Source organism: Somniosus microcephalus, chromosome 1 (genome assembly GCF_052327205.1).
Source record: "Somniosus microcephalus isolate GS21.2 chromosome 1, FLI_Smic_1.0, whole genome shotgun sequence".
Classification (NCBI taxonomy): domain Eukaryota; kingdom Metazoa; phylum Chordata; class Chondrichthyes; order Squaliformes; family Somniosidae; genus Somniosus; species Somniosus microcephalus.
The window spans coordinates 451,182,861-451,327,039 of record NC_140987.1 but is presented as its reverse complement, the minus strand read 5'-3'; positions in this window follow the sequence as shown (position 1 = coordinate 451,327,039).

Genomic DNA, 144,179 nt, shown 5'->3' with positions numbered 1-144,179 from the left:
AAGAGCCGGAGGCTGCAGGAGAAAGCAACAGCTGCCTGAAAAGTTGGGAAAGAACATGAGAGGAGGGAAAGGCTGGAGATTAAACGACGGGGGAATTATCAGGCACACTTCCCTTATTTGGAGCCATGATTACTGATCAATTTTGAAAGTACAATAGATTAGTATATATTATGGGAGACAAATTAAATTCAGGATTTGATGTTAATAGGTGGAGGAATGGCTGTGCAGAGCGGCGGAATGGATTTGTATGATACAATGGAATGATCACCATGTTGCAAATGTTTTTAATGTTCAATAAATAATATATATATAAAAAAAGAGGGTAGTATGCTTGGCTTCTGAGTCAGAAGGTTGTGGATTCAAGTCCCACTCCAGAGACTTGAGCACAACAATCTAGGCTGACACTCCAGTGCAGTACTGAGGGAGTGCCGCACTGTTGGAGGTGCCGTCTTTCAGGTTAGATGTTAAACCGAGGCCCCGTCTGCTCTCTCAGGTGGATGTGAAAGGTCCCATGGCCACTATTTCAAAGAAGAGCGGGGAAGTTCATCCTGGCCAGTATTTATTTCTTAATCAGCATCACTAAAACAGATTATCTGGTCATTATCACATTGCTGTTTGTGGGAGCTTGCTGTGTGAAAGAGCCGGCGCAGACTCGGTGGGCCGACTGGCCTCCTTCTGTGCTGTACTATTTTAAGATTCTATGGGAAATGCAATGGGTTTTTATATAGTTAGATTTTCAAAAGGCTTCTCAAAAGATTTCCAATTGCGAATGGATGACTAATGTAGAGTTTAGAAGAATGAGAGGGGATCTCATTGAAACTTATAAAATTCTAACAGGACTAGACAGACTAGATGCAGGAAGGATGTTCCCGATGGCCGGGGTGTCCAGAACCAGGGGTCACAGTCTAAGGATAACGGGTAAGCCATTTAGGACAGAGATGAGGAGGAATTTCTTCACCCAGAGAGTGGTGAACCTGTGGAATTCTCTACCACAGAAGGCAGTAGAGGCCAATTCATTAAATATATTCAAGAAGGAGTTAGATATATTTCTTAAGGCTAAAGGGATCAAGGGATATTGGGAGAAGGCAGGGACAGGGTACTGAATTTAGATGATCAGCCATGATCGCATTAAATGGCAGAACAGGCTCGAGGGGCCGAATGGCCTACTCCTGCTCCTATCTTCTATGTTTCTATGTAAAAAGAGTAAAAGTGAGCGCCGCCGTAGCTAGAAACTCTGCAATCTAGAAAGGGGTTATGAGCGAGTTAAACCAATGTATGCGTTCAACTGAACAGTCATGAAACATACTGATGAGAACATCTGAGGTCACTGTGGAAAGATTGTAGCAACCATCAGCCAAGTGCAAGCTACTGGGTTGTACTCACAGAAGACTCAAACATTAATCAAAAGAGGTTGTCGTGCAGGTACTGCATAAATCACTGGTTGAAATTGTGCAGCTTTCCATGCATAATATTAGTCAGCGCACCGCAGAAAGCGGGATTGTAGCCTCCAAGAGGTTTTAAGAAGTAGGAGCCATATATTAAAAATTAAACTAAGTAGGGAATTTAGGCAGGATGTTCAAGTGAATAGTAATAGACACGCAGAATAGGTGATCAGCGAAGACCATTGAAGCAAACAGCTTGAATTCATTTAAGATTCAGCCACTTGTTGAGGGCACAAATTATAGATGATCAAAAATAAAGAATTGAAATGGGAGGTTAGAAAATACATTCTGCCCTCCAATTCGGGCCTCTTGTTCATCCTCGAGTTCAATCACTCCACCATTGGCGGCCGTGCCTTCAGCTGCCGGGGCCCTAAACTCTGGAATTCCCTGCCTAAGCCTCTCCACCTCTCTACCTCTCTTTCCTCCTTCAAGACGCTCCTTAAAACCTCCCTCTTTGACCCAGCTTTTGGTCACCTCTCCCTAATATCTCCGTATGCAGCTCAATTTCAAATGATGTTTGATAATCGCTCCTGTGAAGTGCCTTGGGACGTTTTACTACATTAAAGGTGCTACATAAATGCAAGTTGTTGTTGTTATCTATGAATTATTTGAAATGGGAATTTGATAATTGCTTGAAAAGGAGGATTGATCAAAGGGCCAATGGTCTGTTTCTGTGCTGTGACATTTTATCAAATGTTTCTGAGGCAAGAGGGTTGTACAAAGAAATCGTGACAATGTGGGTTTGAAGTCAATGGAAAAGAATGTTGGGCAGGTTGCACGACAGGCGGAGGGTTCGCTATCGCACGTTTTGTGCTACTGTCCAGGACTAATATCATCTCCTCTATCTCCCTCTGTCTTCCTTTCCCCATACTAACTATAGACTTTCAAAATGCAAAATTTTCAAAAAACAGCCCATCTATTCTCCTAATCTATTCAGCATTGACAACGTCCTGAACTAGTTCTCTCAATCAACATCACTAAAAAGCAGATTATCTGATCATTATCATGTTGCTGTTTGTGGGAGCTTGCTGTGTGCAGATTGGCCGCTGAGTTTCCACGCTACAACAGTGGCTACACTTCAAAAGTACTTCATTGGTTGTAAAGCACTTTGGGACGTCCTGAGGTTATAAAAGTCACTATATAAATGCAAGTTAGTTCTTCCTTCCTTCCTTCCTTCCCTTTTCCCCTTTCATTTCCTTTCCCTTCCTTCCCCTTCCTTCCTTCACTTTTTCCTTTTCCCCTTTCCTTTCCTTTCCTTCCTTTGACTAATTCGATAGTTCTTTCAAAGAGCCGGCACAGACACGATGGGCCAAATGGCCTCCTTTTGCACTGTAAGACTCTTTGAACAGGAGCGCTTTGGAATGCAGTATAGTCAGACAGCAACCTTAACTAAAAGAAAGCCAAACAAAAAAAAATGGTGATTCATTCATTAGTGGAGGCATCAATGATTGTAAAGGTCACTTCAGTAAGTTGCCACTTTTCACGAACGGGGACGAGTCATAAAAGTTCTCCTCATAGACTGAGCAAAATAGATTGTTGTCTTTAACGGCTGGGCGATAAGCAACAGACGGGAATTGCACACCAGTAACGGAGCCTCATGAGTTTTCTTTCCACTAATCTCAACGAAAGGATATTCCAGCGGGTTCCGTAAGGGGCATGTGGGCCTCCGCTAACTTTCCGTTAATACCACTTTTAAAATAACGGATGTAAGAAGGTCAGAAAAATGCATTAAATGTTTATCTGGTAATATTACCGACATTCAACGGCATTACCATCACCGAACCCCCCAACATCAATATCCTGCGGATCACCATTGACCAGAAATTTCACTGGTCCAGCCACATAAATACTGTGGCAACAAGAGCTAATCAGAGGCTGGGTATTCTGTGGCGAGTGTTGCACCTCCTGACTCCCCAAAGCATTTCCACCATCTACAAGTCACAAATCAGGAGTGTGATGGAATGCTGTCCACTTGCCTGGATGAGTGCAGCTCCAAAAACACTCAAGAAGCTCAACACCATCCAGGGCAAAGCCGCCCGCTTGATTGGCACCCCATCCACCACCTTAAATATTCACTCCCTCCACCACCGGCGTACCGTGGCTGCAGTGTGTACCATCTACAAGATGCACTGCAGCAACTCTCCAAGACTTCTTCGGCAGCACCTCCCAAACTCGCAACCTCTTCCACCTAGAAGGACAAGGGCAGCAGACGCATGGGAACATCATCACCTGCAAGTTCCCCTCCAAGTCAATCACCATCCTGACTTGACAATATATCAGTCATTCCTTCATCGTCACTGGGTCAAAATCCTGGAACTTGTAAGATTCGTAAAATTCTCACATTCCTCCAAAGTTATTAATAAAAGGGACCCTGCATGAATATTTTAAAAAGGGTACCCAAAAGATGGCATCCGCACCCCGTGACCAAAAGCCTGCAAGATTTTAAAAGCTTGGACTCTGTAGCAGCTCAAGCAGCTTTGGGGAAATCGAAACCTAAAATGCAGTTTCTGTGAAAAAGGACTTTGTATTTTGGTAAACAGACAGCAAACATTGAATATGTATTAAGCCAGATCGTAGACAGATCAGAAACAGTTAGGCCTATACTTGAGGCCATCAAGTTGTCTGCATAAATAATCGGAAACAGCTTATAGAAGCCGTCAAGGCTGTACAGGCCGATTAGAATGCATTAATAACAACACAGCCCGGACATCAGGCCATTAGGTGTGATAAACAGCCATCTAAAAACAGTTAGTTTAGATTGCTATAATTATTTAAACCAGCCCGCCAAAATTGAAACTATGAACTAACCTGATTTGGCGCGCAGATAAGGGGGCTTCGTAAGGAGTATAACTGTGGGCCCCGGGTAGCAATCACGCTCTTGGCTCTCTGCTCTCTTGCTCCTGCCCTTGCTCCTGCTCTCGTGGCTCCGGCCTCTTGGGCTGCCACCGCCCGTACTCGTACCCTGGCCTCGTGGTGGGTTCTCTCCTCACTCCTCGTAGCAGAGTTTCATCAGCTAAGGACACCTTACCAATTGCAGGGGAGGGGAACGAGACCCGAGTCCATAGCCATCCAGGACGCCCAGGCCGCAAAAAGGGGCGAGACGAAACTGAGTAGGCAGCCCAGGACTTGTATAGTAACCAAACGAGACGAGACTAAAAGAGACGAAGAAGAAGGTAACAACTCGATAAGAGCAGAGCAGGGCAGCGAAAAACGTATTGATGAGGCCAAGCGTCTAGTTATAAGCTGGCGCTTGGTGAGATGAACATTCTTGTTGAGCACTGCGAAAATGCAGGTGTCCACGCCATGACGAATATACTGGCATTCTCACGCTTGGGTAGGATAATCTAGGCAGTCAAGACTGCCAACTGCCCTTTAGGCACAACGTTACCGCCGACGACCGCCCGAGGGAGAAGAAGAGGAGAACCCATCGCGACGAGACAACGACGATAGCGGAGGAGAAGAAGGTGTGTCGCAGTAGCAGCTCCAGCACCGCACCCCTGAAGACCACGTGGTGACGGTGTGCCTAAAAGGACAGAAGACTAAACCTCAAAACCTGCATTAGTTAAACAGTTGGCTTTGCTTTGGATTGGTGGGCATGAATTCTGGCCACTCATAGCTTAATCTAGTTAGGTATAGGGGGTGGGATAAGGATAAGGGGATTTTTAATGTAGTTTGTTTTCCCTCGATGTGCCGTGTGTTCCCCATTCCCTGTATAAGTATAGTTGTTTTGTATTTGCCTGTATTTTTATACTAGTAACTACTCATAAGACTGCTTTATTTTCTGTTTTAATAAAATCTTGGTTTTCTCACATCCAAACCACTTGTCTACTCGAGTTTTTCTGTACTGCCGCCTGTGCATAAGTCCGGTGTCTAGAACCCAGGGGCGTGGGAGCGATTCGAACCGCTCACCAACAGTCAGAGGCATAACTGACTGGGCGCACGCGCCACACCCGTCACCCCCTACAAACTCCTTCCCTAACAGCACTGTGGGAGCACCTTCACCACACGGACTGCAGCAGTTCAAGAAGGCGGCTCACCACCACCTTCTCAAGTGCAATTAGGGATGGGCAATAAATGCCGGCATTGCCAGCGATGCCCACATCCTGTGAATGAATAAAAAAAATTACTGTTGTGTGAAAGTATGAAATGGGCGTTGGGGAATCAGCCGTGCATTTCATCACGCCCCTGATATTCTTCTCATTGATGGATTAGGGACTGCTAGCCCAATTTGTGGGGTATAAGTAGGGAAGAAGAATGCATTTAAATAGCACTTGTCATACCCTTGGGACATTCCCAAAGTGCTTCACAGCCAACCCATGACTTTTGAAGTGTAGTCGCCTTTTCACACAACTGCATATGGCGTCAGATTAATGTCTTACACCTGGCAATGCAGGACTCCCTCGAGGACTACAATGCATTGACAGCCTATAGCATAAACTCAAGTTCAGCAGTGGTGCTTGTTCACACAACATCCGACTCAGAGTTCTACCAAGTGAACCAAACTAGCACTTAACACTGCAGTCTGATAGCATTGGAACTTACCAGTCATAGGTTGAGACAGTCAATGCGTCAGTCAGTGATTTTCCAGTGCAAATCTGGCCGGTTTCGAATGCACATTCTATGTTGTGTTTCAGAATCCTTTGCTTTCCTTTTCTCTCCTCTTTCCACGTCCTCTTTTTCTACTTTAATTAGGCACAGGAGTTAGTCAAGTGTGCTATTTGCCACTGACATTATTTCATTGACTTGATTGCAATAAAAAAAATGTATGAACAGACTCATAACAACAGATGCTCTCCCAGCAAATCAGCAGTCACCGATATTAACTAGTTTACCTTCAAATTCTTTCCATCCTTCCTACATGTTTAGAGATACAAAATATACTGCTCTCAACAACATTAATGCAAATTACATAATACCTCCTAGAGAGAGCAAACACAAACCTCAAATAAACAGACTGACCCATTGGGCTTTTATACTGAAAATCAATAACCCAATACTCAAAAAAATTAAAATAAATGATAACTTTCCTGTTCACTAACATTACACATACTGCATAAAAGATGTTAGGCCACAGCTTGAGTACTGCGTACAGTTCTAGTCACCACCTTACAGGAAGGATGTGATTGCTCTACAGAGGGTACAGAGGAGATTTACGAGGATGTTGCCTGGGCTGGGGAATTTTAGCTATGAAGAAAGATTGGATAGGCCGGGGTTGTTTTCTTTGGAACAGAAGAGGCTGAGGGGAGATTTAATTGAGGTGTATAAAAAGATGAGGGGCCGAGATAGAGTGGATAGGAAGGACCTATTTTCCTTAGCAGAGAGGTCAATAACCAGGGGGCAGAGATTTAAAGTAATTGGTAGAAGGATTACAGGGGATTTGAGGAGAACCTTTTTCACCCAGAGGGTGGTGGGAGTCTGGAACTCACTGCCTGAAAGGGTGGTAGAGGCAGAAACCCTCATCACATTTAAAAGTTATTTGGATATGCACTTGAAGTGCTGTAATTTCTATGATCAAATCAAATCAAATCAACTTTTATTGTCATTGTTAGTGCACAAGTGCAGTACAACAAAATGTAGTCTTGCGGCTCCCGAGAGTGTACAATTTGGATTATGACACTTAAACATTTCAACATACATTTGTACATATATATTAGCATAAATATGACCATAATAAAGTGCATCGGCAGATGTGCAGGCTTTAGTGTTTATTTGTGGAGTTCAGTAGGATGACAGCCCTGGGAAAGAAGCTGTTCCTAAATCTGGTCGTATGGGTGCGAATGCATCTGTAGCGTCTTCCAGATGGTAGGAGGGCGAACAGACTGTGGCTGGGGGGGGTAAGGTCTTTGATGATGGACCGTGCCCTCCGTAGGCAGCGTTTCTGATATATATGTTCTATGGTCGGTAGCCGGGTGCCGGTAATGCGTTGGGCAGTTTTGACTACCCGCTGCAGGGCTTTCCGGTCATGGGAGCTACAGCTGCCGTACCATACCGTGATACAGTTTGTCAGGATGCTCTCTAGAGTGCAGCGGTAGAAGTTAGAGAGGATCGGGGGTGACAGATTACATCCCTTCAGCCTCCTCAAGAAATATAGGCACTGCTGGGCCTTCTTCACCAGAGAGGAGGTGTTGAGGGACCAGGAGAGGTCTTCCGTGATGTGGACTCCGAGGAACTTAAAGCTGGCCACCCTTTCCACCTCCGCCCCATTGATGTGGATGGGGGTGTGACTTCCGCCTTAGGACTTTCTGAAGTCCACGATTATTTCCTTTGTTTTCTTGGTGTTAAGGGCCAGGTTGTTGTCGGCGCACCACTTCACGAGATGCTGGACCTCCTCCCTGTAGGCTGACTCATCGTTGTTGGTGATCTGGCCTACTACCGTGGTGTCATCTGCAAACTTGATGATGGTGTTGGAATCATTAACAGCCACACAGTCGTGGGTGAAGAGGGAGTAGAGGAGGGGGCTCAGCACACATCCTTGTGGGGCCCCCGTGTTCAGGGTCGGTGGGGGGAGGTGTGGTTGCCTAATTTGACAGACTGGAGTCTGTTTGTTAGGAAGTCCAGGGTCCAGTTGCAAAGGGAAGTGTTCAGGCCAAGAGTTTGGAGTTTGGTGGCCAGCTTGTTGGGGACGATAGTGTTGAATGCTGAGCTGTAGTCTATAAACAACATTCTGATGTAGGTCTCCTTACCATCTAGGTGATTCAGTGCCGAGTGTAGAGCAGTAGTGATTGCATCCTCCGTTGATCTGTTTGCCCGATAGGCAAACTGGTGTTGGTCAAGGGAGGCAGGAACACTGGCTTTGATGTGGGCTAAGACCAGTCTCTCGAAACACTTCATTATGATGATCCTATGATAACTCCAGCAGAATACAACTTATGGGTACTAAAGAGTTCCTGCTTATGCATCCAGGTCTAAATACAAGACTCTTTATACAGAACTCCTCTCTTTTTGCTTGAAAGAATGGTACAATTCTTTCATAATGGCCTGGAATTTGCAGTCAGTGGTGAAGTGACAGCGCTCGCTGCTGATCTCTAAGAAAGCTGCCCACAAAGATTTAGCGTGAATTTCAGCTCTCCCAACCTTAGTTTGACTCTGGTGCCAAATCAAGCGAATCTTCAGCATTCAGCAACCGTGATGTCATCAAGCAGGCTGAGCAGCCAATCATGTTGAAGAATTCTCACAGACAGAAAACCAGGAAGTAAAATGCACAGATTCCAATTTACTTTTTATAAATTTTACAGAGAATGAAATAAAGATTGGACATAGAAACATAGAAGATAGTAGCAGGAGTAGGCCATTCAGCCCCTCGAGCCTGTTCTGCCATTTAATGAGATCATGGCATGAATTATTATTTACTGTAGCCCTGTTTGATTTACACCCTTGATTTCTCTGCCTTCCACTTTTGCTTTTCTCCTTCCTGTCTTTTGCTTCTATCCTTGCTTCCCTTTCCTCTGTCTCCCTGCACAGGTTCCCAACACCCTGCCATTTTAGTTTAAACCCTCCCCAACAGCACTAGCAAACACTCCCCCTAGGACATCGATCCTGGTCCCGCCCAGGTGCAAACCGTCCAGTTTGTACTGGTCCCACCTCCCCCAGAACCGGTTCCAATGTCCCAGGAATTTGAATCCCTCCCCCTCTACACATATGATTAAGGTAGGAGCTGAAATTTCACAAACAAACTTAAAAAATAGATATTATTTTAAAAACTTGTAAATATTAATCATATTAATGGACAAATACCACAAATATAAAATTAATTTTTCAGTGTCAGATCAGTTGTTCAGCAGTCAATACGCTGTTAAAAACCCAGTTATACCTCTTTCTGGCGTTGCTTTGCCAGAATTGTGACGGGAACGCCCTTTACGCGTGCATGCAAAGTCACTTTGAACAAAGTCCCTCCGGCAGAACGGGAAAAGCTGGGGGGAATTTTGCAGCCATTAGTTTGCTTTCTTCATGCGAACAGCGGTCGGGTGCTGCGATTGGTGGAAGGGTTTACTCGAGAGTGAGCAAGATGGGCCGAATAGTCTTCCTCATCTGCGTTGGCTTTCTGGTGCAAATCTACCGCTCAAAGAGGCACATGGCTTTTGGTAATGCATGTTAATGGATACAATGATTGCGACATCATGCACAGCCGGAGAAGAGGTATCGAATGGAATACAGATGGGGAAAGAGCCAGCGATGCTTTGCCAAAAAAAACATTTTATTCCTATTAAATAGGTTGCAAATTTAAGACAAATTTTTGGAACATGAACCAAACTATCCACAACACACCTATGCCCAAAGGAAGGAGGTCGCTTAAAGCCCCACTCCAGGGAGTGAGCACTTGACGCTTCAGTGCTATACTGAGGGAGGGCTGTGTTCGCGGAGGTGCTGTGTCTCAGGTAAGGCCTGCAGTTAGGATCCCTGCTCAGGTGGAAGTAAAAGATCACATGGCACTATTCAAAGGAGAGCAGGAAGTTCTCCTGGTGTCCTGGTCAGCATTTTTCCCTCGCCTGGTTAGATCAAAAAACAGATTAACTGGTCATTTATCTCATTTACTGTTGATGGGATCTTGCTTTACATAAATTGGCTGCCGCATTTGCCTACTTAAATACAGTGACCCAATCAAAAGCAATTTGTCAATAATGAAATGCTTTGGGATGTCCCAAGGGAGCGAAAGTTATGGTATAAATGCAAGTGCTTTCTTTCTTACTGATTGACTATGATGTCTAACCAAGTAAGTAAAGTTGGTAAAAATTCATCAAATGCCACAGCTCTGTTGAAAAAGAGTTGATGAGCTGAACAGAGTGGTGAATTATAATCGCTCCACCATTGGCGGCCTGTGCCTTCTGTTGCCTGGGCCCTAAGCTCTGGAATTCCCTCCCTAAACCTCTCCATCTCTCTGCCTCTCTTTCCTTCTTTAAGACACTCCTTAAAATCTGCCTCTTTGACAAAGCTTTCGGACACCTGCCCTAATGTCTCCTTATGTGACTCGGTGTCAAATTTTTTGTCTTATGACACTCCTGTGAAGCACCTTGGGACGTTGTACTATGTTAAAGGCGCTATATAAATACAAGTTGTTGTTGTTGTTGCTGAATGAGAGGCAGTATTCAATGCCCAATGGTTGAAAGGACTTTGATGAGACACACTGCTACTAACAGACAGTAGCAGAGGTCAGGAGTACAAAAATCTTCAAAATAATGACTATTTGGTGAAACCATAACCAGATGCCTTGCAAAATAAATGTTTTCTTTCTCTCTAATGTAATATCCCAGTACAGAATAAATCGTTCAAAACGTCATAATGCATTGATGTAATTTAAGCAGCATAGCAAACAAGATGCAAGTCTCAACTTTGCTCCCAGAAGGTCCTTTATTTGACGGTCCAGTTCTGCCGTTAATCTGGAAAAATCTACTCACTTACCGGCTGGCTCCGTAGTTCCCGAGACTTCCGATCCTGGGCCTCTCTGGGTCCGCGCGTGCAGAGGCCCAGGTATCCCAGGGCGCAGGCAGATCGCAAGCTTCCCTGGGGATCACGTGGGCCATGGGGAACCGATGGAAGAAGAGAATCCCCCTTCACATTTCGGACAGGTCTCTCCGCACAGATCTCTCAATAGTATGAATGGGGATCACTTAAAAAACACAGTTAAACATTAAATACATTTTTAAAAACATCACGTATTTAAAATTAGTTAAAATTACATTAAATTAAATATTTTAAACAAAAATTAAATATTTTGAAAAAAGTAATTAAAGTTTTTTATGGGGCTAAAAATAAACTTACCTTTTTTAAAAGTATTTTTAAATTATAAATGAGCGAAAAAAATGTATATTTAAATTTTTTTAACTCTTATGCTGGTAAAAGCAGGCCTTATAAAGGCTTTTACCAGGCATAAGATTTTTAAGGGTTTTCAGCGGGTGGAGGTTGTGCAGAAAGCAGAACTCTCCCCCCGCGGAGACGCTCCTCCCGGGACAGGCGGAGGATCTGTCGAGAGGATTCTCGACCGATCGCAATTGCTGGGCTTTTGGCGCATGCGCTTCGCATACCTGAAACCGGCACTTGCGAGGCCCCTACGGGCATGGACGCACCCATGTTACGCGCCCGTGGGGGCAGAAAATCCGGCTCAATGTCCGTCTCATTTGTTCATGCACGTGTGCTCATAAAGCGTAGTTTTCATGTTGTCCACCATCGAGTTGCCACCCTGTAACTCTGCTCTATCTATTGAGGAGACGGTAACACTGACTTCAGGATAAGTCATGAAGCAGGCAGACAATGAACCAGTGAAGAATATCCACCGAGGGGGGGGTTGGTCTAGGATCAGCTGCTGATTGAGAACGGCGGAGTGACATGAATCAGTCATTCATGAAAGAAAGACTTATGAAAAAATACTGAGCAGCCTGCGGGTGGTGCTGTCCAGGGAGAGTATAAATACTCAGGCACGGGCCCAGCTTGCGCAGGACATTCTTAACAGGAACTAGTGAAGGACACAACTAGACCTCCTTGTTGTAAAACAGTTGATTAAAGCTTTGTTTAACGCTTTGACCAAGTGCCTAGTAGTTTTCTTACGTCACGGAGTAAGAATGATGGATCATAAGAACATAAGAAGTAGGAGCAGGAGTAGGCTATATGACCCCTTGGGCCTGCTCCGCCATTCAATAGGATCATGGCTGATCCGAATCTAGACTCACGTCCACTTCCCTGCCCGCTCCCCGTAACCCCTAATTCCCTTATCAGCTAGGAAACTGTCTATCTCCGTTTTAAATTTATTTAATGTCGCAGCTTCCACAGCTCCCTGAGGTAGCAAATTCCATAGATTCACTACCCTCTGAGTGAAGAAGTTTCTCCTCATTTCAGTTTTGAAAGGGCAGCCCCTTATTCTAAGATTATGCACCCTAGTTCTAGTCTCACCCATCAGTGGAAACATCCTCCCCGCATCCACCCGATCAAGCCCCCTCACAATCTATATATATAAAGCAGTTGGTTTGTCTGTCTGTCTGTCTGTCTATCTGTCTGTCTGTCTGTGTGCATGTCCTATGTCCACTATACACTCAAAAGTTATAGAGCGTACCTACACATATGTTATATCAAAAGAAAGCTGATGATTAGGGGAGTGTCATAGGCATATTTACTTTTTGGTCAGACAAAAATAGTTTGGACAGTATACAAAAAACGTTCAAAAATCCACTCATCAGCGGTTGACCAATCCTACCGCACATTAGCATTGAGTGACATGATGGTTGACCAATTGGGGGGCATTTCATGGCATTTGTGGGTGGGGCCTAATCCTTCAAACTGCCGAGCGGGAGCTGAGCTGAGGTGAGTGGCGGCCATTAAAGACCAGCCGGGCCTGAAGCGCTGGCAGCCGCCCTTCTTCACCCGCAAAATCTCCCTCCGGCTCTCACCTTTTAGCGGGGGAGAGGCTGCTTTAAATTAGATCGTTCACTCAGTCGCGCCTCTCTTCATCTCTTTTGTTTTTCTTCTCTCTGGCCGGCTGCGCGGGAAAACAGAGAACCACGCGGCCCGAGAGACAGCGAGCAGGGGAGCAGTGGCGAGGGCTCCGGCTCAGCGGATCGGGCGCTCATCAGGGGTCGGTCCACAACACATCGACCGGAGGAGCGGCGGCTCTCTCTCTCCTGCCCCCCCTCTCTCTCTCTCTCCTTGCCCCCCTCTCTCTCCCACCGACTTCACAAAATGGCGGCCGCCCTTCTTCACCCGCCTGGCTATCAGACACGGGAGTCCGGAGCGAAAGGCCTTTGACTGCCGCCCGGTCAACTGGGTCGAAAGGCCCGCCTGGTTAAACATGAGGAACCCCGGGCTCGCTTCTAAGCGATCGGCACCCCGCCTCCCGGTGTCGGACTGACTCCGTTCTGGTACCGAGGTGAGTCGGAGGGAGAGAGAGGGAGGGAGAGAGAGAGAGAGAGCGGGGAGGGAGGGAGAGAGAGAGGGGCAGGGAGAGAGAGGGGCAGGGAGAGAGAGGGGGGGAGAGAGAGAGGGGAGAGAGAGAGCGGCAGGGAGAGAGAGGGGGAGGGAGAGAGAGAGGGTGAGGGGGGAGAGAGAGAGGGGCAGGGAGAGAGAGAGGGGCAGGGAGAGAGAGAGGGGCAGGGAGAAGGGGGGAGAGGGAGAGGGGGGAGAGAGAGAGGGAAGAGAGAAAGTGGTAGGAAGATAGAGGGGGAGGGAGAGCGACAGGGTGAGGGAGGGAAAGTGTGAAGGGGTGGGAGAGGGATGGAGAGTTCGCCTTCTTCCTTCCTTCAGCCGCCGCAATTCAAACTTCCCGCCGACCTCACAAAATGGCTGCCGCCCTTCTTCACCTGCCGGGCTCTGAGTGCAGCCCCTTCCCCGGGGTGTCTTCCTCTCTTCTCTATCTCCTTCCATCACTCTCTCCTTCCCTCTCTCTCTCTCTCTCTCTCCTTCCCTCTCTCTCTCTGCCTCCTTCGCTCTCCCTCTCTCTCTCCTTCCCTCTCTCTCTCTCCTTCCCTCTCTCTCTCTCTCTCTCCTTCCCTCTCCCTCTCTCTCCTTCCCTCTCTCTCTCCTTCCCTCTCTCTCTGTCTCTCTCTCTCCTTCCCTCTCTCTCTCTGTCTCTCTCTCTCCTTCCCTCTCTCTCTCTCCTTCCCTCTCTCTCTCCTTCCCCCTCTCTCTCTCCTTCCCTCTCTCTCTCTCTCCTTCCCTCTCTCTCTCTCTCCTTCCCTCTCTCTCTCCTTCCCTCTCTCTCTCTGTCTCTCTCTCCTTCCCTCTCTCTCTCTCTCCTTCCCTCTCTCTCTCTCCCTCCTTCCCTCTCTCTCTCTCCTTCCCTCTCTCTCTCTCTCCTTCTCTCTCTGTCTCTCTCTCCTTCCCTTCCCTCTCTCTCTCTCTCCTTCCCTCTCTGTCTCTCTCTCCTTCCCTCTCTCTCTCCTTCCCTCTCTCTCTCTCTCCTTCCCTCTCTCTCTCTCTCTCCCTCTCCTTCCCCCTCTCTCTCTCCTTCCCCCTCTCTCTCTCCTTCCCTCTCTCTCTCTCCTTCCCTCTCTCTCTCTCCTTCCCTCTCTCTCTCCCTCCTTCCCTCTCTCTCTCCTTCCCTCTCTCTCTCTCTCCTTCTCTCTCTGTCTCTCTCTCCTTCCCTTCCCTCTCTCTCTCTCTCCTTCCCTCTCTGTCTCTCTCTCCTTCCCTCTCTGTCTCTGTCTCCTTCCCTCTCTCTCTCCTTCCCTCTCTCTCTCCTTCCCTCTCTCTCTCTCTCCTTCCCTCTCTCTCTCTCTCTCCCTCTCCTTCCCCCTCTCTCTCTCCTTCCCTCTCTTTCTCTCCTTCCCTCTCTCTCTCTCCTTCCCTCTCTCTCTCTCCTTCCCTCTCTCTCTCTTTTTCCAATTCCAATTCCAATTTCCAATTAAAATGCTTTATTGGCATGAAAGTTTACAGAGAACCATATTGCCAAAGCTTACATAGCAAAAAGGTACAGTTTTCCAACATTCTGTAGGTGTCAATCGATTTGACATTTGTTGGGTACATACAATATTACTTTTAAACAATATTAATTTTAAACAGTCTTTGTACTTCATTTGGTACATTTCCCTCTCTCTCTCCTCTTCCCTCTCTCTCTCTCTCTCTTTCCCTCTCTCTCTCTCTCTCCTTCTCACACAGACAGACAGACAGACAGACAAACTCATTTATAAGCCCTCAAAAAACCCTCGGCACCGGCGGGCATTCCAGCTAGTCTTATATGTTTCGATAAGGTTGCCTCTCATTCTTCTGAATTCCAATGAGTAGAGGCCCAACCTACTTAACCTTTCCTCATAAGTCTACCCCCTCATCTCAGGAATCAACCGAGTGAACCTTCTCTGAACTGCCTCGAGAGCAAGTATATCTTTTCTTAAATATGGAAACCAAAACTGTACGCAGTATTCCAGGTGTGGCCTCACCAGTACCCTGTATAACTGAAGCAAGACTTCCATGCTTTTATACTCCATCCCCCTTGCAATAAAAGCCAAGATTCCATTGGCCTTCCTGATCACCTGCTGTACCTGCATACCAACCTTCTGTGTTTCATTCACCAGGACCCCCAGATCCCTTTGTATTGTAGCACTTTGCAGTTTCTCTCCATTTAGATAATAACTTGCTCTTTGATTTTTTCTGCCAAAGTGCATACCCTCACACTTTCCAACATTATATTCCATCTGCCAAATTTTTACCCACTCACTTAGCCTGTCTATGTCCTTTTGCAGGTTTTTTATGTCCTCCTCACTCACTGCTTTCCCTCCCATCTTTGTATCGTCGGCAAACTTGGATATGTTGCACTTGGTCCCCTCCTCCAAATCGTTAATATAGATTGTAAAGAGTTGGGGTCCCAGCACCGACCCCTGCGGAACACCACTAGTTACTGATTGCCAACCCGAGAATGAACCATTTATCCCAACTCTCTGTTTTCTGTTAGATAGCCAATCTTCCACCCATGCCAGTATATTACCCCCAATCCCGTGATTTTTTATCTTGTGCAGTAATCTTTTGTGTGGCACCTTGTCAAATGCCTTTTGGAAGTCCAAATACACCACACCCACTGGTTCCCCTTTATCCACCCTGTTTGTTACGTCAGCAAAGATTTCGAGCAAATTTGTCAAACATGACTTCCCCTTCATAAAACCCTGCTGACTCTGTCCGATTAAATTATGCTTATCCAAATGTCCTTGTTACTGCTTCTTTAATAATGGACTCCAACATTTTACCAACCACAGATGTTAGGTTAACTGGTCTATAGTTTCCAGCCTTTTGTCTGCCTCCCTTTTTAAATAAGGGCGTTATTGATCCACACGGGGTCATCAGCCAATGTATCATTACCAGAAACGCACAGCCTGGCTGCCTTGACAGTTCTGCGGACCTGTTGAGTTTCAGTTGTGTATAGCCAGCTTTTCGGATGAAACATTTGTGCCGATTTTAACTCGGCACGCCCGGAGTGGAAACGGGGTAATAGCGGAGTTAAGATCGCTGTGCGCCACCAACTGCCCTGTTACCGCTCTGCTGGGACCTTCAGGTGGGTAGCCCAGGTGCCTGCCGGAATCAGGCGGGAATCTTGTTACCGCGTGCAAATCGGGGTCATATGACGTATGTAGAACCCCAGTGCAATTCAGAGTGACAGAAAGAAAGAACTTGCATTTCTATAGCGCCTTTCCCGACCTCAGGACGTCCCAAAGCGCTTTGAAACCAATGAAGTACTTTTTTGAAGTGTAGTCACTGTTGTAATGTAGGAAACGCGGCAGCCAAGTTGCGCACAGCAAGCTCCCACAAACAACATTGTGACAATCACCAGGTAATCGGGTTTTTTAAGTGATGTTGGTTGAGGGATAAATATTGACCAGGAACCAGGGAGGGTGGGGAATTCCCTCTGCTCTTCTTCGGAATAGTGCCATGGGATGTTTAACAGCCACCAGAGAGAGCAGGCGGGGCCTCAGTTCAATGTCCCATCTGAAAGACGGCACCTCCGACAGTGCAGCACTCCCTCAGCACCGCACTGGAGTGTCAGCTGAGAGTTTTGTTCTCAAGTGTCTGGAACGGGATATAAACTGACAACCATTCTGACTCAGAGGCAAGGTTGCTACCCACTGAGCCAGGCTCCAAAAGTGCAAGTAAATTATTATTAATGTGAGAGCTCTCCTCCAGGCTCCTCAAGAATAAGCGGCCCATTGCTGCCCCGGCTTCCACCCCCCGCCAACCTATTACAAATCTCCCACCCCCCTCCCTGCCTCCTTCCCTCTCTGATCTACCTGCCCGCGGCCCAGGTGAGCATCTGAACCACCGGATGTTGGACCGGTCCGGAGTGCGCGAGCTGCATCGGGACAACATTCTCGGAGTTGCAGCTCACAGGCAACGTGGTGATGAGGCCCAAACCTCGAAACAGACCAGGACTCCCGTGGCAAGACCTGCCCAGCCATTCCATGTTTGGAGTTAAAATCTATCCTAAATCAGGGCTCGAGCCCCCTGTTCAGGTAAGATTCTACGGCACTTTTTCGAAGAAGTGTAGGGGAGCATTCCTGGTCTCCTGGCCATCATTCATCCCTCAACCTGCACCATCAAAACAGATTGGCCCAAAAATTCGGGTCCCAACTCGTGAGTACGCACAGGGTACTCACCCGTAGGCCCAACAAAAGTGCCGGTTTCCTGCATGCACTGCGCATGCGCGGGAAACAGGCACTTCCGTTCCCCTGAAAGAAGGGGTTCAGAGGTCGAATGCGTGCGTGGGAGAGGCAGCGCGTGCACATTGAACTTACGTTTTTTTTGCAGGTTTCTCCGGAAGGGTAAGTCTCCAGCAGTTACACTTTTAAAAAGCAGGCACAAGGCCTGCTTTTAACAAGGTAAGTGATGAATTAATTAAAATTAAAATATTTTATCCACAGGTTTATTATTTTTAAATACTTTAAAGAAAGGTAAGCTTATTTTTAGCCCTGTTAGAAAATGTAATTAATTTTTTCAAAAATTTAAATTATTGTTTAAAATAGTTATTTCATGTAATTTATAGTTATTTTAAAAATGTGATTTAAAAAAAACTTATTTGAAGATTTAGTGATATTTTGGGGCTTATAGTATTTATAGGTTCCTGTCAAACTTATGAATGAAGCATTCCCTGCTACCATTGGCTATCCATGGCCCACATGATCCCAGGGGATGCTTCGAACTAACTGCGCTCCTGGGATACGCAGTTGGAGGAGGCCCAGGATCGAAATCCCACGTGGGCCCACAGCAAAATGGCCGGCGCGCTAGGTAAGTGCAGGTCGGGGGCTTGCACCCGCGGGAAGCCCCTGACCCGAATTTCTGGGCCATTAATTCATTCATCTCATTGCCGTTGGTTGAACCTTGCTGTGCTCACATTAGCTGCTACACTTGCTTCCATGACAGAAGAGTATACATGTCAGCAAGAATTTCATTGACATAGAAGTGCTTTGTGATGCACTTTCATTCTGAGGATGTGGGCGTCGTTGGCAAAGCCTGCATCTCTAGTTGCCCTGTACAACTGAGTGGCTTGATTGGCCACTTCAGAAAGCAGTTTCGAGTCAAACACGGTGGTGTGGGACTGGAGTCAAGTATAGGCCCAGGCCAGGTAAGGACGGCAGGTTTCCTTCCTTCCCTAAAGGACATCAGTGAACCAGTTGGGTTTTTACGACAATCCGAGAACTTCATGGTCACTTTTACTGAGACCATCTGGTGCGTCCTGAGGATGCTGGGTGGGAGGGTATGCTATGAGGAGGATGTCGTGAAACTCCAGTACGATTTGGACAGGTTGGGTGATTGGGCAGAAACATGGCAAATGTACTGTAATGTGGATAAATGTGAGGTTATCCACTTTGGTGGCAAAAACAGGAAGGCAGATTATTATCCGAATGGCAATAGATTGGGAGAAGGAGAAGTGCAAAGAGACCTGGGTGTTCTTGTGCACCAGTCGCTGAAGGTAAGCATGCAGGTGCAGCAGGTGGTTAAGAAGGCAAATGGTATGTTGGCCTTCGTAGCAAGAGGGTTCGAGTACATGAACAAGGATGTCTTGCTACAGTTGTACAGGGCCTTGGTGAGACCGCACCTTGAGTATTGTGTGCAGTTTTGGTCGCCTTACCTGAGGAAGGACGTTCTTGCCATGGTAGGAGTGCAGCGAAGATTCACCAGGCTGATACCTGGGATGGCAGGAATGACGTAGGAGGAGAGATTGTGTTGATTGGGCTTATACTCACTGGAGTTTAGAAGATTGAGAGGGGATCTCATCGAAACCTATAAAATTCTGTCAGGCCTGGACAGACTAGATGCAGGAAGGATGTTTCTGATGGCAGGGGAGTCTAGAACCAGGGGTCATAGCCTAAGGATAAGGGGTAAGCCATTTAGGACTGAAATGAGGAGGAATTTCTTCACCCAGAGAGTGGTGAACCTGTGGAATTCTCTGCCACAGAGGGCAGTGGAGGCCAGTTCAATAAATATATTCAAGAAAGAGTTGGATATATTTCTTAAGGCTAAAGGGATCAAGGGATTTGGGGAGAAGGCAGGGGCAGGGTACTGAATTTGAATGACCAGCCATGGTCTCATTGAATGGCGGAGCAGGCTCGAAGGGCTGAATGGCCTACTCCTGCTCCTATCTTCTATGTTTCTATGTGATAAGGTGCTATATCAATTCAAGTTCTGTCTTTCTGGTTCCTTGGAATTCCCGCCTTAACCCCTGATGCGCCATCAATTACTCCAAAGACTGAGGTTAAGCGAGTAACAACCAGGCTTTTATTAACTAAAGAATGAAGGTCTTGTCTCGAGTGGTCGACCCGTCCAGAATACTAAAGGACTGGGAGGTAGTCACTTATATACCTGGAATAGTGGGAGGAGTCAGCCGAGGCATGTCCAGACCTGTACCTAGTGGAATACACATACACATACAGACAGGTATAACAGTGGTTTACCACAACCCCATCCTCCTTCCTTCTTCCCTCCTGCCTCAACAAATATCCTCAAAATCTTTCTTTGCTCCAAGGTTATGGGCCACCTCTCCCCATTGTCTTACTGCCACTTGGTCCATCCTCTGATCTGGTAAGTGCCTTGGGATCTTTTATTATGTCAATGGCATAAAATCATCAGTAATTACTCACTGTTGCTGCAGTTCCCCAAATCGTGTATCCCGTATGATTTTCAGTGGTCATTCGAGAGCAAGAAAGCAGCTCTACAGACGCCTGAAGGCCGAGGTCCAACAAAAAACTCGCGACCTAAAGAACAGATGGTGGGTGGAGAAAGCGCAGGAGATCCGGCAGCTAGCCGACAAGCATGACGTGCGTGGATGCTTTAGCGCAGTCAAGACCATCTACGGCCCAAGCACCCAAGGTCCTACCCCATTGTGGGCCAGGAATGGAGAGGTACTCATCAAAGACAGAGAGGTCGTCAGTGCCTGCTAGAAGGAGCACTTCGAAGATCTCCTTAACCGAGACTCTGTCTTCGACGCGTGTGTCCTCAACTCCATCCCGCAGCATGCTACCCGCCACCATCTCAGCACAACCCTAGCCCGTCATGAGGTTGAAAAGGCCATCCAAAAACTGACGAACAACAAGGCCTCAAGTGCAGATGGAATCCCTGCAGAGGCATTAAAGCATGGCGAAGAAGCACTACTGGCACGAATTCCTGAACTCATTTCTCTTATCTGGAAAGAGGAGAGCATGCCAGGGGATCTCAGAGACGCCGTAATTGTGACCATCTTCAAGAAAGGTAACAAGTCCGATTGCGGTAATTACAGAGGAGTTTCCCTATTGTCTGCCACAGGGAAAGTCATCGCAAGAATCCTCCTCAATTGCCTTCTACCAGTGGCCGAAGAGCTCCTCCCAGAGTCGCAATGCGGATTCTGCCCACTAAGTGGCACAATGGACATGATCTTCACCGCGTGTCAACTACAAGAGACCTCACAAAGGCCTGCGACACTGTCAACTGTGAGGGATTATGGAGTGTCCTCCTCAAATTCGGCTGCCCTCAAAAGTTTGTCACCATCCTCCACCTGCTTCACGGCATGCAAGCCATGATCCTGACCAACGGTTCCACCACAGAACCAATTCACGTACGGACCAGGGTCAAGCAAGGCTGTGTCATCGCACCAACGCTTTTTTCGATCTTCCTTGCTGCAATGCTCCATCTCACCCTCAGTAAGCTCCCTGCTGGAGTGGAGCTAATTTACAGAACAAATGGGAATCTGTTCAACCTCCGTCACCTCCAGTCCAGATCCAAGGTCGTCCCATCCTCTGTCATCAAATTACAGTATGCAGACGATGCTTGCGTCTGCGCTCACTTGGAGGTCGAACTCCAAACCATCATCAACACATTCACTGAAGCGTACGAGAGCATGGGCCTTACACTAAACATCTGTAAGTCAAAGGTCCTCTACCAACCTGCCCGCGCCACACAGTACTGTCGCCCGACAAGGCCTTGGACAACTTGGACCACTTTCCATACCTCGGGAGCCTACTGTCAACAAGGGCAGACATCGAAGACGAAGTTCAACACCGCCGCCAGTGTGCCAATGCAGCCTTCGGTCACCTGAAGAAGAGGGTGTTTGAAGACCAGGACCTCAAACCTGGCACTAAACTCATGGTCTACAGAGCAGTAGTGATACCCGCCCTCCTGTATGCCTCAGAGACCTGGACCATGTACAGCAGGCACCTCAAAGCACTGGAGAGGGACCCCCAATGCTGCCGCCGCAAGATCCTGCAAATCCACTGGCAGGATAGGCACACCAACGTCAGTGTTCTCGCTCAGGCCAACATCCCCAGCATCAAAGCTTTGACCACGCTCGATCAACTCTGATGGATGGGTCACATCGTCCACATGCCCGATACGAGACTCCCAAAACAAGCGCTCTACTCGGAGCTCCGGCACGGCAAGAGAGCCCCAGGTGGGCAGAGGAAATGCTTCAAGGACACCCTCAAAGCCTCCTTGAAAAAGTGCAACATCCCCATTGACACCTGGGAATCCCTGGCCCAAGCCTGCACAATCTGGAGGAGAAGCATCCGGGAAGGCGCCAAACACCTCGAGTCTCTTCGCCGGGAGCAAGCGGAAGCCAAGCGCAAGCAGCACAAGGAGCACACATCAACCCAAGCACCCCACCCACCCGCCCCTTCAACCACCGTCTGCCCCACCTGTGACCGAGACTGTCGGTCCCGCATCGGACTCATCAGTCACCCGAGAACTCATTTTTAACGTGGAAGCAAGTCATCCTCGGTTCCGAGGAACTGCCTAAGAGAGAAAGAGCGGTCATACCATTTATAAATCAGAATAATTCATAATGCATTATTCCTAATGTTTTCCTATGAGTTCAACATCTTTAATTATCATCCTATCTTGATTGGCTATCCAGTATTAAAACGCTGTGTATGCAACTTTTCAGTGCACCATAGTATGCACCACTTACCTTTGTTTTGATGCAATGTTATTGGACGATAGAGGAGTAAGCTCTGCAGGTACTCCTGGAGCAGGGGCCCTCACTCTGAGTCAGAAGGTTGAGGGTTCAAGTCCCACTCCAGGGACTTGCGCACATAAATCTAGGCTGACACTCCAGAGCAGTGCTGAGGGATTGCTGCACTGTCGGAAGTGCCGTCTTTTGGATGAGACGTTAAACCGAGGCCCCGTCTGCTCTCTCAGGTGGCTGTAAAAGATCCTATTCAAGGAAGAGCAGGGGAGTTCTCCCTGATGTCCTGGGGCCAATATTTATCCCTCAACCAACATTAATAAAATAGATTATCTGATCATTATCACATTGCTGTTTGTGGGAGCTTGCTGTGCGCAAAATGGCTGCTGCGTTTCCCACATTACAACAGTGACTACACTTCAAAAATACTTCATTGGCTGTAAAACACTTTGAGACGTCCGGTGGTTGTGAAAGGCGCTGTAGAAATGCAAGTATTTCTTTCTTTCTGGATGATTGTGCAAAACGCATGACATCGACTCGACCACACCGCCCCGATTTTCATTTCCATTTTTATTTTCATTATAAAAAGAAAGATATGCCTTTCTACAGCCCCTTTCACAACCTCAGGACATCCCAAAGCTTCACAACCAATGACGCGTAGTCACTGTTGTCCCAAAGCTTCACAACCAATGAAGCGTAGTCGCTGTTGTCCCAAAGCGCTTCACAGGCAATGAAGCACTTTTTGAAGTGTAGTCACTTGTAATGTGGGAAACGCGGCAGCCAATTTGCGCACAGCAAGCTCCCACAAACAGCAATGAGCTAAATGACCAGATCATCTGTTTTAGCGAAGTTGTTAAGGATTGGCCAAGACACCAGGAGGAACTCCCCTACTCTTACATATATAGAATTACATAGAATTTACATCACAGAAACAGGCCATTCGGCCCAACTCACCTATGTCAGGGTTTATGCTCCACGATAGCCTCCTCCCACCCTACTTCCTCTAACTCTATCAACATATCCTTCATGTCCTTATCTAGCTTCCCCTTGAAGGCACCGATGCTATTTGCCCCAAATGTCATGGGATTTTTTACGTCCTCCCGAGAGGGCAGATGGGAACTCAGTTTTAACGTCTCATCCGAAAGACAGTGCGGCACTCCCTAAGGAATGCCACCTTAAGTTATGTGTTCAAACCTGCTGACTCAGAGGAGAGAGTGCGACCCAACTGAGCCACCGCTGGCTTCCATGGGAACAGAAAAGGCTAAGAGCAGTAAAACAGGCTGCCGATTCACTATCACTCGTTTTGCGCTATCGCACAAAGTCAAGATCTACTCCCATTGACAGGGGCGCAGATCAGTGAATTGGGAGCAGAGTGACTGATCTTTGGTGCTCGCGGCTTCCGGCAATGAAGGCCAGAAAATCAGGAGTGCCGCAATTCAGGAACACTGGCTTCCGAGCCAGATTCTCCGATTATGTGCCACTCTCAAGAGGTGCTCCAGGACCGGAGCTGGAATGAGGAATTTTGGAACTGCAATGTTTGGCGTGTCAGACAATGCCATGGGTTAAAGTTCAGGGTCTATGTTTTACACTTTGGTGGAACTTGTTGTGTCCGTGTATAATAAGACACAGACTGCAGGAGAACAGTACAACAGGTGTTTACTCAACGTGGTTCACACTGGAACTGATCTGTACAGATTAACACTCAGTGCTATATACAGGTGTCTTATGTTCATTAATAAATTGACATTTTTATTATGAACACAGCTAGCTTTTGCTAGACACTCTCTCTGTCTCTCTCTCTCTCTCTCTCTGTCTCCGACACTCTCTCTCTCTGTCTCTCTCTCGCTCTGTCTCTGACACTCTCTCTCTCTCTCTCTCTCTGTCTCTCTCTCTGTCTCTGACACACACTCTCTCTCTCTCTCTCTCTCTCTCTGTCTCTGACACGCTCTCTCTCTCTCTCTCTCTCTCCCTCTGTCTGTCTGTCTCTCTCTCTCTCTCTGTTTCGGCAGAAATGTTAACTCTATTTTCTCTCCTGGCCTGCTGAGATTTTCCAGCATTTTCTGTTGTTATTTCGGATTTCCAGCATCTGAAGTATTTTGCTATCATAAATTATTTTGAAGTGTAGCCATTGCTGTTAGGTAGGCAACCATGGCAGCCAATTTAATCAAGCCAAAGTCAAAGGCAAGGAGGTGTTGTGGTTCTTGGGCCAGTCTGGTGACTGGCAGCCAAGGCGTCCAGGGGACTACCTGCCAGTCACAGAGTTTGGGATGCCAAGACCTTTTTTTCTCACATTTATTGTCTTTGCTTTAGTTTTTGAGGCTGTATCTTGTGTGTCAGCTGTGGCTCAGTGGGCAGCACCCTCGCCTCTGAGTCAGAAGGTTGTGAGTTCACAGTCCCACTCCAGAGACTTGAGCACAAAAATCTAGGCTGACGCTCCAGTGCTGCACTGTCGGAGATGCCGGCTTTCAGATGAGATGTTAAACCAAGGGCCTGTCTGCTCTCTCAGGTGGACGTAAAAGATTCCACGGCACTATTTTGATGTAAAACAGGGGAGTTATCCAATTCCAATTCCAATTCCAATTCAAATGCTTTATTGGCATGAAAGTTTACAGAGAACCATATTGCCAAAGCTTACATAGCAAAAAGGTACAGTTTCTCTCTCTCTCTGTCTCTCTCTGTCTCTCTCTCTCTCTCTGTCTGTCTCTCTCTCTGTCTCTCCCTCTCTCTCTGTCTCTCCCTCTCTGTCTCTCTCTCTCTATTTCTCTCTCCCTCTCTCTCTCTCTGTCTGTCTCTCTCTCTCTCTCTGTTTCTCTCTCTCTCCCTCTCTCTGTCTCTGACACTCTCTCTCTCTGTCTCTCTCTGTCTCTCTCTCTCTCTCTCTGTCTCTGACACTCTCTCTCTCTGTCTCTCTCTCTCTCTCTCTCTCTGTCTCTCTCTCTCTCTCTCTCTGTCTCCGACACTCTCTCTCTCTGTCTCTCTCTCGCTCTGTCTCTGACACTCTCTCTCTCTCTCTCTCTCTCTCTGTCTCTGACACGCTCTCTCTCTCTCTCTCTCTCTCCCTCTGTCTGTCTGTCTCTCTCTCTCTCTCTCTGTTTCTCTCTCTCTCGCCCTCTGTCTCTGTCTCTCTCTCTGTCTCTCTCTCTCTCTGTCTCTCTCTCTCTGTCTCTGACACTCTCTCTCTCTCTGTCTCTCTCTCTCTCTCTCTGTCTCCGACACTCTCTCTCTCTCTCTGTTTCTCTCTCTCTCTCTCTGTCTCTCTCTCTCTCTCTCTCTGTCTCCGACACTCTCTCTCTCTCTCTCTCTCTCTGACACTCTCTCTCTCTGTTTCTCTCTCTCTCTCTCTCTGTCTCTGACACGCTCTCTCTCTCTCTCTCTCTCTCTGTTTCTCTCTCTCTCTCTCTCTCTGTCTCCGACACTCTCTCTCCCTCTCTGTCTCTCTCTCTCTCTCTCTCTCTGTCTCTGACACGCTCTCTCTCTCTCTCTCTCTCTTTGTCTCTCTCTCTCTCGCTCTCTCTCTGTCTCCGACACTCTCTCTCTCTCTCTGTTTCTCTCTCTCTCTCTCTCTGTCTAATGAAACGTTTCTTCCTGTTCTCCCCACAGGTGTGCCCTGATTGGACAGCTCACGCTCAGTCCCGGGACACGACTCACCGACACTACCTGCACAACACTGCCATCAACAAGGACATCGGCAACATCCTCGGTCGTCACGACAACCCCTCACAATTACCGTGGTGAGAACCAATCCCATTCCTTCCACTCAGCTCTTCCTCTCTCCCTCTCTCTCTGTCTCGCTCTGTCTCTCTCTCGCTCACTCCCTTTGCCTCAGTCTCCCTCTCTTGCCCTCTCTCTGTCGCTCCCTCTCCGACCCCTCTCTCCGTTTCTCTCTCTGTCTCTCTCTATCTCCCTCTCTCTCCCTCTCTCTCTGTCTCTCCCTCTCTCTGTCTCTCTCTCTCCCCCTCTCCGTCCCCCCTCTCTCTCAAAGATTCACCACACTCTGAGTGAAGAAATTCCTCCTCATCTCAGTCCTAAATGGCCGACCCCTTATTCTGTGACTGTGACCCCTGGTTCTAGACTCCCCAGCCCGGGGAAAGATCCCCCGCTCTCTCCCCATAGCCCGTACAGTTCTGGTCTCCATATTATAAAACGGATACGGAAGCCCTGGAGGAAGTGGAAAAAAGGTTTACAAGAATGGTACCAGAACTGAGAGATTACAGCTATTGGGAAAGATTGAATAGCTTGGGGCTTTTTTCTTTTAAAAAGAGAAGACTTAGAGGAGACCTTTAAAATAATGAATGGGTTGGACGGGGTAGATGTAGAGAGAATGTTTCCACTTGTGGGAGACCAGAACTAGAGGCCATAAATATAAGGTAGTTACTAATAAATCCAATAGGGAAATCAGGAGACATATCTTTACTCAGAGCGTGGTTAGAATGTGGAGTTTAGAAGAATGAGAGGTGATCTCATGAGATATATAAAATTCTTCCAGGGCTTGACAGGGTAGATGCAGGGAGGATGTTTCCCCGGGCTGGGGAGTCTAGAACCAGAGGTCACAGTCTCAGAATAAGGGGTCGGCCATTCAGGACTGAGGTCCTGGGGCCAATATTCATCCCTTAATCAACATCACTAAAACAGATGATCTGGTCATTATCACATTGCTGTTTGTGGGAACTTGCTGTGTGCTAATTGGCTGCTGCGTTTCCTACATTACAATAGTGACTACACTTCAAAAAGTACTTAATTGGCTGTGAAGTGCTTTGGGACAACCGGTGGTTGTGAAAGGCGCTATATATATGCAATTTTTTCTTTCTTTCATTTTCCATTCTCTGTGGCTTTACAGCATCTACAGTCTTTCTAGCTTTGCCTCCTGTGCTTTCTCATCCCGCTCTTTTAAAAAAAAATTGTTTTGCTTTTTTTACAACATAGAATTTACAACACAGCAGGCCATTCGGCCCAACTGCTGGTGTTTATGATCCACACGAGCCTCCTCCCACTGCTAATCATCTCAGCCTAACAGCATATCCTTCTATTCCTTTGTCTCTCATGCACTATATCTCGCTTCCCCTTAAATATATTGATGCTGTTCACCTCAACCACTAATGTGCTATTGAGTTCCACATTCAAACTATTCTCTGGCTAAGAGGCTTCTCCTGAATACTTTATTGGATTTATTAGTGACTATCTTATATTTACAGCCAGTAGTTTTAGACTCCCCCACAAGTGGCAACATCCTCTCTCCATCTAACCTATCAAAACCTTTCATATTTTTAAAAACCTCTATCAAGCCAACCCTCAGCGTGTTCTTTTCTAGAGGAAAGAGCCCCAGCCTGTTCAACCTTTCTTAATAGTTAGAACCTCTCAGTTCTGTTAGAAGAATGAGAGGTGATCTTATTGAAACATGCAAGATTCTGAGGGGGCTCGATAGGGTAGATGCTGAGAGGATGATTCCCCTCGTGGGGGAACCTAGAACGAGGGGGCACAGTTTCAGGATAAGGGGTCGCCCATTTAAAACGGAGATGAGGAGGAATTTCTTCTCTCAGAGGGTCGTGAATCTTTGGAATTCTCTACCCCAGAGGGCTGTGGAGGCGGAGTCATTGAATATATTCAAGGCGGAGATAGACAGATATTTGAAAAACAGGAGAGTCAAGGGTTATGGGGAGTGGGCAGGGAAGTGGAGTTGAGGCCAAGATCAGATCAGCCATGATCTTATTGAATGGTGGAGCAGGCTCGAGGGGCCAAATGACCTACTCCAGCTCCTATTTCTTATGTTCTTATGTTATCATCCTAGTTAATCTTGTTTTTGCACTTTCTCCCTTCCTTCCCTTTCTACTCAACTCCTGTTTACCCACCATTCCCCTGCTCCCCTTCCTACACTGATCAGCACTGTGTGCAAAGCTACACCAGGAATGGGGAGAAGAGCCTGTGGTACATGGAGTGCATGCTACTGAAACCTAATGCCAGGTGCCCTCAACTGTAAGCGACTGACCCTGAGCCCCTGACCGGCGTTTAGTTCAGCAGAACCTATTCAGTAGGGTGGGGGTCTATTTTTTTTTTTGCTTGTAACCTTCTCCAAAAGAAAAGCAAGGAATGTGTCATTTCCAACATCGATTGTTTGCAACTTACAAAATGAGAGATGAATTATAAGTAAAAACAGAAAATGCTGGAAACACCCAGAAGGTCAGGTAGCATCATCGAGAAACACAGGGTTAACAATATAGGTCAACGTACGTTCATCAGAACTGGGGAAAGTTCTGACCAAAGGTTATTGACCTGAAGCTTTCACCCAAATGGTCTCTTTTCCACTACGTCCTCAATATAACAACCATCAGAGGTACCATATAATATTCCAACTCCTGCTGGCATATCACTAACAGAACTCCGTAGGATTAGCTTTGTTTCATAATCTTTATTAGTATGTACCGCACCTTTCATGTACGCTACTATCAACTCTAAATTCCGAAGCTAAAGGGCAAGACACACCTGCCACTTTTTACTGTCAGCCTCGGCTCAGTGGGTAACGCTCTCTCGTCTCTGAGTCAGAAGGTCGTGGATTCAATTATCACTCCAGAGATCTGAGCACCAAATTCTAGGCTGACACTCCCAACGCAGCGCTGAGGGAGCGCTGCAGACTTGGGAGCGCAGACTTTCAGATGAGATGTTAAACCGAGGCCCCCGCCTGCCCTCTCAGATGGAAGTAAAAAAATCCCATGGCACTGTTCAAAGAAGAGTACGGGAGCTCTCCCCGGTGTGCTGGCCGAGATTTTATTTGACTTGTCATTGCTGAGGCTTGCTTCATCAGAATTATTCCAGTTTAGAAGGAAGCTTATTTTTAAAATTTTACTTTTTGCTCATTGAGGAAAATTGCAACACTGCAGGGGAGTTATTCCCGGTGTCCTGGCTAATATATATCCCTCAATCAACATAACAAAAAACAGCTTATCTGGCCATTGTCACGTTGCTTTTTGTGGGAGCTTGCTGTGCACAAATTAGCTGCCACATTTCCCACGTTACAACAGTGACTACACTCCAAAATACCTCATTGGCTGTAAAGCGCCTTGAGACGTCTGGTGGTCATGAAAGGCGCTATATAAATGCAAGTCTTTCTTTCTTTCTTTGCGGAATCTTGCTGTGCACAAAATGAAAGGCGCTGTTTAAACCTAAGTTTATTCTCTCACTCCTCATTGAGTAGAGCAGTATTACATTTATAAAAATACTTCACACTCACACCAACGTCCTCGATTGTGTTACTTTAACACGGACTTTAATGGGTTTAGAATAGAGATGATATCATTAATACGAGAACAATTTCAATCGTAATTTCTGCCGCTGTGTTGCTCCTCTGATCAATTATTTGCCTCAGATGAGCATGCGTCATTCAGGACACTGACTAAAGCTATGATTAATATTAGATTGCCAGTGAGTTATAGACTCATTTCAGATAAAATATAGTTTTTCTATTATGGTAGGCCCTGCTTGCTTCTTTAAAACAACAGTCATTCTTTAAATATATAAAAGGAAAGTGAGTTACAAAAAAGCAAAATTGAACTTGGAAATTGTTTTTGAAATCCAAATTGAACTCAACTTCAAAATGCCAGCACGGTGTGATCAAATATAGGCATTGAGCAGCAAAGTATGCTTTTTGGCTGCTGAATTTATAGATTAATTGACCAAGGATAGAAAATAATGAGCAATACGTTCTTCATACATTCCACCTACATAATTATAGCTCAAAACTGTTTGTCACATCTTGGGGTGCCACACATTGGGATGCCTCTCCTTGGGATGTCACTCCTTGGGGTGTCAAATCTTGGGGTGTCACACCTTGTGATGTCACCACTTGGGATGTCACAGCTTGGGTTGTCACACCTTAGGGTGTCACACCTTGGAGTGTCACATCTTGGGTTGTCACACCTTAGGGTGTCACATCTTGGGATGTCACACCTTGGGATGTCACAGCTTGGGGTGTCACATCTGGGGTGTCACTCCTTGAGGTGTCACTCCTTGAGGTGTCACCCTTTGGGGTGTCATATCTTGGGGTGTCACTCTTTGGGGTGTCATATCTTGGGCTGTCACTCTTTGGGGTGTCATATCTTGGGCTGTCACTCTTTGGGGTGTCATATCTTGGGGTGTCACTCTTTGGGGTGTCATATCTTGGGCTGTCACTCTTTGGGGTGTCATATCTTGGGTTGTCACTCTTTGGGGTGTCATATCTTGGGGTGTCACTCTTTGGGGTGTCACATCTTGGGCTGTCACACCTTGGGATGTCACACCTTTGGCTGTTATATCGCCAAGCTGCCAATAGGGCGAAGAGATTAGGATTGGCTGCTGTTCCCACTGTATGTTTGGTGAATGACACTGATTGGCTGATATGTTCTATTGATTAACTGCAAAGCAATCAAAGGCCACTTCCATTCGCTAGCGGTCAGCAAAGAGAAAGCACCACAACTTCATCCCATCAAATCATTTCCATTGTTTTCAAACCCAGAAATCTGGCGCCTACATCTTGCACAAAATGAGCCAGCTGTAGAAATAGTTTGTTTTTCAGACTGGAGGGAAGTATACAGTGGTGTTCCCCAGGGGTCGGTATTAGGACCACTGCTCTTTTTGATACATATTAATGACCTGGACTTGGGTATACAGGGCATAGTCTCAAAGTTTGCAGATGATACGAAATTCGGTACTGAGGAGGATAGTAACAGACCTCAGGAGGACATAGACAGACTGGTGAAATGGGTAGACACATGGCAGATGAAATTTAACACAGAGAAATGTGAAGCGATACATTTTTGAAATATGAGGAGAGGCAATATGAACTAAATGTTACAATTTTAAAAGGGGTGCAGGAACAGAGACCTGGGGGTGTATGTACAGAAATCTTTGAAATTGGCAGGACAAGTCGAGAAGGCTGTTAAAAAATCATATGGGATCGTGGGCTTTATTAATAGAGGAATAGAATACAAAGCAAAGAAGTCACGCTAAACCTTTATAAAACACTGGTTAAGTCTCAGCTGGAGTATTCTGTCCAATTCTGGACACTGCATTTTAGGAAGGATGTGAAGGCTTAAAGAGGGTGCAGAAGAGATTTACTAGAATGTCACCAGAGATGTGGGACTTCAGTTATGTGGAGTGACTGGAGAAGCTGGGGTTGTTCTCCTTCGAGCAGAGAAGGTTAAGAGGAGATTTAACAGAGGTGTTCAAAATCATGAAGGGTTCTGAGAGAGTAAATAAGGAGAAACTGTATCCAGTGGCAGGAGGGTTAGTAAGCCGAGGACACAGATTTAAGGTGATTGGCAAAAGAACCAGAGAGGAGATGAGGAAACATTATTTTTACGCAGCGAGTTGTTGTGATCTGGAATGCGCTGCCTGAAAGGGCGGTGGGAGCAGATTCAATCGTAACTTTCAAAAGGGAATTGGATAAATACTTGAAAGGAAAACATTTACAAGGCTATGGGGACGGAGCAGGTGGGTGGGATTAATTGGACAGCTCCACCAAAAAGTCAGAACAGGCATGATGGGCGGAATGGCCTCCTTCTGTGCTGTATCATTCTATGATTCTATGAATTCCTACATCTTGTTATTGGCAGCCATTTTCCTTTATTAGCAGACACAGTTATAAGTACGATTTACAATGCAAATAATTTTAAAAACTCACTAAACTTACCCATGAAATCAATAAGTTTTCCCCACACCGGCCTGTACCTCCCACGTGGGCTTGGGGCTAGAATTCTGCTCCCAACTTAGTATTGGAAATTTCCCCTGGACATAAAGATCTGCTTATAAATTCTGTGAGTGTGTGAGTGAGTGTTTTGTATGTTTTTTTCTATTCGTTTATGGGATCAGGGCGTCGCTGGCAAGGCCAGCATTTATTGCCCATCCCTAATTGCCCTTGAGAAGGTGGTGGTGAGCCGCCTTCTTGAACCGCTGCAGTCCGTGTGTTGAAGGTACTCCCACAGTGCTGCTAGGGAGGGAGTTCCAGGATTTTGAACCAGCGACGATGAAGGATCGGCAATATACTTCTAAGTCAGGATGGTGCGTGACTTGGAGGTGGTGGTGTTCCCATACGCCTGCTGCCCTTGTCCTTCTAGGTGGAAGGTGTTGCGGGTTTGGGAGGTGCTGCCGAAGTGGTATTGGCGAGTTGCTGCAGTGCATCTTGTAGATGGTACACCCTGCAGCCACGGTACGCCGGTGATGGAGGGAATGAATGTTTAAGGTGGTGGACTGGGTGGCAATCAAGTGGGTTGCTTTGTCCTGGATGGTGTCGAGCTTCTTGAGTGTTGTTGGAGCTGTACTCATCCAGGCAAGTGGAGAGTATTCCATCACACTCCTGACTTGTGTCTTGTAGATGGTGGAAAGGCTTTGGGGAGTCAGGAGGTGAGACACTCACCACAGAATACCTAGCCTCTGACCTGCTCTTGTAGCCACGGTATTTATGTTGATGGTCCAGTTAAGTTTCTGGTCTATGGTGACCCCCAGGATGTTGATGGTGGGGGATTCAGCGATTGTATTGCCATTGACTGTCAAGGAGAGGTGGTTATACTCTCACTTGTTGGAGATAGTCATTGCCTGGCACTTGTGTGGCGCGAATGTTACCTGCCACTTATCAGCCCAAGCCTGAATGTTGTCCAGATCTTGTTGCATGCGGGCATGGACTGCTTCATTATCTGTGGAGTTGCGAATGGCACTGAACACTGTGCAGTCATCAGCGAACATCCCCATTTCTGACCTTATGTTGGAGGGAAGGTCATTGATGAAGCAGCTGAAGATGGTTGGGCCAAGGACACTGCTCTGAGGAACTCGTGCAGCGATGTCCTGGGGCTGTGATGATTGACCTTCAACCACCACCACCATCTTCCTTTGTGCTAGGTATGACTCCAGCCAGTGGAGCGTTTTCCCCCTAATTCCCGTTGACTTCAGTTTTACTAGGACTCCTTGATGCCACACTCGGTCAAATGCTGCCTTGATGTCTAGGGCAGTCACTCTCACCTCACCTCTGGAATTCAGCTCCTTTGTCCATGTTTGGACCAAGGCTGTAATGAGGTCGGGAGCCGAGTGGTCTTGGCGGAACCCAAACTGGGCATCAGTGAGCAGATTATTGGTGAATAAGTGCCGCTTGATAACACTGTCGATGACACCTTCCATCATTTTGCTGATGATTGAGAGTAGACTGATGGGGCGGTAATCGTCCAGGTTGGATTTGTCATGGTTTTTGTGGACAGGACATACCTGGGCAGTTTTCCTCATTGTCGGATAGATGCCAGTGTTACAGCTGTACTGGAACAGCTTGGCTAGAGGCGCGGCTAGTTGCGGAGCACAAGTCTTCATTACGATAGCCGGGATGTTGTCGGGGCACATAGCCTTTGGTGTATCCAGTGAGCTCAGCCGTTTCTTGATATCACGTGGAGTGAATCGAATTGGCTGAAGAATGGCTTCTGTGATGGTGGGGACCTTGGGAGTAGGCCGATATGGATCATCCACTCGGCACTTCTGGCTGAAGTTGGTTGCAAACGCTTCACCCTTGTCTTTTGCAATCACGTGCTGGGCTCCACCATCATTGAGGATGGGGATATTCTTGGAGCCTCCTCCTTGCATTAGTTGTTTAATGGTCCACCACCATTCACGGCTGCAGAGCTTTGATCTGAACCGTTTATTGTGGGCTCGCTTAGCCCTGTCTATAGCATGCTGCTTCTGCTTTTTAGCATGCATGTAGTTCTGTGTTACAGCTTCCCCAGGTTGGCACCTCATTTTTAGGTATGCCTGGCACTGCTCCTGGCATGCTCTTCTACACTCGTTGTTGAACCACAGTTGGTCCCCTGGCTTGGTGGTAATGGTAGAGTGAGGGATATGCCGGGCCATGAGGTTACAGACTGTGGTGGAATACAATTCTGCTGCTGCTGATGGCCCACAGCACCTCATGGATGCCCAGTTTTGAGGCTGCTAGATCTGTTCTAAATCTATCCCATTTATCACGGTGGTAGTGCCACACAACACGATGGAGGCTGTCCTCAGTGTGAAGACGGGACTTCGTCTCCACAATGACTGCTGCCCTGGACAGTCAAGCAGGTTTTTCCCCTCATGTTGGTTCACTCACCACCTGTCGCAGGCCCAGAATGGCAGTTATGTCTTTCAGGACTCAGCCAGCTCGGTCAGTAGTGGTGCTACCAAGCCACTCTTGGTGATGGACATTGAAGTTCCCCCACCCAGAGTACATTCTGTGCCCTTGCTACTTTCAGTGCTTCTTCCAAGTGGTGTTCAACATGGAGTACTGATTCATCAGCTGAGGGAGGGCGGTAGGTGGTAATCAGCAGGAGGTTTCCTTGCCCATGCTTGTCCTGAAGCCATGAGGCTTCATGGGATCGGAAGTCAATGTGTGAGTGTGTGTGAGTGTGTGAGTCTGTGAGTGTGTGAGAGTGTGTGAGTGTGTGAGTGTGTGAGTGTGTGAGTGTGTGTGTGAGTGTGTGAGTGTGTGTGTGAGTGTGTGTGTGTGTGTATGGGTGTGAGTGTGTGTCAGGGCGAGGCTGGTTCTGGACCCAAGTGCGGACAGATGAGGCGAGAAGCAGGTATGCAGTCTTAAATAACAGTACTTTACTAGAATCACACAGGTAAACAGTTACAAACATAAGAGCTCAAGACAAGCTACCACATAGGCAAATGGCTAGTCAAGATAGGAACTCAAGACAAGCTACCATGAGGCAACTGGCTTGTCAAGGCTGAGCTCAAGACAAGCTACCACAAGGCAACTGGCTTGTCAAGACTAAGCCACTTGTCAAGACTGAGCAACCTGTCAAGACTGAGCAGAAAGGGAAGAACCACAAAACTTAAATACAAGCAAAAACATAACACAGATAAACAGTTATAGACATAGGAGCTCAAGACAAGCAACCACTTAGGCAAACGGCTTGTCAAGACTTAGCCCAAGACAAGCTACCACAGGCAAATGGCTTGTCAAGATAGGAACTCAAGACAAGCTACCACTGGCAACCGGCTTGTCAAGACTGAGCTCATGACAAGCTACCACAGGGCAACAGGCTTGTCAAGACTAAGCACCTTGTCAAGACTGAGCAAAGAGGGAAGAAACCACAGAACTTAAATACAAGCAATAACAGGTGAAACCAATAAACCTGATAAAAGGCAGTTAAGTAAACTAGTAACAATTTAGTAAAAGGAAACAAACAAGTGAAGGTGCCATCTAGGGGTTACTGAAGGAACTGACCGGCACCCTCACAAGTGTGTGTATGGGATTATGGGTGTGAGTGTGTGTGTGTGTGTGTGTGTATGGGTGTGAGTGTGTTTATGGGTGTGAGTGTGTGTATGGGTGTGTGTGCGTGAGTGTGTGTGTGTGTATGGGTGTGAGTGTGCGTGTGTGTGTGTGTGTGTGTATGGGTGTGTGTGTGTGTGTATGGGTGTGTGTGTGTGTGTGTGTGTGTGAGTGTGTGTGTGTGAGTGTGTGTATGTGTGTGTGAGTGTGTGTATGGATATGTGTATGGTGTGTGTGTATGGGTGTGTGTGTGTGAGTGTGTGTATGGGTGTGTGTGTGAGTATGGGTGTGAGTGTGTGTATGGGTTTATGTGTGTGAGTGTGTGTGTGAGTGTGTGTGTGTATGTGTGTGAGTGTGTGTATGGGTGTGAGTGTGTGTGTGTGTGAGTGTGTGTGTGTGTGTGTATGGGTGTGATTGTGTGTGTGTGAGTGTGTGTATGGGTGTGAGTGTGAGTGTGTGAGTGAGTGTGTGTATGGGTGTGAGTGAGTGTGTGTGTGAGTGTGTGTGTCTATGGGTGTATGGGTGTGAGTGTGTGAGTGTGTTTGTGAGTGTGTGTATGGGTGTATGGGTGTGAGTGTGTGTGTGTGTGTGAGTTTGTGTATGGGTGTGAGTGTGTGTGTGTGTGTGAGTGTGTGTATGGGTGTGTGTGTGTGTGTGTGTGAGTGTGTGTGTGTGAGTGTGTGTATGTGTGTGTGAGTGTGTGTATGGATATGTGTATGGTGTGTGTGTATGGGTGTGTGTGTGTGAGTGTGCGTATGGGTGTGTGTGTGAGTATGGGTGTGAGTGTGTGTATGGGTTTATGTGTGTGAGTGTGTGTGTGTGAGTGTGTGTGTGTATGTGTGTGAGTGTGTGTATGGGTGTGTGTGTGTGAGTGTGTGAGTGTGTGTGTGTGTGAGTGTGTGTGTGTGTGTGTATATGGGTGTGATTGTGTGTGTGTGAGTGTGTGTATGGGTGTGAGTGTGTGTGTGTGAGTGTGTGAGTGAGTGTGTGTATGGGTGTGAGTGAGTGTGTGTGTGAGTGTGTGTGTCTATGGGTGTATGGGTGTGAGTGTGTGTGTGTGTGTGAGTGTGTGTATGGGTGTGAGTGTGTGTGTGTGTGTGTGTGTGTGTGTGTGAGTGTGTGAGTGTGTGTGTGAGTGTGAGTGTGATAGATCATTCCTGGTAGACAACCTGCTTCTGTGGAATCATTAATGCCCCGAATGCACCATGACAACTTTGTGACGTGACAACAAACAAAAACATTTACAAATCCCAGCTTTGAGGTGCGAGCAATAAAAAATCCAAAATCAGCATATTTTTATTTGATGCAGTTTAACTCATTTAATAAACATTCAAAGCTAACAGTGTTGCTTTGGGATGAGCTTCTTTTGTACAAAGAGAGAAAGTAATGTTACTGCCAGCATTGACAGGGAATGTCCATTAGTGCATGTAGTTCACTAATTATTGGAAAAAAGCAAATTGGATATAATAGAACTCAATGCACATTTATATTGAACTGGACATAAAGAAAGAAGAATTTGCATTTATATAGGGCCTTTCATAACCTCAGGATGTCGAAAGTGTTTTACAGCTAATGTAATGTAGGAAACACGGCAGCCAATTTGCACACAGCAAGCTCCCACAAACAGCAATGTGATAATGACCAGATAATCTGTTTTGGTGATGTTAGTTGAGGAATATATATTGGCCAGAATGCCAGGGAGAACTCCCCTGCTCTTCTTCGAAATAGTGGCCATGGGAGCTTTTACATCCACCTGGGAGGGCAGCCACCTAATCTGAAAGACGGCACCTCCAACAGTGCAGCACCTCCCTCAGTACTGCGCTGGGAGTGTCAGCTTGGATTTTGTGCTCAAGTCTCGTGGAGTGGTATATTGAACCCACAATCCTTCTGACTCTGAGGCAAGAGGGCTACCCACTGAGCCACGGCTAACACACCCAAAATAAACTAATAGACTTATATATTAAAAGAGGGCTGTGAATTCTGACAGTTTTATTGTATCCTATCTTTTTGAATCTCTTCACTAAATTATATCATGTATTTATTTTCCTCGATTTCAAAATTCTCATCCTTGTTTTCAAAACCCTCCGTGGCTTCCCTGTCTCTGTAATCTCCTTCAGCCCCACAACTCCCCGAGATATCTGCGCTCCTCTAATTCTTCCCTCTTGAGCATCCCTGATTATAATCGCTCAACCATTGGTGGCCGTGCCTTCTGTTGCCTGGGCCCTAAGCTCTGGAATTCCCTCCCTAAACCTCTCCGCCTCGCTACCTCTCTTTCCTCCTTTAAGACGCTCCTTAAAACCTACCTCTTTGACCAAGCTTTTGGTCACCTGCCCTACTTTATCCTTACGTGGCTCGGTGTCAAATTTTTTGTCTTATAATACTCCTGTGCAACGCCTTGGGACGTTTTACTACGTTAAAGGCGCTATATAAATACAAGTTGCTGTTGTTTAATAATGAAAGCAATTTGTGTTTATGTAGCGCCTTTAACAAAGAGAAACATCCCAAAGTGCATCATAGAGGCGTGAGGAACAACAAAGTGCACGTATATCAAATTTCTCCTTTTTATCTTGTGACTCAGTTACAGTAGAATAGCACGACTAGTGTCAGAGAGAGTATTTATGATAAACTCCCCTTGCGCGCACAGGGCTGCAAAGGGTTAATCAGAAACGCGCCAATAGAGGGCAAAGAAAAAGTAACACCAGCATGGGAGCCACCAGATCGATGATATCAGCATCCAGCCGCTGTCAATAAATTAAATAACTTGTAGAAATAAGATAACATTTTATTCGATAAATGGTGTGGTGGTCTATAATCCCTGTTATGTCACCAAGGATGTGTCTGCCAATTCCTCACCTCTTCTGGCAAGACTCTTAATCATTTTTAGACAGGACACGGTGTTTAAATCAATCTAATTAATGAGTATAAATCTCAAGGTCAGAAAGAGCCAGAAGAATAGGTGCGTTCTTACAGCAACCAACCAGCATGGTGCTTGATTCAGAAATACAAAAATAAGACTTGCATTTCTATAGCGCCATTCACGACCACTGGACATCCCAAAGCGCTTCACAGCCAATGCAGTGCTATTTTTGAAGTGTAGTCACTGTTGTAATGTAGGAAACACGGCAGCCAATTTGCACACAGCAAGCTCCCACAAACAGCAATGTGATAATGACCAGATAATCTGCTTTTTTGATGTTGGTTGAGGGAAACTCGAGCGGCAGAGCGGGGCTATAAAAGGCTCCAGAGACCGGGTAAGGCCTCAGAGCGTCGGCGGGAATTCAGCGGCGGCAGCAGGGCTATAAAAGGCTCCAGAGACCAGGTAAGGCCTCAGAGCGTCGGCGGGAATTCAGCGGCGGCAGCGGGGCTATAAAAGACTCCAGAGACCAGGTAAGGCCTCAGAGCGTCGGCAGGAAACTCGAGCGGCAGAGCGGGGCTATAAAAGGCCCCAGAGACCAGGTAAGGCCTCAGAGCGTCGGCGGGAAACTCGAGCGGCAGAGCGGGGCTATAAAAGGCCCCAGAGACCAGGTAAGGCGTACCAATCTCCAAACTCGGAACTCAAAGGGAAGGAGAGAGGTAAAAAATAATCAAAGTGTGACGTCACCAGAAAGCAGGTAAGAATTTCTCTCTTTTTAAACGTAAACTCTGTGGTTTATAGTTTCTCAGGTGTGATATTCATCATCTAAAATCGGGGCAGAGGGTATTTAAAAATAATATTAATAAATGTAATTAATTACATAGAATGGGAGAGCAGGTGATGTGTTGCTGCTGCAATATGTGGGAGCTGGTGGACACCATTGATGCTCACGGTGATCACATTTGCAGTAAGTGCTGGCTGCTTGAGGAATTCCGGCCCCGTGTTGATGAGCTGGAATCCGAGCTTCAAACACTGAGACACATCAGGGAGGGGGAGAGTTACCTGGACTCTGTGTTTCAGGAGGTAGTCACACCAATTAGAGTAATTAACTCAGATGTAGTCCGTGGCCAGGCACAGGATGGTGTGACTAGAAGTGAGGCAGGTACGGGGATCCAGGAGGTAGTATTGGAGGAGCAGCAACCCTTGCTCTTGTCCAACAGGTTTGAGGCTCTTACTCCCAGTGAGGATGGGAACGGGGACTGCGGGGAGGATGAGCAACCTGGCCACACCGCCGTGGAGCAGGGGGCCATTCAAGTGGGGGGAGTTAAAAGAAATGTTGTAGTGGTAGGGGATAGTATCATTAGGGGGATAGATAGGGTTCTTTGCAGCCGAGAGCGAGAGTCCCGAAGGCTGCGTTGCCTGCCTGGTGCCAGGGTTAAGGACATCTCCTCTGGGCTGGAGAGAAACTTGGAGTGGGAGGGGGAGGAGCCAGTTCTCGTGGTCCATGTTGGTACCAACGACATAGATAGGACAAGCAAGGAGGTTTTGCTAAGGGAGTTTGAGCAGCTAGGGGCCAAATTAAAAAGCAGAACCACAAGGGTAATAATCTCTGGATTACTACCTGAGCCACGTGCAAATTTGGCTAGGGTAAATCAAATTAGAGAGTTAAATGCGTGGCTCAAAGACTGGTGTGGGAGAAATGGGTTTTGCTTCTTGGGACACTGGCATCAGTACTAGGACGGGAGAGAGCTTTTCCATTGGGATGGACTTCACTTGGCCAGTGCTGGGACTAGAATCCTGGCGAATCGAATAACTAGGGCTGTAGAGAGGGCTTTAAACTAATTAGTGGGGGGGAGGTTTTAAGAGAGCAAAAAATAAAAATGACAGCGGAGAAGGCAATAGAGCAAGGTAGCAGTGGGGGAATTAAAAACCAGAGCGTGTCAGGAAGGGACAGAATGTATAACGATAAAGGTAAAGTAGTAAAAGGGGTAAAAGCAGGAATAAATTGTCAGAAAACATATTTGAAAGTTCTTTATCTGAATGCACGCAGCATTCGTAACAAAATTGACAAGTTGACGGTACAAATAACTACACATGGGTATGATCTGGTGGCCATTACGGAAACATGGCTGCAAGATGATCATGACTGGGAACTAAACATACAAGGGTATTTGACAATTAGGAAGGACAGACAGGAAGGAAAGGGAGGTGGGGTTGCTATGTTAATCAAGGATGGAATCACTGCAATAGTCAGAAATGATATTGGGTCAAAGGATCAGGATAGTGAAACAGTTTGGGTGGAGATAAGTAATAATAAGGGGAAAAAGTCACTAGTGGGCATAGTCTATAGGCCTCCTAACAGTTGCAACTCTGTTGGTCGGAGTATACATCAGGAAATAGTTGGGGCTTGTAATAAGGGAACAGCTATAATCATGGGGGGTTTTAACTTTCATATTGACTGGACTAATCAAATTGGGCATGGCAGCCTTGAGGAAGAGTTCCTAGAGTGTATTAGGGACAGGTTCCTTCAGCAGTATGTAACTGAACCAACCAGGGGGCAGGCAATCTTAGATCTGGTCCTGTGTAATGAGACAGGATTAATAAAAAATGTCCTAGTAAAGGATCCCCTTGGAATAAGTAACCATAATATGGTTGAATTCCAAATTCAGTTTGAGGGTGAGAGAGTTGGATCTCAAACCAGTGTACTGAGCTTAAATAAAGGAGACTATGAAGTTATGAGAGTAGAATTGACTAAAGTGGACTGGGAAAACAGATTAAAGTGTAAGACGGTACAAGTGCAGTGGTCTATATTCAAGGAGATATTTCACATCTTTCAAGATAAATATATTCCACTGAGGAAAAAGGGGAGTAAAAGAAAAGACAGCCATCCGTGGCTAAAGTAATAAAGGATAGTATCCGACTGAAAACAAGGGTATATTAAGTTGCCAAATCTAGTGGGAGGATGGAAGATTGGGAAGCATTTAAAAGCCAGCAAACAATAACTGAAAGATTAATTAAGAAAGGGAAGATAGATTATGAAAGTAAACTAGCAAAAAATATAAAAACAGATAGCAAGAGTTTCTACAGCTATATAAAAAGAAAAAGGGTGGCTAAAGTGAACGTTGGTCCCTTAGAGGATGAGACCGGGAAACTAATGGTGGGGAACATGGAGATGGCAAAGATGCTGAACAAATATTTTGTATCAGTCTTTACAGTAGAGGACACTAAAAATATCCCAACACTGGACAAACAGGGGGCAATGGGGGGGGGGAGGAGCTAAACACGATTAAAATCACTAAGGAGATGGTACTCGGTAAAATAATGGGACTTAAGGTGGATAAATCCCCCGGACCTGATGGCCTACATCCTAGGGTCTTGAGAGAAGTGGCGGTAGGGATTGTGGATGCATTGGTGATTATTTTCCAGAACTCCCTGGACTCAGGAAAGGTCCCGGCAGATTGGAAATCTGCTAATGTAACACCCTTATTTAAGAAGGGACGTAGAGAAAAAGTTGGAAACTATAGACCAGTTAGCCTAACATCTGTGGCTGGCAAAATGTTGGAGTCTATTATTAAGGAAACAGTAACAGAGCATTTGGATAAACATAATTTAATAGGACAGAGTCAGCATGGTTTTATGAAGGGGAAGTCATGTTTGACAAATTTGCTCGAATTCTTTGAGGACTTAACATACAGGGTGGATAAAGGGGAACCAGTGGATGTAGTGTATTTGGACTTCCAAAAGGCATTTGACAAGGTTCCACACAAAAGATTACTGATCAAGATAAAAAATCACGGGATTGGGGGTAATATACTGGCATGGGTGGAAGATTGGCTATCTAACAGAAAACAGAGAGTTGGGATAAATGGTTGGTTCTCGGGCTGGCAATCAGCAACTAGTGGTGTTCTGCAGGGGTCAGTGCTGGGACCCCAACTCTTTACAATCTATATTAACGTTTTGGAGGAAGGGACCGAGTGCAACATATCCAAGTTTGCCGACGATACAAAGATGGGAGGGAAAGCAGTGAGTGAGGAGGACATAAAAAACCTGCAAAAGGACATAGACAGGCTAAGTGAGTGGGCAGAGAGTTGGCAGATGGAATATAATATTGGAAAGTGTGAGGTAATGCACATTGGCAGAAAAAATCAAAGAGCAAGTTATTATCTAAATGGAGAGAAACTGCAAAGTGCTACAGTACAAAGGGATCTGGGGGTCCTGGTGCATGAAACACAAAAAGTTAGCATGCAGGTGCAGCAGGTGATCAGGAAGGCCAATGGAATCTTGGCTTTTATTGCAAGGGGGATGGAGTATAAAAACAGAGAAGTCTTGCTGCAGTTATACAGGGTATTGGTGAGGCCACACCTGGAATACTGCGTGCAGTTTTGGTTTCCATATTTAAGAAAATATATACTTGCTCTCGAGGCGGTTCAGAGAAGGTTCACTCGGTTGATTCTGGAGATGAGGGGGTTGACGTATGAGGAAAGGTTGAGTAGGTTGGGCCTCTACTCATTGGAGTTCAGAAGAATGAGAGGCGATCTTATCGAAACATATAAGATTGTGAGGGGGCTTGATCGGGTGGATGCGGTGAGGATGTTTCCACTGATGGGTGAGACTAGAACTAGGGGGCATAATCTTAGAATAAGGGGCTGCCCTTTCAAAACTGAGATGAGGAGGAACTTCTTCACTCAGAGGGTAGTGAATCTATGGAATTTGCTACCCCAGAGAGCTGTGGAAGCTGCAACATTAAATAAATTTACAACGGAGATAGACAGTTTCCTAGCAGATAAGGGAATTAGGGGTTACGGGGAGAGGGCAGGGAAGTGGATGTGAGTCTAGATTCGGATCAGCCATGATCCTATTGAATGGCGTGTAGAATTCGCAAAATTAATATTGTACTATAAGGGTCCTTTGGCAGAAGAGGCCTTGATTTTAAAAGACTGTTTTAAAAGAAGCCCAGAAAAAGGGGCATATAAAATGGCCACCAGACCCCGTGACCGACTTATTGGGACACTTTAAAATGGTTCCTGCAGTCCCCAGACAGCCTTTGTGGATTCAACCCACAGTAAGTTCTGGAAGCCGTTTCTGAGAAAACGAAACCAGACACAAACACATACATAAAGATTGGATGCAGATCCAGTCAGATCGGCCTGTAGATAAAGGCCATCTAAATGTTCACCCAGACAAAGGGAAACAGTTTCTTATTCATAAGGGGAGCATCAAAGACCCATTAAAGGCCTTAAGAAGACATTCAAAACAATGCAGGTCATTCCAGACCAGAGATGGCCATCACCGGCCATCCCGAAAGCAGTTTAAATATAATAACTACCCCAGTGTGCAACAAGCCCGCCAAAAGTTAAACAAAGACTAACCTTGATTTGGCGGGAGATAAAGGCCTCATCTGAGAAGTATAATTGGAGACACCCGGGGTAGCGATCGGTAGCCATCAGAGCCATCACAGAGCGCCATCGTAGCCATCGTGGCGATTAGCCATCAGCAGAGAGAACAGTCATCATGGTGCTATTATCGTATTGGTGGCATCATCGCTTGAAGAAGAAGAAGAATGTGGTTCGAGTCTGCATCCCGCCCCGGGGTAACCATTGGGAGATCGTTGACAAACCCTGGGCCGTTTGATGAGACAAAACTACAGAAGAAACCTACATGAAAGCCGGCTAGAGGCTTCCAACCGTGGTCAAGCAGATGGCCTCTTCCCCCACATCGACATCCAGGCCCGCTGAGATCCAGCCTGTCTGTGACCTTCACCTCGAGGAAGAGAAGGTGTGTCGCAGCTCGCAGCCCGCAGCGCTGACCATGAGGAGACAGGACGCCTGAAAGGATCAAAACGCAGACCTGTTTCAAAACCTTGCAATCCCTAGTTGGATTGGTGAGCATGTTTCTGGCCCTACATAATTGGATCTAGATAGGTTTAAGGGGATGGGCATTTTTGGTATAATTAACATGAGTTGTTGTCCCTCGATGTTCCGTGTGTTTCCCCATTTCATGATGACTTTTGTAAGGTATAATATGCCTGTATCTATTTTAGTCAGTACTGTATTGTTATGATTTGTTTTTCCCTCCCATGTACCCTCTTATTTGCTTGCATTTGATTTGTTTTTCCTTATGCAATAAAACTTCATTTTGTTTCATTAAACTTGGTCTATAAGAGTATTCTCTGCATTGTAGTTCCTGCACCTAAGTCCAGTATCTAGAACCTAAGGGGTGAGTGGGTTGAACCACTCAAGGTTTTACTGTGCAAAAGAGAGAGAGAGGCCTCTGGCAAGAGAAACCCCTGCGACCTCAGAGAGAAAATCCCTTACAGGCGGAGCAGGCCCGAGGGGCCGTATGGCCTACTCCTGCTCCGACTTCTTATGTTCTTATGTTCTTATATATATTGGCCCCAGGACACCGGGGATAACTCCCCTGCTCTTCTTCAAAATAGTGGCCATGGGATCTTTTTTTTAAATTCGCTTATGGGATCTGGGCGTCGCTGGCAAGGCCGGCATCTATTGCCCATCCCTAGTTGCTCTTGAGAAGGTGGTGGTGAGCCGCCTTCTTGAACCGCTGCAGTCCGTGTGGTGAAGATACTCTCCCAGTGCTGCTAGGTAGGGAGTTCCAGGATTTTGACCCAGTGACGATGAAGGATCGGCGATATACTTCTAAGTCAGGATGGTGTGTGACTTGGAGGGAAACTTGGAGGTGGTGGTGTTCCCATGTGCCTGCTGCCCTTGTCCTTCTAGGTGGAAGAGGTCGCGGGTTTGGGAGGTGCTGCCGAAGAAGCCTTGGTGAGTTGCTGCACTGCATCTTGTAGATGGTACACACTGCAGCCACGGTACGCCGGTGGTGGAGGGAGTGAATGTTTAAGGTGGTGGATGGGGTGCCAATCAATTGGGTTGATTTGTCCTGGATGGTGTCGAGCTTCTTGAGTGTTGTTGGAGCTGCACTCATCCAGGCAAGTGGAGAGTAGAAACATAGAAACATAGAAGTTAGGAGCAGGAGTAGGCCATTCGGCCCCTCAAGCCTGCTCCGCCATTCAATGCGATCATGGCTGATCATCCAAATTCAGTACCCTGTCCCTGCTTTCTCCCCATATCCCTTGATCATGTTTGTCTTAAGAAATATATCTAAATCCTTTGTGAATATATTTAATGAATTGGCCTCAACTGTCTTCTATGATAGAGAATTCCACAGGTTCCCCACTCTCTGGGTGAAGAAATTCCTCCTCATCTCAGTCCTAAATGGCTTACCCCTTATCTTTAGACTGTGACCCCTGGTTCTGGACTCCCCCACCATCAGGAACATCCTTCCTGCACCTAGTCTGTCTAGTCCTGTTAGAATTTTATAAGTTTCAATGAGATCCCCTCTCATTCTTCTAAACTCCAGCGAGTATAAGCCCAATCAACCTAATCTCTCCTCAGACGTCATTCCTGCCATCCCAGGTATCAGTCTAATGAATCTTCGCTGCACTCCCTCCATGGCAAGAACATCCTTCCTCAGATAAGGACATCCTTCTTCAGATAAGGAGTAATCCATCACACTCCTTACTTGTGCCTTTACGTCCACCTGAGAGGGCAGATGGGGCCTTGGTTTAATGTCTCATCCGAAAGACAGCATCTCCGACAGTGCAGTGCTCCCTCAGTACTGCACTGGAGTGTCAGCCTAGATTTTTGTGCTTGATTTTTGTGTTTCACTTGATTAATAGTCCTAACTAGCTCCTTTTAAAATGAAATAAGGCCCATGCTTGCCTCTGAGCTCTTGTCTTTATATCAGAAAGTGACATGGTCCTTAAACATGATGTCAGGCACTAGGGTCACAGCCATTGTGATATTGTGTAAATCGATGGGGCATTAAACATTTGAGTGAATTACTGATAGCACAGTGCCAGGGCTATGACAATGAATGCCCACTCCTCGGATTAACTGCCCTGAATAAGGTCACACTCTTCATGGATTTTTCAAAGATTATTATTATTGAGAAACCAAGATACCAAAGTTATCTGGACCCTGCCAATAATTGGAGGTGTTTCTGTGTCATATAGTGACACCACAAGTGCCGGCCAGAATGGTGATGGTCGGGTAATTTCCCATGTTAATCACGCCTGGAGACCACACTGCTGTAAGTGACTGGGATTGATTTTACGCGCATATTGATTGGACTACCCAAATTAGTAAAAATTCTGAGGAGGAGGAATTCCTGGAATGTTTTCGGGACGGTTATCTGGACCAATATGTCGAGGAGCCGACTCGAGATCAGGCCATTTTAGACTGGGTATTGTGCAATGAGAAGGGACTTATCACCAATCTTCTTGTACGAGGCCCCTTGGGTCAGAGCGATCATAATATGATCGAGCTCTCAGTCGAGATGGAGAGTGAGGAAATTGAATCAGAGACTAAGGTCCAGAACTTAAATAAAGGGAATTACGAGGGTATGAGACGGGAATTGGGTAAGATTGATTGGGTGGTGTTTCTGGGGGGATTGACAGTGGATAGACAATGGCAAGCATTCAAAGATAGAATGGAAGAATTCCAGAACATGTTTATACCGGTTTGGCATAAAAATAAACCTAAAAAGGTGACTCAACCGTGGATAACGAGGGAAATTAGGGACAGCATAAAATCAAAAAAAGGGCATATCAACTGGCAAAAAAAAGCACCAGACCGGAAGATTGGGGGCAGTACAGGATACAGCAGAAGAGGACAAAGGGATTAATCAGGAAGGGGAAAATAGAATACGAAAGTAAACTTGCAGCAAAAATAAAGACAGACTGCAAAAGCTTTTATCGGTATATCAGGAGGAAAAGACTGGTAAAATCCCAAGTCGGTCCCCTGCAGTCCGATTCGGGAGAATATATAATGGAGAATAAGGAAATGGCAGACCAATTAAACTCATACTTTGGTTCTGTATTCACAAAGGAGGACACAAATAACCTCCCAGGAATATCGGCAAACATAGGGACTAATGAGAGGGAGGAGCTGACAGAAATTAGTATCTCTAGGGATATGGTGTTGGGTAAGTTGAGGGGACTGAAGGCCGACAAATCCCCGGGGCCTGATAAACTACATCCTAGGGTACTTAAGGAGGTGGCCCTGGAGATAGCAGATGCTCTAAGGATCATCTTCCGGAACTCCATTGACTCGGGAACAGTACCCGTGGATTGGAGGGTAGCTAATGTTACCCCAATATTTAAAAAGGGGGGTAGAGAGAAAGCAGGGAATTATAGACCAGTAAGCCTTACATCGGTTGTGGGCAAAATGCTAGAGTCCATTATTAAGGATAAAATAGCGGAGCACTTGACAAATGGGGAAAGGATCGGACAGAGTCAACATGGATTTACAAAGGGTAAATCGTGTTTGACTAATCTGCTGGAATTTTTTGAGGAAGTAACTGGTAAAATAGATGGGGGAGAGCCAGTGGATGTGGTGTACCTTGACTTCCAGAAAGCCTTCGATAAGGTTCCACACAAAAGATTGTCATGCAAAATTAAGGCTCATGGGATTGGGGGCAAAGTATTAACGTGGATAGAGAACTGGCTGGCGGATAGAAAACAGAGAGTTGGAATAAACGGCTCATTTTCAGAGTGGCAGGCAGTGACCAGCGGGGTGCCGCAAGGATCTGTCCTGGGACCCCAGCTGTTCACAATATATATAAATGATCTGGATCAGGGAATTGGATGCAATATTTCCAAATTCGCTGACGACACTAAACTAGGAGGAGGGGTGGGCTCTGATGAGGATGTCAGGAGGCTACAGTGCGATTTGGACAGGTTGGGGGAATGGGCGGATACGTGGCAGATGCACTATAATGTGGATAAATGTGAGGTTATCCACTTTGGGGGTAAAAACAGGAGGGTAGATTATTATCTAAATGGCAATAGATTGGGAGATGGGGAAGTGCAGAGGGACCTGGGTGTTCTTGTGCACCAGTCACTGAAGGAGAGCATGCAGGTGCAACAGGCGATTAAGAAGGCAAATGGTATGTTGGCCTTCATATCAAGGGGGTTCGAGTATAGGAATAGGGATACCTTACTACAGCTGTACAAGGTGCTGGTGAGACCGCATCTGGAGTATTGTGTACAGTTTTGGTCGCCCCATCTGCGGAAGGATGTTCTTGCCATGGAAAGAGTGCAACGGCGATTCACCAGGCTGATACCTGGAATGGCGGGAATGACCTACGAAGAGAGATTAAATAGTTTGGGCTTGTACTCACTGGAGTTTAGAAGATTGAGAGGGGATCTCATCGAAACATATAAAATTATGGCAGGCCTGGACAGGCTGAATTCAGAGAGAATGTTTCCAATGGCCAGGGAGCACAGAACCAGGGGCCACAGTCTAAAAATAGCGGGCAAATCATTTAAAACAGACATGAGGAAGAATTTCTTCACTCAAAGAGTGGTGAGCCTGTGGAATTCCCTGCCACAGAGGGCTGTGAAGGCTAATTCAATAAATATTTTCAAGAGAGAATTGTATATTTTTCTGAAGGCTAAGGGGATTAAGGGTTACGGAGAAAAGGCGGGGACGGGGTACTGAACTGGTAAGATCAGCTATGATCTCAGACGAGGATCAGCCATGATCTCATTGAATGGCGGAGCAGGCTCGAAGGGCCGAATGGCCTACTCCTGTTCCTATCTCTATGTTACTATGAATTTGTATCAATGTAACTATCCTCCACTCACTGCATCTTGCTGGAAAAATGATCCTGCTTTTATCGGGAGATGTTGCTGCAGTTTCTGCCATGAGTTCTGTTTGATGCAGTTCATAGATTTTTGCTAGACAAGGGTAAAAATGGATATGGAGCCTACATGATCCTGGGCTTTAAAAAGTAGAGGCATGGGGCAGGATTTTCATTGGGCCGTGGAGGCAGGATTGGAGGCGTGTGGGGGGTAAAAATCACAAAATCGGGGGGCACGAACCCATCCCGCCCCCAACCCGCCTCCATGCCAGTTTCAAAGGAGGCGGATACCCGACCTGTGCTGGGAGCCACCTCCCCGAGGTGGGCAGGGGATTAGTGTCAATTAACTGCCTGTTAACAGGTAGATAACAGACAATTTTTAGCCTAATCCCTATTTTTAATACTGAAGTGTGGGATTCCCGACAGCTCCAAACCAGGCCAGGCCGTCGGGCTGAAGGGCTTGGAGAGGTCGAGATGTCCGGTGTTCAGGTGAGTGATGGGTGCATGAGTGCAGAGGTAAGTGTGTTTGGTGTGTAAAGTGTTTAAAGAAGTTTTTCTTACCTTTACAGCCTTCCTTCCTTCAGGTCTCGGGAGTCCCTCATCTCACCGGCACAGAAAGCAGAGTGGCCGCGATCTGTCAAAAGTTGCAGCATTCAGCTTTCTGTTCCGGAGAGATCTCTAAATCATCCTGAAAGGAAGGAATTAACTTAGAGTGCAGATTGTCAGTGTTTGACAGCTTCAAACAGCTGTCAAATGCTGATATTTCATCTGTCAAAAGGTCTTGACAGATGAAATATCAATCTGTGATGTCACCTGTTGCTGGGTGGCCCTTAATTGGCCTGCTGAACCTGCTGGGCGAGCTCAACAAGGTCAATCAAGTCAAAATTACGTGGGTTGGCTACAACTCGATGGAGGTGGGACTACAACCCCGAAAGTTGTAGTCCCGCCTCCTACCCGCCTCCTCAGTGAAAATCCAGCCCAGGGAGTACAAAAGCAAGGAAGTTATGATGAATCTTTATAAAACACTGGTTCAGCCTCATCTAGAGTATTGCCACGATTTTCCTCACTTCGGTTGGTCCGTGGCTGGCGATGTCAGTGGCATGTCCTTACCTCGCTGTCGGTTCCATCCCGCTTTGTGAAATGATTTCCCCTTGATGGGACTCGTTAATCCTGCCCAGCATGTTTCCTGGCCAATTGGAGGAAGTGGGTTTGGTGACGACATTCATGACGCGTCATCAGTTGGTTTCCTTAAAGGTGCCATGGCCAGCTTTGTATTGACATTTGTGCTGTCAGTGTTCTACAGCATTGAACAGCTACAAACACTGACAAGCACTGCACAGAGGAGCACGGCTGCACCCAGGCTCTCCTGTGACTCGATATGATAGCAAAATACTGCGGATGCTGGAAATCCGATATAACAACAGAAAACGCTGGAAAAACTCAGCAGGCCAGGCAACATCCATGGAAAGAGAAACAGAGTTAACGTTTAAGGTCAAAACCCTTCTTCAGAACTGAGAAAAAAGCAGGAAATGAAACAGATTAAAAGGCCAGTTTGGGGGCTGGGAAATGGGGGAGGGGATGAAAGAACAAAAGGGAAGTTTTGGGAGGTGAAGAGATGTTAAGAGATATTCAAGATGAGATGAGATGGTAATAGGACAGGTAAAGAGACGAAAGATGGCTCTAGATGAAGTGTGAAATGTGCTGGCAGAGTGAGAGACAGCTGCCATGTGGGAGAGAGAAAAAAAGGAAAAGGCACAAAGCAAAGGTGTGGATAAAAAATATATAAAAATATAATAGGGGCCGAGGTTATGCTTATGGAGGATGTCACAGCACACAGGGAGGTCCTCTTCCCTTCCCATGAGCGAAAGAGATGTCCCCAGGAGACCAACACAGACTGGTAGCAGATTGTAGAGGAGGGCATAAGCAGGGATGTGGTCAGGAGGACCTGAGTGCAGTGGCACAAACTTTTCAATGATCTCATTAGATCACAAAATGTTATTACAAAGCCACACTCACCTTCATCCTGCCGTGCCTTTCATCACATCCCCATCACTCTGCCTTCCCTACCCTATTCCTGGACATCCTTACTCACACCAACTTACCTTGCACCTCCACCATTCCCTCTCTATCTACATTATCACATCCCCATCTCACCAGCCACCCCTCACACTCACCCTCATCCTAGTCCAATCGTACCAACTAACAACACACAAGGGTAGCCACTTGAGTGTTTTATCCAATGTTCATGTAAAGCTTCTGTTAATGTGCTGTCAAACATTGAAACCTTTATTTTCAACACTTTGCGTTCTTAGACAGATTTGTGTGCACCTTCAGAAGTGGCTTAGTGAGTTGCAGTGAATGGTGAGACCTAACGGCACCCCCGCAATGGTGGTGAGTGTGAATAGGAATGGCTTGGACATTGTAGGGATACTTTATTGTGTTGGTGTGGGGTGATGCCAAACTAGCACATCATGTGGCAGCCAGGGTGTACAGCGCCAACTGAAGTAAATCTGGCCATGGTGAGTCCATCCCTGGCCTCCCAAGCAGCAATGTGGTTGGGTGCTTATGCCCTCTGTCCTGTGCAGCATCAGGTGACTGCGGAGAAGGTTGGTGTTGTAGATGTTCCTGCTGGTGTGCCTGCTGCTGCTGGTGTTGGGGCTGATCGTGGTCCGATTCTGAGGACCAAGGTGAGACAGTATAAAGGGCACCCATGCTGATGTAATAGATAGCAGGTGAAGTAGAGATGACAGAAGCATTCTGTCAATGGTGAGAATGTTCTTCCAGTGAGGTAAGAGTGGGCGGAGAGTGGAAAGTGGAAAGCCTGCAGAACCTGTGCTGGAAATGGACTGAGAAACAGCTTGTGGCTGAGGAAAGTGATGATCTGTCAGGTGGGAGCTTTTACTGTACATTTGAAGCTGTCAAGTAATCAGCTGGAGCAATGGCCACTGAACTCCTGCCTCAGGTTGGCAGCCATGGTCCCCAAACAACGTGGTTGAAGTTAAAGTGAAAAGGTAAGTTAAAAAAGCCTGTTAATCATCTGTCAACTGGATGCTAATGTGTTTCATTGGGTCACCCGCTGCTGCCTGTCGGGTCTGCTCAGCGCTGACACATCCGACATTGGGAAAGGCAAGTTGCGGCGGGTTGACAGTGGAGTCCTGACCTGCTGTCAAAAAGAAACGCTTTTCCACCCTACCTGACATCGATCCCGCCTGCTGACCACCCGGAAAATTCCAGCCATTGTGTCCAATTCTAGGCATTTTAGGAAGGATGTGAAGGCCTTAGAGAGGGTGCAGAAAAGATTTACAAGAATGGTTCCAGGGATGAGGGACTTCAGTTACGTGGATAGACTGGAGAAGCTGGGGTTATTCTCCTTAGAGCAGAGAAGGCTAAAAGGAGATTTGATAGAGGTATTCAAAATCACGAGGGATCTAGACAGAGTAGATAGAGAGAAACTGTTCTCATTGGCAGAAGGGTCGAGAACCAGAGGGCACAGATTTAAGGTGATTGGCAGAAGAACCAAAGGTGACATGAGGAAAAACTTTTTTACGCAGTGAGTGGTTAGGATCTGGGATGCACTGCCTGAAAGGGTGTTGGAGGCAGATTCAAAAGGGAATTGGATAAGTACCTGAAGGAAAAATTTTTGCAGAGCTACGAGGAAAGGGCGGGGGAGCGGGACTAGCTGAAGTGCTCTTGCAGAGAGCCGGCACGGGCTCGATGGGCCGAATGGCCTCTTTCTGTGCTGTAACCATTTTATGATTCTATGATTCAATTAAGGGTTGTGGAGGAAAGCACTCGTACAGCTGCAATCACCTCATGTTTTCTCACTTTAAATATGCTTAAAACAAACAGAATAACCAATAGTAATATTAGACTTTTGTATATTTGAGGCAAATTTTCCAGTTATTAAAAAAATTATTCTCTCGCAAATGATTCAAACTTATTTGCTGATACAAGGGTCGCTGGAAAGTTACACGACTAACAAGCAACTGTGTGAAAAACAAGATCACTCAACGTCCTGCCTCTGGCGTAGAAAAGCTTAGGACTGCGAAGCAAGACAGGGACGATAGCATGGTGGTTATATTACTGGACCAGTAATCCAGGGCTTAATGATCCAGCAACATGTAGTTCAAATCCCACCCTTGGTGAATTTATAATGCAGTTAATTAAATAAATATGGAATAAAAAACTAGTATCAGTAATAGTTACCAGATTGCTGTAATAAACCCATCTGGTTCACTAATGTGCTTTAGGGAAGGAAATCTGCTTCCCTTACCCAGTCTGGCCTATATGTGACTCCAGATCCACAGCAATGTGGTTGACTCTTAACTGCCCTCTGAAATATCCTAGCAATATCACTCAGTTGTTAAAAGAAGTATACACGGATTGCAGCAGTTCACCACCACCACCACCTTCTCAAAGGCAATTAGGGATGGGCAATAAATGCTGGCTTTGCTGGCGACTGCCCATATCCCAGGAATGAATTTAAAAAAAAGCAAGAATAGAATATCAACATCCTGTGGAAATTAACAGAGTGGAGGAGGAGCTGATCATTGCACTTCAATAATGCAGAGAAGATAAAACAGCCGTTGACACAGACAAGCCAGCAACAAGTATGGCAAGACAGATGTTGCTTCCTTTGGGGTTGAGAGTGGATTTCCCTGATTTTTTTTATCTTCCATGGAAGAGGAAGAATTCAACAGACAACAGATGTGAAATGTTGTTTGAGCGTCCCCGGGCAACAATGGCCATAATGTATCTACGAGAAAGCAGAAGCAGTTTAAATTATGAAGCCAAGATTCTTCGCAGCGAGAATGTTTGGAACGGAACACTTCCTGTGAACAATAACCGAAGTGCTGCGTGTAGGGTTGAGAAATGATTGATATGTATAATTCCCTCGAATTAACTGAATTCAATTCAAGACTTCTTAAATACACTGGAGACCTGAAAAGATCAACCGCAGGTTTCAAAATAAAAATCGGTCAAGTTCCTAGCGAGGAAGGGATTATTAGACTAATCCTTCAAAGGTTTGTAGTGCAGTGTTTATAATGGTATTCAATGTGTACCTATGGGGTGGGACAGGATTATAAAACTAATCCCTGGCAGTCCAGTGATATCATGGGAGATAGTTCCTCTTCACATCCAGCTTAATTATGAATTTGCATTTGGAAGAATCCAAATCTTGGATCGTGCATCTGTAAATTTAAAGTCCTAATTGACGCAGGTACTGTACATGTGTCTGTTAATACCAGGGATAAAACCAATGGCAAATATAACTACTTTGGATATATTCTCAAAAATTATCACGATAGGACTAATGAATCGACAAGATTTTGCATTTTTATAGCTCCTTTGACATAGGAAAACATCCCAAGAAGCTCGAAAGGTGTGCAGTCAGACAAAATAAATTGACTCCGAGTCAAAGAAGTTGATATTAAGAGGGCTGACGAACACCTTGGTCAAAGAGGTAGGTTTTATGGAGTGTCTTAAAGGAGGAGAGGGAGGTGGAGAGGCGGAGAGGTTTAGGGAGGGAATTCTAGAGCTTCGGGCCTCAGCAGCAGAAGGCACGGCCGCCAATGGTGGAGCAAGGGGAGCGGGCGATGCACTAGAGGCCAGAATCGAGGAGGATCCTTGCGATGACATTCCCTGTGGCAGACAGCAGGGAAGCTCCTCTTTAATTACCGCAATGGGACTTGTCACCTTTCTTGAAGATAGTCACAATTACGGCATCTCCTCTTTCCAGATAAGAGAAATTAGTTCATGAATTCGCGCCGGTAGTGCTTCTCCGCCATGCTTTAGTGACTCGGCAGGGATTCCAACTGCTCCTGAGGCCTTGTTGTTCTTCAGTTGACGGATGGCCTTTTCAACCTCATGCCGGGCTAGGGTTGTTCTGGGATGGTGGCGGGTAGCATGCCGTAGGATGGAGTTGAGGACACTCGTGTCAAAGACAGAGTCTCGGTTAAGGCAAGAATCGCAAGAATCCTCCTCAATCACCTTCTCCCAGTGGCCGATGAGCTCCTCCCTGAGTCGCAATGCGGATTCCGCCCACTAAGGGGCACAATGGACATGATCTTCACCGCGCGTCAATTACAAGAGAAATGCAGGGAATAGCACCAACCACTGTACATGGCCTCTTTGATCTCACAAATGCCTTCGACACTGTCAACCGTGAGGGATTATGGAGTGTCCTCCTCAAATTCGGCTGCCCTCAAAAGTTTGTCACCATCCTCTGCCTGCTTCACGACGACAAGCAAGCCGTGATCCTGACCATGATTGAGGGAACAGAATAAAGAGAATGGGGAGGGAAATGACACACATACACATGCGAAAAGAAATAAAACAACCTGTAAAGTCCTTAAGTGGAGAACAGGAGATGGTAAAATGGCAGAACTGATATCAGCATGAGGGAATAGCAGGCATAATGAGAAAAATCAAAGAAATAAAATATATTTTTGACATACAGAGAAATTATATTATTATTTTTATATTATTTATTCATTCATGGAATTAGGTCATCGCTGGCAAGGCCAGCATTTATTGCCCATTCCTAATTGGCCCTTGAGAAGGTGGTGGTGAGCCGCCTTCTTGAACCGCTGCAGTCCGTGTGGTGAAGGTGCTCCCACAGTGCTGTTAGGGAGGGAGTTCCAGGATTTTGACCCAGCGGCGATGAAGGAATGACAATGGCCCAGTAATTCCGTTCCAAACGCGTGAGTACGGTCGGGGTACTCAGGCGTCTGGCTGGAGGAAATGCCGGTTTTCAGCATGCACAGCGCATGCGGGGAAAACCGGCATTTCCTGTCCTCTGAACGAAGGGGTTCAGAGGCACAGCGCGTGCGACTGCACAGGCAGCGCGTGCGCAGTGAACTTCGTCGATTTCATTCATGGATTCGGTGAGATTAAGTCCTTACAACTTACACGTGAAAAAAGCATGTGTAAAGTTGCTCCAGAGGCTGCGGAGGAAGATATATTTTATCGTGGAGCTTCTGAAAGGCAATATTTTTGTTTGGGAAAGGGAGGAAAGTTATTTTAAGAAATGATGAGGTAAGTTTTAAAGTTTAATTTTTTTTTTTAAAAAGGGTTTTCAGTACTGTAGGTAAAAGGAGCAATTGTGGCTGTGTGAATTGAATTTGCTGTGTTTATTAAATGTGAAAATGACTGTTCTAAAATGAGTAATGTAACATTTCCAACATTTTTAAGAAAGAAGCTTCATCAGTAATATATTCTTTTAAGTAATTATGTATGTATGTCTGTATATATTCCTTTACGTATATGTATATATTCCTTTACTTATGTGTATGAATGTATGTATTTAATTATGATTTTCCAATAAGTTACTTTCTCTGAAAGTCATAATAAAATACATACATTCATACACATAAGTAAAGGAATATATACATACATATACGCAAAGGAATATATACAGACATACATACATAATTACTTAAAAGAATATATTACTGATGAAAAGTTTCTTTCTTAAAAATGTTGGAGTAATTTTCACATTTAATAAACACAGCAAATTCAATTCACATAGCCACAATTGCTCCTTCTACCTACAGTACTGAAAACCCGTTTTAAAAAACAAAAATAAACTTTAAAACTTACCTCAGCATTTCTTAAAATAACTTTCCTCCCTTTCCCAAACAAAAATATTGCCTTTCAGAAGCTCCACGATAAAATATATCTTCCTCCGCAGCCTCTGGAGCAACTGTACTCATGCTTTTTTCATGTGTAAGTTGTAAGGACTTAACCTCACTGAAAGCATGAATGAAACCGGCGAATTTTACTGCGCACGCGCTGCCTGTGCAGTCGCACGCGTTCTGCCTCTGAACCCCTTCGTTCAGGGGACAGGAAATGCCGGTTTTCCCCGCATGTGCTGTGCATGCTGAAAACAGGCATTTCCTCCGGCCAGACGCGGGAGTACCCCGACCGTACTCACGCGTTTGGAACGGAATTACTGGGCCAACATTTTACATGTCAATAAAATGAAAAATTTAACAATTGCACGATTTGCCCCCTCGCATCTGCGACTGAGGGTCCAAGGAGGTGCATTGCGCAAGAGGTCATCGTCGTACATATCCTCACACTGTTCCCTTTCGGGAACTGTATGAAGTGGTGGAAGGATTTCTGGCCACGTTAACGCTCCTTCCGTGACCATAACCATCTTCATACCAGCCATTAGGGTGGTTAGTCCTATGGCGTGAGGGTTTTACGGGCTCCCACAACCCATCTGAGGGGGGGGGGCACCCACACCCGCGGACGCAAGTATCCCGCTGGATGTCCACCCAGAATTTATAGTTGGAGCTCCGACTCCACTTGCCGGGACTGTCTGGAGTGGGGTTCGAAACCCGACTCCTTCTGGCCCAGCGGCGGGGATGCTTACCACTACGCAAAAGGCCCACTCTGCACAAAAGGTGACACCCATACGTTTCCTGCACCTTTTCCCTCCCCGTGACTGGAGCCCTATGCTGCCACTTGAAAGACCAAGCTATCATCTGTCCTTTTTGCGGCGCCTTGGACTTCTCATTACCAATGATGAGCAGGCGCTGCGCCTCCACCTCGTTGAGGAGATTGCTGAGGTCATCATCAGTTCAATTGTGAGTTCTTTTAATGCCGTGAATTGTGCTCATTCCAGCCATTTCACGTTGCTAATCGGAGTGGGCATTTGGCGTAGCAGTAGGATCCCTGCCGCTGGGCCAGACGGGGTAGGGATTCGAACCCCGCTCCAGACAGTCCCGGCAAGTGGAGTCGGAGCTCCGGCTCTAAATTCTGGGTTGACATCCAGTGGGATATTTGCGTCCGTGGGTGTGGGTGGCCCCCCCCTCCTCGTATAGCTTGTGGGAGCCCGTAAAACCCTTTCGCCATAGGACTAACCACCCTAATGGCTGGTTCAAAGATGGTTACGGTCACGGAATGAGCGTTAATCACGGCCATAAATCCTTCCACCACTTCATACAGTTCCCCAAAGGGAACAGTGTGAAGACACGTATGACGACGACGTTGCTAAATAAATAAATGGAATGAAAAAAATTCTTTCAGGGCTTTTAAAAGTCTTTAAATTGCTTTAATTCTGTTTAAAACTACTTCAGATTCTTCAAAATAATGTAAACGTTTTTAAAAGTTTATAAAAGTTACCAAAAGCTTCATAAAAATACCAAAAACCTATTTGATATGTTGCTCTGCATGTAAAAATGCTTTTCAGCTTGTGAGAAACATTGGGGGCGTGTCCTATTAAACTGAGACCTCAAGGGGCGTGTCTCAGTTGCACAGCGCGCGACAGGCTTTGCACTGGCTGCACTCCTGGGCGGCGTGACGTCAGACGCTGCCCGGGATTCTTCTGTTTCAAAAAGGGAGTCCAGGCATCCCTGGAGGTGAACGGCAGGCGCGTCGGGTAAGTGCAGATCGGGGGCTTGCACGCGCGGCAAGCCCCCGACCTGAATTTCTGCCCCAATATATTTCCAAGTCAGGATGGTGTGTGACTTGGAGGGGAACTTGGAGGTGGTGGTGTTCCCATGTGCCTGCTGCCCTTGTCCTTCTGGGTGGTAGGGGTCACGGGTGGGCTGCCGAAGAAGCCTTGGCGAGTTGCTGCAGTGCCTCTTGTAGATGGTGCACACTGCAGCCACGGTGCGCCGGTGGTGGAGGGAGTGAATGTTTCAGGTGGTGGACAGGGTGCCGATGTGTGAATAGCTGAAGAATTTGAGGGATGAGGCAGTTTCGAAGGATGAAAAGTGGCAAAGTCTTGGCTCCAGCAGCCTCAGGAGCCTGGTGGAAGAAATGGTAACAGGTCAACTCCAAGGGTACACACCATCGCACCAGCAAAATATTCCAACGGAAGGGCCCCCTCCCAAGAACCAAGTTGCTCCTTTCCCCGCCACCCCCCACCACCCACTCTCCAACCCCCACCACCAGGAACTCCCATCCCACATCTCGAGCGCTTCCTGCTGAAGCGAAAGTGGAAGATATAGTTAAGGCCTGAAGTGACTGAAGTCAAGATTAAGACTTGTGGGCTGCAAAGTACCATGAGAAACATAAGCTGGAATTGTTTGACAGCAGATATTGAAACAGAAGAGAAAAGTGAAAGAAGACAAATGAAAGCGTCCATTTTCCCACATGTTACTGGGAAAGACAGATCAGATATTTATAATGATTACTATTATGTCCGTGTGTAATTGAGACACGGACTGCAGGAGTTGGTTATAACAGGTCTTTACTGAGTGGAGGCAACCTGGAACTACAATGCAAATGTTACTACACAGGCTCATATACAGGGGTGGTCACTACTGGTAGTGCAGTATACAGGGGCTGCAGAATATAGTTCCTTCTGCAAAGTACATACACTACAAATCCTCCCCTTTTAGCTAAACAGTACATAACATTCGATTAACAATGAAATAACATATTTACAATTACAGTTGCTAGATACATTAGTTAAAGTTAAGCAATTACAAGTTCAGTCTTTGAGGAGGCTTCCTGATTCTGTCTGGATAATGCCTCTTTGGGGTATCAGGTTCTTCTGGCAAAGTTGAGTCGGGATCAATGTCGTTGTTTGGTTCGTCTGCTTCCAATATCACCGATTCTGAGGTAGATGCAATTGGTACTTCGGTTTCATCGCCAGGTGTATCAGATCGTGGTGTGGAGTTGACGTTTCCCAGTGACTCTAGAATTTGGTCAGCATGGTGTCTTACAATGCTCTCTCCAACGTCCATGGTATACATTAGAGGTCCTTGCCATGTACAGATCGTTCCTGGCTGCCATTTCTCTGTGCGGTAGTCCCGGGCCAAAACTGGTTGACCTATCTTAAAACTCCTGGTCGGCCTTTCATTCATATTCTGAAACTGTCTGTTCTCCACATCTCTTCTGATGTTTGGCTTAACCAAGTCCAAGCGGCATCTTAGTCTTCGATTGAAGAACATCATGGCTGGAGTTTGGTTGGTAACCGCATGTGTCGCATTCCGGTAGGCAAACAAGAAGTTATCCACCTTGTGCTGTAGGGGTATATCTTCATTACACATTGCCTTGATAGCCTTCTTGAATGTTTGAACGAACCTCTCGGCCAATCCATTGGTGGCTGGATGATATGCGGCGGATGTGTAATGCTTAATACCATTGTTCTTTAAGAACCTCCGGAACTCTTCAGACACAAACTGTGGTCCATTGTCGGAGCAAATCTGTTCAGGCAGCCCATTCCTGGCGAATATGGTTCGTAAGACTGTGATAGTTTTTTCTGTGGTGGTTGAGGACATTTTTATTACCTCTGGCCACTTTGAATGTGCATCCACCGCAATTAAAAACATCGAGTCCATGAAGAGACCAGCAAAATCAATGTGCACCCTTTGCCATGGAGATGAGGGCCACTCCCATGGATGTAGAGGGGCTTGTGGTGGGGCGTTTTGGACCTTCTGGCATCCTGTACAGCTCTTGGTCATCTCTTCGATTTCTCTATCGATTCCCAGCCACCACACAAATGCTCTGGCTAAGTTCTTCATTTTTACCCCTCCCAGATGACCCTCATGAAGCTCATTGAGCACTCTATCCTTCAATTTGGGTGGAATTACTACTCTGGATCCACACATCAAGGTTCCTCTGCACACTGACAGCTGTTCTCTTCTCGGCGAGAATGCTGGCAGCAGTGGTTCGCCATGTGCTGGCCATCCCTTCACCGTTAAATCATAGACCCAGGAGAGTGTCGGGTCATTTCGTGTTTCCTTTTCTATGTTTGCATTCGTCACAGGGAGACATTCGACTATGGTCGAGTGGAATATCTCCACTGGATCCACTGCAAGTTCTTCTTCCACCGTCGGCAACGGTAGGCGTGACAATCCATCAGCATTCCCATGCTGTTTAGTTCCTTTGTACTCGATGTCATATTGGTGTGCCCCTAGGAAAAGGGACCACCTCTGTAGCCGTTGTGCTGTCATTATCGGTACGCCTTTCTGAGGGTTGAAAATGGAGACAAGAGGTTGATGATCAGTAAGTAGAGTAAATTTCTGACCGTGCAGGTAGTGATTGAACTTCTTCACCCCCCACACCAGGCTGAGGGATTCTCTGTCAATCTGGGCGTAGTTACGCTCGGCTGAAGTTAACGAGCGTGACGCAAAAGCTATTGGCCTCTCTGAACCATCAAGGAATTTATGTGACAGTACCGCCCCAATGCCGTAGGGAGACGCATCACACGCCAGTCTTATCGGTAGTGATGGGTTGTAGTGAGCCAATACTTCTCTTGAAGTGATTAGGTCTTTACTCTTCTGATAGGCCCGCTTACATTCATCGCTCCATTTACATGCTACTCCCGTTTGTAGTAGGGCGTTCAGTAGGTGCAGAATTGTGGACAAATTCGGCAAAAACTTATGGTAGTAATTCACCAATCCGAGGAATGACCTCAGTTGCGACACATTTTCAGGCGCTGGAGCCTTAACTACCGCTTCAATTTTGTCAGGGGACTTATGTAACCCCTCTTCATCAATCACGTGGCCACAATACGATATCTGTTTCTTAAAAAACTCGCACTTGGGGCGATTGGCCCGTAGCCCATGTTCACGTAGTCTAGTGAGCACCTGCTCTAGGTTGGTAAGGTGTTCACTGTCATCTTCACCTGTCACTAGGATGTCGTCCAAGTAACACTGAATCCCCGGAATTCCTTGCAGGACTTGTTCCATCGCTCTTTGCCATATCGCCGGAGCTGATGCTACTCCGAATACCAGTCGATTATACTGGTAAAGACCTTTGTGAGTGTTTATCGTGAGATACTTTCTAGAGGATTCTTCAACCTCCATCTGCAAATATGCTTGTGCTAGGTCAATTTTTGTAAATCGCTTCCCTCTAGATAGTGAGGCGAAGATATCTTCTATCCTTGGAAGAGGATATTGTACTGTGTGAAGGACTGGGTTCACCGTCACCTTGAAGTCCCCACAGATGCGAACCTTCCTTGGCTCCTCAGACTTATTGTTTAACGTTTTCTTCATGACAGGAACGATGGGTGTCGCCCACTCGCTCCAGTCTACCTTAGATAACACGCCTGCATTCTCCAGATTCTCCAGCTCTGCCTCGACGGCTGGGCGAATTGCATTTGGTACCGGTCTTGCTTTGAAAAACTTGGGAATTGCATTCTCTTCTATTTTTATCGAGGCGGTTACGCCTTTAAGAGTTCCCAGTTCTTGTTGAAATACCTCTTTGGTGTTAGCTAAGATTGTTGACAATCGGCCAGGAGTGACGTCATCATCCTTTTTACCAGCCACCGTCAGTGCCTGAATGGAGTGCCAGCCTAAACTTATCTTTCTGATCCATTCACGTCCCAATAACAGTGGTCCACCATCTTGCAGTATGTACATATACAATTTCTGTATTTCCTTGCCGTTGTATTCGACAGGCACCCTTATTTTCCCTCTGGGTATACTTTTTGCCCCGTATACGTCTTCAAGACAATGGATGTCTCTTTCAAGGGTATGTGTGAGAATAGCCGCTCGTAGTCTCGTTGATTCATGATGGTTAGAGCTGATCCTGTATCCAATTCCATTTTGACTTGGGACCCTGCTATCGTGAGGTTGACGCAAATGGTTCGGTGATCCTCTTTTGCGATTACGTTGTGAAGTTTGAGACAGCTTAGTCTCTTGTTCCCGGATTCACTATCGCTCATCTGGTCTTCGGAACTACTGTCCGTCATCTTTTGTACTTTCCTGTATGGTTCCTTAGTAGCCTTTTTGTTGTCGTTGGTCTTCTTCCCAGACCTGCAAACTCGTGCAATGTGTCCCATCTTTCTGCATTGCCTTCATATTTTGTCCTTGGACCAGCTGTCCTTCTGGTCATGGGTTGTTCTGCCGCAGCGATAACATTTTGCAAATCCCCGTGTCATTTCGTGGGTGCCGTATTCCTGTGGCTTTTGCTGTATTTCCACAGCTCCCCTTGCTGCTGCTTCGTACGATACTGCCACGCTGAAAGCCTTATCTAGCGTCAGCTCTTTCTCTGAGAGTAACCTCTTCTGGGTTCCTTCACTCAGGAGTCCACAGACAAATTTGTCCCATAAGTTATCTGCCAGTCCTGCTCCGAACTGGCAGTGCTTTGATAGCTTGCGTAGTTCCGTAAGGTAATCAGCATTGCTCTCATCTTTATGCTGATTTCTCCTGTGAATTTAAATCTTTCTGCTATCAGCAGCGGTGTAGGATTTAGGTGTTCCTGTCGGATAGCAACAATTTCGTTAAAACTCTTCGCCTTCGGTTTGGCTGGAGTAATCAGGTCCCTCAATAAGCCATACGTTCTTGCGCCCATTATGTTTAGCAGTACCGATGCCTTTTTCTCATCGGCTACTTCGTTTGCCTCGCATTATACCTCCACTCTTTCCACATACGTGGTCCAGTCTTCTATTGCATTATCGAAGGCAGTGATATTGCCAGTCTTCGGCATCTTGGAAATCTAAGATGGCGCCTCCCGCGCTTTGCCTTCTTCCCCGATTTAACAAAATGGCGCCTCCCGCAATTTGCCTTCTTCCCCGCTGGATTAAGATGGCGCCTCCCGCGCTTTCTGTCTTCTCCGCTGTTGCTAGCGCTGTTGCTGGCGTTTTATGCCTTGATGGCGACGCCCTATGGTCTTCGTGCACTTCTCCCCGCGCTGCTGCTAACGCCGCTCTCCGTGGTTCCCGTGGCAAACTGCAGCTCCTCGCGGCTTTCTGCGCATTTAATTTTTATTATTTCCCCGTTGTCGGAACAACCCTGCAGGACACTTGTCTCCCTCTTCTCGGGTCTGTACGCTGCCCGGCTTCGTAGCACCGGCCGCGCCCTGTGTGCTCCACCCTCTCTCTCTCTCCTCTTCCCGACAACGCTGCTCGGCCCCGTTGCAAGCCACCCGCTCAAGCTCTAGACCGCCGCAGCCCAGGAAGGATCAGTGTACTACCTGCCACCAGCCCGATTAGCTGAAGCACCATCGACAGGATAACTAAGCCCCACTCTCGACAGCCTCTCCTGCAAATCTTCAACTCCGCTGACTCAAAGGCGGATGCCCACGGTCGACGCCCATTTCTTCTGTTTCTTTCTTCCTCTGGCCTCGACCTCTGATAACTTCGCTTCATGGATAGATCCCCATGAGGTGGTGCAGACTGTAGGTAAGTTCGTATCTGCTCGTCGCCAGTATCATGTCCGTGTATAATTGAGACATGGACTGCAGGAGTTGGTTATAACAGGTCTTTACTGAATGGAGGCAACCTGGAACTACTATGCAAATGTTACTACACAGGCTTACATACAGGGGTGGTCACTACTGGTACTGCAGTATACAGGGGCTGCAGAATATAGTTCCTTCTGCAAAGTACATACACTACAATTACCACTTTGAGGAAGGAGCGAATCAGATAATGGAAGTATTAATGAATTAATTTGAGAGATAATATTGGCCCGGATGTTGCGGTCAGCCGCAAACCAACGGCGCCAGCCCTTCATTACACAGACTCTTAACCACAGACTATCCGTGGGATTTTGCAGTGATTGGAGATACAGAGCAGCGCGGCACCCTCCACTGGGGATCTGGCACGTGTGAGAACAACAACAACTTGCATTTATATAGCGCCTTTAACACAGTAACACGTCTCAAGGAGCTTCGCAGGCACGATTATCAAACAAAATTTGAACAGGGCGTGTCAGATTGAAGAATCCATACTGAGGCATGCAGAGTCTAAACCAGGAAGTGTAAGTTAGAATATTTGATCTGTCACGTGCAGGAGACAGGAAAAACCATCGATTGTTAATAAACATGGAATATAAAGAAAGAAATAAAGAACTTGCATCTCTATCACGCATTTCACAACCTCAGGATGTCCCAAAGTGCTTTACAGCCAATGAAGTGAAGTCACTGTTGTAATGTAGGAAAGGCAGCAGCCAATTTTTGCACTGCAAGCTTCCTCAAGTGGCAATGAAATAAATCAGCAAATAATCGGTTTTAGTGATGTTGGTTGAGGGATAAATATTGGCCCCAGGACACCAGGGAGAACTCCTCCTGCTTTTCTTCAAATAGCGCCTGTTAAGTCTGTGTGTTATAGTGATAATTACTACACAGACTACAAGAGTAAATTCAACAGGTCTTTACTGGTTGGAGGTAGGGACTATACTGAATACAATATTACTACACAGTGCTTATATACCGGTGTGGTCACCACCGGTATTACGTATACAGCAGCCAGAGAAAGTAGTACATCTCTTAAGGTGGAACAGGCTTAAGTTCTCTTAAGGTGGAACAGGTTACATACACCACAATCCTCCCTTTTTAGTTTAACAGTCATATCCCCATTTAACATAACATAATAACATATATACATATATAACTTCAGGTATAACAGTTCAAAGGTTCAGTCTCTCAGGAGGCTTTCTGATGCGGCTTGGATAACGCCTCTCAGTAGTCTCTGATTCTTGTTGTTGAGGTGCCTCCTCTATTTGGTTTCCAATGTATTGGGTGTCATCATCATCAAGTACATTCCCTGCCGTGGTAGATGCTTCAGGTTCATTAACGTCTTCCACAGTTGTCTCTGTCACAACCATGGGTTCGGCCCTTGCTCTCGACTCTACCAGTTGATCCGCATGACGCCTTATCACATTATGACCAATATCTACTGTGTACATCAGAGGTCCTTGTCTGGCCCGAATTGTTCCGGACTGCCATTTTTCGTTTCCATAGCCCCTTGCCAACACTGGTTGTCCTACGTCGAAAGTTCGAGTGGTCTTGTTGTGAATATGCCGAAACTGTTTGTTTTCCACTTCCCTCCGCACATTTGGTTTTAACAAGTCCAACTTGGACCGCAACCTCCTGTTATAAAACATCATGGCAGGACTTTGGTTAGTCACTGCATGATCGGCGTTTCGATATGACATCAGGAACTTGTCGACCTTGTGTTGCAGCGGAATCTGATCATCGTTCATGGCCTTAATTGCCTTTTTGAATGTCTGGACAAATCTTTCAGCCAACCCGTTTGTCGCCGGATGATATGGGGCAGAGGTATAGGCCTAGAAATTGAGTTGACGCCGCGCCAGGGCTTTAGCGCCGGAAATTTAGCGCCGGCGCTAATTCCCTTGCGCGCGCCAAAAATTCAGTAGCGCCGCGCCCAGACGGCTGCCGGCGCTACTGGCGGGCGTGAGTGCCTCCCAATGGGCGCTGAGTGCCGAATTGCGGCGCTAATCCGGCGCTGCGGCACCCGATGCGGTGCGGCAGGCTGGGGAAGTGCAGGCCTCCTCCTCCCGTTAAGGAGGCGCTGCCTTCACCCGATCGCTGGCCGTTTGTTTTTTTCAAAAATGAGCCCGGCACCTCGGACAAGTGCCGGGCTTGCAGGCCAGACGCATCTGTTCCGCGGGGGGGGGGTGGAGGAGTCCGGGGAGGGAGGTGCGGGCAGGCGGCCGGCGGGAAAGCGGCCGGCTGCCGCGCGACCTTAATGCGCCGGCGCTAACTTGTGTAAGACTCGGTTGCCAGAGTCTTAGTTGCGGCTGCCACGGGCGAGGCGGCCGCAACTGAATTTCGGCGCTGGGGCCCGTCGGCATGGCAACCGGGACGCTGCGCACACCGATGACGTCATCGGTGCCGGCGCAGCGCTACCGGTGCAACGCCGCTTTAGGGCCCCAGGGAATTTTTCAACTGGCCATAACTCTGGCGCTAGTCCCTCTAGCGCCTCAAAAGCGGCGCTAAGGCTAGTGAATTTCTAGGCCATAATGTTTTACTCCATTCTTCTTTAAGAATTGTCGGAATTCTTCCGATACAAACTGTGGTCCGTTATCCGAACAGATCTGTTCTGGCAATCCGTTCCTTGCGAATATTGTTCTTAACACCACAATTGTCTTTTCTGAAGTAGTGGTATTCATCTTGATGCCTTCTGGCCATTTGGAATGTGCGTCCACCGCGATTAGGAACATGGAGTCCATGAATGGACCAGCAAAGTCAATATGTACGCGTTGCCATGGGGCTGAAGGCCATTCCCATGGGTGTAGCTGTGCTATCGGAGCTGCATTTTGCACTTTTTGGCACCCAGCGCAGCTTTTCGTTAACTCCTCAATCTGTTGGTCAATACCCGGCCACCATACATAAGCCCTAGCAAGACTTTTCATTTTAACTCCCCCCAGATGACCTTCATGCAGTTCGTTTAAAACTCTTTCCCTTAACTTGGGAGGAACAATCACTCTTGTCCCGTACATCAAGGTACCATGGCAGACGGACAGCTGGTCTCGCCTTGCCGAAAATGCCGGTAACAGAGGATCACCCCGTGTTGGCCATCCTTTCACTGTCACCTCGTAGACTCTGGACAGTGTCGGGTCGTTCCTGGTTTCTCTTTCAATACTTGCATTGGTGACTGGTAAACACTCGATGATGGTCGAATGAAATAACTCAACAGGGTCAACTTTCGTCGTGTCTTCTTCTTCAGGTAGTGGCAGGCGCGACAGCCCATCAGCATTGCCATGCTGTTTCGTACCTTTGAATTCTATTTGATATTGATGTGCCCCTAGGAAAAGAGACCATCTCTGGAGACGCTGCGCTGTCATCACCGAAACACCCTTCTTAGGGTTAAAAATGGATACCAACGGTTGATGGTCTGCCAGAAGTGTGAATTTTTGGCCTGCAGGTAATGATTAAACTTCTTCACTCCCCATACAAGGCTAAGAGCCTCCCTATCGATCTGCGCATAGTTGCGCTCAGCGGAGGTCAATGATCTGGATGCAAATGCGACTGGCCTTTCCATGCCATTTGACAACTTGTGTGAGAGTACTGCCCCAATACCATATGGAGAAGCATCACAAGCCAACCGAATAGGCAGTGTCGGGTTGAAGTGAGCCAACACTTACTCTGAGGTGATCAATTCTTTGCTTTTGCGAAATGCCTTCTTACAGTTTTCGCCCCATTCCCATGGTACCCCTTTCTGTAAAAGAGCGTTTAACGGGTGCAGTACCGTGGATAGATTTGGCAGAAATTTATGGTAATAGTTAATTAATCCTAGAAACGACCTCAACTGAGAGATTCTCCGGAGCGGGAGCCTTTACAACTGCCTCAATCTTGTCAGGAGACTTATGAAGCCCCTCCCGGTCAATGACATGGCCACAGTACGAGATCCGCTTCTGGAAGAACTCACATTTCTGCCGATTTACTCTAAGTCCATACTCCTTTCAGTCTGTTGAGTGCCAGTTCCAAGTTTGCGAGATGTTGTTCATCACCATCACCTGTGATCAGAATATCGTCCAGGTAACATTGTGTGCCTGGAATTCCCTGTAATACCTGCTCCATGGCCCTCTGCCAAATTGCTGGAGCCGATGCCACTCCAAAAACCAGCCTATTGTACCGGTACAACCCTCGATGCGTGTTGATCGTGAGGTATTGGCGTGACTCTTCCTCAACCTCCATCTGCAAGTACGCCTGCGCCAGGTCTATCTTGGTGAAGTGTTTCCCGCCAGACAATGAAGCGAAAATATCCTCAATCCGTGGAAGCGGATACTGCACCGTGTGAAGCACCGGATTAACGGTGATTTTGAAATCTCCACAGATGCGAACCTTCCCTGGATCTCCTGGCTTGTTGCTCGCAGGACGTTTCATAACGGGAACAATGGGCGTAGCCCACTCACTCCAATCTACCTTAGACAGTACACCTGAACGTTCTAGTGCGTCCAGTTCCGCTTCAACCGTAGGTCGTATTGCATAGGGTACCGGTCTGGCTTTAAAAAATTTTGGTTGTGCATGTTCATCAATCTTGATGTTTGCCGTAATTCCTCTCAGTGTTCCCAGTCCCTGCTGGAACACCTCTTTAGCATCATCCAATATTCTGGACAATTGTTTAGGTTTGACATCTGTTTCCCCGGAATCTACCGTTAGTGCCTTCAAGGAGTGCCAGTCCATATTCATTTTCCTAATCCACTCCCGTCCTAGTAGTGGTGGACCTCCTTCAGGTAGCACATATAAGTCCATTACTTGGCTTTCTTCGCCCTTGTGGACCACTTCTACCTCTATTTTTCCGATGGGGTACACTCTTTGCCCCGTGTATTCAGCATTGCTTTCATTCTGCAGCTGCCTTCTGTCGTAAAATTTAAATCGTTCCACTAGCATCAGCGGCGTGGGGTTTAGATGATTTTTCAGGACAGTAACAATCTCCTCGAACGTCTTATCCGCCGGTTCATCTGGTGATACAAGGTGTTTCAATTGCCCGTATGTCTTCGCACCCATTAAATTTAATAATGTTAGTGCTTTATCTGCATCAGGAATTTTATTTGCGTTACAATAATTTTGTATGCGTTCTACATACATGGCCCAATCTTCGATGTCACTATCAAAGGTATTAATGTTCCCATGTTTAGGCATCGTTGCAATTTATTGTATTTTTATGTTATCCAAGATGGCGGCTTCCCGCTCTTGTCGTCGTCCTCCGCCCACAAAATGGCGGTTTTCCCGCGCTTGGCAGTCTTCAACCATCCCCCGACGCTGTCTCCGCTTCACCGCGGCTCTCGCGCCTTCAGTTTCCCCAGACGCTGCGCCTTTTAGCCCGAATGCGGCCCTTATCTCCTGTCGCGATCGATGTCCCCGCGCTGCGCCTCTCGCTCGAAAGCGGCCCTGCCCTTATCTCCGGTCGCGATCGATCTCACCGCCCTTATTCCTCCGTCTTCCCAGCCCCGTCTGTACAGCCAACGCGGTTGACTTTCTGTCGCGTCGCTGCCCGGCTTACCCACCACCGAAGTAGAAAGAAGAAGCTGACAGTCGCTGATGGAGGCTTCGAGGTCAGGATGTCTTCTGCACTCCGGTTTCTCGATGCCTGCCGCTCGACGTGTCTTCCAGTAAGGTGATGAGGGTGGAAACCTCTCTTCGACGTCCTGTCTGTGGACGAAGCCGCCGTGGAAATAACTGCCGCAGGGTAAGAATCGGACTTGTCGCCACTGTTAAGTCTGTGTGTTATAGTGATAATTACTACACAGACTACAAGAGTAAATTCAACAGGTCTTTACTGGTTGGAGGTAGGGACTATACTGAATACAATATTACTACACAGTGCTTATATACCGGTGTGGTCACCACCGGTATTACGTATACAGCAGCCAGAGAAAGTAGTACATCTCTTAAGGTGGAACAGGCTTAAGTTCTCTTAAGGTGGAACAGGTTACATACACCACAGCGCCCAACTGAGAGGGCAGACGGGGTCTTCAGTTTAATGGCTTATCCAAAATTGAGCACCTCCGACAGTGGCATTCTCTCCTCAGTATTGCACCGAAGTGTCAGCCTGGATTCTTTGCTCAAGTCTCTGCTGCCTTTGGTCAAGTTGCTCTGTGTTTACTGGTTGTTACTGGTAGATTTTGTTACCTGCCTAGGTTATTAACTGCTTTGCATTTAGTCCTTGCGAAGTGTCCCCAGATCATCTATTAGGAGAAATGTCCATTATTGGACATACAATTGTGGTTCATGAGAAGGAAGATGTCTTGGACAAAGGTGGATATGCTGAGAGCTCTCGAACAGGAAATGCTGGAGGATGTTTAGCCTCTGGTGTGATGATTCGTAGAATCATATGATGGTTATAGCACAGAAGGAGGCCATTCGGCCCGTCGAGCCCGTGCCGGCTCTCTGCAAGAGCACTTCAGCTAGTCCCACTCCCCTGCCCATTCCCCGTAGCCCTGCAAATGTTTTTCCTTCAGATACTTATCCAATTCCCTTTTGAAAGCCACGCTTGAGAAGCCCCCACCAGCCTTTCAGGCAGTGCATTCCAGATCCTAACCAATCGCTGCGTAAAAAGGTTTTTCCTCCTGTTGCCTTTGGTTCTTCTGTCACTCACCTTGAATCTGTGTCCTCTGATTCTCAACCCTTCCGCCAATGGGAACAGTTTCTCTCTATCTACTCTCTCTAGACCCCTCATTGGAATCGCTAGAGAATGAAATGAATATATCTTTGGTGGGTGGAGAATTGACATTCCCAGATTATTATGCTAAGTAAACAGATAGAGGTTATTTGAGCCAAGAACTATCTTTCTGTCATACATTTTTCTTTGAGTTGTGACACCCTATAAACACACACCATATATAAGAATCCATCAGGGGTGATTTTAACCATACTCGCTCAGCAGAAACCTGGCGGGTGGGCAGTTAAAATCGCCCCGGGCTCTTACCTGTCCGAAAGCCACCATGATCGCAACATCTGCAATTTTAACCCGCTCTCCTGAGGCAGGCAACGAGGACAGACGCCCGGAGCCAACGGGGTCCTTCTTTACATTGGCATGTTGTGGCTTGGTGACAACATCAAGACCCGACTGTAATTTTAACTGAGGCTTAAGCGGGGAATCCACCTGGAGTTAAAATCAGGGCCTTCAACGTCAAAGGATGGGGAGTGTCGGAACAGCCCCGATTTTCGGCTTGTGTGGGAAATGGTCGGGTTTCCCCGAATGTGGTGTTTCTGACTCACATAAAAAAGTGTCAGCCAGCTCCACGCAATTTTCCCTCAAGTGGCCAATTAATTCCCAGCATGTGGGAAGCCTTGCTAATTGTCCAATTCGAGTCAGAAATCCCCACAGTATGATGTCATCATTCGTGGTGCTTTCAAAGTGTCCAGCTAGCTTCTCCACCTCTGCAGGCTTCTCAACCACTCTTGCACAATGGCAGAGGAGCCTGCACCAGCTGCTGCCAGCGGCAGAGGCTGAGCTGCCTTCAAATTCGACGAGGCTTCACTGCAGGCATTATTGGATGGGGTTAGGGCACACAGGGAGGTCCTCTTCCCTAGGTCAGGGAGGAAGAGGCCTCCCACTGACACCAATGCTGCATGGATGCAGGTGTCAGCAGATGCCAACTCGCTGGGAGTCACAAGAAGAACCTTGGCATTACATCTCTAATTCCTTCCTTAACTCCCCCACAGTACCATCCAGAGCCCCCGTCCTCACTGTGGAGGAGGAAGAGGCTGTGCAGCCAGAATCCTCAGAGGAAGCTCCAAACACTGAGGGCGCAGCGTCAGCAGAAGTAAGTGCACCCAGCACCAGCGCAGACACTCACACCTCGGGGGGACCTTCGGGACATAGAGTAGTGTTGTCACCTGGTGTTTCACAGCTCACAAGCGAGCCTCAGAAGATTCTGGAGACAAGGACAGCAGTGAAGAGTCCTCGTCGGAGGGCGCAGGACTCTGCCAGCTCAGCTCATCTGTGCTGCATGTCGACCCTCTGCCTCTAGGTCCATCCGCAAGAGAAGAGGTGATGGATCTCCATGCACAGATGCAGGAGTCTTGGGCAGGTTTTGTCTCCAGGGTCGCTGCGAGTGTGGAGCGAATGGAGGAGTCCATAGCGACCATGAGCAGAGCCTTTGTGGAGTTATTGGCGCATGAATGCATCACCGTGGAAAGGTTAGCAACCTCCATGGAGGAGATAACTCGCCAGGGTACGGAAAACATGGTGAGTGCTCATAAGAGAATGACATCTCTTGAGGAGCGTTGGCCATCTATTGAACAGAGAAACCAGACCTTCATGGAAGTCCTTCTGAGTAGAACTGCCAGTGCAGAAACAGGTCCCCATGGCCCCCTAAAGCACAGCAAGGTGCTCTCAAGCCACTTACAAGCGCTGGCCCCTTCTGGCCTGTGCAGCTTCAGGTGAGTGAGCAGCAGCCTGGTGCTCCTGTTGCTGATCCTGCTGCTCCTGGTTCTGCTGCTGCCGCCTCTGCTGCTGGAGATCCTCTAATGGCAAGAAGGGAAGGAAAAAAAGGCGCCCCATGATTCTCGTAGGTGCCTCCGCTGAGGAAGCGCTGAGTGAGGGTGGCGAGAGGGGCTTCCCAGGAAATCGCATTGGAGAAGTGTGTGAGGCTGCAACCTTCCACAGCTGTGCCCAAGCCTTGAAGAAGTAGCCCCAAACCTGCAACAACAAGGTCCTTCAACATGCAAGTGCTGACCCTTTAAATCGCAGCTTTCCCTGACCTGCAGCTGAGAGCAAGCAAGCCGGCAAGCTTCACGCCAGGTCTCAGCAGCGGGGTTCCCCACAGGCGGGTTTGATGTGGGGAAAGCCCCAAAGTCGCAACGGCCCCGGAAAATCTACCTCAACAAGCTGATAATTGCTTATTAGTGCTCTGACGACCAGTCCCGCCAGCGGCGGCTGGGACTGAAGCGGGTCGCGGGGAAACGGCGGTCCGAAAGTCGGACAGGGCGGGGAATCAGGCGGGGGGGGTCCCGACCCGCTTTTTCACCGATTCCTTATTGGATTTCTTGGTGACTATCTTATATTGATGGCCTTTAGTTTTGCTCTTCCCCACGAGTGGAAACACTCTCTCTGTCAAAACCTTTCATAATTTTAAAGACCTCTGTTTGGTCACCCCTCAGCCTGTTCTTTCAAGAGAAAAGAGACCCAGCCTGTTGTGTATGTACCTTTAAGGGAATAACTGGTCTTAGACTGCAGTACCGGCAGTGACCACCCCTGTATAAAAGGCCCTAGCAGGCTTCTGTAGTTTCAGTTTCAAGCTGCCTCTTGTTCAGTAAAGTACCTGTTAAACTGTTCTCCCGAAGTCCGTGCATTATTGAGGCGCGGACTTTACAGTGGCGACGAGTAAGTTCGAACTCACCTGCAGTGTGGCATCATCTCACGGGGGTCTCGCCTGAATGGAAGGTCCTGGAAGGTCGTAGTCTGAGCAACGGGCGTCGACCGAGGGCAGCCGCCCAAAGAATCTGTTAGATCCGTGCTTCAGTGGATAAATAATCACACGGATGCTGTACATTAACAAATAACAGGTCTTTACTGGAGGAGGGTAATCTCTAGACTGGGGTACAGAGGCATGCACACAGCTTATATACCGGTGTGGTCACTGCTGGTACTACAGTAAGCAGGAGCTGTAAAAAGTAGTTCTGAATTAAAGGCACATACACTACAATTCCTCCCTTTTTAGATTAATAATACCCCCTTAATATTCAAATAACAATTACATTTTTACATGTACGTTCAATAACAGAAGTCCATTTATAGATTCAGTCTTTGGGGTGGCTTCCTGACCCTTTCAGGATAGCGCCTTTCCAGAGGTTCTTGTTCTTGGTGCAGAGGCGATTCTGACCCCTTTTCATCGGGTAGTTCATCGGGTTCCACTGCTACTGGGTCTGAAGTAAATGCTACCGGTATGTCGGGTTCATCCCCAGGTACTCGAGACATGGGGTTGACGCATTCCTGTGATGCTAAGATCTGATCGACGTGGCGTCTCACAATGTTCTCCCTGACATCCACTGTGTACATTAATGGCCCCTGCCTTGTACATATCGTTCCGGGTTGCCACTTCTCTGTTCGATAGTCCCGGGCCAAGACTGGTTGCCCTACATTGAAGCTCCTTGTCGGCTTCTCGTTGATGTGCTGGAATTGTTTGTCCTCAACATTTCTTCGCACATTTGGTCTGAGCAAGTCCAGACGAGTTCTCAACCTTCGGTTAAAGAACATCATGGCCAGGGTCTGGTTGGTAACTGCATGTGTCGCGTTTCGGTAGGCTAATAAGAAATTGTCCAGCTTATGCTGTAGTGGAATTTCCTCGTCGCTCATGGCCTTTATCGCCTTCTTAAAGGTTTGTACAAACCTCTCAGCCAATCCATTGGTGGCTGGATGATATGGGGCGGATATGTAATGCCTTACCCCATTCCTTTTCATGAATTTTTGGAACTCGTCGGACACAAACTGTGGTCCATTATCCGAGCAGATCTGCTCTGGCAAACCGTTTCTGACAAATATGGTCCGTAGGACTGCAATAGTTTTCTCTGTAGTGGTTGAAGACATCTTTATCACCTCAGGCCACTTTGAATGAGCATCCACTGCTATTAAGAACATTGAGTCCATGAATGGACCAGCGAAATCAATGTGCACCCGTTGCCATGGAGAGGAGTGCCACTCCCATGGGTGTAGAGGGGCATGTGGTGGTGCATTTTGGACCTTCTGGCATCCTAAGCAGCTCTTAGTTAGGTCTTCAATTTGTTGATCGATTCCCGGCCACCACACATAAGCCCTAGCAAGGCTTTTCATTTTCACTCCCCCCAGATGACCTTCATGTAGCTCATTTAGCACTCTATCCCTTAACTTGGGTGGAATCACCACTCTGGATCCACACATCACTGTCCCTTGGCATACTGACAGCTGTTCTCTTCTGGATGAGAATGCTGGCAACAGTGTGTCGCCATGTGTTGGCCATCCCCTCACCGTCAATTCATATACCCGTGACAGCGTCGGATCATTGCGGGTCTCCTTCTCTATATCCGCGTTTGTTACTGGCAATCGTTCAATTATCGACGAATAAAATATCTCGATAGGGTCCACTGCTGGTGCTTCCTCCACCGTAGGCAGTGGCAGGCGCGATAGTCCCATGCTGTTTCGTGCCTTTATATTCTATTTCATATTGATTCGCCCCTAGAAACAGGGACCATCTTTGTAACCGCTGTACAGTCATTACTGGCACGCCCTTCTTAGGATTAAAGATGGAGACAAGTCGTTGGTGGTCAGTCAGCAAGGTGAACTTCTGCCCATGCAGATAGTGGTTGAATTTTTTTACTCCCCATACGAGGCTGAGGGCCTCCCTGTCAATCTGGGCATAGTTGCGCTCGGCTGAGGTTAGTGACCAAGATGCAAAGGCTACTGGCCTCTCCAACCCGTCTGGGAATTTGTGCGACAGCACCGCTCCAATGCCATAGGGTGATGCATCACATGCCAAACGAATTGTTAGTGCTGGGTTGAAATGGGCCAACACCTCTTTTGATGTGATCAATTCTTTGCACTTCTGGAAAGCTCGTTTACATTCGTCATCCCACTTCCATGGTACCCCTGTTTGCAGTAGGGTGTTCAGCGGGTGTAATACCGTAGACAAATTTGGTAAGAACTTGTGGTAATAGTTTACAAGCCCGAGGAACGACCTCAGTTGTGGCACATTTTCCGGTGCTGGAGCCTTGACTACTGCCTCAATCTTGTCAGGGTACTTATGTAACCCCTCATCATCGATGACGTGGCCACAATACGAGATCTGTTTCTGGAAAAACTCGCACTTGTGGATATTAGCCCGTAGCCCATATTACTTTAATCTGGCGAGCACCTTCTCCAAGTTAGCGAGGTGATCACCTTCATTTTCGCCCGTGACCAAGATGTCGTCCAAATAACACTGGGTCCCTGGAATCCCTTGCAGGACCTGATCCATCGCCCTTTGCCAGATAGCTGGAGCCGAGGCTACTCCAAACACCAGCCGGTTGTATTGATAGAGACCTTTATGGGTGTTGATCGTAAGGTAATGTTTCGAAGCTTCTTCTACCGCCATTTGCAAGTACGCCTGGGCTAGATCAATTTTGGTGAAGCGTTTACCACCAGATAGTGAGGCGAAAATATCCTCAATTCGTGGAAGCGGATATTGCACCGTGTGAAGGACTGGGTTCACTGTCACCTTAAAATCCCCACAGATGCGGACCTTCTTTGGTTCCCCAGGCGTATTACTCAATGACCTCTTCATTACAGGAACGATGGGTGTAGCCCACTCGCTCCAGTCCACTTTGGACAGTACTCCTGAATGTTCCAACCCTTCCAGCTCTGCTTCAACCGCTGGTCTGATCACATAAGGCACTGGTCTGGCCTTAAGAAACTTTGGGCTTGCATTTTCCTCTATTTTAATTGTTGCTGTTATTCCTTTTAGTGTTCCTAGTCCCTCCTGGAACACTTCTTTTGCGTCAGTTAGCATTTTTGACAGTCTTCCAGGTGTGACGTCATCATCCTTTTTGGCCTCAACCTTCAGTGCCTGTATGGAATGCCAATCTAATTGTATCTTTCGGATCCATTCACGTCCTAGCAGTGGTGGTCCTCCATTTGGCAATACATATATATCCATTTTAGGTATTTCCTGACCTTTATATGTCACTTTCACCCTTATTTTCCCTTTGGGGTAGACTTTTTGCCCCGTATACGTCTTCAAGACAATCTCTGTAGCTTTCAAGGGTATGTGTGAAAATAGCCGCTTGTGGTCTCTTTGATTTATGACTGTTAGAGCTGACCCTGTGTCCAATTCCATTTCCACTTGGACTCCGTCTATCTTGAGTGTAACCCAGATAGTCTGGTGATCCTCCATTTTGGTTACATTATGTAGTTTCAGACAACCCAGCTCCTTGCTTCCGGAGTCTGTGTCACTTTTCTGTTCATCTGAACCACTGTCCATCACCTGGTGTACCTTTTTGTACTTCTCCTGTGGAGATTTCTTACTGTTGGTTTTCTTCCCAGACCTGCAGACTCTTGCTATGTGTCCTGCTTTCCCACACTGTCTGCACACTTGGTCCTTGAACCAACAATCTTTCTGGTCATGTGTTGTTCTGCCGCAGCGATAGCACTTCCCTGTTCCATAGGTCATTTCGTTGGTGCCATATTCTTGCGGTCTCCATTGTATCTCTGCAGCGCCCCTTGCGGCTGCTTCGTGTGATACTGCCATACTGAAAGCTTTGTCCAGTGTAAGGTCCTTTTCTGGTAGAAGCCGTTTCTGGGTTCCTTCACTTTGTAACCCACACACAAACTTGTCCCTTAACGTGTCTGCTAGTCCCGCTCCAAACTGGCAGTATTTCGATAGCTTGCGCAGTTCCGTTAGGTACTCAGCATTGCTTTCGTCTTTGTGTTGGTTCCTTTTATGGAACTTAAATCGTTCTGCTATCAGCAGCGGTGTGGGGTTTAAGTGGTCCTGTAGGATTTCTACTATGCTTTCAAAATTCTTGTTTTCCGGCTTCTCTGGGGTTATAAGATTTCGCAATAACCCATAAGTTTTTGCACCCATGGAATTTAACAGAACCAGTGCTGTATTAGCATCTGGCACTTCATTCGCCCTGCATTACACCTCAATACGTTCCACATATGTCACCCAATCTTCGACTTCATTGTCGAACGTAGAGATACTGCCACTCTTCGGCATCCTTGGTTGTGCGTTAACTCTCACCAATGGCGTCTCCCGCGCTTCCCCTTCTTCTCCGCTGGCGCAAATGGCATCTCCCGTGCTTTCCTTCCTTCTCGCGCTCACCCATCTTCTTCGCTGCGGCTTCGCAAAATGGCGTCTCCCGCACTCTTCCTTCTTCTCCGCGGCTCAATGGTGCCTCCCGCGCTCTCCCTGCTTCTCCGCGGCTCAATGGCATCTCCCACGCTCTCTCTGCTTCTCTGCGGCTCAATGGCATCTCCCCTTGCTTTGCCCCGCGGACCCTGATCAGCCCGTGATCCATGGCTGTGCTCTGCGCATTCTTCTCTTGATATTTGTCGACGCCGCTCAGTCTAGAACCCGACTGTTTCTTACCCTCTCTCTCTCCGGTTTGCATTATTTTTCCTCGACGCCACTCGGTGATCAACCCCCGGCTGCGCCCTGCTCTCTTCACCCTCTTTCTTACCCTGTCGACGCTGCTCGGCTCTCTCACTGCCGTCGGTCGGCTCCAGCCGCCACTGCTCGGGAAGGGTCTGCTCTGGACCTGCCATCAGTCTCTTACTGCTCGTTGTGGCTGGGGAACCAAGCCTGGCTCTCCACAGCCTCCCCAGCAAAGTTGGATCTCTGCCTGACTGCTGGGCGGTTGCTCGCGGTCGACGCCCGTGTTCCTGGACTCAACTCATTTTTTTATTTTTTTTTATGTTGCAGGTAGATTCGAATCGACACTCGTCGCCACTGTTAGATCCGTGGTTCAGTGGATAAATAATCACACGGATGCTGTACATTAACAAATAACAGGTCTTTACTGGAGGAGGGTAATCTCTAGACTGGGGTACAGAGGCATGCGCACAGCTTATATACCGGTGTGGTCACTGCCGGTACTACAGTATACAGGAGCTGTAAAAAGTAGTTCTGACTTAAAGGCACATACACTACAGAATCCATCGGTGTTTGGAGAATTGCGGGAGAGACTGTGGTTCCAGCGAATCGTGCTGGTAGCAGGTAGCGCGCTAACCCTTCCGGACTGCGGCGGGCTCAAGCTCGATCGAGCGGCTCTACAAATCGGGCCGCGCAGCGTCACCGGGAAAAGAAAACAAGAGAGAGAGGGTGGAGCGCAAAGGGCGCGGTCGGTGCTCGAGAACAGGACAGCGGAGAGAAACTAAACGGGGGGGAAGGAAAGTGAGACACGCCGAAGCTGCGGGTCGCCGCCATTACCCCGTAGAATGCTAGGAGCAGCGTGGCAGTAAGGGGAAGAAGCAAAAGTGTGGGAGGCGCCATTTTATCCCATTGGGGAAGAAGCAAAAGTGCGGGAGGCGCCATTTTATTCCATTGGGGAAGAAGCAAAAGCGCGGGAGGCGCCATTTTAAATCGCCCAAGATGCCGAAAAGTGGCAGTATCACTGCTTTCGACACAAGGTAGAAGACTGGACCACGTATGTGGAAAGAATTGAAGTGTACTGCAAGGCAAATGTGGTGGCTTACGGAAAGAGGACATCGGTATTATTAAATCTGATGGGTGCGAGTATGTACGGCCTATGGCGGAATTTAATTACCCCAGCTAAACCAATGGAGAAAAGTTTTGAGGAGATTGTTCATATCTTACAGGAACACCTAAGCCCTACACCACTGCTGATAGCAGAAAGATTCAAGTTCCATAAAAGAAACTAGCACAAAGATGAGAGCAATGCTGACTATCTTACGGAACTACGCAGGTTATCGAAGCAGTGCCAGTTCGGAGCAGGACTGGCAGCCACCTTATGGGATAAGTTTGTCTGCGGGCTCCAGAGTGAAGGAACCCAGAAATGACTACTTTCAAAAAAGGACCTGACGCTAGAACAGGCTTTCAGCGTGGCAGTATCCTACGAAGCAGCAGCACGGGGAGCTGCAGAAATACAACAGAAACCACAAGAATACAGCGCTAACGAAATGGCGTATGGAACCGAAAAGTGCTATCGCTGCGGCAGAACAACCCATGAGCAGAAGTACTGATGGTTTAAAGACAAAATATGCAGGCAATGTGGGAAAATGGGACATATAGCAAGAGTCTGCAGGTCGGAAAAGAAGACCAACATGACAAGAACTACTAAGGAACAGTACAGGAAAGTAAAGAAACTGACAGATAGTAGTTCAGAAGATCAGGAGAGTGATAAGGACCCCGGGAGCAGGCGACTAAGTTGTTTAAAGTTACACAACGTGATCGCAAAAGAAGATCACCGAACCATTTGGGTCACCCTCATGATAGCAGGGTCCCCAGTGAAGATGGAATTGGACACAGGAACAGCCCTAACTGTCATGAATCGATGAGACTATGAGCGGCTATTCTCACACATACCCTTAAAGGACACGTCCATTGTATTGAAGACATACACGGGGCAAAAGGTCTACCCCAGAGGAAAAATAAGGGTGCCAGTTGAATATAACGGAAAGGAAACACAGAAACTATACGTGTATATACTACGAGATGGAGGACCACCATTATTGGGACGTGAATGGATCCGAAGACTACAATTGGATTGGCATTCCATTCTGGCACGAACTGTGACTGACAAAAAAGATGATGACGTCACACCTGGACGTCTGTCACAAATTCTATCTGACGCGGAAGAGGTGTTCCAACAAGGACTTGGGACTCTAAAAGGAGTAAAGGCAACCATAAAGATTGAGGATAACGCAACCCCAAAATTTTTCAAGGCCAGACCGGTGCCATACGCGATACGCCCAGCTGTGGAAGCTGAACTGGAGAGTCTGGAGCGTTCGGGGGTGCTGTCTAAGGTGGACTGGAACGAGTGGGCCACACCCATCATTCCTGTAATGAAGAAAGCATTGAGCAGCACGCCTGGAGAGCCAAGGAAGGGTCGCATCTGTGGGGACTTCAAGGTGACTGTGAACCCAGTCCTGCACACAGTACAGTATCCGCTTCCGCGGATAGAAGATATTTTCGCCTCACTATCTGGAGGGAAACGTTTTACAAAGATTGACCTGGCTCAAGCGTATCTACAAATGGAGGTGGAAGAAGCATCTAGGAAATACCTCACGATAAACACTCACAAAGGCCTTTACCAGTACAATCGACTGGTATTTGGGGTAGCATCGGCCCCGGCTATGTGGCAGAGGGCAATGGAACAAGTCCTGCAAGGGATCCTGGGGACCCAGTGTTATTTGGACGACATCCTGGTTACGGGCGAAAATGACAATGAACACCTTGCCAACCTGGAACAGGTGCTCACGAGATTGCAGGAATATGGGCTACGAGCCAACCGTCCCAAGTGCGAGTTCTTCAGGAGACAAATCTCGCATTGTGTCCACATGATTGATGAGGAAGGGTTGCATAAGTCGCCGGACAAGATTGAGGCTGTAGTCAAGGCTCCAGCACCAGAAAATGTGTCGCAACTGAGGTCGTTCCTCGGGTTGGTGAACTACTACCATAAGTTTTGCTGAATTTATCTACAATTCCGCACCCACTGAACACCCTCCTTCAAACTGGTGTAACATGGAAATGGAGTGATGAGTGTAAGCGTGCCTTTCAGGAATGTAAATGCCAAATCATTTCAAAAGAAGTATTGGCCCACTACAACCCAACACTAACGATTCGGTTGGCATGTGATGCTTCACCTTACAGCATTGGAACGGTGCTGTCACACAAATTCCGTGACGGTTCAGAGAGGCCAATAGCCTTTGCATCGCGCTCGCTAACCTCAGCCGAGCGTAACTACGCCCAGATTGACAGGGAGGCCCTCAGCCTGGTGTGGGGGTGAAGAAGTTCAATCACTATCTGCACGGGCAGAAATTCACCCTACTGACTGATCATCAACCCCTGGTCTCAATTTTTAACCCAAAGAAGGGCGTTCCGGTGATGACGGCGCAACGGCTGCAAAGATGGTCACTTTTCTAGGGGCACATCAGTATGACATATTGTACAAAGGTACGAAACAACATGGAAACGCTGATGGGCTGTCGCGCCTACCGTTGCCTACGGCGGAAGAAGCACCTGCAGTGGACCCTGTGGAGATATTCCATGCGACCATAGTCGAATGTTTGCCTGTTACAAACGCAAGTATTGAGAAGGAAACCCGAAATCACCCGACACTCTCTCAGGTCTATGATTTGACGGTGAAGGGATGGCCAGCATATGGCGACTCACTGTTGCCAGCATTCTCGCCAAGGAGGGAACAGCTGTCAGTGTGCCGGGGAACCTTGATGTGTGGATCCCGAGTGGTAATTCCACCCAAGTTGAGAGATAGAGTACTCAATGAGCTTCACGAGGGTCATCTGGGAGGGGTAAAAATGAAGAGCCTAGCCAGGGCGTTTGTGTGGTGGCCGGGAATCAATAAAGAAATCGAGGATATGACCAAGAGATGCACAGGATGCCAGAAGGTCCAAAACACTCCACCACAGGCCCCGCTACATCCATGGGAGTGGCCCTCATCTCCATGGCAACGGGTACACATTGATTTCACTGGTCCATTCATGGACTCAATGTTTCTAATTGCTGTGGATGCCCATTCGAAATGGCCAGAGGTCATTAAAATGTCCTCCACCACCATGGAGAAAACTATTGCCGTCCTAAGGACCACCTTCGCCAGGAATGGGTTGCCAGAACAGATCTGTTCCGACAATGGCCCACAGTTTGTGTCTGAGGATTTCCGGAGGTTCCTGAAGAATAATGGGGTGAAACGTTACACATCTGCCCCATATCATCCAGCCACAAATGGATTGGCTGAGAGGTTTGTTCAGACCTTTAAAAAGGCCATAAAGGCAATGTATAATGACGACATACCACTGCAACACAAGGTGGATAACTTCCTGTTTGCTTACCGGAATGCGACACATGCAGTAACCAACCAAACTCCAGCCGTACTGTTTTTCAACCGGAGACTCAGATGTCGCTTGGATTTGCTCAAACCAAACATAAGACGAGATGTTGAGGATAAGCAGTTCCAGCACAAAAATGAGAAGCCAAACAGGAGCTTCAAGATAGGGCAACCAGTCTTGGCCCGCGACTACCGAACAGAAAAATGGCAGCCAGGCACGATATGCACACAGCAGGGACCACTAATGTACACAGTGGACGTTGGAGAGAGCATCGTGAGACGCCATGCTGACCAGATTCTAGAGTCACAGGAACAAGCCAAACCTGTACCACAAGCAGGTGCACCTGGTAATGAGCCCGAAGTACAGATTGCGTCTACCTCAGAAGCAGGGGTATTGGAAGCTGACGAACCAACCAATGACACTGAGCCAGAATTGACTCCACCGCCAGAATAGGATACTCGAGAAAGGCGCTATCCAGTCCGGATCAGGAAGCCTCCTCAAAGACTGAACTTATAAATGACTATTTCAGTTGATGTATATATTACTGAGAAAATTGTAATTGTAATTAGTTATTATTTAGTTGTTAAATGAATGTTATGTACTGTTTATCTAAAAGGGGAGGAATTGTTGTGTATGTACCTTTAAGGGAATAACTGGTCTTAGACTGCAGTACCGGCAGTGACCACCCCTGTATAAAAGGTCCTAGCAGGCTTCTGTAGTTTCAGTTTCAAGCTGCCTCTTGTTCAGTAAAGTACCTGTTAAACTGTTCTCCCGAAGTCCGTGTATTATTGAGGCGCGGACTTTACACAGCCTGTCCATCCTTTCCTGATAGGTGTAACCTCATGACCTGAGATAGTCTTGTGGGTAACAGACAGCCCAGTCAGGAGGCAGGTGGATGCAGTGATGGGAGCACTGTAGACTTCTCTGCATGAAGAACTCGACAGTCTGCCTGATCTCTACTCACCTTTGTGAGTCTTGACATGTTATAAAGTCTCAGCCCATAATTGCACTTATTTAAGAGAGACGGCAGTTAAAAACATCTATATAATGCATCAATAGTGAATACATGAGAGGGAATAAAGGATTGCAATCCAGTGTCAGACTTTACACAACGATTACACAAGGCTGCAGCTTCACTTCCATCGCTTCAGGCATTCCATAAAGACAAACCATCTTTCTTATTTTTCCTACATTGAATCTCCAGCGATATCAGCAGGAGTGTGGAGAGAAAGCATTGGCGAGGCTCAATTTCAGTGCAGCTCCGTGAGTTGGTTTACATAATATACAAATCAGCCTTGCGGTAAGTGTATGGAAACTGACCTCATTGATGTATGAATGGAGCTTTGCTGCAGCATCAACAGCTCTTTCACCTTCACAGGAAAACACGAGTAAAATGCAATCGACAATCAATAGAGCTCAGGGTAATAAACTGTCTTGTAACATAACCTATGCCGATCAGTTGAATACTCTACTATTAGATCAACAGGGAAACATACATGCACACAACAAGGTCCCACAGACAGCAATGTGATATTGACCAGATCATCTCTTTTAGTGCCGCTGGTTGAAGGGTAAGCATTATGCAGGACACCGGGGATAACTCTGATCTCTCTGTCCTCGGCCTATTACATTGTTCCAATGAAGCTCAACGTAAGCTCGAGGAACAGCACCTCATCTTTCGATTCGGCACTTTACAGCCTGCTGGACTCAACATTGAGTTCAACAATTTTAGATAATTATCCCTGCCCCCATTTTTCATGCAGTATGATTTTTGCCACTCGCATTTGCAACATTTTATCTTTCCTGCCTCTTACAAAAATACAGGATGTTCTTTCAATTCCTTCCTCCCCTCCTAACCCCACCCCCCCCTGTCTCTGCACCTGCTTAATATCTGTTACATCTCCAGCTTTTTCCAGTTCTGATGAAGGGTCCCAGACCTGAAACCTTAACTCTGTTTCTCTCTCCACGGATGCAGCCTGGCCTGCTGAGTATTTCCAGCATTTTCTGTTGTTATTCCGGGGATAACTCCCCTGCTCTTCTTCAAATAGTAGCCATGGGATCTTTTGCGTCCAGCTGAGAGAGCCGACGGGGCCTCGGCTTAACGTCTCATCCGAAAGACGGCACCTCCGACAGTGCAGCACTCCCTCAGCACGGCACTGGAGTGTCAGCCTAGCTTACTGTGCTCAAGTCCCATGGAGTGGAACTTCAATCCATGATCTTCTGACTCAGAGACGAGAGTGTTTCCCACTGAGTCACAGCTGACAATTATCTTGAAGATTCGTCGCAGGAACTGCCAACTCGCCCTGGAGCTGCCTTTCTTGTCCAGGCAAGTAGGATTCAGTTTGATGCCCCCATCAACTTGGTGTCCCAAAGCAACAGAGGAGTCTCAAGTGGTTAGCCTGTCCTTTGGTTTGATGTGCTAGTTCTAACAATGAACCATTTGATTGAAAATAACAAGTGTTGCTTTCTGGGTGTCATGAGACAGAAATCCAATCTCTTCCTCTTTGATTACTTTTCGGTTCTCCAAAACACCTGATGTATAGGCCGCCATAGATTTACCAGGACGCTGCCAGGGCTGGAGAATTTTAGCTGTGAGGTAAGATTGGATAGGCTGGGGTTGTTTGCTTTGGAACAGAGATGGCTGAGGGGAGATTTAATTGAGGTGTATAAAATTATGAGGGGCCTAGATACAGGAAACTTTGTGCTATCCGGCACCGACGGGACCGAGCTGTTGCCGTCCCATCAAAACTGCCGGACACACCAGCGCTAATGTTGAAACATACGGAGATTTTGAACTCCGTATCTGGCAACAAACCCTGTTGCTTAGCAACAGCTTCTAAACAGTCGGCAGTACCTTGCAAGCATCTCTGTAGCTTAGCAACAGCTTCAGCGAGACCTTGCAGGGCCTGACTGGTGAAAAAAAAGCAACGAAATAAAAAAAACTAACAAAACGGCTCCTGATTTTTGCCGGTGGCTCGAGCATTCCGGACAGTTGACCTCCGGATAATACAAAGTTTCCTGTAGCATGGATAGGAAGGACCTATTTCCCCTAGCAGAGAGGTCAATAAACAGGGGGGCACAGATTTAAAGTAATTGGTAGAAGGATTTGAGGAGACATTTTTTCACCCAGAGGGTGGTGGGGGTCTGGAACTCACTGCCTGAAAGGGTGGTAGAGGCAGAAACCCTCATCACATTTAAAAAGTACTCGGATATGCACTTGAAGTGCCGTAACCTACAGGGCTACGGACCAAGAGCTGGAAAGTGGGATTAGGCTGCATAGCTCTTTTTCGGTCGGCACAGACACGATGGGGCGAATGGCCTCTTTCTGTGCCGTAAATTTCCATGATTCTATGATTCTCTGATTCAATCACCCAAGGACCCACTGGGATCGTTCCATTGACTGACTAGTGCTCACCAATAAATCTGTGCGTGTCCTGTCAAGGACTGGTGAGAACATTCAATGGCTCATAAGGTGGCGCTTCACATTTGTGTGGCACATATATCAGTGTAGACTGCATGAAAGCCCATGGTGGCAGCTCCGGGTAGCAAATTCCCAGCAATTATTCCGAGATACGACCTCCCCCCACCTCCCCCGCCCTCCACCCCCGCGGACTGTTGTCTCCTGTATGCTTTGGTGTAAAACTCTTCATCCAGTCGAGTGAAAATTTATAATTCTGTGCTTTGCTGCAATCAAAAGATTGTTGCGATACTCAAGCGTTGAGCACAAGTAAAGTGGTCTTAATTCTAAGTGACAGAAAGAAATTGAATTTCTACAGCGCCTTTCACAACCTCAGACCATCGAAAAGCACTTCACAGCCAATGAAGCACTTTTGAAGTGTAGTCACTGTTGTAGGAAACGCGGCAGCCAATTTGAACACAGCAAGATCCCACAAACAGCTATGAAATAATTACCATCGAATCATAGAATCATAGAATGGTTACAGCACAGCAGGAAGTCATTCGGCCCGTCGAGCCTGTGCCGGCTCTCTGCAAGAGCACTTCAGCTAGTCCCACTCCCCGCCCTTTCCCCGTAGCCCTGCAAAATGTTTTCTTTCAGGTACTTATCCAATTCCCTTTTGAAAGCCACGATTGAATCTGCCTCCGCCACCCTCTCAGGCAGTGCATTCCAGATCCTAACCACTCGCTGCGTAAAATAGTTTTACCTCCTGTCGTCTTTGGTTCTTCTGTCAATCACCTTAAATCTGTGCCCTCTGGTTCTCGACCCTTCTGCCAATGGGAACAGTTTCTCTCTATCTACTCTGTCTAAGCCCCCCATGATTTTGAACATCTCTATCAAATCTCATCTCAATCTTCGCTGCTCTAAGGAGAACAACCCCAGCTTCTCCAGTCTATCCATGTAACTGAAGTCCCTCATCCCTGAAATCATTCTCATAAATCTTTTCTGCACCCTTTCTAAGGCCTTCACATCCTTCCTAAAGTGCAGTGCTCAGAATTGGACACAATACTCCAGTTGAGACCGAACAAGTGTTTTATAAAGGTTCATCATAACTTCCTTGCTTTTGTACTCTGTGCCTCTATTTATGACGCCCAGGATCCATAAGCTTTTTAACTGCTTTCTCAATCTACCCTGCCTCCTTCAATGATTTGTGCACATATAATCCCTGGTTTCTCTGTTCATACACCCCCTTTAGGATTGTACCTTTTAGTTTATATTACCTCTTCTCATTCTTCCTGCCAAAATATATCACTTCACACTATTCTGCATTAAATTTCATCTGCCACATGTCCACCCATTTCACCAGCCTGTCTATGTCCTCTTGAAGTCTATCACTATCCTCACTGTTCAATTTACTTCCAAGTTTTGTGTCATGCAAATTTTGAAATTATGCCCTGTACTCCCACGTCCAAGTCATTAATGTATATGAAGAAAAGCAATGGTCCTGGTACCGACCCCTGGGGAACAGAGGGTCTAATGAGAGGGAGGAATTGAAAGAAATCAGTATTTGTAGAGAAATGGTGTTAGGGAAATTGACGAGATTGAAGGCCGATAAACCCCCAGAGCCTGATAATCTACATCCTAGGGTACTTAAGGAAGTGGCCCTAGAAATAGTAGATGCATTGCTGGTCATCTTCCAAAATTCTATAGACTCTGGAATAGTTCCCATGGACTGGAGGGTAGCTAATGTTACACAATTTTTAAAAAGGGTGGTAGAGAGAAAATGGGGAATTATAGACCGGTAAGCCTGACATCGGTAGTGGGGAAAATGCTAGAGTCTATTATAAAAGATGTAATAGCAGAGCACTTGGAAAACAGTGACCGGATCGGACAAAGTCAACATGGATTTACAAAAGGTAAATCATACTTGACTAATCTACTAGAATTTTTTGAGGATGTAACTGGTAGAATAGATAAAGGAGAACCAGTGGATGTGGTGTATTTGGACTTTCAGAAGGCTTTCGATAAGGTCCCGCATAAGAGATTGGCGTACAAAGTTAAAGCACATGGGATTGGGGGTAAGGTACTGACTTGGATAGAGAACTGGTTGGCAGACAGGAAGCAAAGAGTTGGAATAAATGGGTCTTTTTCCGAGTGGCAGGCAGTGACTAGTGGGGTACCGCAGGGATCAGTGCTAGGACCCCAGCTATTCACAATATAAATTAATGATCTAGATGAGGGAACTAGATGTAATATTTCCAAGTTTGCAGATGACACAGAGCTGGGTGGGCGTGTGTGCTGTGAGGAGGATGCAGAGAAACTCCAGTGTGTTTTGGACAGGTTGGGTGATTGGGCAGATGCATGGCAGATGCAGAATAATGTGGATAAATGCGAGGTTATCCACTTTGGTGTCAAAAACAGGAAGAGAGCTTATTATCTGAACGGCAATAGATTGGGAAAAGGGGAAGAGTAACAAGATCTGGGTGTCCTTGTGCACCAGTCGCTGAAGGTAAGCATGCAGGTGCAGCAGGCGGTTAAGAAGGCAAATGGTATGTTGGCCTGCATAGCGAGAGGATTCGAGTACAGGAGCAAGGATGTCTTGCTGCAGTTGTATAGGGCCTTGGTGAGACCATACTTTGAGTATTGTGTGCAGTTTTGGAAGCCTTATCTGAGGATGGATGTCATTACCATGGAGGGAGAGCAGCGAAGGTTCACCAGACTGATACCTGGGATGGCAGGAATGATGTATGATGAGAGATTGGGTCGATTATGCTTATATTCGCTAGAGTTTAGAAGAATGAGAGGGGATCTCATTGAAACTTATAACATTCTAACAGGACCAGACAGACTAGATGCAGAAAGGATGTTCCCGATGGCGGGGGAGTCCAGAACCAGGGGTCACAGTCTAAGGATAAGGGGTAAGCCATTTAGGACAGAGATGAGGAGGAATTTCTTCACCCAGAGAGTGGTGAACCTGTGGAATTCTCTAGCAGAGAACGCAGTTGAGGCCAGTTCATTAAATATATTTACGAAGGAGTTGGATATATTTCTTAAGGCTAACGGGATCAAGGGATATGGGGAGAAAGCAGGGACAGGGTACTGAATTTGGATGATCAGCCATGATCTCATTGAATGGCGGAGCAGGCTCGAGGGGCCGAATGGCCTACTCCTGCTCCTATCTTCTATGTTACGATGTTTCTATGTTAACACCACTGTGTACCTTCCTCCATTCCGAAAAACAACCGTTCACCACTGCTCGCTGTTTCCTACCACTTAGCCAATTCCGTATTCTTGCCTCCACTGCCTCTTTTATTCCATGGACTTCAATTTTGCTGGCAAGCCTATTTTGTGGCATTTTATTAAACACCTTTTGGAAGTCCACGTACACTATGTCAACCGCATTGCCCTCATCAACCCTCCCTGTTACCTCATCAAAAGACTCAGTCAAGTTAGTTAAACATGATTTGCCTTTAACTAATCCATGCTGGCTTCCCTTAATTAATCCACACTTGCCCAAATGACTGTTAATTTTGTCCCTGCTTATCATTTCTAAAATCTTCCCCATACCGAGGCTAAACTGACTGGTCTGTAGTTGCTGGGTTTATCTTTACACCCTTTTTTGTACAATGGTTTAACATTTGTAATTCTCCAGTCCTCTGGCACCACCCCCGTACCTATGGAGGATTGGAAGATTATGGCCATTACCCCTGCGATTTCCTCCTTAATCTCCCTCAGCATCCTAGGATGCTTCCCATCTGTTCCTGGTGAATTATCAACTTTAATACAGACAGCCTTTCTAGTACCTCCTCTTTATCAATTTTTATCTCATCCAGTATCTGCACTACCTCCCTAAGCACCCTAGAATGCATCCAGATAATCTGTTTCCGTGATGTTGGTTGAGGGATAAATATTGATGAAGACTCCGTGGAGAACTCCCCCTGCTCTTCTTCAAAATAACGCCATGGGATCTTTTACGTCCACCTGCGGGGGGCAGATGGGGCCTCGGTTAAATGTCGCATCCGAAAGACGGCACCTCCGACAGTGCAGCACTCCCTCAGCACTGCACTGGAAGTGTCAGCCTGGATTATGGGGCATAAGTCTCTAAAGCGGGACTTGAACCCATTACCTTCTGACTCAGAGGCGAGCCAGGTTTGCGGCCGGGGCGCAAGCGGGGCACTGCGCACGGCGTTGATGCCATCGCCGGAGGCGCAGCGCCACGGGGCGCTACCAGCTACCGCTGCCGCTAACCTCCCGCTGAATTTCGTGGGAGGTGTTAGCGGCGTCGCGCTCGGGAGCTAGGGAGGCGCAAAGCAACCAAATTTTTCCCCCAATGTTTCATATAAGGGACAGGTCTTCATGGAGGAGAGGCAGAGGACCATAAAATTGCGCAGGAATGCGGAGCTGCTTTTAGTTGGCTAGGTTGAATTGACGTTGAGAACACAAAGGGATGCTGCAAGTTGAGAGACTGGAGAAGTGGAGATTGTCCTCGTTAAAGCAGAGAAAGATAAGGGCAGATTTAATAAAGGTGTTAAAAATTACGAGGGTTTTTTGATAGAGTAGAGAGGAAGAAATTCTTTCCATTGGCAGAAGGATTGGTAACTAGAGGATACAGATTTATGATCATTGGCAAAAAACCTGAGGGGAGAAGAGGAGATTTATTTTTAATGTGGGGAGTTATGATGATCTGGAACACGCTGCCTGAAAGGGCGGTGGAAGCAGATTCAATAATAACTTTCAAAACGGAATGGATAAATACATGAAGGGAAAACATTTTCAGGGCTGTTGCCATAATCTCAGAATAAGGGGGCACCCTTTTAAATCGGAAATGAGTAGGAATTTCTCCTCTCAGAGGGTCGTGAATCTTTGGAATTCTCTTCCCCAGAGAGCTGTGGAGGCTGGGTCATTGAATATATTTGAGGTGGAGATAGACAGAATTTTGAATGATGAGGGAGTCGAGGGTTATGGGGAGCGGGCAGGGAAGTGGAGTTGAGGCCAAGATCAGATCAGCCATGATCTTATTGAATGGCGGAGCAGGCTCGAGGGGCCAAATGACCTACTCCTGCTCCTACGTCTTATGTTCTTATGTGTGTCTTATGAAAGAGCAGTGGGACTTATTGGAGAGCTCTTTCAAACAGTTGGCACAGGCACGATGGGCCAAATGGCCTCTTTCTGTGCTGTAGGATTTTACAAGTGCTGACCATCCTGACTCAAGGGGCACGATCACATTTTATTATGGGCGCGATCTTGCCAGCCCTGGGGAGGCGGGTACGGAGGCGGGACTGCCGGGAAAATGGCAGAATTTGGGGGCAGGTGCCCAACCCGCCCCCAACCCGACTCCATGCCATCCTGCCAGGAGGCGGGTAGCTGTCCCACGCCGGGTCACATCTCCTTGGGGGCGGGAAGGGGATTAGTGCCACTTATCAACAGGCAGCTCAGAGGATTATCCCCATTTTACCCACAAAAGTGTGGGCTTCCTGAAGGCTCCAAACCCCACCAGGGTCACTGAGGCGAGTAGTGGGCTTGTGTGGTTCGGAGGGGTCCAAAAGTGCACTTTGAAGGTAAGTGATGGGTGCAAGTGTGGAGAGGTGAATATCTGAGGTGGGTGGAAAGTTTTAGAAAACGTGTACTTACCTTTGTTCCTGCAGGCTTCAAGAGTTGGGGATGCAGAGAGCCTTGCACCTCCATGGCAGAGATGACAGATGGCCGCTCCATTCTCCAATGCAGCAACCATCTCATTTCTGCTAAATAAAGAGGTTTGATGAGGTCTTGAATTCAAGAACTCATCAAACTACAGAGAATGGCAGTGTTTCTCAGCTTCACAGAGCTGTCAAACGATGACGATTCATCTGTCAACATTTTTTGACAGATGAAACGTCGTACACTGATGTTCTCTGCAACTGGCTTTCCCTTAATTGGCCTGTTAAACCCACTGGGCAGTCAATCAAGGGAAAATAGCATGGGTTGGCCACAAATCGATGGAAGCGGGACATCGACCCGCCAAGCAGCAGTCTCGCATCCAACGCGCCCCCATTGGCCAAATTACACCCTATGTCTTTGTCTCTAAGATGAGTTAATAAATAACAAGTTGCGCTTCATATAACACAATGTACCAAGGTGCTTTACAATGGCTCAGTGACAAACCATATAGGAACCAGGGAGGTAACTGATGCTACGATCAAACAGGTCAACATTGAAGAGCTTTTTCAAGTTTGAGTGATAGGTAGGGAGCTGGGAGGAAAGAAAGGTAGAGAGATGGAGTGGTTCAGGGAGGGAATTCCAGAGCTTAGGGCCTAGGCTGCTGAAGACACAGCCGCCAATGGTTGAGTGACTAAAATCAGGGATGCTCAAGGGACCAGAATTAGAGGAGCGCAGATATCTCAGGGGGTTGTGGGGCTGGAGGAGATTAGACATATAGAGGGGGCCAGGCCATTGAGCGCAGACACAGAAGAATATAGCTGTAGATTTGGACTCCTCATTGTTACTACAAGCAAGTTTAATAGCCACTTGCTTTTTGTTTATGTTCTTATATGTGGAGGTTATTGAAAGCCAAAATTGCATTCTCACCCGAAAATAATGAGGTGTACACCAATCCCAAACCAATCTCTCTCTGTCCTTCTTCCATCACTGTTACTAAATCAATCAAAAAAAGTGAAGAGGACAGTGTGCTTTTAGCTAAGGCACAATGTGCTTTTTCATTTGCGATTTTGTCCCATCTATCCCTCTTGTAAATGCATGGCATAGGTACTGGTCCCGCAGGTACAGTCTCCCACAGTAATAGTGTCCACAGGTACTGGTCCCATAGGTACAGTCTCCCACAGTAATAGTGTCCACAGGTACTGGTCCCGCAGGTACGGTCTCCCACAGTAATAGTGTCCACAGGTACTGGTCCCGCAGGTACAGTCTCCCACAGTAATAGTGTCCACAGGTACTTCTCCATACAAGTACTGTCGACCATAGGTACAGGGAATGGTAGCATTGTGGTTGTTACTGGGCACTAATCCTAGAGGCGTGGACTATTAACTCTTTCAAAGATGTGAGTTCAAATCCCCCCATAGTAGCTGGGGAATTAAAATTAAGTTAATTAAATAAATCTGGAATAAAAACCTCGTGTCAGTAATGTGACCATGAAACTACCGGATTGTCTACTGGTACACTGCTTCATCACCACCAGAAACAAAATTTTGGATTTGTTTGGTTTAATTTGCAGTTTATTGCTGTGCCTCATTAAAAGGGGGCACTGGCTTTGTCTTATTGGTGATGGCACCAGCCATCAATCACCGAATTTCAAAGTAAAAGGGGCAACTAACCGATTGTCGTAAAAACACATCTGGTTCACTAATGTCATTTAGTGGAAGGAAATCTGCCATCCTTACCCGGTCTGGCCTATATGTGACTCTTAACTGCCCTCTGACTTGGCTACTCAAGTATACAGCACTTCACCTCACAGACTGCAGCGGTTCAAGAAGGCAGCTCGCCACCACCTTCTCAAGGGCAACTAGGGATGGTCAAGAAAAAATCTTGCCTAAGTGGCTGTTCTTCAAGCCTCTGGTGCACAACAATATGGCTCATGACCATGATGAGCAGGGCAGTTGGTGCCAATTCTGGCTTCACCTGACAACATCACCCTTTTGCTCCAGAGCAGAAATCCCAACTAATTGCCTTCCTTCCTTGTCGAGGGATAGTGATAGTGATGGGACAATAAGCAGTAAACCTGAGGATTGGGAGCAGTTTAGGATCCAACAAAGGAGGACAAAGGGATTAATTCAGAGGGGGGAAATAGAATATGAGAGTAAGCTTGCAGGGAATATAAAAACTGACTGTAAAAGCTTTTATAGATATGTGAAGAGAAAAAGATTGGTGAAGTCAAGCGTAGGTCCCTTGCAGTCAGAATCAGGGGAATTTATAATGGGGAACAAAGAAATGGCAGACCAATTAAATACATACTTTGGTTCTGTCTTCACAAAGGAGGACACAAATAACCTCCCAAAGATGTCGGGGAACATAGGGTCTAATGAAAGGGAGGAACTGATAGAAATCAATATTTGTAGGGAAATGGTGTTAGGGAAATTGATGGGATTGAGGGCCGATAAATCCCCAGGGCTGGATAATCTACATCCTAGGGTACTTAAGGAAGTGGCCCTAGAAATAGTAGATACATTGCTGGTCATCTTCTAAAATTCGATAGACTCTGGAACAGTACCCATGGATTGGAGGGTAGCTAATGTTATCCCACTGTTCAAAAAGGGTGGTAGAGAGAAAACGGGGAATTACAGACCGGTAAGCCTGACATCGGTAGTGGGGAAAATGCTAGAGTCCATTATAAAGGATGTAATAGCAGAGCATTGGAAAAAAGTGACCGGATCAGACAAAGTCAACATGGCTTTACAAAAGGTAAATCATGCTTGACTAATCTACTGGAATTTTTTGAGGATGTAACTGGTAAAATAGATAAGGGAGAACCAGAGGATGTGGTGCATTTGGATTTTCAAAAGGCTTTCGATAAGGTCCCGCATAAGAGATTAGCGTGTAAAATTAAGGCACATGGGATTGGAGGCAAGGTATTGACTTGGATAGAGAACTGGTTGGCAGACAGAAAGCAAAGAGTTGGAATAAACGGCTCTTTTTCCGAGTGGCAGGCAGTGACTAGTGGGGTACCGCAGGGATCGGTCCTTGGACCCCAGCTATTCACAATATATATTAATGATCTGGACAATGGAACTAGATGTAATATCTCCAAGTTTGCCGATGACACAAAGCTTGGTGGGCGTGTGTGCTGTGAGGAGGGTGCCGAGAAACTCCAGTATGATTTGGACAGGTTGGGTGATTGGGCAGAAGCATGGCAGATGCAATATAACGTGGATAAATGCGAGGTTATCCACTTTGGTGTCAAAAACAGGAAGGCAGATTATTATCTAAATGGCAATAGATTGGGAGAAGGGGAAGTGCAATGAGACCTGGGTGTCCCTGTGCACCAGTCGCTGAAAGTAAGCATGCAGGTGCAGCAGGCGGTTAAGAAGGCAAATGGTATGTTGGCCTTCGTAGCGAGAGGGTTCGAGTACAGGAACAAGGATGTCTTGCTACAGGGCCTTGGTGAGGCCACATCTTGAGTATTGTGTGCAGTTTTGGTCGCCTTATCTGAGGAAGGATGTTCTTGCCATGGAAGGAGTGCAGCGAAGATTCACCAGGCTGATACCTGGGATGGTAGGGATGACGTATGAGGAGAGATTGGGTCGATTGGACTTGTACTCGCTGGAGTTTAGAAGAATGAGAGGGGATCACATCGAAACTTATAAAATTCTAACAGGACTAGACAGACTAGATGCTGGAAGGATGTTCCCGATGGTCGGGGAGTCCAGAACCAGGGGTCACAGTCTAAGGATAAGGGGTAAGCCATTTAGGACAGAGAGGAGGAGGAATTTCTTCGCCCAGAGAGTGGTGAACCTGTGGAATTCTCTGCCAAAGAAGGCAGTAGAGGCCAATTCATTAAATATATTCAAGAAGGAGTTGGATATATTTCTTAAGGCTAAAGGGATCAAGGGATATTGAGAGAAGACAGGAAGAGGGTACTGAATTTGAATGATCAGCCATGATCTCATTGAATGGCGGAGCAGGCTCGAGGGGCTGAATGGCCTACTCCTGCTCCTATCTTCTATGTTTCTATGTTTCTATACAGCAAGCCCAGTTCTACGCATATCTGAATCAATTAATTCAACACAGACCAGGCAGCAGACAGCTTCCTAGTCTGCATGGCTTATGCTACATGGTGCATTTATACATTGACCCTTTGGGGAGACAGAGGCATCATTTTAATTGTAATAACACAGCAAAATATCTCAAGATGCTACACAATTTGTGGTCAATTCTGAGCAGAAATAGGTGGGACTTTAAAATAAGCTGGCAGAAGGTGCAGTCAAAGAGAGCTTTTTGAGGCAAGGTGATTCTATACATAGGAAGGAGTCAGCCTTGGCTCAGAGATGGAACTCTCATCGCTGTGAAAAGGTCGTGGGTTCAAGCCCCGTGCCAGAGACTTGAGTGCATCTCCTAGGCTGACACTCCAGTACAGTACTGAGGGAGTGCTGCACTGTCGGAGGTGCCATTTTTCGGAAGAAACGTTAAACCGAGGCCCCGTCTGCCCTCTCAGGTGGAAATAAACGATCCCATGGCCACTATTTCGAAGAAGAGCAGGGGAGTTCTCCCCGATGTGCAGCCCAATATTTATCCCTCAACTAATGTCACTGAAACAAATTATCTGGTCTTTTGTTTCATGGCAGTTTGTGGCACCGTGCTGTGCGCAAATTGGCCACCGCATTGACTGCATTACAATGGTGACTGTACTGCAAAAGCACTTAATTGGCTGTGAGGCAATTTGGGATGCCCTGAGGTCGTGAAAGAGCGCTTTATAAACACAAGTCGGTGCAGGCTCGATGGGCCGAAATGGCCTCTATCTGCACTGTGTGATTTCTGTGACTTTCTGTGACTTCTGTTTACTATTCAGAATTCATAGAATCATAGAAGAGGGTCCTGGTGGAGAGAAATCTAGAATGCTGAAGAGAAAAGACAAGGAAGCAGAGCAGGAAAGTGATTGGTGTAAGGATAACCCGATTGTGTCAGGAAGGGTCAGAGCGTACAAACAAAAGAGTGCACTAACAAATAGGGTACGGGTAAGAAAAAATGGTAATAAGACAAATAGCGCCATAGCTTAAAAATATCTAAAAATGTTAAAAAGACAAATCTAAAGGCACTGGGCTGGATATTGCCAGGCCCGAGGAGGCGGGAATGGAGGCGTGTGGGGTGTTAAAATAGCAAAAAAGTGGCGGGCGGGCCCGACCCCGCCTCTATTGTGCCTCCAAGCAATTTTCCCAAATGCATGGTTTCTGATTCCGTCTCCGCCCCGCCTCCAAGAGGCAGGATAGGCCCTTAAGGCCCTTAACAATGACTAAATTGCCTCTATAATCCCATTTTAAGAGGCCTTTCTGATTTTAACACGTTTCCCACGTGATTCACGTCTCCTCTGAAACACAACGGTGAAACCTGGCGGGAGCACAATTAGATTGCTGACTATCAGCTGCAGCTTCACCATTAAATAGGAGATTTGATCAGTCATCATTTGCAGGTGGCAGGACTTTGTTGTCTCAGGTCTGGGGGAACTTTTAGAAGACATAACCACAGCTGTGGAAGTTTGGAGCCTGGCACCCATCTCCAGTGTGACCACCTGGGAAAGCCCTCTCGCCACCTACACTGAGCGCTTCCTCAACTGAGGCATATACCAGAAGAATGGGAACCATTTATTTCCTTTCCTGCTAGACCTCAGATTTGGATGAAGACCAGCCGCAGCAGCAGCAGAACCCTGAACAACAGAAGCACCAACAGCAGGAGCAACAGCAGGAGCGCCAGGCTGCTGCTCACCCACCTGAAGCTGCACAGGCCAGAAGGCAAGAGCCCATGGAAGCCCGTCGGCGCAGGAGATACCCCCCAAACAGGGTCTACAGACAGAGGATCAGCTATCTCAACATGAGTGAGCAGCAGTGCCAAAGGCGGGTCCGACTTTCGCGAGAGGTAGTGGGTGACATCTGCGCAATGGTGCAGCAAGACCTGGAGCCCAGAGGAGCAGGTGGACACCACTTACCAGTGGTCGTCAAAGGTGTAGTGTATGTAACCTGTACTACCTTAAGAGGATACCTTAAGGTGATGGACTACTTTTTAACGGCTCCTGTACATTGTAGTAGCGGTGGTGACCACACCAGTATATAAACCCTGCGGAGCAAAGTGTACCTCAGTTCCGCCCTGACCCTCAATCACTAAGGACCTGTTTACTTACTTCTGTAGTCTGTGTCCTGTTATTCAGTATAACTGCACTTGTAAACACAGACTCAACAGTGGCGACGAGTCTGATCCTACCTAGCGGCAGTTTTGCATCCAAGGAAGCTTCGTCCTCAGAAACGGGCATCGAAAAAGGGCATCCGCCCTCAACATCCTGCTGAGCACTGCATCGCACGGGAGGCCATCGGAAACCCGGGTTGGTTTTCTGGCCACGAAGTCCAACATCAGCAACAGGCAGTGATCATCCCTTCTACGACAGCGGCGGGTAAGCCCGATCGAGCGGCATGGGGGGGGAAATTGGCCGAGTTGTCAGTGGGAGAAGGGGAGGGAAAACGAAGAAAAGGGCGGAGAACACGACCGCAGCCGATGTCAGGGGCCGGACTGCAATCGGGGCAGAGACGCGCAGCAGCCAGAAAAGCGTTTTATGGCCACAAGGACCGCGGGAGCAGCGGGGCAACAAGAGCAGCAGCGCAAGGAAAATAAAGGCAGGAAGGACCGCTGGGAGGCGTGGACGGCAACAGCGCGGGAATCGCCATCTTGAGTCGGCGGGGGAAGAAGACAAGCGCGGGAAAAGCCGCCAAGCATGGGAAAAGCCGCCATCTTAAATAAAAAAATTAAAAAAGTCATCATATTAAATAATATCCGAAGGGAAAGGAGAAACTCAGCAAGGATGCCAAAAACGGGTAACATCACTGCTTTTGATAACGATGTGGAAGATTGGGCCACTTATGTGGAACGCATCGAAGTTTACTGTACAACGAATGAGGTACCGGATGATAAGAAAGCACTAACCCTGTTAAACTCGATGGGTGCGAAGACGTACGGGTTATTAAGGAACCTGGTAACCCCAGACAAACCGGTAGGGAACAGTTTCGCGGATATTGTTACTATCCTGCAAGAGCATTTAAACCCCACGCCGCTGCTGATAGCGGAACGATTTAAATTTTACAAAAGAATTCAACTTAAAGAAGAAAGCAACGCTGAATTCCTAACAGAACTGCGCAAGTTATCAAAGTACTGCCAGTTCAGAACAGGACTAGCAGACGCACTGAGAGATAAGTTTGAGTGTGGGCTCCTAAGGGAAGGAACCCAGAAGCGATTGCTAGAGGAAAAGGATCTTACACTGGACAAAGCTTTCAGCATTGCAGCATCCCACGAGGCAGCAGCACGGGGCACTGCAGAGATACAGCAAAGGCCACTGGAATTCAGCACCAATGAAATGGCATTGGACGCAGTAAAGTGCTATCGTTGCGGAAGGACAACGCATGACCAGAACCAGTGCTGGTTCAAAGACAAAGAATGCAGGCAATGTGGCAAACTTGGTCACATAGCGAGAGTATGCCGGTCAGGAAAGAAGACCAGCAGCAAAAAGTCACCGCAGGAGAAGTACCAAAACGTACACAAGGTGACAGAGAACAGTTCGGATGAACAGAAGATGGATTCAGACTCCAGCAGTAAGGAACTGGGTTGTCTGAAAATACATAATGTGGGTAACACAGCGGACCACCAAACTATCTGGGTCATGCTCCGGATAGCAGGAATTCAAGTGAAGATGGAATTGGACACAGGGTCGGCATTAACGGTCATGAATAAGCAAGATTACAAAAGGTTATTCTCGCACATCCCCCTGAGGGATACGGAGATTGTATTGAAAACATACACGGGGCAAATAGTATACCCCAAAGGAAAGATAAAAGTAAATGTGGTCTACAATGATAAAGAAAGTCAGAAAATGGACTTGTATGTGTTACCTGATGGAGGTCCGCCACTACTGGGACGGGAATGGATCCGGAGAATAAATTTGGACTGGCATTCCATACAAGCACTGACTGTGGATGCCTGTAAGGAGGACGACGTCAAACTTAAACAACTGTCCAAAATCTTAGACGATGCTAAGGAGGTGTTCCAACAGGGACTTGGAAAACTGAAAGGAATTACGGCAACCATCAAGGTTGAAGAACATGCAAACCCCAAATTTTTCAAAGCCAGACCGGTGCCTTATGCGATACGACCTGCTGTGGAAGCAGAGCTGGAAGGGCTAGAACGTTCAGGGGTACTGTCCAAGGTGGACTGGAGCGAATGGGCTACACCCATTGTTCCTGTCATGAAGCGTTCGTTGAGCAACAAGCCGGGGGAACCTGGGAAGGTTCGCATCTGTGGCGATTTCAAGATCACTGTTAATCCAGTTCTTCACACGGTGCAATATCCGCTTCCGCGGATTGAAGATATCTTCGCTTCGCTGTCTGGCGGGAAGCACTTCACCAAGATAGACCTGGCGCAGGCGTACCTACAGATGGAAGTTGATGAAGCGTCACGACAGTATCTCACGATCAACACACATAAGGGCTTATATCGGTATAATAGGCTGGTTTTTGGAGTGGCATCGGCTCCAGCGATTTGGCAAAGGGCCATGGAGCAGGTATTGCAGGGAATCCCAGGCACACAATGCTACCTGGACGACATTCTGATTACAGGAGATAACGATAATGATCACCTCGCGAATTTGGAGCAGGTGCTCATCAGATTGAAAGAATATGGGCTAAGAGCTAATCGCCAGAAATGCGAGTTCTTTCAAAAGCGAATCTCGTACTGCGGCCATGTCATTGACCAGGAGGGGCTCCATAAGTCACCTGACAAGATCAAAGCTGTTGTCAAAGCTCCAGCACCGAAAAATGTATCCCAGTTGAGGTCGTTCCTTGGGTTGGTTAACTATTACCACAAGTTTCTTCCAAATTTATCCACGGTGTTACACCCGCTAAACACTCTTTTGCAAACGGGAATACCATGGAAGTGGAGCGATGATTGTAAGCGGGCTTTTCAAAAGAGCAAGGCACTGATCACCTCTAAGGAAGTGTTGGCTCACTTTAACCCAATGCTGCCTATTCGCTTAGCTTGTGATGTTTCTCCATATGGTATCGGGGCAGTGCTCTCACATAAATTTCCAGATGGCTTGAAAGGCCAGTCGCTTTCGCATCCAGATCATTGACCTCCGCTGAGCGCAACTATGCTCAGATAGATAGGGAGGCTCTCAGCCTTGTGTGGGGAGTTAAGAAATTTAACCATTACCTGCAAGGCCAAAAGTTTACGCTGCTGACAGATCACCAGCCGTTGGTTTCCATTTTCAACCCTAAGAAGGGTGTTCCGGTAATGACGGCGCAGAGGCTTCAGGGATGGTCCCTTTTCCTAGGCGCACATCATTATGATATTGAATTCAAAGGTACAAAGCAACATGGAAATACTGATGGGCTGTCGCGCCTGCCGCTACCTACAGCGGAAGAGGCACCGGCAGTTGACCCTGTCGAGATATTTCACTCGACCATCATCGAATGCTTACCAGTCACCAATGCGGCTATTGAGAGAGAGACCTGAAATGACCCGACACTGTCACGGATCTACGACTTGACAGTGAAGGGATGGCCAGCACATGGCGAATCGCTGTTACCAGCATTCTCAGCCAGACGAGAACAGCTGTCCGTATGTCAAGGAACATTGATGTATGGAACAAGGGTGAATATTCCTCCTAAATTAAGGGAGAGAGTTCTAAAAGAATTGCACGAAGGTCATCTGGGGGGAGTCAAGATGAAAAGCCTTGCTAGGGCTTATGTGTGGTGGCCAGGTATCGACAAACAAATAGAGGATCTGACTAAAAGCTGCTCAGGGTGCCAAAAAGTTCAGAACGCACCTCCAATTGCACCGCTGCATCCGTGGGAATGGCCTTCAGCCCCATGGCAACGTGTGCATATCGACTTTGCAGGTCCATTCATGGATTCCATGTTTTTGATAGCAGTAGACGCACATTCTAAATGGCCAGAAGTGATTAAGATGTCGACCACTACCTCTGAGAAGGCGATTGCAGTTCTAAGAACGATATTTGCAAGGAATGGATTGCCGGAGCAAATATGTTCAGACAACGAACCACAGTTCGTGTCAGAAGAATTCCAGAAATTCATGAAAAAGAATGGGGTGAAACACTATACATCTGCCCCATGTCATCCGGCTACAAATGGGTTGGCCGAGAGATTTGTACAGACGTTCAAAAAGGCGATAAAGGCCATGAGTGAAGATCATATTCCACTACAACACAAGGTGGACAATTTCCTAATGGCATATCGAAACGCCACGCATGCAGTGACAAATCAAAGCCCTGCCATAATGTTCTATAACAGAAGGTTGCGGTCCTGGTTGGATTTGTTAAAACCCAATGTGCGACGGGAAGTCGAAAACAAGCAATTCCAGCATGTAAATAAAAAGGCCACTCGTAGTTTTGAAATAGGACAACCAGTGTTGGCCAGGGACTATAGGGATGATAAATGGCAACCTGGGACAATTCGTGCACGACAGGGACCCTTGATGTACACGGTAGACGTTGGAGAGAACGTAATACGACGTCATGCTGACCAACTTGTGGAATCGAGAACAAGGGTCGACCCATGTCTACGGCAGAGACACCAGTTGAAGAACTTATTGAGCCTGTATCATCTACCTCAGACTCGAACGTATTGGATGATGTTGAATCCATAGGAGATCAAGTGGATGAGTCACCCCAGCAACGGGAACCAGAGATCCCTGAAAGGCGTTATCCGGTCTGGATCAGGAGGCCTCCTCAGAGACTGAATCTTTGAACAGTTCTTGTGTGTAAATTGTATATATGTTATCCATGTAGTGTATTAATTGGGGGTGTCCACTGTTAAGCTAAAAGGGGAGGAATTGTAGTGTATGTAACCTGTACTACCTTAAGAGGATACCTTAAGGTGATGGACTACTTTTTAACGGCTCCTGTACATTGTAGTACCGGTGGTGACCACACCGGTATATAAACCCTGTGGAGCAAAGTGTACCTCAGTTCCGCCCTGACCCTCAATCACTAAAGGCCTGTTTACTTACTTCTGTAGTCTGTGTCCTGTTATTCAGTATAACTGCACTTGTAAACACAGACTCAACAAAAGGCACCACCGCACTCAACTTTTTTGCTTCAGGCTCATTCCAGGGATCAGCAGCAGACATCAGCGGCATCTCCCAGGCGGCCACACACACTTGCATCACGCAGGTAACCGATGCCCTCTTTGCCATCGCGCACAATCACATCCATTTCTCCAAGGATCAAGCAAGTGTCACGGCACGTGCGGTTGGATTAGCTAATCTGGCAGGCTTTTCAAGGGTGCAGGGCATCGTTGACTGCACACATGTGGCCCTTAAGGCACCCCATCATAATCCATGTATTTTTGTCAACCGCAAGGGCTTCCACTCCCTCAACGTGCCGCTGGTGTGTGACCACAAGAAGGAAATTTTGCATTTTTGTGCCAAGTACCCTGGCAGTTGCCATGACTCCTTCATACTGCAACAGTCTAGTGTGCCTCCACTCTTCAGTCCGCCAGACCAACTTAACGGATGGCTACATGGAGACAAGCGCTATCCCCTGAAGACGTGGCTAATGATGCCATTGAGGAGACCATCCAACGCAGCTGAGGAGAGCTACAACTACTGCCACATTTCCACCAGATCCATAATCGAGCAAACCATCGGCATGCTGAAGATGCGCTTCAGATGCCAGAATAGATCAGGTGGAGCCCTGCAGTACTCAGCAGCCAGGGTCTCCAGAATCATCGTGGTTTGCTGTGCACTTCACAACATGGCACAGCATCGTGGCTTGCAGATTCCTGAGGACCAAGTGGCTCCTCACATATCCTCCTCAGATGAGGAGGAGGAGGAGAGCGAAAACGAACATCTTGCAGAGGCCCATCAACCAGCGGCAGCAGTACGTGAGAACATTGCTGCCCGGGATGCAAGGAACGCACTCATCTTGGCCTAATTTGCTTAGCCTAGCCAATCAAGCATTTTTATCTTGCAGCTTCTTACCAGAGCATCGACAATGGCCAAGAACCAGAGGATTCCTAGCACTCTGACCGCCAGACTGACAATTGCAAGTAATCCTAAGCCCTCAATGTGGAAGTCCCATTTGCGAAATGACACACGCCACAACTGCAACAGTTGCCATCAGAATTTTATTTACAATAACCAACTGATGGCATTTAAAAAATATACACAACATTTCACCCAAGTGACTACCCTTGTGACTATTTATGCAGTATCTTTCTCTTACGCGTGCTCCTACGTGGTGCTTCCCCTGTGGCTTCAGCAGATGTGGAGGCCCCTTGCTTACTTTTTTGCTGCTCCTGTCTCAACACCTTTGGCGGGCGTCCTCTGGGGTTGCAAACCTATGAGGGCTCATCAACAGTCTGCTGCTCCTGCGGCTGTGCAGGGGTTGAGATGCCGATCTCAGTTGGGTGGGGACTCTGGTGGGGCTCTGACCGAGGGCTCTGCAGTGGTATGGAAGTGTGAGTGCTTGGAGAGGAGCCCCCACTTCCTTGATGTCTGCCACCAACTTCCCTCTCATGGGTCAGGTCCCCCTCAGCGCTTGCAAGTGGCTTGAGAGCACCTTGCTGCACATCAGGGGAGCCATGGGGACCCGTATCTGCATTGGCAGTCCTACTCAGAAGGACTTCCATGAAGCTCTGGTTTCTCGGTTCAAAAGCTGACCATGGCTCCTCCAGAGATGTCAGTCAATTCTGAACACTCACCTTGTTTTCCTCACTCCGGCGACTTACTGCTTCCATGGCCGTAGCCAGCCTTTCCACGGAGGTTGCCATCCTTTCCATGGTGATGCGTTCATGCGCCAATGACTCCACAATGGCTCTGCTCATGTTTGTGATGGACTCCTCCATTCGCTCCACACTCGCAGTGACCCTGGAGACAAAACCTGCCAGAGACTCCTGCACCTGTTCCTGGAGTTCCAGCACCGCTGTTCTTCTGGATGGACCCGAAGGCATAGGGTCGACATGCAGCGCAGCCGAGCTGGGAGAGTCCCCCGCCCTCCGACTAGGACTCTCCACTGCTGTCCCTGTCTCCACAATCTGCTGATTCTCACTTGTGAGATGTGATACACCAGGTGACAACACTACTCTATCTCACGATGGTCCCACCGAGGTGTGAGTGGCTGCGCTGGTGCTGGATTGGCTAAATTCTGCTGACGCTGTGCCCTCAGAGATTGCACCTTCCTCTGAGGAGTCTGGAGGCTCAGGCTGTTCCTCCTGGATAGTGGGGACGGGTGCTTGCGATGGTCCTGTGGGGGAGTAAAGGAAAGAGTCAGAGATGTGAGGCCAAGGTTACATGCACATTGCATATTGCAGTTGATCATAAGTCCAGCTGTTAGAGTTTCAGAATCATTATCAGTGACTCATGCAATGTCAATGAGAGAGATGAAAAACTATTCTGTCATCAGCTTTCTCTGATGCACCCGTCTGTCCGTCCCCCAATTGCGCATCGTCCTCGAGTCCCACTATCTCCAGGACTGCCTCCTCCCAAGGGGTGACATGGGCTACTGAGGGTGGCCCTCCTCCTGTCCTCGCTCTTTCCCTATAATTGTGAGCTCTCTTTTCCTGCAATGAGGGAGACAAGTGGAGTTTGAGTGAGAATGAATGAGTGAGTGTAGAGAATCCATAAAATAGATGCTTAGAAGGAGACAATGATGGAGTGAGTTGGCAAGGCCAAGGGCCTTCCCTGTGTTTTGTAAGTTGTTTTCATAGCATCACAGTGATAGGGAGTGTGAGGGCTGCATAGTCGAATAGTTAGGTGAATGTGACCATAGAGAGGGAATGGGTAAGGGTGCAGGGATGTCAGAGTCAAGTGGGATGTGGAGGAAGAGGTTACTAAAGCTGAGTGTGGTGAGGAGAGGCAATGGGGATCAGATTGAGGGTGATGGCAAAGTCATACTCACTTTTCCAGTGCGCAGAAGGTCATGAAACCTCTTCCTGCACTGAAGCCAGGTTCTGCGGATGAGGGACAACGAGTTCACCTCCTGGGCCACCTGGACCCACACAGCCTTCGTCTGCTGGGGAGGCTTCTTCCTCCCTGAAGAAGGGAAGAGCACCTCCTTATTAACTCTTGCTCCCTCCACCAAAGCTTGCAGGGCAACGTCATCAAACCTGGGAGCAGACTTAGGTCTCCTATAGTGTATGTACCTTTAAGGGGAGAACTAATTTTTACAGCTCCTGTATACTGTAGTACCGGCAGTGACCACACCTGTATATAAACACTGAGTAGGGATCTGTACGTTTAGTTTTAGAGTAACCCTCATCCAGTAAATACCTGTTGATTGTTCCTGCAGTCTCGTGTCTATTTATTGAAGGACACACTACATCAAAAATACACGGATCTAACAGTGGCGACGAGGCAGATTCGAACCTACCTGCAACTCTGCATTACCTCCCAGGGATTTGCTCCTGGAGAACAGTGGAAGAAAGTTGAGGCCAGAAGCACGGGCATCGACCACAAGCAACCGCCCAGTCATCCAGCAGAGATTGAGCATCGCAGGGGAGGCTGTTGAGAGCTGGGCTTGGTTCTCCAGTCACGGTGGTCCAGCGAAACGGGCTGGCAACAAGTACGGCGCAGACCCTTCCCGGAGAGCGGCGGCTAGAGCCGACCGACGGCACAGAAAAGACCGAGCAGCGTCGACGGGAGAAGAGAGAGGGTAGAGCGCACAGGGCGCAGCCGGTGTTCAGGACCGAGCGGCGTCGACGGGAGAAGAGAGAGGGTAGAGCGCACAGGGCGCAGCCAGTGTTCAGGACCGAATGGCGTCGACGGGAGAAGAGAGAGAGGCGCGAAAAAAACGCGCAGAGCGCAGCCGGTGTTCAAGGGACGAGCAGCGTCAGTGGGGAAGAAAGGGAAACGCGCAGAGTGCAGCCGGTGTTCAAGGGCCGAGCAGCCGCAGTGGAGAAGAAGGGAGAGTGCGGGAAAACGCCATTTTGAGCCGCAGCGGAGAAGAAGGGAGAGCGCGGGAAAACGCCATTCTGAGCCGCAGCGGAGAAGAAGGGAGAGCGCGGGAAAACGCCATTTTGAGCCGCAGCGGAGAAGAAGGGAGAGCGCGGGAAAACGCCATTTTGAGCCAGTCTAACCACACCCAGGGATGCCGAAGAGTGGCAGTATCACAGCGTTCGACAATGAAGTTGAAGATTGGACGACATATGTCGAATGCATAGAAGTGTACTGCAAGGTGAATGAAGTGCCAGATGAGAGGAAAGCGCTGGTATTGTTGAATTCCATGGGTGCAAAAACTTATGGCTTACTGCGAAACCTAGTAACCCCAGAGAAGCCAGTGGACAAGGATTTTGGAAACATAGTCTCAACCCTACAGAACCACTTAAACCCCACACCGCTGCTGATAGCAGAAAGATTTAAGTTTCACAAAAGGAACCAGCATAAATATGAAAGTAATGCTGAGTATTTAACGGAACTGCGTAAGCTATCGAAACACTGCCAGTTTGGAGCGGGACTGGCAGATACCTTAAGGGATAAGTTTGTGTGTGGGCTTCAAAGCGAAGGAACCCAGAAACGGCTTTTATCTGAAAAGGACCAGGCGCTGGAAAAGGCTTTCAGCATGGCAGTATCACACGAAGCAGCCGCATGGGGCACTGCAGAGATACAACGGAGACCGCAAGAATATGGCACAAATGAAATGTCATACGGAGCAGTGAAATGTTATCGTTGCGGCAGAACAACACACGACCATAATGATTGCTGGTTTAAGGACAAAGTGTGCAGACAGTGTGGAAAAGTAGGACACATAGCAAGAGTCTACAGGTCGGGAAAGAAAACCAGCAGCAAGAAATCTCCACAGGAGAAGTACAAGAATGTACATAAGGTGACGGAGAGTAGTTCAGACGAACAGAAAAGTGATACAGACTCCGGAAGCAAGGAGCTGGGTTGTCTGAACCTACATAAGGTGATCCAAACGGAGGATCATCAAACTATCTGGGTCACGCTCAAGATAGCTGGAGTCCAAGTGAAAGTGGAATTGGACATAGGATCAGCCCTAACAGTCATAAACCGAAGGGACTACAAGCGGCTATTCTCACATATACCCTTGAGAGATACAGAGATTGTCTTGAAGACGTACACGGGGCAAAAAGTCTACCCAAAGGAAAAATAAGGGTGAACATTGTATATAACAGTAAGGAAACACCAAAAATGGACCTATACGTATTGCCAGATGGAGGACCATCACTACTAGGACGTGAATGGATCCGAAAGATACAGCTAGATTGGCAATCCATACAAGCACTGACTGTAGATGCCAAAAAGGATGACGACGCCACACCTGGACGACTGTCAAAAATGCTAACTGACGCACAAGAAGTGTTCCAGGAGGGACTTGGAACACTAAAAGGCATAACAGCGACGATCAAAATAGAGGAAAATGCAAGCCCAAAGTTTCTTAAGGCCTTATGCGATCCACCCAGCCGTCGAAGCAGAGCTGGAAGGTTTGGAACGTTCAGGGGTACTGTCCAAAGTGGACTGGAGCGAGTGGGCCACACCCATCGTTCTTGTAATGAAGAGGTCGTTGAGTAATACGCCTGGGGAACCAAAGAAAGTTCGCATCTGTGGGGACTTTAAGGTGATAGTGAACCCAGTCCTTCATACGGTACAATATCCGCTTCCGCGGATTGAATATATTTTCGCCTCGCTATCTGGAGGGAAACGCTTCACTAAGATTGATCTGGCCCAGGCGTACCTGCAAATGGAGGTAGAAGAAGCCTTGAAACAGTACCTCACGATCAACACTCATAAAGGTCTCTACCAATACAACCAGCTGGTGTTCAGGGTGGCATCAGCTCCGGCTATTTGGCAAAGGGCAATGGATCAAGTCCTGCAAGGGATTCCAGGGACCCAGTGTTATTTGGACGACATCCTGGTCACGGGCGAAAATGAAAGTGCTCACCTTGCCAACCTGGAGCAGGTGCTCACTAGATTGAAGGAATATGGGCTCCGAGCAAATCGCCACAAATGCGAGTTTTTCCAGAAGCAGATCTCGTATTGTGGCCACGTTATTGATGAAGAGGGGTTACATAAGTCCCCTGAAAAGATTGAGGCAGTAGTCAAGGCTCCAGCACCGGAAAATGTGTCACAACTGAGGTTCTTCCTCGGGCTGGTGAACTACTACCATAAGTTCTTGCCGAATTTGTCGACAGTACTACACCCACTGAACACCCTACTGCAAACGGGGGTACCATGGAAGTGGAATGACGAATGTAAACGAGCTTTCCAGAAGTGCAAAGAATTGATCACATCAAAAGAGGTGTTGGCTCATTTCAACCAAGCACTACCAATTCGGTTCGCGTGTGATGCATCACCCTATGGCATTGGAGCGGTGCTGTCGCACAAGTTCCCGGATGGTTCGGAGAGGCCAGTAGCCTTCGCGCCTCAGTCACTAACCTCAGCCGAGCGTAACTATGCCCAGATTGACAGGGAGGCACTCACCCTAGTGTGAGGAGAGAAAAAGTTCAACCACTATCTGCACGGGCAGAAGTTCACCTTGCTGACGGACCACCAACCATTTGTCTCCATCTTTAATCCAAAGAAGGGCATGCCGGTGATGACAGCGCAATGGCTACAAAGATGGTCGTCTTTTCTAGAGGCGAACCAATATGAAATCGAGTATAAGGGCACGAAACAGCATGGAAACGCTGATGGGCTATCACGCCGGCCACTGCCTACTGCGGAGGAAGCACCAGCAGTGGACCCTGTCGAAATATTTCATTCGACTATAATTGAACGCTTGCCAGTAACTAACGCGGATATAGAGAAAGAGACCCGAAATGACCCGACACTGTCTCGGGTATATGACTTGACGGTGAAGGGATGGCCAACACATGGTGACTCACTGTTGCCAGCATTCTCATCCAGAAGAGAACAGCTGTCAGTATGCCAGGGGACCTTGATGTGTGGATCCCGAGTGGTAAACCCACCCAAGTTAAGGGAGAGAGTGCTCAATGAGCTTCACGAAGGCCATCTGGGAGGGGTGAAAATGAAAAGCCTTGCTAGGGCTTATGTGTGGTGGCCGGGGATCGATCAACAAATCGAGGACCTGACAAAGAGCTGCTCAGGATGCCAGAAGGTCCAAAATGCACCACCACATGCCCCTCTACACCCATGGGAGTGGCCCTCATCTCCATGGCAACGGGTGCATATTGATTTTGCTGGTCCATTCATGGACTCAATGTTTCTAATAGCCGTGGATTCGCACTCGAAATGGCCTGAGGTGATCAAAATGTCGTCCACCACCAAGGAGAAAACTATTGCAGTCCTCCAGACCATATTTGCCAGGAACGGCTTGCCAGAGCAGATTTGCTCTGATAACGGACCACAGTTTGTGTCCGAAGAGTTTCTAAGATTCATGAAAAGGAATGGGGTAAGACATTACACATCTGCCCCGTATCATCCAGCCACAAATGGATTGGCTGAGAGGTTCGTACAAACCTTTCAGAAAGCAGTAAAGGCCATGTGCGATGACGACATTCCACTGCAGCATAAGGTGGACAATTTCCTGTTAGCCTACAGAAATGCGACACATGCAGTCACCAACCAGACCCCGGCCATGATGTTCTTTAACCGATGGTTGAGATCTCGTCTGGATTTGCTCAGACCAAATGTACGAAGAGATGTTGAGAATAAGCAATTCCAGCACATCAATGAGAAGCCGACAAGGAGCTTCAATGTAGGGCAACCAGTCTTGGCCCGCGACTATCGAACAGAGAAATGGCAACCAGAAACCATATGCACACGGCAGGGGCCACTATTGTACACAGTGGATGTTGGGGAGAACATTGTGAGATGCCATGTCGACCAGATCCTAGAGTCACAGGAACGAGTCAACCCCATGTCTCGCGCACCTGGTGATGAAACCGACATACAGGTAGCATCTACCCCAGAAACAGCAGCATCGGAAGCTGATGAACCAACTGACGACAGGGGGCCTCCGCACCAAGAACAAGACACTCAGGAAAGGCGCTATCCAGAAAGGATCAGGAAGCCGCCCCAAAGACTGAATTTATAAATGGACTATTTTCAGTTAATGTGCATGTTAAAAGTGTTATTTTTTAAATGAATGTTATGGTGCTGTCAATCTAAAAGGGGAGGAATTGTAGTGTATGTACCTTTAAGGGGAGAACTACCTTTTACAGCTCCTGTATACTGTAGTACCGGCAGTGACCACACCTGTATATAAACCCTGAGTAGGGATCTGTACGTTTAGTTTTAGAGTAACCCTCATCCAGTAAATACCCGTTGATTGTTCCTGCAGTCTCGTGTCTAGTTATTGAAGGACACACTACATCAAAAATACATGGATCTAACATCTCCCACTGCTCATTCTGCTTCCAGGTCCCTCTCATTGCAAAGGCCAAAAGGTTGGCAGTCTGCAGAAGAAGCAAGGCTTCTTGCAGACCTTAAATGCAGCAGCAATAATGACATCCTTGGAGGTGAGTTTCAGACTGAAAAAACTAATTGGGCCATGGGTTCCCAGACGCTGGAACTCAATTGCCCAATTACGTGAAAATCACATCATTCTCCCACATCGATTTGGAATTGGGTGGATAACATGAAAAGCGGATGACACGACCCCAGCCCGCCCCAATGAAAAAATCCAGCCCACTGTATCTGAATGCACGAAGCATTTGTAATAAGTTGAACGAATTAACAGCACAAATTGATGAAAACAGGTATGATTTAATTGCGATTACGGAGACATGGCTGCAGGGTGACCAAGGCTGGGAGCTGAATATCCAAGGATATTCGATATTTAGGAAGGACAGGCAAAAAGACAAAGGTCGGGTGGCCTTGTTAGTAAAGGACGAAATCAGAGCAATAGTGGAAAAGGATATTGGCTTAGAAAATCAAGATGTAGGATCAGTCTGGGTGGAGCTAAGAAGCACCAAGGGGCAGAAAACATTGGTGGGAGTTGTCTATAGGCCTCCAAACAGTAGTGGTAATGTAGGGGATGGCGCCAAACAGGAAATTAGAGGTGCATGTAACAAGGGTACTACAGTAATCATGGGTGGCTTTAATCTATATATAGACTGGCCAAACCAAATTAGCAATAATACTGTGGAGGATGAATTCCTGGAGTGTGTACGAGATGGTTTTTTAGACCAGTACCTTGAGGAGCCAACTAGGGAACAGGCTATCCTAGATTGGGTATTGTGCAATGAGAAGGGGGTTAAATAATCTTTTTGTGTGGGGTCCTTTAAGGAAAAGTGACCATTAAATGATAGAACTCTTCATTAAGATGGAAAGTGAAGAAGTCCAATCTGAAACTAGAGTCCTAAATCTAAAAAAAGGAAACTACGAAGGTATGAGGAGTGTGTTGGCTATGATAGATTGGGGAGCTTCATTCAAAGACATGACGGTAAATAGGCAATGGCTAACATTTAAGGAACGAATGCATGAATTGCAACAGTTATACATTCCTTTCTGGCGCAAAAACACAAAAGGAAAAGCGGCCCAACCATGGCTAACAAAAGAAATTAAGGATAGTATTAGATCCAAAGAGGAGTCATATAAAGTTTCCAGAAAAAGTAGCAAGCCTAATGATTGGGAGCAGATTAGAATTCAGCAAAAAAGGACCAAGAGATTGATTAAGAGGGGAAAAATAGAGTATGAGAGTAAACTTACAAGGAACATAAAAGCAGATTGTAAAAGCTTCTACAAGAATGTAAAAAGAAAAAGATTAGTGAAGATGAATGTAGGGCCCCTACAGTCAGAAACGGGAGAATTTATAATGGGGAACAAGGAAGTGACAGAGCAATTAAACAAATACTTTGGTCCTGTCTTCACGGTACAGGACACAAATAACTTCTCAGAAATGCTAAGGAACCAAGCGTCTAGTGAGAAGGAAGAATTAAAGGAAATTAGTATTAATAAAAAATAGTGTTGGTGAAATTAATGGGACTGAAAGCTGATAAATCCCCAGGGCCTGATAATCTGCATCCCAGAGTACTAAAAGAGGTAGCCATGGAAGTAGTGGATGCATTGGTTGTCATCTTCCAAAATTCTGTAGATTATGGAACAGTTCCTGCAGATTGGAGGGTGGCAAATGTAACCCCACTATTTAAAAAAGGAGGGAGAGGGAAAACAGGGAACTACAGACCAGTTAGCCTAACATCAGTAATAGGGAAAATGCTAGAGTCTGTTATAAAGGATGTGATAACAGGACACTTAGAAAATATCAACAGGATTCGACAAAGTCGACGTGGATTTATGAAAGGGAAATCATGTTTGACAAACCTACTGGAGTTTTTTGAGGATGTAACTGGTAGAATAGATAAGGGAGAACCAGTGGATGTGGCGTATTTGGATTTTCAGAAGGCCTTTGATAAAGTCCCACATAAGAGGTTAGTGTGCAAAGTTAAGCCACATGGGATTGGGGGTAATATACTGGCATGGATTGAAAATTGGTTAACAGACAGGAAACAGAGAGTAGGAATAAATGGGTCTTTTTCGGGGTGGCAGGCGGTGATTAGTGGGGTACTGCAGGGATCAGTGCTTGGGCCCCCAGCTATTCACAATAGATAGATTCTCCAGTCTCTCCCCATAACTGAACTCCCTTATCTCTGGTACCATTCTAGTAAATGAATGGTACATTTCTACCCTTCACCGGCTTTGAACAGTGCCCTATAACCACTTCCCATCTTTGAAATGCATGTCTGGAATCTAAATGCTGATTATTTGATCGATACATTTTGGGGTAATAGGCATTAACATTCTAAATCAAATGCTTTATATCTGGAGAAGAAAATTAGTTTCAATGAAGTATTGAGGCAGAAATTCCGATCCCTACGGGGGTGTACGAGCTGTGTACACACCCGTAGGGACATCGGAAATGCCGGTTTCAGGCATGCACTGCGCATGCGCTGGAAACTGGCATTTCTGATCTGTCAAGAAAGCTCTTGACAGATCGGACACCTGCCCTGGAGCAGGCCCTCTGCGGGCAGATAGTTCCGCTTTTTGGAGCCCCACCGCCCACAGAAAACACTTACAAGGTTACATACCAGGTTATTTAACAATCAGGAAGGACAGGCAGGAAGGAAGGGGAGGTGGGGTGGCTATGTTAATAAAGGAAGGAATCACTGTATTACAGAGAAATTATATTGGGTCAAAGGATCAGGATAGTGAAACAGTTTGGGTGGAGATATGGAGTAATAAGGGGAAAAAAACACTCGTGGGTGTAGTCAATAGGCCTCCGAACAGTTGCAACTCTGTTGGACGTAGTATTAATCAGGAAATAGTTGAGGCTTGTAATAAGGGAACAGTTATAATTATGGGGGATTTTAACTATCATTTTAGCTGGACAAATCAAATTGGGCAGGGCAGCCTTGAGGATGAGTTCATTGAGTGTATTAGGGATTGGTTTCTTGAGCAGTATGTAACTGAACCGACCAGGGGGCAAGCAACCTTAGATTTGGCCCTGTGTAATGAGACAGGATTAATTAAAAATGTCCTAGTAAAGGATCCCCTTGGAATGAGTGACCATAACATGGTTGAATTCCATATTCAATTAGAGGGTGAGAAGGTTGGATCTCAAACAAGTGTGCTGAGCTTGAATAAAGGAGACTATGAAGGTATGAGAGCGGAATTGATTAGAGTGGACTGGGAAAATAGATTAAAGTGTAAGACGGTACATGATCAGTGGTGTACATTTAAGGAGTTATTTTACAACTTCCAAAAATAATATGTTCCACTGAGGAAAAAAGGGTGTAATAGAAAAGATGGCCATCCGTGGCTAAGTAAAGTAATTAAGGATAGTATCTGACTAAAAACAAGGGCATATAAGGTAGCCAAATCTAGTGGGAGGATAGAAGATTGGGAAGTCTTTAAAAGACAGCAAAAAATAACTAAAAGATTGATTAAGAAAGGGAAGATAGATTATGAAAGTAAATTAGCAAAAAATATAAAAACAGATAGCAAAAGTTTCTATAGTTATATAAAAAGAAAAAGGTTGGCTAATGTAAATGTTGGTCCCTTAGAGGATGAGACAGGGAAATTAATGGTGGGAAACATGGAGATGGCAAAAATGCTGAACAAATATTTTGTATCAGTCTTTATGGTAGAGGACACTAAGAATACCCCAACACTGGACAATCAAGGGGCTCTAGGGGGGGAGGAGCTAAATACGATTAAAATCACTAAGGAAGTGGTACTCGGTAAAATAATGGGACTCAAGGCGGATAAGTCCCCTGGGCCTGATGGCTTACATCCTAGGGTCTTGAGGGAAGTGGCGGTAGGGATTGTGGATGCATTGGTAATAATTTTCCAAAACTCTCTGGACTCAGCAAAGGTCCCGGCAGATTGGAAAACTGCTAATGTAACACCCTTATTTAAAAAGGGTAGTAGGCAGAAGGCTGGAAACTATAGACCTGTTAGTCTGACATCTGTGGTTGGTAAAATTTTAGAGTCCATTATTAAGGAGACAGTAACGGGATATTTGGATAAACATAATTTAATAGGACAAAGTCAGCATGGTTTTATGAAGGGGAAGTCATGTTTGACAAATTTGCTTGAGTTCTTTGAGGAAGTAACATACAGGGTGGATAAAGGGGAACCAGTGGGCGTAGTGTATTTAGACTTCCAAAAGGCATTTGACAAGGTGCCACACAAAAGATTATTGCTCAAGATAAAAAATCACAGGATTGGGGGTAATATTCTGGCATGGGTGGAGGATTGGCTATCTAACAGAAAGCAGAGAGTTGGGATAAATGGTTCATTCTCAGACGGGCAATCAGTAACTAGTGGTGTTCTGCAGGGGTCAGTGCTGGGTCCCAAACTCTTTACAATCTATATTAATGTTTTGGAGGAGGGGACCGAGTGTAACATATCAAAGTTTGCAGATGATACAAAGATGGGAGGGAAAGTAGTGAGTGAGGAGGACACAAAAAACCTGCAAAGGGACATAGGCAGGCTAAGTAAGTGGGCAGAGATTTGGCAGATGGAATACAATACTGGAAAGTGTGAGGTTATGCACTTTAGCAGGAAAAATCATAGAGCAAGTTGTTATCTTAATGGCAAGAAACTGAAAAGTACTGTAGTACAAAGGGATCTGGGGGTCCTGGTTCACGAAACTCAAAAAGTTAGTATGCAGGTGCAGCAAGTGATCAAGAAGGCCAATGGAATGTTGGCTTTTATTGCTAGGGGGATAGAATATAAAAACAGGGAGGTATTGCTGCAGTTGTACAAGGTATTGGTGAGACCGCACCTGGAATACTGCATACAGTTTTGGTGTCCATACTTAAGAAAATACATACTTGTTCTCGAGTCAGTACAAAGAAGGTTACTCCCGGGGATGAGGGAGTGGACATATGAGGAGAGGTTGAGTAGATTGGGACTCTACTCATTGGAGTTCAGAAGAATGAGAGGCGATCTTATTGAAACATATAAGATTGTGAAGGGGCTTGATTGGGTGGATGCGGTGAGGATGTTCCCAATGATGGGTGAAACTAGAACTAGGGGGCATAATCTTAGAATAAGGGGCTGCTCTTTCAAAACTGAGATGAGGAGAAACTTCTTCACTCAGAGGGTTGTAGGTCTGTGGAATTTGCTGCCCCAGGAAGCTGTGGAAGCTACATCATTAAATAAATTTAAAACAGGAATAGACAGTTTCCTAGAAGTAAAGGGAATTAGGGGTTACGGGGAGCGGGCAGGAAATTGGACATGAGTCTAGGTTCGGAACGGCCATGGCCCTGTGGGTAGCGGAGCGGGCCCAGGGGCCGTGTAGCCTGGTCCTGCTCCTACTTCTTGTGTTCTAATTCTGTTAGATTTCAGGAGATGGTTCTATTCACAGGGATTAGTGGAGACATCGAATAGGCTGCCAGGTTGGTGTCCTTCAAGAGCAAATTGGGCCTGTTCCTGGCTGGGATGGAGATCACCTTTTACAGGAGGTAAGTACTGTAGGAAATACAGGGACAGTGTAATCCCCTGGATGAGTTTCGATCGCCTAGATGGGTCGGAGAGGAATTTCCCAGATTTTTTCTCCCAAATTGGCCATTGGGTTTTTTATCTGGTTTTTCGCCTCTCCCGGGAGATCACATGGGTTCGGGTGGGATGGAGAGTGATAGTAGATTTGAGGTTAGGATCAGATCAGCCATGATCTTATTGAATGGTGGAGCAGGCTCGAGGGGCCGATTGGCCTACTCCTGCTCCTATTTCTCATGTTCTTATGTTCTTAATTCTTGCACCTGCTTTTACCAGGCTAAGATTTGAAGAAAGTAAAAAAAAAAACAATTTTTTTCCACTGATTTGTCATTTTAAAATACTTTAAAGAATTGTAAGTTTATTTTTAGCCCTGTTAAAAACTTTTCAATTTAAATTTTTGTTTAAAAGAGTTAATTTACGTAATTTACAGTCATTTTAAAAATGTGTTTTTTTAAATTTATTTGAAATTTAACTGATGTTTTGGGGGTGATCTCCATTCATATATCCTGTCAAATCTATGAATGGAGATTCCCTGCTCTGATTGGCTCCCCATGGTCCATGTAATCCCAGGGACGCTGCAAACTGCCTGCGCCCCTGGGATACGCGGGCCCTGCACACCGGCAGTTTGAAGAGGCCCAGCAACGGAACTCTGCACGTCCCGGGAGCCCGCCGGTCCAGGCGGAGATTTTTCCAAATCGCAGCCCTCCGCCCGCGGGAGGGCTGCGAACAGAATTTCTGGGCCATTATCAGCCTCATTTATAATTCACACACTGTGGGCTCTGAGCTTGAAATGCCTCTCGTGACCTATTCTGTGACCTGGGAAATAAAGGGCGCTCTCTTTTGTTAATTCACAGCAAAACAAATTAATGCCGTTCTGCAAAGGTGATTAAAATTTGTCCAAATTGATGCGATTCACTTTACTTTATTACAGGTCTCAGGTTTGATAAAAGTCAATGAGCAAGGACCGAATTTCCTTTGAACTGAGAATGCAGGAAAATTATGACTGAATAGTGAATTTACTCTCTGATGATGAATATCTATCACGTGCTTTTGTTGACACTATGCACGTACGTCTATTGGTTATATTAACAGTCACCAAACAGACCAGGGGCTTGTAATATCACTTGTTGCAAGAATACAAACACAGGACATTTGAAGGAAATTATTTCTAAACATTTACGACAGAACATTTTCATAACGTGAAAATTCCATTCCGTGCTCAAAGGATGAGAATGTGAAATGTCAGCAAACTTAGAAATATTACATTTGGTTCCCTCATCCAAATCATTGATATATATTGTGAATAGCTGGGACCCAAGCATTGATCCCTGCGGTACTCCACTAGTCACCGCCTGCCACCCCAAAAAAGACCCATTTATTCCTACTCTCTGTTTCCTGTCTGTTAACCAATTTTCAATCCATGCCAGTATAGTACCCCCAATCCCATATATCAATGATTTGGACGAGGGAACCAAAGGTAATATTTCCAAGTTTACTGATGACATGAAACTAGGTGGGATTGTAGGTTCTGAGGAGGATGCTAAGAGGTGTCAAGGCGATTTAGACAAGTTGAGTGAGTGGGCAAATACATGGCAGATGCAGTGTAACGTGGATAAATGTGAAGTTATTCACTTTGGTAGGAAAAACAGAAAGGCAGCGTATTATTTAAATGGTGATAGATTGGGAAATGTTGATGTACAAAGGGACCTGGGTGTCCTTGTACACCAGTCACTGAAAGCAAACATGCAGGTGCAGCAAGCAGTTAGGAAGGCACATGGTATGTTGGCCTTCATTGCAAAATGATTTGAGTACAGGAGCAAGGATGTCTTACTACAGTTATACAGGGCCTTGGTGAGACCACACCTGGAGTACTGTCTGCAGTTTTGATCTCCTTACCTAAGAAAGGATATACTTGCCATAGAGGGAGTGCAGCGAAGGTTCACCAGACTGATCCCTGGGATGGCAGGACTGTCATATGAGGAGAGATTGGATCGATTAGGCCTGTATTCACTAGAGTTTAGAAAAATGAGGGGTGATCTCATTGAAGCGTATAAAATTCTGACAGGGCTAGACAGACTGTATGCAGGGAGGATGTTTCCCCTGGCTGGGGGCTCTAGAACGAGGGGTCACAGTCTCAAGATACGGGGTAGGACAGCAGCACGGTGGCATAGTGGTTAGCACTGTTGCCTCACAGCGCCAGAGACCCGGGTTCGAATCCAGCCTCGGGTGACTGTTTGTGTGGAGTATGCACATTCTCCCCGTGTTTGCGTGGGTTTCCTCCGGGTGCTCCGGTTTCCTCCCACAGTCCAAAGATGTGCAGGTTAGGTTGATTGGCTATGATAAATTGACCCTTAGTGTTAGGGGGATTAAAATGTGTGGGGTTACGGAGATAGGGTGGGATATCTGTTGGTGTAGGGGTTACGGGGATCGGGTGGGATATGTGTCGGTGCAGGCTCGATGGGCCGAAATGGCCTCTATCTGCACTGTGGGGTTTCTGTGATTCTGTGATTTAGGACTGAGATGAGGAGAAATTTCTTCACTCAGAGGGTGGTGAACGTGTGGAATTCTCTACCACGAAAGGCTGTGGAAGCCAAGTCACTGAATATATTTAAGAAGGAGATAGATAGATTTCTAGACACAAAAGGCATCAAGGGGTATGGGGAGAGAGCGGGAATATGGTATTGAGATAGAGGATCAGCCATGATTATATTGAATGACGGAGCAGGCTCGAAGGGCCGAATGGCCTACTCCTGCTCCTATTTTTCTATGTTTCTATGTTTACGGCACAGAAGGAGGCCATTCGGCCCATCATGTTTGTGCCAGACGAAAAAGAGCTGTCCACCCTAATCCCACTTTCCAGCACTTGCTCCGTAGCCCTGTAGGTTACGGCACTTCAAGTGCCTATCCAAGTACTTCTTAAATGCGGTGAGGGTTTCTGCCTCTACCACCCTTTCAGGCAGTGAGTTCCAGACCCCCACCACCCTCTGGGTGAAAAAAATTCTCCTCAACTCCCCTCTAATCCTATTACCAATTACTTTAAATCTAGGCCCCCTGGTTATTAACCTCTCTGCTAGGGAAAAAATAGGTCCTTCCTATCCACTCTATCTCGGCCCCTCATAATTTTATACACCTCAATTAAGTCTCTCCTCAGCCTCCTCTGTTCCAAGGAAAACAACCCCAGCCTCTCCAATCTTGCCCCAGTAGCTATTTTTTTTTGATTATACTGTCATAAGTATAATCTGAGCTATGAAGTCTTGATGAAAGTATGAATCAATTAAAAAGTAAAAAAGAAAAAAACTGCAGTTGCTAGACATAAGCAGCAGGTTCACCAGCCCGTATGTTAAAAAAAATATTTGTTTTCACCGTTTTAAACAATGAAGGTGAACAGGATGAATAGTGCCAAAAGAAAGTCGTGATGCAGAGAGAAACACAGCTTGCTTGAGGCTGGCAGCTCTGTTCGAGAGGCGGCAGTGAATCAAACGTTGTAAATAATAATAAGAAAAACTGCAAATGCTGGAAGTCTTTACAGGTGCTGTTTATTTCCGGCATTTTTTTTTTGGTGATTTTATTTTATATTTCAGTGGTATTTGGATGTATTTTACTGCAGACATTTTAATGTTGTTTTTTACAAGTGGAATTAAATAGAAAGTGACTTGGGTCTGGAGATGTACATCTGTCTGATTAGCAGTTGCCATTAAGGTAAATTAACTCCAGATCAAAGTCATCCTTATTCAGCTCCTATACTTCTCCTCAAGCTGATCACATTCCCTAAATTTGGGATATGCTAGCGCAGTGGGTTTGTTACTGGACTAATAATCCAGAGAGGATGTGTTCAAGTCCCACCATGGTAGTTTTTACATAGAATATACAGCATAGAAACAGGCCATTCAGTCTGTGCTGGTGTTTATACTACCCGCCAGTTTCCTCCCATTCCATCTACCTCATCTCAGCCTTTCAGCATATCTTTCTATTCCCTTTTCTCTCATGCGTTCGTCTAGTTTCCTTTTGAAAGCATCTAAGCTATTCGCCGCAACCACTCCCTGTGGTAGCGAGACCCACATTCTAACCACTCTCTGGGTAAAGACATTTCTCCTTATTTCCTGATTGGATTCATTAGTGACGCTCTCATATTTTTGGCCCCTAGTTTTGGATTCTCCCACAAGTGAAAACATTCTCTCCACATCTACCCTTTCCAAACCATTCATCATTTTAAAGACCTTTTATCAAGTCACCTCTATGTCTTCTCTTTTCTAAAAAAAACACCAACCTGTTCAATCTTTCCCGATAGATGTAATCACTCAGATCGGGTACCATCCTTGTAAATCTTTTTTGCACTTTCTCCAGTGCTTGTATGTCATTTTTATAGTATGGAGACCAGAACTGTGCCCTGTGCTCTAAGTGCAGCCTGACCAGGGTCCTATACAAGTATAACATAACTTCACTACTTTTGAATACTATACCCCTAGAAATAAATCCCAGTGCTTTGTTAACATTTTTAATTGCTTTATTGACCTGCGATGCTACTTTTAATGATTTGTTCATCTGTATCCCTAGAATCCTTTGCTCTTCTACCCCATTCAGTCTCTTATTTTCTAAGGAGTCGGTGATGTTTCTACCAAAATGCACCACCTCACATTTATCATAGAATCATAGAATCATAGAAATTTACGGCGCAAAAGAAGGCCATTCGATCCATCGTGTCTGTGCCAGCCGACAAAGAGCTATCCAGCGTAATCCCACATTCCAGCTCTGTAGGTTACGGCAATTCAAGTGCATATCCAAGTACTTTTTAAATGTGATGAGGGTTTCTGCCTCTACCACCCTTTCAGGCAGTGAGTTCCAGACCCCCACCACCCTCTGGGTGAAAAAAGTTCTCCTCAACTCCCTTTTTATTAATTCTACCAATTACTTTAAATCTCTGCCCCCCTGGTTATTGACCTCTCTGCTGAGGGAAATTGGTCCTTCCTATCCACTCTACCTAGGCCCCTCACAATTTTATACACCTCAATTGAATCTCACCTCAGCCTCCTCTGTTCCAAAGAAAACAACCTCAGCCTATCCAATCTTTCCTCATAGCTAAAATTCCCCAGTCCTGGCAACATCCTGGTAAATCTCCTCTGTACCCTCTCCAGAGCAATCACATTTTTCCTGTAATGATTTATCTATGTTAAAGTTAATTTGCCACTTAACTACTCAGTCTGCAAATTTTCTAATATCTTCTTGTATTATGTTGCATTCTTCCTCAGTGTTAGCTGTGCCCCCCGTTTGCTACCATCTTCAAATTCTGATATTAAGTTTCTTTCTCCCAGTCCAAATAACTAATGTAAATATGAATAATAGTGGTCCCAGCACTGATCCTTGTGGAAAACCGCTTTCTACCTTCCTCCAATCTTACATTACATAGGATTACATAGGATATACAGCACAGAAACAGGCCATTCGGCCCATCCAGTCCATTTCACCATTTATGCTCCACTCGAGCCTCCTCCCATCTTTCCTCATCTAACTCTATCAGCATAACCCTCTATTTCCCTTCTCCCTCATATGTTTGTCCAGCCTCCCCTTAAATGCTTCACTGCTATTCGCTTCAACCACTTCCTGTGTTAGCGAGTTCCACATTCTCACCACTCTCTGGGTAAAGAAGTTTCTTCTGAATTCCCTATTGGACTTCTTGGTGACAATCTTATATTGATGGCCTCTAGTTATGCGCATCCCCATATATCTGAAAAACTACCCTTTACCCCTACTCTCTGTACTATATCTTTTAGCCAATTTGCTATCCATTCAGCTATTTTTACCCTGACTTTGTCATGAGGCTACCATGCGGTACCTTATTGAAAGGCCTTTTGAAAATAAATGTATATGGCATCTACTACATTACCCTTGTCTACTCTTGCCGTTACCTCTTCAAAGAATTCCATCAGGTTAGTTAAGCGTGATTTAGCCTATCAGAATCCATGCTGACAATTTTTTATTGTATTTTCTGCCTCTAAGTGCTCTTCTGTCACTTCTTTTAGCAGCGAATCCAGTATTTTTCCTATCACTGACATTAAGCTGACTTGTCTATAATTCCCAAGTTTTGTTCTGTCTCCCTTTTTGTATATAGGAGCAACATTAGCTGTCCGCCAGTCCTCTGGCATGACCCCCTCTTCTATGGAACCTATAAACTAATGCCTCTGTTATCTGCTCCCTAGTTTCCTTGCATATGTGTAGGTGTATACCATCCGGACCTGGGGTTTTATCCTCTTTTAGTCTTGCTAGTTTGTCAATTATTTTCTCCCTTTCTGTCCCAACTGTTTAAATATTCTTTTTAAGTTCATCCTCAAATGAAGTGTTTAATTCATTGTCTTCTTTAGTAAAAACTGATGCAACATAGTTATTCAATACTTTTGCCATATTTCTGTCATTACCTATGAGTTTATCTTGCTCATCCTTTAGTGGCCCTGTCCCTATTTTAATTTTCCTTTTGTTATTTACATCTCTGTAGCACACATTATTATTTCTTTTTATATTCTTGGATAATTTGATTTCGTAATTTCTCTTTGCCTTCCTGATGATCTTTTATTAACTTCTCTCCTAAGTTCCTCATATTCCCTTTTGTCGTCCTCTCCTTCAGTATCTAAATAATTCTTATAAGTCTTTTTCTTTAGGTTCAATTCTCTCTTTAGTTCTTTATTCATCCACCATGCCCCATAATTAGCTTGCTTGTGTTTTGGCTTTTAGTGCAATATATTTCTCTTCAACTCTATTGATTACTGCTTTTCTGTCACTTTGTTTTTCAAGATTTTCTCCCAGTTCATTCTACCCTCATTTCCTCATCATTTGCTCTTTTCCAATCTATTGCCTCAGTCTTTGCCCTACTTATGTCACTCTCGATCATTGAACCTTACTATGTGTAAGAAATTAGGTTTTAATTCTTAGAAAAGAGACTGACAGCAAAGTCAAATAACAAACACTGAAAGGCCTGGAAGATATATTTCTTAAGGCTAAAGGGATCAAGGGATATCGGGAGAAGGCAGGGACAGGGTATTTGGATGATCAGCCATGATCTCATTGAATGGCGGAGCAGGCTCGAGGGGCCGAATGGCCTACTCCTGCTCCTATCTTCTATGTTTCTATGTTTCTATGTAAGTGATAAGGGGAAAATGCAAGACAACACAGGGTGATGGCACCGTAGCTAGACAAAATGGAGCCGCGAAGTCATAAAATGTCCTTAAAGAAACATAACAAACATTCCTCAGAAAGATAAGAGAAAGGCCTCATCAACCATGCAGAAGGGACGGTGAGAAATGTCTTCTCACTCCACAATTGGATTATAGATGATTGACAACAGATAATCACCAGCCCACCGAAATAACTATAAATATAGACGACTGAGAGGGGGGGTCAGACAGCGAGGGGAGAAGGCTTCTTCGAGGTGGAAATCAGGCCCAACACCTTGACCAAGTTTAGCCTCTGAGGTGGAAATCAATGCTGGCTTATGCCTAACACCTCCAACAGCTCGAGGGATGAATCAACAGAAGTGACTGCTGTTACTGGCTGCAGAGACCCGCTGACCCGAGACCTCCACGCTGTCTCATCGGGCATCTAACCAACCATCCATCCAGCCATGGCGTTCCACTTTGAGAGTCGGAAATTGCTTGCTACTGTCACGGGTTGTATGTCTATTAGACTCAGATCAAACCACATGTAATATCTGATTATGGTTTAAAACTATCTCTTTAATAAAAAGCCTCACAACTCTTAAGACCCTTTGGGTAATCTGTGTGTGACCTGTGATCCTAATCTTACATATGTGGTGATCACTGCTACTAAGATGCTCCCCTACTCTTACGAATGCTGTTTGGGTTAATTACCAATTACAAGATCCAGCAGTGATTCTCTTCTTGTTGGACTTCTTACATACTGAGTGAGAATGGAGTCCTGAATACACTGTGAAAACTCAATTCCCTTGACTTGTTTCGTTTGAGAATTTGAATTCAGTTCATAAAAAGAAAAAGAAGTCGAGAAAGATAAAGCTGTAAAAGTGACCATGAAGCTGTCGGACTGTCGGAAAAAACCAATTGGTTCACCAACGCGTCCTGAGCAGCAGCTGGAGGAGGAGCGGCAGCATAAATAAAGCGGGAGTAAAGGCCTGGGACAGAGCAGACCTGAGTGGCAGCAAGAGGTGAGGGGTGGTGGTGGGGGCGGTGCGGTAGGTGTTGTTAAAAGGGCACTTGCACTTTGAACTACCTGTCCTAACTTTCCGTGGTGAGTTTCATGGGCAATTAATGTGAAAATCCAGCAAGTTCTTAAAAATAATGGGGAGGCTGAGGGCGAGATGACGTTTGTGCAAAACACACAGCGTGAAGCAACCAGCAAGCTCTGGGGATTCGCAACTCACGCAACCCTGCCTCCTCCACTGAAATCCTCCTCGATGGGTTTCTCACCATCAAACTCAACTATTACTGTACTCTCTGCCGGCCTCCTATCCTCCATCCTCCTTAAAGCAGCATATCCAAATCTCTACTGGTCATATCTCAACCTGCATCATGTCCTGCTCACCCATTACCCCTCCCCTACCTGACCTACACTGGCTCCAGGTTTACACATACGTCTCAAGATGTAAGATTCACATCCTGTTGTTCAAATCCCTCCATGGCCTCCCTCCGTCCCTATCTCTGTAGCCTCCTCCAGCCCTACAACCCTTCCCCCTCCCTGAACTTTACGCTGCCCTAATTCCAGCCTCTTGTGCTTCCCCCACCCCTCCTTGCAGTCAGCTGTCCGGATCGCATGCTCCCTGCCTCTCCGCGCCATCCCCAACCCTGCTCCCTCACCGTCCACTCCCCCCCCCCACCCCCACCTCCTTTAAACCAACCTCTTTGACCAAGCTATTAGTCACCCCTCATAATATTTCCTTCCTTGGCTCTGCATTCCTTGTGTACTTCTGCAGAGTGCCTTGGGAGATTGTTCTGCGTTGAAGGGACTATATGTACAAATGCAAGCTGTTGTCTGATATCCCACGGGCGCAGCGTTGCATTGCACTAACAAAGCAGCTCGGCAAACCACTAGACAATGAACTTCGTGACAAATCATTTGATAAAGTAGAATTTAACAGTCACTATGTATCAGCCACAGTTGTCAAGAGCCTTCAGGAAGCTGTCACTAATAGAATGCCAAGTGAGTCAATTCTGCCTGAATCTTTAGCTTGATGAGCGAAAAAAAAAATTTGGCTCAATTTAAAAGGACACTAACCTTTGATGGGTTTCTATACTTGACAGGGTTTCATTGAGGTTTTGCACTGCTAAAGGTGAAACCTTTTGTATGCCAAATACTGTCGGTTTCAATCGCAGGTTGCCTTTGCTTGAGGTAATCCAATGATGTCTTTCCTTGGAAAGGCACGTCAGCACAAAGAATTTACATCTGACTGTAATTCCTCAGGACTTTGTAAGAATATCTTTCATTATTATCATGCATGCAATAAAGAACTGGCATTTATATAGCGCCTTTTAAAAATTAATTCTTTTCTGGAATGTGGGTGTCACTGACAAGGCCAGCATTTATTGCCCATCCCTAATTAACCTTGAGAAGGATGTTGGCTGTGGCTCAGTGGGTAGCGCACTGGCCTCTGAGTCAGAAGGTTGTGGGTTCAAATCCCACTCCATAGGACTTGAGCACATAAATGTAGGCCGACCCGACAGTGCAGTGCTGAGGGAGTTCTGCACTATCGGAGGTGCTGTCTTTCAGATGAGACATTAAAGCTAAGGCCCTGTCTGCTCTCTCAGGTGAATGTAAAAGATCCCATGGCACTTGATGTAAGAAATCTACTAGGCACTTGATCTAAGTGTTAAACATAGCTTTAATCAATGGTTTTACAACATGGAGATCTAGTTGTGTCCTTCACTAGTTCCTGTAAAAGAATGTTCTGAGCAAGCTGGGCTGATGCCCGAGTATTTATACTCTCCCTGGACAGCGCCACCAGCAGGCCACCCAGTATTATTTCATAAGTCATTTCCACATGAATGACAAGATTCATGTCAGCACTATTTCAAACAAGAGCAGGGTGTCCTGGGCCAATGTTTATCCCTCAATCAACATAACAGAAACAAATTAACTGGTCATTATCACATTGCTGTTTGTGGGAGCTTGCTGTGCACAAGCTGGCTGCCACGTTTCCCACATTACAACAGTGACTACACTCCAAAATACTTCATTGGCAGTAAAGTGCTTTGAGACGTCCGCTGGTTGTGAAAGACGCTATAGAAATGCAAGTCTGCTTTTCTTTCTTTGAGACGTGTGGTGGTGGTGAGCCACCGTCTTGAACCGCTGCAGTCCGTGTGGTGAAGGTGCTCCCACAGTGCTGTCAGGGAGGGAGTTCTAGGATTTTGACCCAGCAACGATGAAGGATCGGCCGATATATTTCCAAGTCAGGATGGTGTGTGACTTGGAGTTGCTGGTGTTCCCATGCGCCTCCTGCCTTCACCTAATAGCCTCCTGTTATTCCTAACGCAAAATCTGGGCCAATATCTTATTAAGCTTGACATTTCTGCTTAAAAGAGACCAATTCCCCGTTAAATACAAATATGTTGCATAATTGCAGTGTGAATTTATTGGATGGCAATGCAACCTGAGGAATATCAAATGGACTTTAACAGTGATAAATTCAGATTGGAACAGGAAATATGAAACTTGCAGAGATTGAAGAGGTGTCCATTAACAAAGGTGGAAAAGCATTTGGATGTGATTACTGATCAATCAACAAAAACCTTCCGGTCAAAGTGAGTCTGCTACCTACAAAGGTAATCAAATCTTAGAATGTGTCTCTGGGGCGCTCAAGCCAAAACAAGCTATTCTAATCTATTACTGATCACTGCTGAGAATGCAACTGAGATAAGGTGGAGAATTCTAGGCACCAACCCTGCAAAAGTACATTAACGCATTGAAGAAAGAGAGACTTGCATTTCTATAGCACCATTCACAACCTCGGGACATCCCAAAGCGCTTTACAGCCAATTAACTACTTTTTGAAGTGTAAACACAGTTGTAATGTAGGAAATGCGGCAGCCAATCTGTGCACACAGCAAGCTCCCACAAACAGCAATGAAATAAATGACCACATAATATGTTTTAGGTGTAGGTTGAGCGATAAATGTTGGCCAGGGATAACTCCCCTGCTCTTCTTCAAAATTGTGCCACGGGATCTTTTGTGCTCCACCTGAGAGAGCTGATGGGGCCTCGGTTTAACGTCTCATCTGAAAGACGGCACCTCTGACAGTGCAGCACTCCCTCAGTACTGCACTGGGAGTGTCAGCCTTTTTTTATTTAGTCGTTTATGGGATGTGGGCGTCGCTGGCAAGGCCAGCATTTATTGCCCATTCCTAATTGCCCTTGAGAAGGTGGTGGTGGGCTGCCTTCTTGAACCTCTGCAGTCCGTGTGGTGAAGGTGCTCCCACAGTGCTGTTAGGGAGGGAGTTCCAGGATTTTGACCCAGCGACGATGAAGGATCTGCGATATGGTGTGTGACTTGAAGGGGAACTTGGAGGTGGTGGTGTTCCCCTGCGTCTGCTGCCCTTGTCCTAGGTGGAAGAGGTCGTGGGTTTGGGAGGCGCTGCTGAAGAAGCCTTGGCGAGTTGCTGTAGTGCATCTTGTAGGTGGTACACACTGTAGCCTCAGTATGTTGGTGGTGCAGGGAGTGAATGTTTAAGGTGGTAGATGGGGTGACAATCAAGCAGTCCGCTTTGTCCTGAATTTGTCGAGCTTCAGAGGGTGGTTGGAGTCTGGAACTCACTGCCTGAAAGGGTTGTGGAGGCAGAAACCCTCACAACATTTAAGAAGCATTTGGATGTGCACTTGAAATGCCATAGCATACAAGGCTACGGGCCAAATGCTGGAATATGGGATTAGATTAGGCAGGGCTTGATGGCCGGCGCGGACACGATGGGCCGAAGGGCCTCTATCCGTGCTGTATTACTCTATGACTCTATGACTCTATGTTGCATAATTGCAGTGTGAATTTATTGGATGGCAATGCAACCTGAGGAATATCAAATGGACTTTAACAGTGATAAATTCAGATTGGAACAGGAAATATGAAACTTGCAGAGATTGAAGAGGTGTCCATTAACAAAGGTGGAAAAGCATTTGGATGTGATTACTGATCAATCAACAAAAACCTTCCGGTCAAAGTGAGTCTGCTACCTACAAAGGTAATCAAATCTTAGAATGTGTCTCTGGGGCGCTCAAGCCAAAACAAGCTATTCTAATCTATTACTGATCACTGCTGAGAATGCAACTGAGATAAGGTGGAGAATTCTAGGCACCAACCCTGCAAAAGTACATTAACGCATTGAAGAAAGAGAGACTTGCATTTCTATAGCACCATTCACAACCTCGGGACATCCCAAAGCGCTTTACAGCCAATTAACTACTTTTTGAAGTGTAGACACAGTTGTAATGTAGGAAATGCGGCAGCCAATCTGTGCACACAGCAAGCTCCCACAAACAGCAATGAAATAAATGACCACATAATATGTTTTAGGTGTAGGTTGAGCGATAAATGTTGGCCAGGGATAACTCCCCTGCTCTTCTTCAAAATTGTGCCACGGGATCATTTGTGCTCCACCTGAGAGAGCTGATGGGGCCTCGGTTTAGCGTCTCATCTGAAAGACGGCACCTCTGACAGTGCAGCACTCCCTCAGTACTGCACTGGGAGTGTCAGCCTTTTTTTATTTATTCGTTTATGGGATGTGGGCGTCGCTGGCAAGGCCAGCATTTATTGCCCATTCCTAATTGCCCTTGAGAAGGTGGTGGTGGGCTGCCTTCTTGAACCTCTGCAGTCCGTGTGGTGAAGGTGCTCCCACAGTGCTGTTAGGGAGGGAGTTCCAGGATTTTGACCCAGCGACGATGAAGGATCTGCGATATGGTGTGTGACTTGAAGGGGAACTTGGAGGTGGTGGTGTTCCCCTGCGTCTGCTGCCCTTGTCCTAGGTGGAAGAGGTCGTGGGTTTGGGAGGCGCTGCTGAAGAAGCCTTGGCGAGTTGCTGTAGTGCATCTTGTAGGTGGTACACACTGTAGCCTCAGTATGTTGGTGGTGCAGGGAGTGAATGTTTAAGGTGGTAGATGGGGTGACAATCAAGCAGTCCGCTTTGTCCTGAATTTGTCGAGCTTCTTGAGTGTTGTTAGAGCTGCACCCATCCAGGTAAGTGGAGAGTATTCCATCACACTCCTTACTTGAGGCTTGTAGATGGTAGAAAGGCTTTGGGGAGTCAGGAGGTGAGACACGCGATGCAGAATACCTAGCCTCTGATCTGCTCTTGTTGCCACAGTATTTATGTGGCTGGTCCAGTTAAGTTTCTGGTCAATGGTACCCCCAGGATGTTGATGGTGGGGGATTTGGCGATGGTAATGCAATTGAATGTCAAGGGGTGGTAGTTAGACTCTTGCTTGTTGGAGATAGTCATTGCCTGCTACTTCTGTGGCGTGAATGGTACCTGCCACTTATCAGCCCAAGCCTGAATGTCGTCCAGGTCTTGTTGCATGAATTGTTTCATTATCTGATGAGTTGTGAATGGCACTGAACACTGTGCAGTCATCAGTGAACATCCCCATTTCTGACCTTATGTTGGAGGGAAGGCCATTGATGAAGCAGCTGAAGATGGTTGGGCCTAGGACACTGCCCTGAGGAACTCCTGCAGTGATGTCCTGGGGCTGTGATGATTGACCTTCAATCACCACAACCATCTTCCTTTGTGCTAGGTATGACTCCAGCCAGTGGAGATTTTTCCCCCTGATCCCCATTGACTTCAGTTTTACTAGGGCTCCTTCATGCCACACTTGGTCAAATGCTGCCTTGATGTCAAGGGCAGTCACTCTCGCTTCTCCTCTGGAATTCAGCTCCTTTGTCCATGTTTGGACCAAGGCTGTAATGAGGTCGGGAGCCGAGTGGTCTTGGCGGAACCCAAACTGGGCATCAGTGAGCAGTTTATTGGTGAGCATGTGCTGATTGATAGCACTGTCGATGACACCTTCCATCACTTTGCTGATGATTTGAGAGTAGACTGATGGGGCGTTAATTGGCCAGATTGGATTTGTCCTGCTTTTTGTGGACAGGACATACCTGGGCAGTTTTCCACATTGTCGGCTAAATGCCTGTGTTGTAGCTGTACTGGAACAGCTTGGCTAGAAGCATGGCTAGTTCTGGAGCACAAATCTTCAGCACGATAGCCGAGATCAACGGAGATCAACGGAGGATGCAATCACAACTGCTCTACACTCTGCACTGAATCACTTAGACGGTAAAGAGACCTACATCAGAATGCTGTTCATAGGCTACAGCTCAGCATTCAACACTATCATCCCCAACAAGCTGGCCACCAAACTCCACACTCTTGGCTTGAACACTTCCCTCTGCAACTGGACCCTGGACTTCCTAACAAACAGATCACAGTCTGTCAAATTAGGTAACCACACCTCCACCCCCTGACCCTGAACACGGGGGCCCCACAAGGATGTGTGCTGAGCCCCCTCCTCTACTCCCTCTTCACCCACGACTGTGTGGCTGTTCATGGTTCCAACACCATCATCAAGTTTGCGGATGATACCATGGTGGTAGGCCAGATCACCAACAACAATGAGTCAGCCTACAGGGAGGAGGTCCAGCATCTCGTGAAGTGGTGCGCTGATAACAACCTGGCCCTTAACATCAAGAAAACCAAAGAAATCATTGTGGACTTCAGGAAGTCTGAAGGCGGAAGTCACACCCCCATCCACATCCATGGGGCTGTGGTGGACAGGGTGGACAGCTTTAAGTTCCTCAGAGTCCACATCACGGAAGACCTCTCCTGGTCCCTCAAAACCTCCTCTCTGGTGAAGAAGGCCCAGCAGCGCCTATATTTCCTAAGGAGGCTGAAGGGATGTAACCTGTCACCCACGATCCTCTCTAACTTTTACCGCTGCACAATAGAGAGCATCCTGACAAACTGTATCACAGTATGGTATGGCAGCTGTAGCTACTATGCCCAGAAAGCCCTGCAGTGGGTAGTCAAAACTGCCCAACGCATTACCGGCATCCGTCTACCGACCATAGAGCACATATACCAGAAACGCTGTTTACGGAGGTCATGGACCATCATCAAAGACCCTGCCCACCCCAGCCACAGTCTGTTCACCCCCCTGCCATCTGGGAGATGCTACAGATGCATTCGCACCCGAACGACCAGATTTAGGAACAGCTCCTTTCCCATGGCTTTCATCCTACTGAACTCCACAAATAAACTCTAAAGCCTGCACATCTGCCAATGCACTTTATTATGTTTATGTTAATGTATTACAAGCCAAATGAATGTTGAATGTTTAAATGTCTTAATCTAAATGTACACTCTCGGGAGCCGCAAGCCTACATTTCGTTGTACTGCACTTGTGCACTAACAATGACAATAAAGTTGATTATTATTATTATTACTATGTTGGTGGGGCCCATAGCCTTTGCAGTATCCAGTGCGCTCAGCCATTTCTTGATATCATGTGGAGTGAATCGAATTGGCTGAAGACTGGCTTCTGTGATGGTAGAGACTGTAATGATCAATAACATGTCATTCTAGAGTGGTACACTAGATGGAGCTGGAGAGCTGTTTAGAGCTGTATATTTAGTTGTATGTGTTTAAGACTACACTACCCACGATGCACTAGGCTACCCACAAGGCAGTAGTCAAGATGGCTGCCTGCACACAGAAGTACACATGCTGAATTTCTACAGATGCTGTACCTAGAGAATGTGTACTGAATAAATGACTAGCTAGAAGCTAGCTGTTCATAATAAGAATGTCTAGTTATTAATGAACATAACATGGTACCAGGAGTTGTGAAAATCTGCTAAACAGTGTGAAACACGACATGGAGACTTTGAAGCCACCGAAGGGTTTGAATCTCATGGGAAATTTTGACTAAAATTGGCGGGCTTTCAAACAACAATTTGAACTCTACATTGCTGCCATCGGGTACGGTACGAAGCCAGATGCAAGGAAGATAGTGTTGCTGCTTACGGTTGCAGGCCCACAGGTGATAGAGGTATTTAATACATTTGTATTTACTCCAGAGGTGAACAGAGAAAAATTAGACGATGTGCTAAATAAATTTGATACACATTGTTCTCCCAAAAAGAACGAAACCTATGAGAGGTACATGTTCCGTTCAAGTACACAACAGCAAAATGAAACTTTTGATAGCTTTGTGACCGATCTGAAACTGAAAGCAGAGACATGTAATTTATCTGAGCTGAAAGCATCCATGATTCATGACCAAATTGTGTTTGGTATTCATGATAAAAAGGTCAGGGAACGTCTGTTGAGAGAAACCGAACTAACATTGGAAAATGTTGTGAAAATATGCCAAGCCAGTGAGCTAGCTCAAAAGCATGCGAAGACATTCAGTGAAATCAATAATGATACAATTGTAGTAAGTGCTGCTGTCGGTGCTGTGTCCTACAAGGGGAAGAAACGTGGGCAGAACAGAAATGAAAAGCAATCGGAGGATGACATTTTTAATTGTAAACGCTGTGGTTACAAACACCAGTTAAAACAATGCCCAGCATTTGGAAAAATGTGCACAAAATATCATGGAAAGAATCACTTTGCCAAACAATGCTTTTCAAAAGTAAAAACAAAGAAAGGGCAACGAGTTAATGTGATTGAGGACACTGATTTAAGTGAGACATTTTTTGTAGGAATGGTGTCATGTGACAATATAGAAAAGGATACAGAAAATGTGCAGCCCTCAGGAATAAACAATGCTGAACATAAAGTTAATGCAGTAAAAGAGGACAAATGGATGATCCCACTGCCGGAAAATGGAGCATTAGTTACATTGAAACTAGACACTGGGGCAAAAGCAAACTTAATCAGTATGAGTGACATTAAAAACATGAAAGAAAAGCCCAAAATACAGAAAAAGTCAGTACTACTGAAGAGCTATAATGGACAGAAAATAGATAGCTTAGGTGTATGCAGACTTAAAGTGACATTCAAAGACAAAGTGCATCATCTCATGTTTTCTGTTGTGGCTGAAGAACTTGATTCACTACTGGGTGACAAAGCTTGCGAGGACTTAGAACTGGTCAACAGAGTCTACCGTATAAATTGTGCCATAAGCAGACCAGATGACTCAGTGGATTCTGTAGTGAGTAATTTCCAGGATGTGTTCAAAGGATTTGGAGTTCTACCATTCACTTACAAGATCCAGCTAAAGGAGGATGCTCAGCCAGTGGTACATGCTCCACGAAGAGTTCCAGCACCCCTGCCTGACCGGCTCAAGAATGAACTGGACAGAATGACCACACTAGGAGTCATCAGGAATGTCGAAGAGCCAACAGATTGGGTTAACTCCATGGTATGTGTAAAGAAAAAGAACAATGATCTAAGAATATGAATGGATCCAAAGGACTTAAATGCAAACATAAAACGTGAACACTACCAGATTCCCAAGCGAGAAGAAATCACCAGTGAAATGTCAGGTGCCAGATACTTTACAAAGCTCCATGCCTCACAAGGATTTTGGCAACTAAAACCAGATGAAGAAAGCACCAAATACTGTACCTTCAACACACCATTTGGCAGGTATTGTTTCCTCAGAATGCCTTTCGGGATAATATCTGAATCTGAAATCTTTCATAGAGCGATGGAACACATAATTGAAGGTCTGGAAGGAGTTCGGGTCTATGTTGATGACATCATCATCTGGGGCTCCACACTGAAAGAACACAATGAGAGACTGACTAAAGTGCTACAGAGCATATGCCGGAATGGACTGAAGTTCAACAAAGCCAAGTGTCAGTTTGACGTCCAGGAAGTCACTTTCCTAGGAGATATCTATCTGGTAAAGGAATAGAGCCAGATATGAAAAAAGTAAACGCCATACTCAACATGCCCCGACCCACTGACAAAAAAGGAGTGCTACGCATAATGGGGATGATAAACTTCATTGGAAAGTTCATTCCTAACTTGTCAGCCAAGACAGCCTGTCTGTGAGACCTGCTACATAAAACAAATGAGTTCGCATGGACAGACAGACATGAACAAGAGTGGATGAATCTCAAAACAGTGCTGACAACCACACCTGTACTCACTTTCTTTGACCCAACAAAGAGAATCAAAGTGTCAACGGATGCATCAAAAGATGGCCTAAGCGCGGTCTTGCTACAAGCAGAGGGTGAAGATTGGAAGCCTGTTGCCAGGTCTATGACTGATACTGAGTGTCGATACGCCCAGATTGAAAAGGAATGTCTAGGCTTGGTAGTTGGATTAGAAAACTTCCATGGCTACATATATGGACTTCCCACCTTCACAGTTGAGACAGACCACTGCCCACTGGTTGCCATCATTAAAAAAAATCTGAATGAGATGTCTCCAAGGATTGAACGATTCATGATGAAGCTGCAAAGATATGACTTTGAACTGATCTACACACCAGGCAAATACATAGTGTTAGCAGATGCACTATCCCGAGCACCCACAATGAGTCAAGTGAGCTCTACTGAAGAAGACGTGGATGTTCATGTGAGTATGGTCACTGCTGCGCTGCCCGTGTCAGACACAAAATCAAAGCAAATAGCAGAAGAAACAGTGAAAGATACAGTGTTACAAACAGTAATAGAGAACATTCATCATGGTTGGCCAAAAGGTTCCTGTCCAAAATACTATCACATCAGGTCAGAGTTGAGTGTCGTAAGTGGACTATTACTAAAACAGAACAGAATAGTCATTCCACAGGCTCTATGTCAAGACATGCTGAAAAAGGATTCATGAGGGACACCTCGGAATTGAAAAATGCAAAAGGAGAGCAAGAGACACTGTTTATTGGCCTGGCATAAATAAGGACATTGAGAACATGATAGGCAGATGTGAGACATGTCAGAAACACTAAAACAAACAAACAAAGGAACCAATGATAGTAGCTGACATACCAACAGCACCATGGAAAAAGGTTGGTATGGGCCTCTATCATTTAAATGGTAAAGAATATCTAATATTGATTGACTACTAGTCTAACTATCCTGAGATGGTGCTGCTCTCAAGCACATCAGCAAGCAGTGTCATAATGCATGTGAAATCCATCTTCGCCAGACATGGAATTCCCAGGATTGCTGTTAGCGACAATGGTCCGTGCTTCAACTGTAAGGAGTGGCAACAGTTTGCAGCACAGTATGACTTTCAGCACATCACATCCAGTCCTCTGTATGCTCAGTCAAATGGTAAGGCAGAGAAAGGTGTTCAAGTTCTCAAGCAGCTGCTGAAGAAAGCGACAGAAAGCAAGTCTGATCCTTATCTCGCCCTGCTGAGCTACCGAGCCTCACCTTTAGACTCTGGTTCTTCACCTGCTGAACTACTAATGGGTCGCAAGTTGCGCACCACACTGCCCTGCTGTGGAAATGAAAAGCAAAGTAAGGAACTGAGACAGAGACTTCAACTGTTAAAGCTGAAACTGAAATCATACTATGACAAGTCATCCAAAACTATAATACCACTGACAAGGGATGATGTTGTCAGGATTGAGGATCCAGATGCATGGAACAGGAAAGCTACAGTTCTTGAGGAAGTAGGACCAAGGTCATACACTGTTAGAACTGAGGAAGGACAGATTCTCAGGAGGAACCGCCGTTCCCTCCTGAAAACACAAGAAAATATCCAAGAGCAGATTGATGACAATGCCGCAACTGAATCTTATCATTCACCACCAGAACAATCTCATGAAAACACATCAGACTTACCCATGCTAAGAAGACCCACACGTGTAGTAAAAAAGCCTGATAGGCTTAATCTTCGAGTACAAAAAAAACTATATTGAAAATGTATTGACTGTTGTGAAAATGTTTATGTTTATAGAGCGCTAACAAAAGTGTTACTGATATCATCTTTATCGTTTTTCTTGAAAGTTGATTGATATTGATTTTGTTAACCTCAAAGAAAGGGGGATGTAATGATCAATAACATGTCATTCTAGAGTGGTACACTAGATGGAGCCGTAGAGCTGTATAGAGCTGTATATTTAGTTGTATGTGTTTAAGACTACACTACCCACGATGCACTAGGCTACCCACAAGGCAGTAGTCAAGATGGCTGCCTGCACACAGAAGTACACATGCTGAATCTCTACAGATGCTGTACCTAGAGAACGTGTACTGAATAAATGACTAGCTAGAAGCTGGCTGTTCATAATAAGAATGTTTAGTTATTAATGAACATAACAGGGACCTCTGGATCATTATTGATCACCCACTTGGCACTTCTTGCTGAAGACTTTCAGAAGGCTTTCGATAAGGTCCCACATAAGTGATTAGCGTGCAAAATTAAGGCACATGGGATTGGGGGCAAGGTATTGACTTGGATAGAGAACTGGTTGGCGGACAGAAAGCAAAAGGTTGGAATAAACGGGTCGTTTTCCGAGTGGCAGGCAGTCACTAGTGGGGTACCGCAAGGATCGGTCCTAGGACCCCAGCTGTTCACAATATATATTAATGATCTGGACGAGGGAATTGGATGTAATATCTCCAAATTTGCAGACGACACAAAGCTGGGCGGGAGGGTAAGCTGCGAGGAGGATGTCGGGAAACTCCAGTACGATTTGGACAGGTTGGGTGATTGGGCAGAAACATGGCAAATGCACTATAATGTGGATAAATGCGAGGTTATCCACTTTGGTGGCAAAAACAGGAAGGCAGATTATTATTTGAATGGCAATAGATTGGGAGAAGGGGAAGTGCAAAGAGACCTGGGTGTCCTTGTGCACCAGTCGCTGAAGGTAAGCATGCAGGTGCAGCAGGCGGTTAAAAAGGCAAATGGTATGTTGGCCTTCGTAGCAAGAGGGTTCGAGTACAGGAACAAGGATGTCTTGCTACAGTTGTACAGGGCCTTGGTGAGGCCGCACCTTGAGTATTGTGTGCAGTTTTGGTCACCTTACCTGAGGAAGGACGTTCTTGCCATGGAGGGAGTGCAGCGAAGATTCACCAGGCTGATACCTGGGATGGCTGGAATGACGTATGAGGAGAGATTGTGTCGATTGGGCTTATACTCACTGGAGTTTAGAAGATTGAGAGGGGATCTCATCGAAACCTATAAAATTCTGTCAGGTCTGGACAGACTAGATGCAGGAAGGATGTTTCTGATAGCCGGGGAGTCCAGAACCAGGGGTCATAGTCTAAGGATAAGGGGTAAGCCATTTAGGATTGAAATGAGGAGGAATTTCTTCACCCAGAGAGTGGTGAACCTGTGGAATTCTCTCCCACAGAGGGCAGTGGAGGCTAGTTCATTAAATATATTCAAGAAAGAGTTGGATATATTTCTTGAGGCTAAAGGCATCAAGGGATATGGGGAAAAGGCAGGGACAGGGTACTGAATTTGGATGATCAGCCATGATCACATTGAATGGCGGAGCAGGCTCGAAGGGCCGGATGGCCTACTCCTGCTCCTATCTTCTATGTTTCTATGTTTCAAACGCTTCAGCCTTGTCTTCATACGCTGATGTTCTCTGTAACCGGCTTTCCCTTAATTGGCCTGCTAAGCCCGCTGGGCGGGGCTTAACAAGGTCAATCAAGGGAAAATAGCGTGGGTTGGCCAGAAGTTGATGGAGGCGGGACTGAAACCCGACAAGTGGGAGTCTCACCTCGGAAAGCTCCCCATTGGCAAAATCACCCCCTTACTTTCCAAGGACCAGGTGGCTTCTCCTTATTCTTCCTACCAAAACGCACTGCCTCACACTTATCCAGATCAAAATGAATTTGCCATTTGCACGTCCATTCTGCAAGCTGCCAATCCGATGTTCTTGGCTGGCTGTTTGGCGTTGGCTCCGCAAGTGAGCCTTTCCTTTGCATTGGGAATGTGGTCACCAGCCTAGGCTTGGGGTTCTGAATTGCACAGGCAGAGGAGTGGGCCTGCGAAAATTTAGGGGACAAGAAAGTTTGACTTGGACTGTCAGCACTCAACAAGAGGACACAGGCTCAGAATTCCAAATTTCCCAACTCTTTTGAAGGAGTTTATAAATACGGCATCATCATTTATAGCTATGTGTCTGTCCCACATACACATTATTCTATTAGGAGGAAAAAAATTGTCTAAAGTAAACACTGTTGCCCGTGTCCTAACTTGCACCAAATCCATTCACCCATCACCCCTGTGATTGCTGACCTAAATTGGCTCCCACTCCTGCAACGCCTCCATTTCAAAATTTTCATCCTGGTGTTTAAATCCTTCCATGGACTCACCCCATCTCTATCGCCGCAACCTCCTCCAGCCTGGTATTAATCCGAGAGCTCTGCGCTCCTCCAATCCTGGCCTCTGGCGTATTCCCTGATTTCCATCGCCCCCCCATCGGCGGTCGTGCCTGGATCCTAAACTCTGGAATTCCCTCCCTAAACCTCTGCGCCTCTCCACCTCTCTCTTTCCCCCTTTAAGACGTTTCCTAAATATAGAAGCAGGGAGGTGATGCTTGAATTGTATAAAACACTAGTAAGGCTGCAGCTAGAATATTGCGCGCAGTTCTGGTCACCACATTACAGGAAGGATGTAATTGCGCTAGAGAGGGCACAGAGCAGATTTACGAGGATGTTGCCTGGGCTGGGGAATTTTAGCTATGAGGAAAGATTGGAGAGGCTGGGGTTGTTTTCTTTGGAACAGAGGAAGCTGAGGGGAGACTTGATTGAGGTGTTTAAAATTATGAGGTGCCTAGATAGAGTGGAAAGGAAGGACCTATTTCCCTTAGCAGAAGGGTCAATAACCAGGGGGCACAGATTTAAAGTGATTGGTCGGTGGTTTAGGGGGATTTGAGGAGAAATGTTTTCACCCAGAGGGTGGTGGGGGTCTGGAACTCATTGTCTGAAAGGGTGGTTGAGGCAGAAACCCTCATTGCATAAAGAAGTACTTGGATATGCGCTTGAAGTGCCGTAACCTACAGGGCTACGGACCAAGAGCTGGAAAGTGGGATTAGGCTGGATAGCTCTTTGTCAGCCGGCACAGACACGATGGGCCGAATGGCCTCCTTCTGTGTTGTAAATTTCTATGATTCTATGATAAAACCTACCTCTTTGACCAAGCTTTTGATCATCTGTCCCAGTATCTCCTTAATGTGGCTCGGTGTCAAATTTTGTCTCATAATCACTTCTGTGAAGCACCTCAGGATGTTTTACTACATTAAAGGCACTGTATAACTGCACATTGTTGTTGTTGTCTACACTATTCATTTCTGCTGCTGCTGTTGCGATACTTTGTTATCTTCCCACTTATTAAATCTACTACCTCAGGGTAGCTGACCTGGAGCTCAGTGCTCACATTCGATGATTAACCCTGCTCGGAACTGACATTTAACGAGGTTGTAGGAAGCACAAAGCTGATTCCTTTCTCATTTTGCATGAAATTATCTTTGGATTGGGGGCAACTCTCAGGAAAGTGCTAATAAAATGTTGCCATCAGCTCTTGGATAACAGCCACCGGTTATCCATGTCTACATTCTCATTAAAGTTAGGGAAGGACGGGAGGAAGGATGGTTTGAAAAATCTACTGCTGAGAAGGAATCTGTATTCCTTGATGGTCTAAGTTATTTTTTTTATTCATGGGATGTGGGCATCGCCGGCAAGGCCAGCATTTATTGGCCACCGCTCTTGGCCCTCGAGAAGGTGATGCTGAGCCTTCTTGAATAAATGGCTTGCTCGGCCATTTCAGAGGCTAGTTAAGAGTCAACCACATTGCTGTGTGTCTAGAGTCACGTATAGGCCAGACCGGGTAAGGATGGCAGATTTCCTTTCCTAAAGGACATAAGTGAACCTAGATGGGATTTTACAACAATCCGGTAGTTTCATGGTCACCATTATTGATACTAGGTTTTTTTTAATGCTAGATTTATTTAATTAACAGAATTTAAGTTCCCCAGTTGCGATTTGCACTTATGTTTTACATGGCTCATTATGACCAGGACTCTTGAAATACTAGTTCAGTAACATAATCACTATGCTAGCGTACCTTCAGTGGAGCAGGGAATCCCTGGTGTAGCTGGGAAACCCTGGTGCAGTAGGGAATCCCTGGTGTAGTAGGGAATCCCTGGTGTAGTAGAACAGAGCAAATGGGAAACTGTTCAACATCCATCACCTCCAGTCCAGATCCAAGGTCGTCTCATCCTCTGTCATCAAATGACAGTATGCAGACGATGCTTGCGTCTGCGCTCACTCGGAGGTCAAACTCCAAACCATCGTCAACACCTTCACCGAAGTGTACGAGAGCATGGGCCTTATACTAAACATCCGGAAGACAAAGGTCCTTTACCAACCTGCCCCCGCCACACAGTACTGCACCCCGATTATCAAAATCCACGACAAGGCCTTGGACAACATGGACAACTTTCCATACCTCGGGAGCCTACTGTCAATAAGGGCAGACGTCGACGATGAAGTCCAACACCGCCTTCAGTGTGCCAGTGCAGCCTTCGGTCGCCTGAGGAAGAGAATGTTTGAAGACCAGGACCTCAAACCCAGCACTAAGCTCATGGTCTACAGCGGAGCAGTGATACCTGCCTTGCTGTATGCCTCAGAGACATGGACCATGTACAGCAGGCACCTCAAAGCACTGGAGAGGTACCACCAACGCTGCCTCCGCAAGATCCTGCAAATCCATTGGCAGGAGAGGCACACCAACATCAGTGTTCTTGCTCAGGCCAACATCCCCAGCATTGAAGCTTTGTCCACACTCAATCAGCTCCGATGGACGGATCACATTGTCCACATGCCCTATACGAGACTCCCAAAACAAGCGCTATACTCGGAGCTCCGGCACGGCAAGAGAGCCCCAGGTGGGCAGAGGAAATGCTTCAAGGACACCCTCAAAGCCTCCTTGGAAAAGTGTAACATCCCCATCGACAACTGGGAATCCCTGGCCCAAGACCGCACAAAGTGAGGAGAAGCATCCGGGAAGGCGCCGAACACCTCGAGTCTCTTTGCCGGGAGCCAAGCGCAAACAGCGGAAGGAGCGCACCTCAATCCAAGCACCCCACCCACCTGCCTCTTCAACCACCATCTGCCCCACCTGTGACAGAGACTGTAGGTCCCGCATTGGACTCATCAGTCACCTGAGAACTCATTTTTAATGTGGAAGCAAGTCATCCTCGGTTCCGAGGGATTGCCTAAGATGAGTAGCGAATCCCTGGTGTAGTAGTGAATCCCTGGTGTAGCAGGGAATCCCTGCTGTAGTAGGGATTTCCTGGTGTAGTAGGGAATCCCTGGTGTAGTAGGGAATCCCTGGTGTGACATGGAATCCCTGGTGTAGTATTGCTGAGTTTGAATTTGCTTTCATTGGTTGTCTATTGATGAGCATGTGACTTTATTCACTGACTGTCTCACGGCCCTGAAGGGATAATTACAAGTCCTAGCCCTGTTCGGGCTACCCCAGATCAGGCATATTCCCCAGATGTTCACCTTCAACTAAAGTTAAAGATAGCTGAATCCTATAAGACGTTTAAATGGGTCTAAAGGTTTTATCTCTCCCTAAAGGAAAGGAACGTCATGAAGATGTTACCGTCCACCGGATAGTACTTTTAATAAGTTTAACTAGACTGTAACCTTCCGGATATTATGAGGGTCCTGAATACTCCCCAGAATTCTGCAACTCCTTACAAAAGAGTGTACAGGAATTGGGGTTACGAGATTATACAGAAATACTCTGAGACAATTCTAAAGATATATACATTTATTTAAGAGTCAACATTCATTTAACAGCTGTTGAGTCAGTTGCAACATTAACAATTCAAAATACAAATAGCTTACATTTCTTATTTCTCAGAGATCCTTATTTTCAAATCTTAACTTTGTTACATTTCTACATTTCTTACTTCTAAATTCAGAACATCCACCAAAATCAAATACCTTGATTACCCGAGACTCATAGTTAAAAACTTACAGAGCGTGCCTGTGAAGTTGAGTAATGCTTGCCTGTTCAGCGACTTCTGACTTTTCATCTGAAAAGCTCTATCTTTAATACTTTTTTTTTAGTGGTTTATTCTTTGCAGTCTCTTGCTGGTGTAAGCTAATTGCCTTATTCATTCTCTCTGTTGAATTCTTACTGATCTTATTGTCAATTTAGCTGTTGCATGCATAATTATGTCTGTGTGTTTAGGTGTTCCAAAATCCATCATAAAAACAATATGACAGTAGTATTTATTTGATGTCATTCTTATCGAAGATTTTCCATTCAATTCTTAATATTGGCTTAACTGGTTTTAGCAGACGTTGTGAGTCCATGGTGTACCAAGTTCAATACAAAATCAATGTAATTGCTTGGTGCATCTATAGAAGTTATAGCTTCAAAGTGTTCTGCAGGTATCATATTTACAATATGTAAATCAAAACCACTTTAACCAGAGTGTTTACTTGTTTTCTAGCTATCTTCATTGGTTGCATATATCTTATGTTTCCTGTCTTCCAAGTTTAACATAAAAACGATTTGACCAGCAGGTGTTTCTTTTACTTGATGTCATCTTTTTAAAGGCACATGGTTCTAAACCACAGACCTTTCGGAAGCAAACCTTTGCTTTCTGATAGGGCCATTGTATTAGCATTAACCATCAATTCCCATTTCAAAGCTTGTGGTGTTTACAACTTTGTTAACAAACCATCCCATCTTGAAGCCTGTTTTCTGTTTGCAGCCTGTGTCTCCGAGGCTTTAGATTTTTAAACCCATATCATGTATTAATAAATATCAGAATTCTGTTCATATTATGGTGTATCTCTTGAAATATGGCTTATTCCGTCACACCCCCTTCTTGACTAAAAGATGAGCTCATAACATCAGTGCAAAGTTTGGTCAATGATCCTCATGAGGTTACAATAGCATATTCATTTCTCAAGCTGCACAATCATGTGCTACATGAAAATTCCTTTTAAGTCATCCTAGGACAATCTTTTGCCTTATTTTAAATGGAACACAATTTAAAAGGATGATAAGTATATAGTCATGCAATGAGCGAAACTACATGTACTTAGAATGTCCAATCGGCAGATGCACATTCCGTAGAGATGAGTTATTCATACGAGTCAAGAAAATGTCAGTTGAAACTAGTTGAAGCTTGACACATTGATCCTTCGATCCGGCGTGTGTACTGATGCGTGTTTTCGTTAAGGTCCGGCCAGGCACTCAGTTAATTCCTTCTTTATCCGCAGTGTCTTCCTCCTTCGCTGAAGTAACTCGTTAATCTTTCCTTGTTTCAGTTGTTGCTTTTCGCAAATCCAATTCCTGATGCATTGCCAAGCAACATGTGGAAGTGTCGGTGACACCTTCTGACTTCCCGTCATCAGCAAATCGATCGCATCCATTTTCTGTATCGTGCTCCAAGTTGGGTCTTGAAAGACAGTGTACGACTGCACCTTATATTGTTCCTCCTTTTCGGTATCCCGCAGGACATCTTTTGATATTTTCTATGGAGACAGTTTTAAAAATATGCTTGCCGTTTGGCTGGTTAATATGTATTTGAACTGTTC